This window comes from Panthera tigris, chromosome C1, assembly GCF_018350195.1.
Source record: "Panthera tigris isolate Pti1 chromosome C1, P.tigris_Pti1_mat1.1, whole genome shotgun sequence".
Taxonomy (NCBI): domain Eukaryota; kingdom Metazoa; phylum Chordata; class Mammalia; order Carnivora; family Felidae; genus Panthera; species Panthera tigris.
Genome location: NC_056667.1, coordinates 55,860,546 through 56,004,724, shown reverse-complemented (window position 1 = coordinate 56,004,724; position 144,179 = coordinate 55,860,546). Strand labels below are relative to the sequence as shown.

At 41.5% G+C, this 144,179-nt stretch overlaps 1 protein-coding gene across 3 annotated transcripts; it reads left to right on the top strand.

Annotated features, from left to right (window-relative positions):
• Positions 1-24,210: 24,210 nt before the first annotated feature.
• WLS (Wnt ligand secretion mediator) lies at positions 24,211-124,780 on the top strand. 3 transcript variants are annotated; one of them, XM_042997550.1, is made up of 12 exons: positions 24,211-24,570; positions 66,696-66,968; positions 92,230-92,354; positions 97,068-97,229; positions 98,525-98,661; positions 101,565-101,733; positions 103,055-103,152; positions 103,510-103,573; positions 105,529-105,672; positions 106,858-106,941; positions 113,484-113,637; positions 120,720-121,602. In XM_042997550.1, exons 1-12 carry the CDS (start codon positions 24,465-24,467, stop codon positions 120,755-120,757), a joined length of 1,554 nt encoding a protein of 517 aa, XP_042853484.1. In that variant the 5' UTR covers positions 24,211-24,464; the 3' UTR covers positions 120,758-121,602. The 3 variants fall into 3 exon arrangements, with proteins under 3 accessions (XP_042853484.1, XP_007089874.1, XP_042853483.1); XM_007089812.3 differs by lacking the exon at positions 120,720-121,602 and adding an exon at positions 123,834-124,780 and having other exon boundaries at positions 24,213-24,570; XM_042997549.1 differs by lacking the exons at positions 24,211-24,570; positions 120,720-121,602 and adding exons at positions 63,830-63,974; positions 123,834-124,780.
• The last annotated feature ends 19,399 nt before the right edge of the window (positions 124,781-144,179 follow it).

The following is a 144,179-nucleotide window of genomic DNA, read 5'->3' as shown; positions in this document are numbered from 1 at the left end:
GCTAGACTACCTTTCTCTTGATTCAAGTAATTCCTAGTATCAAAAAGAGTAAACAAACTCATATACCATTGACATTAGTGTCAACAGACACATAATTGTGATTTATAAAAAGATTTTGAGAAATGACGACACAACAACAAAAATTATTAGACCAAAACCTAACATTCTCAATTCTTTAGGGACTTAGCAGGCGTCAGATTATAGACTTGAATTGCCCTGGGTATTTTTAGCATTAATAATAGGAGTCTTTTTAATGAATAGACAATAATTCTATAATATTATTCCTGATCTCAGAGAGCCTAGTCCTTTTTGTTGTTGTTTTTATTATGACTTCTACTTCTATTATTTTTACTTTTAGTTCTGAAGTTTTATGAAGATTTTCTGGACAAAAAGAAATGAGATCGAGGAAGCCTATAGGACTAACAGTCAGCAGGTACCATTAGTTCAGCCTAAAGGTGGTGGTTGAAGGCTGGCCTCTTTTCTGATTAATCAGCACCTATACCAGTGCTAATAGTGAGTTTTGTATTAAAAAAGCAAATGTCAGGGGCGCCTGGGTGGCTCAGTCGGTTAAGCGCCGACTTCAACTCAGGTCATGATCTTGCGGTCAGTGAGTTCAAGCCCTGCGTCGGGCTCTGGGCTGACAGCTCAGAGCCTGGGGCCTGTTTCAGATTCTGTGTCTCCCTCTCTCTGACCCTCCCTTGTTCATGCTCTGTCTCTCTCTGTCTCAAAAATAAATAAACGTTAAAAAAAAATGTTTTATAAAAAAAAAAGCAAACGTCAGTTTGAAAGCCAATTCATTCTGGAGGAGAGTAGTTTAAGTAAACTTAAAACATCTTCATTTTATTTTGGTACAGAGTTTTAAATCAAATGCAGATATGTTTTTCAACTCCCCAAACAAATGTCATTTACAAGTTAACTAAACTGCATAGAATTGTCCTTGAGTCTTGGTGCTCTGTTGTTAATAGTTTGGGGTCGCTTATAAAAGAAACAAATGAATCACCCTCCTCCACTGCTCCTCTCCCTGCAAAGAAACCCAACAAACAAAACCAGTGGGTGTCATTAATGTACTAACCCTTGTTCCTTACAGACACAGGGGACATATTTGTCTTCCAAAGAATATAAACATTTAATCCTTTTCATTCCCTCAGAGATATTCCTCAATCTACATTTTCTGTTTAAATTTGAAAAGCTCTAAACAGAGATATGTATATATTGATTGATAAGTATTTGAAAAGAGTGATTTGTGAATCATTATTAGGGTTATTGTTATTGTTGTTTTTGAAACATTTTAAGCCAGTGACTAATAAAACTAAGATTTCTCAGCTTTTTGAGAGAGAGAGACACACACAGAGCATGAGCAGGGAAGGGGCAGAGATAGAGAGGGAGACACAGAATCCGAAGCAGGCTCCAGGCTCCAAGCTGTCAGCCCAGAGCCTGACATAGGGCTAGAACCCATGAACCGTGAGGTCATGACCTAGACTGAAGTCAGATGTTTAACCAACTGAGCCACCCAAGCACCCCAGATTTCCCAGCTTTTTCAAGCAAACATTAGAAATTCTTCCCATTTCTTAGCCTCCAATAATTTATCCTCTATTCATAGGACACTAAGAAAAGACAGCATGAGGAATCAGTTAATTTAGAAACTCCTTCTCTGTCATTTATACATATAGAAACCAGATATATAGACATGTAGAAACCAAATTATGGGGAAAACAAGATCAGAGAACTCCATCATATTTCTATAATGACTAAATCCAAACAATAAATTATTTAAGTCACTAAATCTTCCAAGTCTAAGCATAGCTTACATAAATGAAGAATAAAGGTCAAGCTTATTTGATTCTATTTTTAAAGTTTATTTTTACTTATTTTGAGAGAGAGAGAGCAAGCATGCATGGGGGAGGGGCAGCAAAGTGGAGAGACAGAATCCCAAACAGGCACCTCACTGTCAGTGGAGAGCCCAACTTGGGGCTCGATCTCACAAACCATGAGGTTATGACCTAAGCCAAAATCAAGAATTGGATGCCCAACCTTGGCACCCCAAGGTCAAGCTTATTTTAAATTATGAGTTATTCTCTTATTGATACTTTTCTACAATACACCGAAATCTTCACTTGTTATGTTTTAGATGTGAGATTGTGGATGATCAATTGCTTTGTTTTTACTTCAAACATTTTTTTGACTAATGTATACTACTAAAATTGGAATTTTTAAATTAGAAAAATAAATAAAATATTATAAAGTCACTTCTATCATTACAATGCCAATATGTGTACTAAAATGTTGATCCCACTGCTTTGCCAAGCTCCAAAGAAATCTGAAATGTAAGAATGGATTTGTTCATTTTTCCATTGTCCTCTACTGTTCAATTCAATTAATCTTAGAATTTTTTGATGAAATCTATCTGTGTTGGCAAGATATCATAATTCTGAAGTCAGCCTACTTTCACAAAATTGAATATTCCTCTTATGCAGTAAGTCTCAGGAAGGTAACAAGGGCCAAATTATTCGACCTAGAAAGAGCCTGAATCAACTCTAGTGGAAGCTAAAATTCATAATTTGATTTAATTTTGTGTTATACTCATTTTATGAACTTTATTTTATTTTTATTTTAGAGAGAGAGAGTGAGAGAGCAGGGGAGGGGCAGAGGGAGAGAGAGAGAGAGAGAGAGAGAGAGAGGGAAGGAGGGAGAGAGAGAGGATCTCAAGCAGGCTCTATGCTCAGTGCAGAGCTCGACGTGGGGCTTGATCCCAGGACCCTGGGATCATGACCTGAGACGAAATCAAGACAGACATTCAACCGACTGAGCTACCCAGGCACCCCATCATTTTATGAACTTTTAGTTAAAGAATTGGGCACCTGATTCTGACCAGGAAATGAAGCAAGGACTTAGGCACATTTTCTTTAAACAAGGAAGGTTCATATTTCTGATAGTGATATAACCATTAAGGCAATTTGTTACTTTTGATATTTAACAACCAGATAATTTCCAAAAAAGATTGACTAATGACTAACATCAGAGGAACTCTACTAGTTAATTAAAATCCCCAAAAGGAAATATCACAGCAATCTTCTTCAGTATAATTTATGAAATCAGTCAATGAGACTGAAATCAAAATTTGCCCTCATGATAGAGATGACTGGTTTATTGTGAACTCTGAATATCAGCAGTTAAGTACAGCAAAATTAGACAAGAAATAGTTAAAACATGATAGCTTTCAGGGATTTAATTAATTTCCACCATTAAAATGATTATTTCAAACTTATATTTCAATGCTTATGTTTCAACCTGTTAAGGGAAAAGCCTCTATTGACTGTCTCAACAAATGCAAAATGTTTATGACTTTTCCCCTAAGAATTGAGGCTAGAAGTTATTAGAAATTTATTAGCAGGAAAAATAACAGGGGTAACTGCAATAAAAATCATTTTTTGTGTGTGTTTTGTATATTTTACTGGATACTAATACCACTTATGTAAAGCAGAATAGCCTAATGTTGAAGAATATAGATCTGTGTCAGAATCCTGGAATCAAATCTTGGCTCTGCCAATTATTAGTGATAAAACCTTTAACAAGTTAATATAACCCATCTGAGACTCCGTTTCTTCATCTGTAAAATGGGAATATCTCATTGGCATGTTATAATGATTATATAAAATGCAAAACTACAGTTTCTTATTCAAAACCCTAAGGCCAAGTGTGTTTCAAAATTTAGAGAGCATGTTTACAAAAGGAAATATAGTTTATATACTGTATATTATGCAATACCTCCAACAGAGGTTGGAATAGCAGTCCAAAATCAAATACATTGTGTCAGTCAGCTATTGCCTCAATATTTCCACATTAACAAAACACTCCCAAACTCAAAGGCTTACAAAAGCAATTGTATGTTTTTCTTACTTACAGATCTGTGGGTCAGAAGGGATGACTGCTTCAGGCTGCTGGTCATCTGGGCTCAGCCAGGATTGGCTGTGTCTTTTCCAGATTGCAGTTTGGAGAGGCTATTCTCTCACTACTCTCACTCTTTCTTCTCACTCTTCTTGGATCAGCAATTTCCTGGGGCAGGCTTCCTCATGTCAAATCATAGGAACAAGGGACACAGGGACAAGCCAAACTCAAATCCCACAAGTGACTTAGAGCCCTTGCCCTGCTCTCATCACCTCCAGTCATGTTCCCAAAGCAAGTCGTATGGCTAAGTCCGAAGTTAGGGTAATATTTTTTAGGAGGAAGCAAGTGAATTATTTCTGTAAAGTACTCAAATCTATTATACATGCTGCCTTGTCTTCAGTAAAACATATAAATATATTCACATTAAGTGGGATAAACACATATTATAAATAACCTCATGATAGTTTGGTTTTCAGAACTTTTTGGATTTCACATTCATAGTTAAGACATTGTGGATCAGTAATGTACTTAGTATAGGGCCTGAAATTGGTCTTTTTCTGGGCTTTGTGATACCTGGACACTTAACTATTGGAAGCTTTTCCCCATGTTATGCCAAACAGAATGTATCTGTATTCCCTCTTGAGTAGATGAATGAAATTGCATTGCAACTGGTTAAATGACCGCATCTAGATTCTACTGATGCCTAAACATGTATTCATTTTATTAATGTTTATTTATTTTGAGAGAGAGAGTGAGAGAGATCACAATGGGGGAGCAGCGGAAAGATAGGGAGAGAGAGAATACCAAGCAAGCTCCTGGCTGTCACTGCAGAACCTGACATAGGCCTGGATCTCACTAACCTTGAGATCATGACCTGAGATAAAATTAAGAATCCGATGCTTAACCAACTGAGCCACTCAGGTGCCCCTTTTAAACATTTTTAAACTAATATTTATTTATTTTGAGACAGAGAGAGAGAAAGAAAGGGAGAACTTGGTGTTTTGTTTTCTTTTTTTAAAGTTTAGTTATTTTGAGAGAGAGAGAGAGAGAGAGAGAGAGAGAGAGAGGGAGAGAGACAGTAAAAGAGAGAGCATGCAAGCGCAAGAGAGGCAGAGAGAGAGACGGTGAGAGAATCTGCACTGTCAGTGCAGAGTCTGATGCGGGCTCAAACTCAAACTGTGAGATAATGACCTGAGCTGAAATCAAGGGTCGGATGCTTAACTCAGTGAGTCGCCCAGGTGCCCCTCTTTTACTTTATTTTTTTTTTGAGTTTTATTTATTTAAGTGATCTCTACACCCAACATGGGGCTCAAACTCGTGACCCTGAGATCAAGAGTCAGATGCTCTACTGACTGGCCCAGCCAGGCACTCTAATTGTAATTAATTCACTTTACAGTTTGCTTTTTGAATGTGAAAGCCAATAATATTTCTTTAAGTCTGAAATACACAATTGTAAATATAACATAGTGCTTAAACTTCACCTTTATAGCTAATTTAATCCTCTTAATGACTGTGAGTTAGGCACTTTTATGATCCTCAGTTTGCTATCCTCAGATAAAGAAACAAGCATAGGGGCGCCTGGGTGGCGCAGTCGGTTAAGCGTCCGACTTCAGCCAGGTCACGATCTCGCGGTCCGTGAGTTCGAGCCCCACGTCAGGCTCTGGGCTGATGGCTCGGAGCCTGGAGCCTGTTTCCGATTCTGTGTCTCCCTCTCTCTCTGCCCCTCCCCCGTTCATGCTCTGTCTCTCTCTGTCCCAAAAATAAATAAAAAACGTTGAAAAAAAAATTAAAAAAAAAAAAAAGAAACAAGCATAGACACTCTAAAACGTTAATCAAATTCACATACCTAGGAAGGTGCAGAATTGAGGCTCAAATCCAGATGGCTCTCACTCTCTTCTCCTTTCTATTAACCTTGGGCTAAACATTTTTGTAAACACAGAGAAGCTCAGTTTCTCAACAACCCACTCTGGATTTAAAAAGTCCCTGTTTGCACATGAATATAGGACTTCTCCAGCTATCTTTCAAAATTTGGAAAACCTAGTCACTACTTTACTATCTGTCAATGCCATTTATCTGTGAGCTCCAGAAAATCTGGAAAACCATGTGATGTATCATTTTCCAAGTATCTGGCATAATGCCTGGCATATAATAGGCACCAAGTAAATATTTGTTGAACAAAAGGAAAGAGTAGTTCCACATAACTAACTAATGTTTCATAAACATGAGCCTTCAAGATAGTGGTTTTTGAAATTTCAAACCAGTCATGTAGTGTTTCCTCTCTTGTCCATTTACTTTGCGATTTCTACTCCTGAGACTAGGTGCTGCAGTAAGGCTGGCCTCCTTGGTGCTCACGGCAGGCCAAAGCTACGGCTAGCACCTGATCCCTAATGTTCTCCACAGCGCCTGGCTGTTTCACATTTCATCTACTTCTTTTGCGGCCCCCACAGGACCTAACAGAAGCTCCAGACCCATAGGAGGCACATAAGAAAAACACTTGTTCATTTGGATTATCCCATCCCTGAAGCCGGTTTACCTATGCAAGCCAATTGTGAAAAGGCTTAAAGTGTTAAGCCCCAGGGACATTCCTGCCATTCAGTTAGTACATTTCATCCACTCCTACTCTGTTATCTCTGCTTAAAGAACATCTGAACGATTTCAGGTTTGTTAATTAAACTTCACATTCTCCGTTTATTAACTAATGCATCCTATCATGTTTTTAACCAGAGTGAGACAGTTACTTAGACTTCAATAATATGCTCCCCAAATAAAGAAAAAACAATGTTAGCCTCAAGTTATACGAAGGCCAAATAATAATTAGCGACTACACTATTTTTTGTATTTCCTTAAGTTACCTGAGAATCATGTTTCTAAGGAGATATGAAGTAGAGGCGTGGACTTATGTTTAAAGTAGAATATTGCCCAATAATAGTGCTGTCTACTATATACTTATCCCTAACCCTTCTTGCCTAGATTGTAATTAAAAGAGAGGGTTATTATAACTTCATGGTTATTACCTGTTTCATGTTACAGTAGGTTGGTTGATGTCCTCTTGAAAAAAAAAAAACTCAACTTTAAGTTGAGGCATTTTTCTAAATACCCCAATGCAATTCTTATGTGCCAAAATTACTATTTCTCAAGTTTTGGAAGAAGATTAAATAAATCCAGAGATGTATGAAAGAAAAACAATAGAAAACAATACTGCTGAATTACTTGCAATTGAACCAGACAAGATTCAAAGTGAATTGCATTTATTTTTCAAGCTAGATCATGAAGATATAGTAAGTCAAAAATAAGTAAAACGAGAGAAACTTTTTATGTTCTCAAAGATTTCTTGGCGATTTTCTGGGACTTTAAAAACTGACACACACACACAATTAACACAAACTTTCCATGGCTTTTAAAAATTGGCTATTTTATTACAATAATAGTACAGGTTCAATATTTTAAAAATTAACAGAATGGAAAGGTACAAGGTCAAGCAAAATCTCCCTGCCTTCTAGCCTTACTACTTTGTAAGCCTACTTTCTGGAGAAAACCACTGGTAACATTTTCTTCCTTTTATAGCCATTGAAAATATTTCACTTTTACTATTTGTATTTGTTTTGCTAGGGCCACCATAACACAATACCACAGACCGGGTGGCTTTAACAACAGAAATTTATTTTCCCACAGTGCTGGGGTCAGAAGCCCGAGACCAAGTGTTCACGGGGTCATGTTCTTCTAAGGCAGCTCTCCTTGGGTTGTGGGTGGCTGTTCTCTCCCTTGGTCTTCATGTGCTCTTTCCTCTCTGTTCTAATCTCTTCTTATCGGCACATCAGTCAGATTGGATTAAGGCCACTTTAACTGCCTCATCTCAATTTAGCCACTTCTTTAAACATCCTATCTCCAAATACAATCACATTCTGGGGTTCAGGGCTTCAACACATGAATTTGGGGGAGACAGTTCAGCCCATAACACTATTAAAAGCAATACTACAACAAAATTGTAAAATTCCTGTACATATATCTGAAAACTTTTGCAGGTATATGAGAAGGATAAATGTCAAAATGGACATCAAAGGATATGCTCATTAGTAACTTGGAAAGATATTTATAAATTCTCTATAAAAGGTTTGTAATAACTTATACAATTGACAATACATAGAAATACCTATTTCCCTTCAGACTTGAGCCTACCTAATCTTTTAATTTTTTAATTGTACAGAAAATATGACAGTTTATTCTTGTTTTAATTTGTACACTTTAAAACATTAATATGGTTGGGTATCTCTTCTCACATTAATTGTCTAACATATTTTTTCCATGAACCCCATACCAATTTTTTTCTATTGAGTTACTTATCTTTTGTTTACTTCCTTGTGAGAATGTTTTCTATATTAAAGATGGTTTGTCATATGTATGGCAAATATTTTTTTCAATCAGCTTTTGTCTTTCCTTTTGCCCTTTTGTACTGCATAGAGTTTTAAAATTGATACAAATTTAAAATATTACGATATAACTTCAGATATTAACTTTTCCTGTAAGCTTGATGTCTTTCTTTTTTTTTTAATACATTTTTTTGTTTTTGAGAGAGAGAGTGTGAGCAGGAGAGGGGCAGAGAGAGAGGGAGACACAGAATCGAAGCAGGTTCCAGGCTCTGAGCTGTCAGTACAGAGCCCGATGTGGGGCTTGAACCCACGAACTGTGAAATCATGACCTGAGCTGAAGTCAGACACCCAACCGACTCAGCCACCCAGGTGCCCCTTGATGTCTTCGAAAATACTCAGAAAGTTCTTTCCCATGCGAAAATTATTTATGAACTAATATTATCCTATGTTTTCTTCTATATATTTTATGTTGTTGTTGTTTTCATATTTTAGTATGGAAGGAAAAGAAGAGAATTCAGCTTTATGTTCTTTAAGCATTTGGCCAGTCTTACCAACATTGTTTATTCAACAGTTCATATTGCCTCATTTACTAAAGTGCAACTTTTATCATTTATTAAATTCTGATAATGAGGATGATTTATGGATTTTCTCATTTGTCTCATTGATCTGTTTGTCTAGTCCAAGATCAGGGAAACAGTTTTAAATATTTTATCTATTATTTCCCTCATGAGTCTTCTCTTTTACAATTTTTTCTGATGTGTATTTTTTTAACGTTTATTTCTGAGGGAGAGAGAGCATGTGCAGGAGGGGTGGAGAGGATCCCAAGCAGGCTCCAAGCTGACAGCAGTGAACCTAACAATGTAGGGCTCAAATTCATGAACCATAAGACCATGACCCAAGCCAAAGTCAGATGCTCAACCAACTGAGCCACCCAGGCACACCTCTTAAATGTATTTTTATATGTATTTTAGTATCATTTAGTTTAAGTTTAAAAAAAATCCTGGGGCGTCTGGGTGGCTCAGTCAGTTAAACATCCAACTTCGACTCAGATCATGATCTCATAGTTTGTGGGTTCGAGCCCCATGTCAGACTCTCTGCTGACAGCTCAGAGCCTGGAGCCCACTTCAAATTCTGTGTCTCCCTCTCTCTTTACTTGTGCTCTCTCTCTCTCTCTCTCCCTCTCTCTCAAAAATAAATAAACATTAAAAAAAATTAATAAAAAATCGAAAAGCCTTGTTCATATCTTTGATTGATTCAAAGATAACTGATGTCATTCTAAATATTGAATCCTCTATCCAAATTAAGGATGTCTTTACATTTATTTAATTTTTTTATATATACATCAGAGGACTTTTAAATTTCTATGCTTTCTTATCACATTCATTCGTGGAATTTCACCTCTTCATAGTGATTGTGAATGAAACATTTCTTTCCATTCTATTTTCTGAGAAACAATCATTATTTGAAAGTAAAGTAATTGACTTGACTTTTATATTAAATTTGTGATTACCATGTTAATGAATTCTTTTATATCTTGAAATAATTTTTGAGTTGTTTGTATTTTTTTATTTTAATTTTAATGAATTTATTTATTTATTCTGAGCGAGAGAGAGCACACCAGTGGGGGAGAAGGGCAGAGGAAGAGAGAGAAAGAATCTCAAGCAGGCTTCATGCCGAGCGTGGAGTATTTGTATTTTTAAGGTTTACAATTACATCAATTACGAATAATTATAAGTTTGTTTCCTTCTTGCCTTATTTTTATTTTCTTATTCAATTGCATTGGCTAGTATTTCCAAAACAAATACCAAATAATAGGTGGTGACTTTTCAATTCAGCATTGCACTGGAATTAGCCATTATAATAGGACAAGAAAACAAAATAAAAGCTATAAAGTTTGGAGAGCAAGAAGTAAAATTATCATTACATATGATGATTGCTCATGTGAAAAATGAAAAGAATCTACAAATAAATTATAATAAATTAATTTTACAAGGTCACTGGATAGAAGATCAATATAGAAAAACAAATATATATATATATACACACACAAACTATACAATCTATATACAATAGATTATATATAGATGTGTGTGTGTGTATAATTATATATGTGTGTGTGTGTGTGTATAAATATATAAAACACTACCAAACAAGAACATAAAAATTTTAAATTATCATTACTTATGTGTGACTTACTCATTTGGTCATTCTTTTTGTTCAACAAATATTTACTTGGTGCCTATTATATGCCAGGCATTATGCCAGATACTTGGAATATGATATATCACATGGTCTTCCTGATTTTCAGGAGCTCACAGCAAATGTTTACAAATAAATCTAACAAAAGATGTGCGAGACCTGTTCCCTAAAAATTACAAAATATGACTGAAAGAATCTGAAGAAAATTCAAATCAATAGAAGAAATCCTATGCTTATTGATGGGAAAGTTTAATGTATGAAGATGTCAATTCCTACACGATTGACACATGCATTCCTGTATTTGTAGATAAAGTCTTAAAAGAGTTGATTAAGTTAAAAGAGACCATTAGGAAGGGGCTCTAATCCAATATGATGGATGACCTGACATGAAGACAAGGAGACACCAGGGGTATAAGCACACAAAGTGAAGACCATGTCAAGAGGAACTGAGAGTGGCTATCTGAAGGCCAGGAGAGAGGCCTCAGAGGAATGCTATCCTGCCAGCACCTTGATGTTGTACTTCCAGCCTCCAGAACTGTGAGAAAATAAATTTCTGTTGCTTAAGCCACCCAGTCTGTTCTGTGGTATTTTATTATGGCTTCTGTATCAAACAAGTATAATATTCATTTGTAGGAATTAATCAATGTGTACATGTGTGATTTATATAGTTTACTGTATGTAAGTTACATATATACCAGTCTAAACAAACAAACAAACAAACAAACAAATAAATAAAGTTTCCTTCTGGCAATCAACCCAACTTATCTCCAGCACAACCTACTTGTCATCACAAACCTGTCTCACAGTTCATCCATCATCTTCTACATGGCTCATCACAATTTCTGATTGTTTTTGAACTCCACCCTAGCCTTGTCAAGCTACAGCACTTTGCTCTACGTTTCCATGACAAGGAGAGAAATGGTTGTGTGTGTGTGAAATTAGTATGATCTTGTTATTTTGGACACTTTGGTGAGCAACAAATTATTGGATCTAGAAATGCACCAATAACTTTCTGAGTAGCCCTTGATTTCTGCTTTCCTCTCCTTGTACTTCTGCTTTCCCATATGAAAAACAGTGATAATTATAATTGGACAGACCTCCAAGGTTGTGAAGATTACTGAGATATTATCTTAAAATTGTACAGAATTGGTGCTACACAAACAGGAGAAGGTGTTATTATTATTCTCTGTCTAGTAATAAACATGGTTTCAAATGATAGCTTTTAAAGATCTATAGTCATAATAAGAACATCACTTATCCACCCTTGTTACGTTCCTACCTCCCATAGCCATAGGTATCCAAAGCAAAATGCTGAAGACATTCTGACATGCCACATCTTCAGCTGGATGTATCAGCTTTAGAAGTTACTGTCCCTTGCTTTTAACCTTGCCCATCTATATTTTCCTTTTTTGTCTACCTAGAGATTACCTACTCACCTTCTAAAACTTATCTGAAGTTATGTTTTTCTCTAAAGACTTATCGGAACTCCTTTTTCTCCAATATAAAAAATCAGTCTCTCTTTTTCTAGCTTTCTGTTGCCAATGTACCCTTATGTGTCAATCCATGACAATGACAACTGCTACTATTCATTATAGTTGCCCTTCGTGTTACCATGTTTGAGGCACTGATCAGAGTTCTTTATTTACATTAAAACTTAAAGTCTTGGGGCGCCTGGGTGGCTCAGTCGGTTGAGCGTCCGACTTCAGCTCAGGTCATGATCTCGTGGTCTGTGAGTTCGAGCCCCACGTCGGGCTTTGTGCTGACAGCTCAGAGCCTGGAGCCTGTTTCAGATTCTGTGTCTCCCTCTCTCTCTGCCCCTCCCCCGCTCATGCTCTGTCTCTCTCTCTCTCTCTCTGTCAAAAATAAACATAAAAAAAAAAACTTAAAGTCTTGGCATCAATCATATGATATAGGTACTATGAAAAAGAATACAGCACAAATAGTTTAAATAAATTTCCTAAAGTCACGTGGCAAAACTAGGCTTTGAACAAAGTCTGTCTGGGTCTTGAATTTGTTCTTTTAACCTCTGTGCAATCCTACATGTCACACTTCACTGTATTTGTTAGCTTTAATGTCCTTTCTATTTTCTAGATTTTTATTTTCTTGAGAGAAGAAACATTTTTGGAAGTATGTAATGTCTTGCATACAGTAGGTGTTCAATGAATGTTTGCTGAATGGGTGGAAGGTGGAATGAATAAAGAGACCCTCACTTTCATACTGCAAAGTTACCTGTTGTAAGTACCATTTGAAGTATATATTTTTTATTATTCTATTTTAGTTATGTGTTATATTCTATGTATCTATGCATCAATGTATCCATGTCTCTATGTATGTATGTATCTATCCATCCATCCATCTCATTTGGAACAGTGTCCGTTACACTGTAAATATAAGTGTTTGGTATTATTATGACGATGTATTATTTATGAGGCTGGGCAGATGATATTCTCAGCATCTGTTGATCATGGTTATAAAAGAGAAGTCTAGGATGATTTCTAGGTTTCCACTTGGGTCTCAGGATAGCCAGCACTTTGGAATAGGTTACGTAGGGGAGGAATACCACAGAATCATAGCTTGGTGAAACTACCTTAGGTCAACTGGCCTATTCCAGTGATTATGTTATAAGGAGAAATACATGAGCTAGACTGTGAATTATACACAATAATGTACAGATAAATGTCTTGGTAAGTCCAAGAATAAGAAATAATCTAAAGTAGCAAGATCTTAGAGTATTCAGTTAGATTTTACTGTATGTGGACTTTATCCATAGGCTTTATTTGTAGGCAATAGGAAGATATTGCAGAGTTATATTCAGAAAGTGAAGAAAACAGATCTGTATTTTATAATGATCACACTTTGGAGACTGTATGCCGACTGGATTATCTATAGTAAGAAACTAGAGATTGGAGAGTTGATAGGGAAGGTCTTCAATAAGTCCAAGTTGGAAAGACGATGAGGGTCTGGACTTGCAGAGAGGTGGGAGGGTGGAGAGGAGAGGCTAGCTCATGTATAAAAGAGGTAGAATCTGGTCTGGATAACTGATTGGATGTGTGGGTAATGAATCAAGGATGGCCTTGAGGTATGCAACTTGGGTGACTGGTTGGAGAGTTGGGCAGTTAACTGAGATAGGGAAGGCATCTGCTTGATTTGGATGTGAGTGTAGTTTGTCTAGGCAGAGATGTCTAGGAAGCATAGGCTCTTTGAGTCTAAAGTTGAGGCAAGAGGTCAGAGCTGAAGATACAGATTTGCTCATAGACCCTCTGGGAAGGGATGAGGTAAAGGAGAGAATGGTGAGGAAAATTAACTTTCAGAGAGTGGGCAGAAGAAAAGGAACCAATGAGAGAGAGCAAAGGGGATGTTAGAGAAGTAGGGGAACTGAAAGAGCAGATTTTTTGAAGCTGAGGAGGTGAGACTGTTTCCCAAAGGATGTGTTAAATTTCAGAGACATCAAATAGGATGAACACCAAAGAGGTCACTGGTGATCTTTGTCAGAGCAGAGCCAATGGAATGTTGGGTCTGGAATCTAGATTGTCTGCAGGGGGTCAGGAAGGGAATGGGAGGTGAGATTATAGAGCCAGCAAATGTGAAGTGTTATTTTCAGAAATTCGATTTACAATTAAAGGAAAGAAGTTTGTGAAGATTATGAATTAAGGAGAATGCAGAGCTGAGAAGGATATTTTTTAGGTTGGAGAAGATTTGAAAGTAAGATTGAGGAAAGATATGAAAGGATGTCATAAAGAAGCAAGTTATAGAAGCTGATAGAAGATCATTAATAATAATAGCTAACATTTACTGAGTGTGTACCATGTGCTAAGTGCTTTACCTGGTAAGTACTTTTCATGTGCTAACTCATACAATCCCCGTTCTTACCCTGGCAGGGGCTAAACAGGACATACGCCCTTAGCTATTAGGCTATGCTGGGCAGCTCTCTAAAATAGCTCTAAGAGCATAAGGACAGGTGGATGTGCTTAAGTAAAGGTATATACTTTGCCCAAGAGGTCGTTCATTGTTTCCTTGGAGATCAGGCATAGGAAAATATTAATCAGGTTGGAGTGTGTATATCTGATGGCTCGTTCTCCTGACCTACCCAGTAAAATAGAACATCTGTTTTGAGAAGCAGGTGAAGAGGCAAAAATCTGGAGGTAGAAAGCTCTAAGAGAATTGCTGCAAAGCCAAAGATTCCACTAGAATTAAATAAAAACACTTCTGAGTACAACAGCCTTTTTATCTTAAAAATTTTGTGACCTACGGGAATAGATAAGACAAATCCCCAAATGACTGCAGTATTGGGGTAGCATGTGTAAAGGGACACAACAGACCTAGCTATATGAGGGTTTACCCAAGGTAGATACTGTATCTGCTTAGGAGGAAAAAGGATCAAAAAAGTATCTCAAAGTATGTGTGATACTTGAAAGACAGAGTTTCAACAGGCAGTCCTGAGGCTTACCATCCCGTTCTTTCTAAGTAACAGCAGGGTTGTTCAAGGAGAGAGAGCTGTCAACAGGATTACAGGAAAGTGGGGTTGAGGACAATACACCGTCATGGGAGAAAGAGCCCCTGAACAGAGCAGAACAGGAAAACAAGGACTGAAGGTCTTGAACCTCAGTTTTCTGACTAAATAATGGCAGCCACCGGTAAGATTACCCTCTGCCTCCTCCTCTAGTTCCTCATTATTGAGGGCTTATCAAATGCCTGGCACCTTGATAAGCACTTTATGCATTGAATGTATTCAATCCTCACCACAGCTTCTGTGAAGATGCCATCATCTCCACATTTACAGGTGGCTTAGCTGAGGCTCAAAGAGGTTGAGCTATGTGACCAAGGTCCCACAGTTCCACCAGGTCTGTTTGATCCTTATCCTTGCTTCTCACACTGCCTTCAATAATCATGCAGCAACACCTAGCACACAGGAGAGGCTCAATAAATTACTAATGAATAATAATAGTAATAATTACTCACATGTAGATAAATTTGGGGGATTTATCAAGATGTGTAATGTGAACAAAACCCACAGTGCCCTTGTGGGAGTGGCAGGAGAGGGGAAAATATATGTTTTTAAGTAGGCTTCACATGCAGCGTGGAACCCAATGCGGGGCTTGAACTCATGACCCTGAGATCAAGACCTGAGCTGAGATCAAGGGTTGGATGCTCAACTGAGGCACCCAGTCCCCTCAAGACACTATTTTAAATACTTAACACAATTTATCCCATTTAATATTTATAACAATCACATATGGGGAAAGTATTTTTTTTAATTTTTTAATGTTTATTTTTAAAATCTTTTTTAAATGTTTTATTTATTAATTTTGAGAGAGAGAGAGAGAGAGAGAGCATGAGCAGGGAGGAGGAAGAGAGAGAGGGAGACACAGAATCCAAAACTGGCTCTAGGCTCTGAGCCGTTCAGTGCAGAGTCTGATGTGGGGCTTGAACCCATGAACCATGAGATCATGACCTGAGCTGAAGTCAGATGCTTAACCGACTGAACCACCCAGGGGCCCCAAATGTTTATATATTTATTTTGAGAGAGAGATACAAGCAGGGGAGGGGCAGAGAGAGAGGGAGAAAGAGAGAATCCCAAGCAGGCTCCACACTGTCAGCACAGAGCCCCATGTGGGGCTTGAACTCAAAAACTGTGAGATCACACCCGAGCCAAAATCAAGAGTCAAGCACTCAGGTGCACCTGGGTGGCTCAGTTGGTTGAGCATCCGACTTTGACTCAGGTCATGATCTTGCACTCCATGAGTTTGAGCCCCACATCAGGCTCTGTGCTGACAGCTCGGAACCTAGAGCCTGTTGTGGATTCTGTGTCTCCCTCTCTCCACCCTTCACCTGCTCTCTCTCTCTCTCTTTCTCTCTCTCTTTTTTTTTTTCTCTCTCTCTCTCTCCAAAGTAAATAAATATAAAAAAGAAAGGGTCAGACACTCAACTGACTAAACCACCCAGGTGCTCTGGGGAGAGTATTTTTTTATTTTTAAAAATTTATTATTATTATTATTTAAGTAGCTCTATGCCCAACATGGGGCTTGAACTCACCACCCTGAGATCAAGAGTCACTTGCTCTACTGACTGAGCCAGCCAGGCACCCCTGGGGAGAGAATTATTATTCCCATTTTACAGATGAGGGCACAGAGTGACCAAAAAAAGTTACCCTAGCTAGCCTAGACATACAACTAGTAAGTGGCAAAGTCAGGACTCAGACCACAGGTAGTCTGGCTCCAGAGCCCATGCTTCTCTCTGCCATACTGTGCTGACTCCGGAGTGTGGAGGACCTTGTGCACTAAGCCAAGGAGAGCACCTGCTGTCCTTTCTCTTTCTCCACCTGAGGTCTCCTCCTTGCCTCCTACACCAGGGATTCTTTAGGACTGACTCTCTTGGCTAATACAGCTGTTGCATCATGCACACACACCTGCCATGAGAAGTTTTGTGAGAGCGAGAGCCTATCTGCCTTTTTTGTGTTTGTATCCCAGCACTTGCCAGATACCTGGCATATGGTAAACATGTAATAAATATTTACGAAAGAAATGAAAGAAAACATCATCAAGTCATTCAGGCTCCAGAGTTCTTAGAAAAGGAAGACACATGTCAGAAATTGGGAATTTTTACCCTCATACATTTTTACATTAAGGTGAATAATATTGATCAAGCAACTTCAAATCCTTGGCCAAGAGGGTCTTTGTTAGGGACTTACATGATGACAACAAAATAAATAACCAAACAAAAGTACTTTAGGAATCAATTTGCAGGTTAGCTAAAGCCACAACTAATTCTGTACACTGAATCTTCTGATAACCTGAATGTCTTTTGCTAGCATGTATTCTTGAAGAATGTCCTCAAAACACTGAAATTATGCTTAATTACTTTCATGAGTCATTTGACTTGAAAATTGATCTTCAGCTTGGAAAAGCCTTAATGGCAAATACTACCAAAGAATGGATTGCAAAGATTAAGGCTTAATTGGAGGGAGTTTGATCTGAGTGGGAGTGAGGTGCTGAGGAAGAAAACAGAGCTGGATGTATGAACAAAGGAGCAGCAAAAAACGCTGCAACAGTGCCTGTCTCCGAACTGGCAGGAAAAGGGGCTTCTGAATGAATGTCTCCTGAGGGAAACATGAGGTGAGGCCCTTGTGCACACCTAGGATTCCATTTCTCCTCACTTCCACAAGTCTGTAGGTTTCTTTCCTTTGGTGAGTTCAAAGGGCATGACTGACATAAAAGGAAATAAGAACCAAGGCTCTGAAGTGGGCTTTCTAACGTAGGCTGCATGAGCGCAAGGCCTCTGTTGGGCCCACTGCTCTTCCCCAGCCTCTAGATCTGTTTCTGGCACTCAAGGAGGTCAATACATATGTGGTGACTGAATGAATGAATGTTGTGTTGTAGCTACCTTAGAATCTCAGCTTCCCAGTGTAGTAGCCGTGTGGCCAAGGGAATATTCCATAACTTCTCTGAACCAGCTTTCCTCTCTTTAAAATGATAAACGTAGTACCTACCTCACAGGATTGTGGTGTAGATTGATAGAGATAACACATGTAAAGCATTTAGCAAAGTGCTTGGGCTGAGATTAAGTCTCAGCCCTTCTTCCTGCCATTGGCCATCTGTGGAGGGCCTTCCTTTCTGAACCCGTAGATAGCTGGGGACCATAACATGTTCCTTCATCATTTACTCATTTAACAAAACTTATGTGCCAACTCTATGCTCTGGTGCTGAGTGTTATCTACATATCACTGGATCATTGTCCAAGGAGGTGTATCTTGGCCCGGCCAGACTCTCCTCCCACTGCCACTCTCCATGGGAAAAAGCAGATGGAGAGGTACTTGTGAGCAGGATGAAGTACATGGTGAAATGGCAAGGGAGCACAGTCATGAGGGCAAGGTGGGCGGGACAGAAGCATTCAGCACAGACCCCATAAGGCCTACACTAAGGAAACTGGCAAAGAGAGAAAGACTTTTCCCTACCTCTTCTCCAGGAACCAAGCACATGTGATCTTGGAGGTTTAAACACTGGCACATCCCAGCCCTCTGCAGCAGTCTCTTTCAAGCCTGGGAAACAACGGGGGCCTGGCTGACTACTTCAAGTTGTCAGCTGCCTCCCACCAGAGGCCTCTGGAAACCTGTAAAGTTTTTTTTACTTTGCCCTTCCAAGTTGCCTGGGTTCAAAAAGCAATTTCATAAGAGACAATAATTAAGGGGTTTATAGTTCTTTTTTTTTTCTATTTGGGAACAGAAACCTTCTCCCTTATAACATGCAAAATATTCATTGAGTGCCCACTCTGTGTCAGGCTCTGACCTAGGCACTTTGTAACATATGTTTAATGCTTACCAAAGCCTATGAAGTTAGTATTAGCATCTTCTTTTGTTTTAAGAAATAAGAAGAGTAAGCCTCAGAAAGCTAAGTAATTCTCTTATTTATTTACACAACCATAAGATTTAAAGCTGTGATTGAATAAATCTAATGTCTGAAATGTATGCGGAATGTCAAAGAAAAGATGTAAAGCTGGGTGCTGATGTGTAAAAAGGGAGGCAGTTGTGGGGTATTTATTAAACTATTTCATCAAAAAAGATCACCTTAATGTACTGGTCTTCTAAGCTCTGGGTTCTGAACAGTTCCTAACCAAGATTAGTGTGTGAAAGGAGGTGGTAGAAAAGCTCTTGTATTTACATACAAAATAAGACAATGGGGATCACAGAGAAAGAAGGGAAGGATGGTTGGGGGTGGGGGAAGAAAAGGATTTTGAAAGAAGCTGTGAATATATATATATATATATACATATATATATATATATATATTCATGTATGTATACTGAGTGAAAAGTGACACTGAATAATAGAGTAGGAACCCAAAGTGCCTGCTCACATTCACAGGCACTAACTACAAGAAAATGCCAACAACAGAAGAGCCCCGGGGATGCCATTTATGGGTAAAAGCTATTTATGAGAATGAGAAGACTGGAGTGGGATTATTACTCTTGTTAGGTCCCTCTGGGAAGTAAATTAGGTGTTTGAGTAGGTATATGCAATTCTTTTAGATCTCTGCATTACATTTATTTCAATGACAATAATGGAATGCTGCCCTTGGCTTCCAAAGTGGGCTTTCTCAGCTCCAGGAACTGAGTCCTCCTCTGTGCAAGGTGCAGTGCTGGGGCTGTAAGAGAGACAAAGGCTCTAGTCACACTTTCCTTGTGTTTAAGCGGCTTGCAAACCAGGGTGACAATACAGCATATATATAGATATATGTGAAAACTACAGCCCAGGTTACATATGCCAGATAAGAATTTGTCAGTATATGCTATATAGGAATTTGGGGGGTGGGGGCAGGGCTGGTGGCAGTTAATTTACCTTCACTTACTCATTTATTCATCCATTTATTCATTCATCCATTCAATAAATATGCCTTGAACATCAGTATATTCTTCCATAAGACAAACCCTTCAAATAAAATGATGGATAAATCAGGATCTCCAATTTAAAGTCTAGTGAAATAGAATTGGAATGATCCAATGCTGTTGGAAAAGTTGGATTGCACTCTTGGATTATCCAGTGTCTGGGACGATCTACCTCAGGACCCACAACAAGTGTTTTACGGGTGATTGAAAGTATTTTTTAGAATAGAATGTTTCTATGTTTCAATTTTACCTACTGTTGTTCAGAGTTCCATACTAGATGTTAACCTTTCTAAAGCCCTTCTCAAGTAGAGTTAATCTCTCACACTGTTCCTAAAATATGCCTCGAAAAATAATGATAATGTGGTAACATTTTAGAGCTGAGGAAGAACCAATTAATGATCAGTTTTACTAGTTTTTAATGCAAGGTTATCGGTTTCCCTTAAGGGTTCTTCAGTATAATCATCATCACCATGTCTTGCAAGAATACCATGAGGCAGATGTTGCCATTATCTGCATTTTATTTATTTACTTTTATTTATTTATTTATTTTTAACATTTATTTACTTTTTGAGACAGAGAGAGACAGAGCATGAAAGGGGGAGGGTCAGAGAGAGGGAGACACAGAATCTGAAACAGGCTCCAGGCCCTGAGCTGTCAGCACAGAGCCCGATGCGGGGCTCGAACTCACAGACTGCGAGATCATGACCTGAGCCGAAGTCGGCCGCTTAACAACTGAGCCACCCTGGTGCCCCAATTATCTGCATTTTAGAGACAAGAAAGCTAAGCTTCGGAGTGCTAGGTAACTGTAGTGGCCCATAATCACACATAACAAGCAAGGGGCAGAGCTGGGGTGTAAGCTCCATTCCAAACCCAGACAACTCAAACACTCATGATCTTTTCAACTTGTGTGTGTTATTCCCTTGGAAAATAAGGATCTGACAGTCATTTTAAATTTTTAAAAAGATATCATAGAAATTATAAATTTTTCTTGAAGCAGCTCATGGTGATAAATACTGAAAATGTCTGTTCCACACACAGTTTGGTAATATTGGTCATCTCATGAGAGTTAGAAGCATTGATTAGCAATTAGAAATATTAAAAAAAAATTTTTAATGTTTGTTTATTTTTGAGAGAGAGAGAGTAACAGAGTGCGAGCAGGGGAGGGGCAGAGAGAGAGAGAGAGAGTGAGACACAGAATCCAAAGCAGGCTCCAGGCTCTGAGCTGTCAGCACGGAGCCTGACATAGAGCTCAAACTCATGAGCCATGAGATCATGACCTGAGCTGAAGTCAGACGCTCAACTCACTGAGCCACCCAGGTGCCCCAGAAATATTTCTTTTTAATTAAAATGGTCATCTAATAAATGCCCTTTAAAAATAGGGGACCACCCTTGTGGGGAAACAGTATTTTATTCCAATAATCTCATTTTCAGATGGGGAAACTGGTGCCAAAGAAGTGAGACCAGTTACTCTAAAGAGATGCACTTGTGAACCAAGGGAGTAGAGTGTGTTGTAGCAGTTAACAGAAAAATGACTTGAGGAGGGTCACCTGGGTGACTCAGTGGGTTAAGCGGCCGACATTGCCTCAGGTCATGATCTCACAGTTCGTGGGTTCGAGCCCCATGTCAGGCTCTGTGCAGACAGCTCAGAGCCTGGAGCCTGCTTCAGATTCTGTGTGTCTCTCTCTCTCTCTGCCCTACCCCACTCATGTTCTGTCTCTCTCTCTCTCTCCCTGTGTCTCAAAAATAAATAAACATTAAAATTTTTTTTTAAAAAAAGGAAAAATGACTGAAGGAGCGTGCTAATGTTAAACAAATATAGTACACTCCCTTCTCTGTGGGATATATGTTCCATGATCCCCAGTGGATGCCTGGAATCGCAGATAATACCAAACCCTGTATATACTATGTCTTATCCTATGTGTATATACCTATGATAAAGTTGGGTACAGTAGGAGATTAACAACAATAACTAACAATAGAATAAAACAATTATAAAAATATACTGTAATTAAAGCTATGCGAATGTAGTCTCTCAAAATACCTTATTGTACTGTACTCAGCCTTCTTGTGATGACGAGAGATGATAAAATGCCTTTGTGTTGACAGGAAGTGAGGTGAATGACAAAGGCATTGTGTTGTAGCATTAGGCTACTTATTGACCTTCTGACAATAGGTCAGAAGGATCATCTGCTTTCAGACCATCAGACTGCAGTTGACTGCAGGTAACTGAAACCACAGAAAACTAAACCCTGGATAAGGGGGGATGACGATAAACCAATTCAACATTCTTGTGGCTCCACTTCATATTTGAAGTTCATAGAATACCATTTCTGTCTTCTTAAACAGAGAAACTTAATATCAAATGGAGAGTAAATCTTGATAGTGAATCCTATCAACCTTAATTAAAAAAAATTCCTTGGTATTAAAAAGAAATTCGAACCCAAAGGCATCATTATTATCCAAATGTGTGGAAGTTGGTAGCTTGCTGAGATAAGAACACAGAATGTGGAGTTAACTAGCAGCAGAGGTGAGAAAGGCATTCCTACTTCTTTTTATGATGCCCTGGGACCTACTCCAGTCAAGGGGAAGAAAAGTGATGTAAGCTCTGAAAAGGTAAAGAAGGAAGGCAAATATCCCACACTGGTCTCTCTGTGTTTGGTACCAAACACTTCTGACCACTACTGTTGACAGCAATTCTGTGTGCTGCTTCCCATCTGATCTGGTGTTCTCCAAAGTAAAGGTCATTAATCACTATTCAGTGAATAACAGCTGGATGTGGGCTCCTCCAGGACAGGAGTGTCTTCATACCTTGGTATCCTCAAGGGCTTAAAACAGAAAGCCTGGAACAGGTTAAGGGCTCAATATGTGAGCCCTACTGGTTAAAAGGTTGAAGGAATGAATGGATAAATAGCAACTATATCCCCAGAACTCTTAAGAACTGTTAGACTGCAAGGAGATGGGTTTTCAATACATAAAGTCTGGTACCCGTCCTTGAGGAGTATCTAGTCTAGCTGGAGACTAGAAATGAATACTTCTATTAAGTGTAATCTGCATGGTATCTTCCATAAGGGCAATGCAAGTTCAAAAATAGAGCAGAGAAGAGAGGATTTGGGGTATTCCCTTGGCATAAAGAGGCTGTGGATAGAGGGAAGGGACAAGAAGCCAGGTGTCTAAGGAACGGTGGGTGGTAGAAACCTTGTTTGTGTAGGAGTGGGGGGTGACCAAACCAAGGGTCTGTTGGGCAAATGAGTTGTGCTGATCAAGTGACCTATTTATGGAACATGGAAAAACCAGGTCCAGGAATTTAGGCTTGATAGAACAGGAAATCTCTGACGAGTCTCAGCTTCCTTCTCCTCTAGAAGTTAAGTGTAAATATAAATATATCCTCACAAAGAGACAACAAACATTGCAACTAATAAGTGTACCATCTAAATCAAATAAGGTCTCTTTCAGGCTTTTGAAATGCAAACCGTGGGCTTGCTTTCACATTCATTTATTCATTCCACAAAAGTTTATGGAGGACCTACAAGACCTAGAATTTTGTTAGGCACCACGGGGGGTGGGGGTGGGGTTCAAAGATGAATAAAACTCGGTCCCTATCCCCCAGGAGTTTACAGCTCTGTGGAGACAAACATGTACACACAGGTCCTCACAATAGGAGCTAAGAATGTAAACACGAGTTGTAGGGGTTTAGTTCACGGAAATACTACACGGAGGTGATTTGGAAACTTAGGTGACGAGCTGGTTTTTAAATGAGGTTTAAAACTCCGACGGAGTAGAATATATATATTTAAGGGCCAGGGTCAAGGCTCTGGAAACTCATGGAATGGGGGATAATGAACAGTGGTCTGACTTGGCTGGAGCACAGGATTCCTCCAGGGGTGCAGCGGAGGAAATTTAGCTGTGTATATGCCCAATAACTAAGGCTGGGACCAGGTCGAAGGAAGCCGAAGACTATTCTGCATCTCTGTGCTTTGACTTAAGCATCTTTAGGTCCCTTTAAAAAATTCTTCTCTTTCCCAAAGAGAGTTCTAGCAGTTGCGGGTGGGGCCCGTTTCCTAAAGTCAACGCGTAAGTTAAAGGTCTGCAAAGCTGTCCATGGGTGATTTAAATCTCGCACCAGAAAAGGAAACGTGAGAGGCGGGGTAGGGGGAACCCACTTAACAACAACATCAACCCCCAAACGACACCAGCCCCAGGCGGGACAGGCTGCCAGACAGACCGGGGTCGGGACGCCAGCACCCTCCGGAGCTCGGAGCCCCGCACAGGCGGGCAACGGGGAGAGGAAGAGAGAGAGGGAGGGAGGGAGGGAGGAAGCGCGAGAGGGAGGGAGGAAGAAAGGGAGGGAGGCAGGCAGCGTCATGTGATCCGCTTCCCTGCTCCTTTAAGCGTCCACAGGCGGCGGAGCGGCCACAATCACAGCTCCGGGCATTGGGGGAGCCCGAGCCGGCTGCGCCGGGGGAATCCGTGCGGGCGCCGTGCGTCCCGGTCCCATCCTCGCCGCGCTCCCGCACCCCTGAAGTTTTGCAGCGCCCAGAAAGGAGGCGAGGGAGGAGGGAGCCTGAGAGGAGAGGGGGCAAATAGCACACCCTAAAACATTTATTTCAAGGAGGAAAGAAAAAGGGGGGCGCAAAAATGGCTGGGGCAATTATAGAAAACATGAGCACCAAGAAGCTGTGCATTGTTGGTGGGATTCTGCTCGTGTTCCAAATCATCGCCTTTCTGGTGGGAGGCTTGATTGGTAAGTGCGAGAGCTGCAAACTTTTCCCCCTTTCTCTCTTTTCGGGCCCCTTCCCTCTTTGCCTCTCGGGCTACTTGTTACAGTATCACTGCCTTGCTTCTATGATCTAATTAGTCCGGCTATTGTGCTTAAGAAAGCAGAGCTCCATGGGGCTCCGTGGGGCACAATCCAGTCTAGTGGCTAAGAGAAAAGGAGGGGAAAAAGTTTTGGCCTAGTTTCAGTATCCACTTGAAAGGAAGGAGGGGGGTGGCGGGGGTGGGAATCTTAAGCATGGCGACGGATCGCGCGAGGAAGCGCTGGGTTACAAAGTTGATTGCTGCTCCCCCCGCTTTTTCCCGCGTTCCCCCCTTTTCCTCTCCGTTCCCTCCCAATCAGCTCCCGGAGGGCAACGTAATCGACTTTATTGGGAACAACAGAAGAGTCAGGGAACTGCGCCCGGCGCTAACCCGGAGTCCTGCTACAGGGCTGTGATCGTTGCCTGTGTAAACCCATTTGGTCGTCTCAGCTAGGGGGTGAGAGTTTGCGTTTTGGGGTCCCAGCCTTCGCGCCCGCTGCTTCCTCACCGCACCCCCCCACCCCCACCCCCCGCCGCGGCCGCGGACGGGTCTGCGAGGTGGGCCCGGAGGCGAGATGCCGTGGGGTGCGGTGGGAGAAAGTCCTTGGCTGGCGCTGCGGGAAGTTGGAGAGGTCGGAAGGGAAAAGCGTATCCGTAAGGTGTTGCTCTTGGCCTCCTGCCCTCTCGCGAATCTCCCCTCCCCCACTTCTCAGAGCCCGCAGAGCTGGGGATTCTGAAGCCCCCAGTCCTCCCAGGGCGCCTAGCAGAGCGCCTCCCGCCTCCCGCCCCCGCCGCGGCTCCCCGCAGGTGACAGCTCTCCGGCCCCCGGCGACGGCGCCTCCCCTGGCGAGCGCGGCCCGGACCTCTGGGAGCCAAACAGGCTTCCGAGTGAAGAAGATGGTCTCACGGATCTTCCACTCGGAAAAACTCCCTCTTGGCTGTCTCTCCTTCTTCATCCATCCTCCAGCCTCGCCGCACACTCGCGTCCCCTTCCCCCTTGGGATTTAGGACATCCCGGTACAAACTTCAGTGCCAACTTTGCAACGGGCGCGGATGGGGTGGTTTTGCTTTCTTCGCGGACCTGCGAAACTTTGCGGAGTGGAGAGTCCGCGGAGGGGCTTTCTCCGCCCGTCCCTTTGCGAGAGTCAGCGCCGCGCGGGCGCCGTCGTCGGCGTGGTGGTGAGAGCCGCACAGGCTTGGGCACCTCGAGCCCTGTGTGTGCCGTTTTGTCTCCAGACTCGGGTTTGATGCGAACAAATTAAAGGGAGTCTGGTTCTGTAAATCACTGTAACATCCAAGCTAATTGTTTTAAACAAAGGAGAGTGGGTGAAGCTTCACCGAGGCAGAAATTTCTGGAGGAGATCATGCCTTTCTCTCTGCGTATGTATCCACAAAGCAGAAAGGGGTTCGGAGTTTTACAAGCCCATATTCTCAATTTGGGCCAAACAGCTTAATCTTTTTGTTCCTGGAACCCTCACCTCTCAAACACATACACGCGCGCGCGCACACACACAACGGGGTTTGGCTTTCCTGTTAAGAGCTCCTGTTTGGCTACGTACAATCTCCATGTTTCCCTGTATTGGATTTTTCGAGGCTCTTAATACATTCTCTGCTGGGAGCTGAAGGCAGCCTTCCCTGTGCCCTCACAGTGATTATGCAGCGGTTACAATTACACCTCTTGTCTCCCTTGATGAGCAGTTGCAGTTAGATGCCATTGGATCTTGTGTGATTTCAGTGGCAGACCATAATTAAAATTTCTTGCACCTTGTGCTTTCAGAATTAAATTGGCCTATTATCCCTGTCTGACCTTCATCCTCTTTGAGGTTTTTGCACAAGCAGCGAACCATTACACATAGTTCCCCGGTGTTTGTTGGTGTGGGTTTCTTTTTCTTTTCCTAAGAAGCTGATCTCCTAGCCTCGAAGAGCCCATTATCCACTGTTGTGGGTTTCTTAGGGCGCTTCCGGAACTAGTATAATTTCTGGGATCTTAGTACTGTGGAGCAAAGGTGCAAAGACACTGGTGAGTGGCTGCTGGACATTAACGTTGCTGTAGGATCAGAACAGTTTTATATTCAAAGGGGTTTGCCTAGAGTAAGTGGTGCCAGGAGTTGTTTTGCCCAGAGAATTTGGTTGGTGACCATACTCGATAATCATCGCAAAAAGTTAGTGATAGGTCCTAACTCCAACTAGATTCTTCTCAATAGGTAAACTGTTGCAGTTCCAATTTCCTTGGAAAAGAAAAAAACATCTATAACACTTCTTGGGGGGGAGTTGTGTAAGTTTACTCCTTAGCTCCCCTCCTTCCTCAGTTGCCAAGACGATGTCCCCTGCTCTGGCCATAGTAGACTGCAAAGATCAGATTCAGTTCACCTTAAACACTAAATAGTGACTTAGCCTTTGTCTCAACTGTTTAGACAGTATGTTTGTTTGTTTGTTTGTTTGTTTTTGCTGTTAAACAAATCAAGGAACTTGGGTACACTACAAGACCCCCAAATGGGAAATAAATATCAACAAAAGGTAAGTGCAGTGTTTTCCCACCAGACTTCCCTAAAATGAAAAGCAGGTGAAACCGAGCAAAGCCTGGAACTTCAACAAAGTGGCAAGTGGAATCAGTAGTTGAAGCAGTTTGTAGGCTGGAAAGTTGAAGTAAAGTTCAGAAACCTCTTCTCCGCTCTTCTCAGTGAGAAGAGAACTCCACTGATAAGTAGGAAGTCAGGGGTGTGTGTGTGTGTGTGTGTGTGTGTGTGTGTGTGTGTGTGACTTCACTTCTTTTTAATGCGTCTGCAGAGGCTAATTGAGAAAGTGATATAAACATAATTTACATTTCTTTTTGATCATTGTTGGTTCCCATGAAAGGAAACATGGCAACCTAGAAAGGGGAGGCTCTGAATGGCAAAGTTCCTGATTATAAAAGTACTCCATACACGTATATACAAAACAAAAACAACCATCCATTCCCCCCCCCCAACCAAACAGTCATGATAAACCATGCACCCCAAAGTGACCAAATCAGTTAACCAACAAGTTTCATTTTCTTCATTGGTAGATCAATGAGTTCAGTCTCTAGTTACAAAATTGTACAAATGTTTCAATACTTGGAGAATTTTTATATGCTGTTTTTACACTGGCATTTGGTTGCAGCCTTCTAGAATTGGTGGGGGAAATTTCGACATCAGATAAAAAGCAAATAGGAGGGATTGGGTTTTGGTTTAGCCAGCTTACACACTTCCCTACCCCAATGGCCTTTCGAGAACCAAGTTTTTGTTTTGTTTCCTGCTTGTTTTGTTTGTTAGTTTTTCTTGTGCCAGTGTCTATATACTGCAAACCTTTAATGGTATTTTGTAAAAAGGCTCTAGAACACAATATCTTATAAGGTGGAATTTGGGGTATTTAAAATTTCGCTGAATTATGCCATGCTTTTATAAAAACTTTGAACCAGTATAAAATGATGCATCTTAATTGTTTTCTTATGTGTTGAGAAGGTTTCTTAAGTAGCTAGCTTCTTTAGAATTTAGAATGTATTTAAAAACTTAAGAACCCCTAAAGGAAAAGAAAATATTTTTAAAGATGTAGCCTAATCTTTATCCTCCTTGAAAATAAGCCTGCAGAAAATGCAAAAAATAATTTCCCTTTGATTTCATGTTTGGTGAATTTAGTTCATGGAGAGGCAGCTGCAGGGGTGGTGGAAGGGGGGAAGGGAAGGAGAACCATGTGCCTTGAAACAAGAGTGCAGCCTACTAAAAATTGTGAACTTGAATCCCTGGCCCATTATGTGCAATTTGCTCAGCTTCAAATTAGTCATGTCTGGGGGATATAATGGTTGAAAAAAGCAGGTCACTGTTCCCACCTGTTCTAAAACTGTTAAGAGTATGAAGATCAGAACTGAATGAATAAAAAATGATTGCATTGTTTTAAGCATAGCATAAATGAGAATATTCCAAACTTAAACTCCAAAGAAGTATCAACAAATTGCCAATATTGTATCTTCAGGGAGAATTGCTTTCTTTGAAAAGCTTACCATACCAGTAGTCTTTTTTGTTTTGTTTTTTAATGCTGAGAATGTTATGTGTACATATAAGCATATATAATCACTTAATTTTTACATGGACTTCTCTACTGCTTTTCAGTGATATAACCCATATTATTGTGCTATTACTATTTAAATGGGAACTATTGATAATCTTGTTTGTGATCCATTCTTGTGAATTTTTGTTTCTGTTATTATTTGGAAGTTCAAGGATTTTAAGAAATAAAATTACGCAGAATTAATGTAAAGGCTAGGCGGAGCATGTAAAGGTTTGCTTCCCAGTACATTAGGTTTTAAGCTTGTGGTATTTATTATATTTTAGCATATTTTAATAATGTGATGCCAGTAACCCTGCAGTGTTTGGGTGTCTGGTGAAAATCTCAAAAAGAACTAATCACTTGGCTTTTGGTTGATGTTAGCCCACATTACTTTCTGTATTTGATTCTCCTTTTTTATTTTGTAAAATTTCGTATCTGACTGAACCATGTCATTTTTTTTTCTTTGTTAAACTACCCGAGTGTCTAATGTGGTTTGTAGGAGTACTGTGCAATCTCAAAAATTCTTCTTGTAAAAGGTGGGAAATTTTTTATAGCTGATATTACATTACTTTACTTTTAAACTTAACTACCTACTTGGTTATTACAACAAAATCATGCTTGTTCTAACAATCTCAAACCAAGCTTTCATCTAATCCTTCCATAGAGCCTGTCTGGCCTTCTTTTGGTACTTTCCCTTTTTCTTATTCAAAGTGAGAAACATTTCCTTGACATAATCATGCAGAGTATGGCTTTGTAAGGTTTTCAAATCTCCTGCCTGGAACTCAGATCTAGACTCAAAGCCTTTCCTAGCTAGTTGACATTTCGCAATAATTTGGCATTAAAAAAAATTTTTTTTAATCCATATAGACTGAGGAAAGAATCTTACCTTATCTTCCTCATAAAGGTGTTTCTATGGAGATTTGGAATTTGAGATTGTATGAAAGTTCTTAGGTAGAGTTCATACCTAACATGTAAAATATTGATTTGAGCCTGCTGTGTGCCCAGGATAGGGCTGCAGTGCTGATTGGGGGTTAGGAAAGAGGGAACTTGAAGTCTGAGTAACCTAGGAGAGCTAGAGGTAGAAGAGAGCCCTTCTTAATCCAAGTCCACCAGCAAAGGATTTCCTGTGATGACGTTTGTAGCATCAAGATAATTCTCACTTACTGGGAATCTGAGAACACATGAAATGAGAAACACTGTTAATTATACTATCAAATAATTTTATTAATATTTCATCTTGAAATAAATTTATTACTAAAATAATTTAACAGATGTTCAACATTAGTTAAGGTCTGGCACACAGTGCACATTTATCTAATTTAATCCATGCAAAGCCTTGCCAGATTGGTGGTGGTGTACCTATTTTACATGTAAGTAATTTGGGATTACCTAGCTAGCCAGGGTCAAAGTTCTGAATGGGCTCCAGAGGATCTGACATCAGAGCCACAGTCCTCCACCATCAGGTTATCCTGCCCCCACCTCTCAAAGCCTTGACTTTTAAGATTGAATAAATGTGGTTTAAAGCCAGAAAGATGATGAGTAACATTACAAATGCAACTGCTGTCTCATTTTAATCATTAGGTAACGTAGCAAATGGAAAAAAATCAAATATGGTGAATGAAATGGAGTTCAGCTTTACATAACTGCCTGGCCAAGGCTATGGGAGGACACCTTTGGAGAAGTCTGCCTATGCCCATCTGACCAATTTCTTACAGGTTCTAACTAGTTCCTATAATTGTGTGAATCATCCATTTGGCTGAGCAGCCAAGTTCATTATCCATAAAAGCGTTTGAGTTCTGCCACTTTAAGGAAGATTAGTCGATTTTATTTTCTCAGGTTAGTGGTTTTAACATAGTTATGTAGTTATATATGTCTGGACTTTTCCAAAGGAAGCAGAGAGAAGGAAATCAGCTGTGGTTGGAGAGGATTTTCGAGGGTGTGGATTGGCAGTGATGGTCAAGCAGTTGAAAGAAGAGCCTTTTACTCAGAGTTGAAAATTCTGTTCCCCAAAGGATAATTTCTGTTTGTGTACACACCCATGCATAATAATGAGAGCATTTCAAACTAGAGGTTTCCATGCTGACACCATGAATAGGTACATTTTGTTCTTTGGGAAAACTGCTGATAGACTTTGTCTATTCAAAGATTTACTGCTCTCAATTTTGATAGAGGCTGTAACAGATGAAAAGAGACGGGAACATCAAGACGTGAAATGATCATGTCTGTTTCATTTATGTCTTGTGTCTTCTCTGGGGTGTTGTGATGGTAGCCTAATAGAATACACGGATGTGCCAGAGGTGGACATTTCTGAGAGAACGTGTCTGGATAGGGAGGGGGATGGGAGTGGAGAGGAACTTGAGGTGCTGGCATTTTCAAACTGATGATGAAATGTTTTGCAATTACCATTCTCATAATAGGGCTAATCTAAAAGGATTGCTAAATAGCAGAAAAGAGCAACTCATGTTTTAGAACACAAAAATTCTTAGGCTCACCTTTTCACCTTTTACTGCTACCTCTTTTCCCCGCTTCCCCCATGTTCTACCTCTAATTAAATTTTATATGGGAGCAAAAGTAATAATCAGATTGTCATCAGACCAGTAGTGAGGGATTTGGTTTATTATGATTTGTTGCTTTTTGAGGATTTATTGGGTGGCAGTGGAAAAAGTATTTTACTTGTATTGATTCGTTTAATGATCATAGCAACCTAGAGAAGCAGATGCTTTCTCCAGTTTTCAGATAGATTAGATGCTCATTTAAGGAACTTTTCAGAGGTGACAGAGGTAGTAAAGTAGAGGGCAGGCACTCAAGTGCATGATCTTTGACTGAATTCTAAAAGATATTGTAAGTCTAATGCCACTCTCCTATTGTACCTTTTTTTTTGTTTAATTTTTTTTTTAACGTTTATTTATTTTTGAGACAGAGAGAGACAGAGCATGAACGGGGGAGGGTCAGAGAGAGTGGGAGACACAGGATCCAGGCTCTGAGCTGTCAGCACAGAGCCCGACGCGGGGCTTGAACTCACGGACCGTGAGATCGTGACCTGAGCCGAAGTCGGACGCTTAACCGACAGAGCCACCCAGGCGCCCCTCTCCTATTGTACCTTTAATTCCTATAGGAAACAAGGTGCGGAGTGTGATAAAATTGACTCTACACAGGTTTAATAGAAGATGGAAGCTTAGTTTCCCCTTTTTCTGTTTCTGCCTCTTTCCAAAACCACATACTCCCGTCACTGCACGGGTACTAATAATCATTGTCTTGGTTACTTCCTAAACAGATGATCCTGATTTTGAATACAGCAGCCACTGTAAATGTTGACCAGTGCTTGCAGGCCATGCTGGGGGCGGGGGTGAGGGTGCAGGCCTGAGAAAATAACACCTCAGCTCCCTCCAAAGAGAAATTATTACACATAGCAAAGAGGAACTGAAAATTGTTACTGAAAATGTGTCACAATAACCAACCTCCTGAACCAACCTTCCAACCGGAAGGCTGCCTGGACTTAGCATACAGAATAGATCCTGAATATAGCTATTGACTACAGGTGAGGGGAAGGAAGATGGGGGTAGAATATGAACTCAGGAAAGAAAAACTAAGGCCTTTATAGACATACAAGGCCATCTCTTTGGGACACAGCTTGTATTTGGATTTCCAAAACCTTTTTCCGATACCACCCACTTCCCGCATACTGAGCTAGTGTTTCTGTCTCCTCTGACTTTTAAAGTCCTGGGCCTCCAAGGGCAATTTTATGCTCCCTCTTTTTCCTTCCTACTCCATTCTGTTAACATTTCCAGGTAAAGAGGTGTTCTTTCTTCACTAGCCCCTAGGAATTATAGGGCCTTCTTAAACTTCTGGTTAATTCCCTGGGTTAACTCAGCAGCTTTATCCACAAATACACGTTTCCAAGAAAGCAGAGGTAATTGAAAGAAGATGCCAAGTTATTACATTTGTTTTGGCAAAGTGTTATGATTTTTCATTAGAAAGAAGGTAATGGATCTGTAAATGGCTGGCTCAGTTTCTTTGCAAACCCCAGATTAATAAGGCTAAGCTCTTGAGAACTGGTTGGGGGGGGCAACTAAACTGCTGCTTTAGCCCTGGCTGAGCCCCTCCCAAAGAGAGACCTCCTGATTTTAAGGCAGTATCACACGGTGGAGAGAAACCTGACTGGAACTGCAGAACCCACCTGTGGTCTCAATGATCTCAAGTCACAAAAGCCCCTTGGCATCTCCCTCCTCAACCGTGATGTGCTTTGACTCGAGGTCTGTTCATTACTTTTACTTTACTTTATACACAGTTTAAAAAAATATTTAAGTAATCTGTACTCCCAACTGGAAATGTGGGTCTCATACAAACAACCCCAAGATGAAGAGTTGCATGGTCCACCCACTGAGCCAGCCAGCTGTCCCTGCCTTTTTTTTTTCTTTAAGTTTATTTGTTTTGGGAGAGAAAGAGAGAGAGCACTAGAGGGTCAGAAAGAGAGGGAGTGAGAGAGAATCCCAAGCAGGTTCTGCATCACCAGCGCAGAGCCTGACGCAGGGCCTGAACTCACAAACCATGTCATAACCTGAGCCAGGATCAGGAGTCAGATGCTTAACCAACTGAGCCATCCAGGTGCCCCTGGTTTATACACAATTTTAGTAGAGATTTAGTAAGCCATTTTCTAAGTGCACAACAGTTGGCACGATTTGTTACCAAAATTCACTGGTAGCAGAGAGATGCAGGAGTGTAGTAGGTAGCATCAGGACAAAGGAAGAACGCCCAGGATTCTGGGACCCTGGGATACAGGCGAGGCATTCCATACCTCAGTAGCCCCCCTTGGTGGCATCGTTACTTTATAAGCTGATATGATAATTGGTTCTGCTCTAAAGCTGTGTGCTCTTATTACTTGCCATGAGTGCCACTTGTTGGGTCCACTTTATCTGTATATATTGATGTATATTTGGCCTGAATGGAAGCTGTGGGACTTTTGCTATTAAATTTTAAAAAGGGTCTTGGAGACCATCTTGTCCTACCTCCTTGGAAGAGGAATCAGAGTCCCAGGAAAAGGAAGGGACTCGGTCTATACAGTTGGAGGCTGAGCCATGGCTTGGACTCAGATTCAAATGCTCATCAGCACTGTGCTTCTGAGTTTCAGCGTGAAGATCATTGGAAGGCCATAGAGCTAATGAGCAGAAAATTCCCACCTTGTGGTTCTTACAGTTCTATTGACTTTTCTGTTACTCGAAAATAAAACAGCAATAACTTTAACGTCTTCTCCCTCTTAGTCCCTCCCTCTTAATATCTGTATACTTAATATTCTTAGCAATAGAATTACATGTAGCGTTATGCTGTTCTTTTGTTTTTTAATTTTTTTTAACGTTTATTTTCTTTATTTTCAGAGAGAGAGAGTTATAGGGTGCGAGTAGGAGAGGCAGGGAGAGAGGGAGAGAATCCCAAGCAGGCTCCACAACAACGCAGAACCCAACATGGGGCTCTAAGTCAGATCATGACTGGAGCCAAAACCGAGTCAGATGCTTCACTGACTGCTACTCGGGCGACCCAGTGTTACGCTGTTGTGTGTGAATTTTTAAGAACACCACAGAATTTAAAACAACTAAATTCCTTCCTTGCTTGCTGAGTATGCTACATGCCCTAACTCTTACTTGAAAAATGTTGTACATTTGAAACATAAATTAAAAACAAAACAAAACGGGGGTGCCTGGGTGGCTCAGTGGGTTAAGCCTCTGGCTCTTGATCAGTTCAAGATCTCATGGTTCATGAGTTCCAGCCCGGTCTGGCTCTGTGCTGACAGCAAGAAAATTGCTTGTGATTCTCTCTCTCCCTGTTTCTCTGCCCCTCCCCTGCGCACACTCTCTCTCTCTCTCTCTCTCTCTCTCTCTCTCTCTCTTTCTCTCAAAATAAAGTAAACAAACTTAAAAAAAACAACAACAATAAAACAAAAGACAACAACAACCCAAGACTATGGCCTTTACTAATCCAATCAAAGTACTGTCCTTGTGTTTAGTTTTAAGACTTAATCAATCTGAGGCTCCCTTGTCTAAAGTCTGTGACTAACTTTTGTGCTTTCAGGGAATGTTTGTGGCAGGTGTAATTCTGAAGTTGTAGTGAGTTTGGGGGAAGTGACATGCCCTATGTTTTTGGTCTTTTTGCATACAAAAGAGAACAAAATTGTTCATTCTTCATCTCTGCCACCTCTTGACTCTGAAGGTAATTGCAAGCAGAAAATTCAAATTGGGAAAATAGGGTTGAGAGCCCCATGATGTTATAATTGCCATCCATATTTTCGTGATTCTAGGGGTACAAGGGTTATATTGTAAATTCTTACTCCTGCCTTTTTGTTGAAAGTAAGCAGAATCACAAAGCACTGTGTGTTTTCTGCATCCTCTGCGTTAGTGGGAATGAATATGGACTTTTTAATTGAGGTGTATTTAACCTACATCATATTAGTTTCAGGTGTAACATAATGGTTCAATATTTGTATGCCCTGTGAAATAACCACAATAAGTCTGGTTACCACACAAAGTTACAAAATAGTTTTGTCTTGTGATGAGAACTTTAAAAAAAAATTTTTTTTTGAGAGAGAGAGAGAGAGAGCATCAATGTGAATAGAAGGAGGGGCAGAGAGAGGGGGAGAGAAAGTATCCCAAGCAGGCTCCATATCATCAGCACACAGCCTGATGTGGGGCTCAAACCCATGAACCATGAGATGATGACCAGAGCCAAAGTCAAGAGTTGGACACTTAACCAGCTGAGCCACCCAGGTGCCCCAGTGATGAGAACTTTTAAAATTTACTCTTTTAGCAACTTTCAAATATGCAATACAATATGATTGACGGTAGTCACCATGCTGCACACTAATTACATCCCCATGCTTCATTTTAGAACTGGGAGTTTGTACCACTTGAACTTTTTCATCAGTTTTGCCTAGCCCCTATCGCCTTCCCCTCTGGTAACTACCAATCTATTCTCTGTGTCTGTTAGTTCTGTTTTGTTTGTTCATTGGTTTTGGAATTTAGATGCCATGTGTATGTATAAATGAAATCATACGGTATTTGTCTTTGTCTGACGTATTTTACTTAGCATAATACATTCAAGATCCACCTGTGTTGTTGCAAATGGCAAGACCTCACTCTTTTTTATGGCTCAGCAGTATTCCATTGTGTATATACACCACACCTTTTTATCCATTCATCTATCAGTGGACACTTAGAATGTTTCCATATCTTGACTATTGTAAATAATGCTGCAATGATTATGGGGGTGAATATATTTTTTTGAATTAGTGTTTTCATTTTCTTTGGATAAATACTCAGAAGTGGAATTACTGGATCATATGGTCATTTAATTTTTAATAGTTTGAGGAACGTTCATAGGTTTTCCACTGTTTTACAGAGTGGCTGCCCTAACTTACATTGTAACAGTGCACAAGGGTTCTCTTTATTCCACATCTTTGCCAGCGCTTGTTATTTCTTGTCTTTTTGATACTAGCCATTCTAACAGGTGTGCAGTGATATCTCACTGTGGTTTTGATTTGCACCTCTGTGATGATTAGTTATGTTGAACATCTTTTCATGTGTCTGTTAGCCATCTGTATGTCTTCTTTAGAAAAGTGCCTATTCAAATGGTTCTCTGCTCATTTTAAAATCAGATTGTTTTGTGTGTGTATCTGTGTAAGTGTGTGTGTGTGTTGTTGCTGATGTTGTTGAGTTGTATGAGTTCTGGGGTTATTTTAAGATTTTTTTTTTTTAAGTAGGCGCCATTCCCTGCATGGAACCGAATGTGGGGCTCGAACTGACAACTCTGAGATCAAGAGTCACATGCTCTACTGACTAAGTTAGGTGCCCTGAGTTCTTCGTGTATTTTGGATATTAACCTCTTTTTGGATATATGTTTTGCAAATAATTCAGTAGATTTCCTTTTCATTTTGTTGATGGTTTCCTTTGCTGCACAGAAGCTTTTTAGTTTGATGTAGCTCCACTTGTTTATTTTTGCTTTTGTTGCCCTTGCCTTTGAAGTCAGATCCAAAAAATCATTGCCAAGATCAATGTCAAGGAGCTTACCAACTATATTTTCTTCTAAGAGTTTTATGGTTTCAGGTTGTACATTCAAGTCTTTAATCCATCTTGAGTTTATTTTTGTGCGTGGTGTAGGATAGTAATCTAATTTCATTCCTTTGCACGTGGCTGTCCAGTTTTCCCATTTACTGAAGAGACCGTCCTTTCCCCATTGTATATTCTTGCTTCAAATCTTAACTTTTATGTCTCTGTTTAACATGCTTGCCTTTAGGTGATCACAACCAAAAAGTTGGATTCCACATTTTATTAAATCCAGCCCTTTCTCAAGGCAAATCATGCCTTTTTGAGGCCCTGTTCTTTTTCATTCTGGGTTCTTATAGATTTTATCTGCTCTCATTTAGGTTGTAACTCGCCCGAGAACGGAATGCCTTAAATGTGGAAAAGACACGGCCCCACATTCCTTTCTTTTCTCTGTTCTGTTGAGCTAGTTCTGGCTTGTGTAAAATGGGCTCCAACTTTAGCCCCAGCTTGCCTGGGCCCAGGGAAGTTGTAGATAAGAATTTTACTGAGGGTTTGAAAAGACTGTGCCATGGGCCTCGCTGTCATTTATAGAACACACCTCTATAAGCTTGGAAGGAATCAGCTTCTTCAGAAGTGGGGGTGGTGTGGGGCGTGGCTGTGACTGGCAACCCTGGGACCTTAGACATCCTTTGAGTCACTCTTTCTCTTCATTTTACAAAGTTTGCAGAGAGCTGGTGTTAAATCCCTGGCACCATTCTTGCAACATGCCCAAACAGAAGAGAGTTTTGCGCTCTGAGAACATGATATTTCTGGATAATAGTTGATGAAAGAGAAAGAAACAGGATAATTTGTAGACACAAGATTTTTCAACTAAAAGGACACTTAAGGTCACCTTTCAATTGGCATGTTTCTTTTTTTCTAGGTGTCAGAAGAATCCCTCCCTTCCCCCTCCTCCCTACCTCACCCACCTGTTAAAAAAGGGAAAGAAAGAAAATATAGTTTGGGAGAAGGATCAGCAGTATGTGTGGGATTTGAACAAAATCTTCATGAGTATATATTTGAGACAATACTTTTTCCTGGGGGACTTGGGTTAGGTACAGATACCAGCTCCATCCAGGGAAGTCCTCTGTCTCATTGTAGAGTAAGTCTCCTGGCTAAGCAGAAATGCTGCAATAATTTTGAAAATTTCCTTTGAGGACTTGGGCTTCTTATGGCATTTCTAGGAAACACTATAAACAACATGGTGTTGGTTCCAGGTTTTCCTTATGCTGTTTCTGTTTTTGATAAATGTACTGATCCTTCCATTCAAAGTGATCAGATTTCTAACTGATGGCCTGCCTGTAGTTTTATGTTTAATCAATGGGTGTGATCTGGTTTATTATCAAACTTGCTTTGTAACTTGGACAAGCCATTTATATGCTGTGAGCCTCAATTTCCTCATCTAAAGGACACCAGGCTAGCTCAATCAGTAGAGTGTGTAACTCTTGATCTCAGGATAGTGTGTGTAAGTCCCACACTGGGTGTAGAGCTTACTTAAATAAATAAATAAAACTTTCCCCTTCATAGAAAGGTTGTAGGGTTTAATGAGAGAACATAAGTTACCTATATATATGTGTTGGATCAATCCATATATGTTAACTATTTCCCTTATTTACAAGTTGTCACTAATTAACTTCTCAAGATTCTCTTTCTTTCTTTTTCTCTCTCTCTTCTTTCTTTCTTTCTTTCTTTCTTTCTTTCTTTCTTTCTTTCTTTCTTTCTTTCTTTCTTTCTTGTCATCCTCTGTCTGGTTAGGATCATAGCAGGTCATTTCTGCTTCTTAGTGGATTATATAAAATTAAAACCCAGCAACCCTGCTTGATAGCCTATTAGGCACAATGCATGCTGCCCAACAATTTAAGAAGCATGTCATTTACCCATTTGGTGAATTAGAGCGATTAACTTTTGATCCAGTTAGTGATAGTTTTCACCAAGGTTTAATTTGAATCTTAAATTTTGCTTTTAAAATGCTGGATGAGTTTTCACGACTCTTTACAGCATGGATAAGCCCAGGTAGCAAGACTTTTAAATGGATATTACTCAATACATGGAAGAGATCTGGATTCCATCCATGCTTGCTGCAAAGTGAATCCCAGTTGTTCTGTTTTAAATTATAAAATTGAAGTCGTTATCCGTTGGGAATTTTTTTTGCTTCTAGATATAACGTAAATGACAAAGACCTTTGAAAGTCAAGCTTCGAGGAAAAAAAAATGATTCTTTTTCTTATAAAATATTAACTACTTCTGACACATTAGCTAGAATTATAATGCTATTTCGTAAGAAATTATGAACAAAAAGTAAAGATAAAAATATAACCTCTGTAAGACTGTAAGCTGCATGAGAGCAAGGAATATCTAATTTGCTTCCCTTCATCTTTTTTTTCAAAGTTTATTTATTTTGAGAAGAGAAAGAGAGCATGCCGGGGAGGGGCAGAGAAAGAAGGGGAGAGAGAAGCTTAAGCAGGCTCTGCGCTGTCAGCCCAGATTCCGAAATGGGGCTTGATCTCATGAACTGTGAGGTCATGACCTGAGCTGATATCAAGAGTCGGACGCTTACCTGACTAAGCCACCCAAGTGCCCCTGCTTATTTTTCTCTTGACTGGTTACAACAGGGTAGTGCAATATAGGTGACCAGAAAAACTTCTAGAAGAAAGAAAGAAATGCCTTGCCTTTGGACTTACTGCAGAAGTAGCTAAAATGCTCCAACTTTAAGGTCTGCCCTAAGACTTTAACATTATAGTCCAAACTACTCTCTTATAATTTAAATGAGAGAAAGGTTTCTTATTATTCACTTGAACTTAAAAGATGGTGCCACCTTCATGGTTTGTATGCTTCCATTTATAAAAGTGTATAATTTTTGGAGTTCTGGAAAGGGACCTTCACCTATTATATTGTGGAAACTAAGGCCTAGAGAAGTCACAGTGACACAATAAGCTTTGAATGAAATGTCCTGACCACTAGTGGAGTGTTTCATTGCCCTAGCCTGTGGTTACACTGATTACTATTATGTCTAATCTATGTATTTGGTCTTTACTTGGCCATAAGGGTAGAAAATTGACTGTGACTGCTTGCCCTTACTGGTTGATAAAGTTTGCTGGGAGGAAGGGAACACACACTACTATCTGTATTTCCAGACTTTGAATATTCAAATGAGAATACTGAATGATAGTGGCAGTTTTGCATTTTATTGTCTTTAAGAAGTAAATGTGTTTCTTCTGCTCCATGAGGGCTGGTTTTTAGGGGCTTCTTTCAGAAGACCATGTAGTTTGTTTTATTTTTTATAAATTTTTAAAGACGGGAAATTCATCTTTCAGAGCTTTCCTCCTAAGAATTTTGTAGAAGTAGGGGCGCCTGGGTGGCTCAGTCGGTTAAGCGTCGGAATTCAGCTCAGGTCATGATCTCAAAGTCCTCAAGTTCGAGCCCTGCGTCAGGCTCTGTGCTGACAGCTCCTGGAGCCTGCTTCAGATTCTGTGTCTCTCTCTCTCTCCCTGCCCCTCCCTTGCTCATGCTCTGTCTCTCTCTGTCTCAAAAACAAATAAAAACATTAAAAAAAAAAATTTGCAGGTGTTACTTGCGCCTCTTCGTAGAGATCAGTAATATATTTATTATGTCGGCTTTTCTAACTGACTGCCCTTGACAAAAAAGCCTAATACATTCCAGTAACCACCTCTGCGGGCCATTGTGTTTGGCTGGCGGACTCGTGTGTGGGAATGAATTCCTCCACAAGGTCCTCCAGGCTCCTGAAGGGTACTGAGCCGCCCTGAGCTGAATGTGTGCCTGCGGGCAAAGAGGAACTGAGCCTGTTGACTGGCTAGTGGAGCAGGTGAAGATGGGAAGAGAGATTTAGGGAGCAGATGTAAACTGAGAGGGAAGGAAGCAAAAGCCAAGGAGAAAGCCACGCGGAAGCCGGACTTGGACTTCTCTTAGAGGAGGGAGTATTGCGAGGGGAGGCTGTGCAGAGCAGCATCGAGTAAGGGGGGGAGGGAGGCGGTGGCTTTGGGAGAATGTTAGGGGCTTGAAAGAAAGGCGGCCAGGAGTGCCTCCTCAGCTGGTCATGATGTCATCCTGTACTCCCTCTAAAATAATGATACTTTTTTTTTTTCTATGGCCCCATCCAGGACTGTAAAGACTGGGTAAAACCCCACTGGCAACCGGAGTTTACTATTCTAAACATAAGAAAGAACTGGGGTTGGGAGCACTGGATGCATATCTCAGCTCTTCCACATGCTGCCTCTGTGGCCCTGAGGAAATTACTGCCTCTTAGAGCCTAAGTTTCCTTGTCTCTCAAATTGGTAAAATGGGAGCAGTAATGCTCACCTCTTGACGTTTCTGAGAGTTAAATGACACAATAAGTGAAAAGATGAAATGAGATAAGAAAGTGAAAAGTGCCCGGCACATGGTAGACCCTTACCATGTGCTAGGTACTGTTTATGCTAGGTACTCTTTTACTATCGATGTTATTCTTTTAACCCAGGAGGGAGTTTCTGTTGTTGAATCACCCATGGTCCTTTGGGAGGCTCGCATAGAAGGTTTTCTGCCTGCTCCGAACTTGGCCATCCTGGTTCAGAGAGATGTAGATGCTTCTAGAGTCAGGTTTATGTTGTGTGTGTACATTTAAAATGTACATGTGCTTTTGTTATCTCCCAATTTATTTATGTTTTTGAACAAGAATACAATGATGTGAAAGGTATTAAAAACAAAGAAAAAAAACCTCCTGACATCCATCATTTTAATACAGTTCCATGCTAATTTTTTATTCTTTCACTTCCTGTGACTGAACATCGCCAATTTTATATAAAAAAGTATAAAAGCCTACTTAGCAGAGGCTGAAAAGTTTATTGTTTACATCTCCACCAATTGTATGTTTACTTTGGAAATGCAGCAGTCAGCTCCTCCTCTCCTCCTTCTAAACTTTCCTCTGATACTTAACTCAAGATTGCTTGTTGAACCATTGAACCATGGGAAATTCATTTTCAAAATCTGCTTAATTGCTGTGAGACTTTTAATTTGTTCTGGATGATGGTGCTAATGTCTGGGAACTGGGACTGAAGCCCTCCGAAGTTGTTAATTCAATCAGCCGCTGCGCCCTTGCCATGCCTAATGAAGGGGGGGGGGGCATCCAGATCCTTCTCACAAAGAGGTTGGGTCCCTCCTGACCACCTTGTCAAAGATGAATAAGAGAGGCCCCACAGTTAGGTCGAACACTTGGGGCAAATTACCAGGGTGTCAGTCCACATTATCCAAAGCCCTGGGTTGTACTTCCCCAAATAATTATTAAGTAGGTTTTATGTAGGACCCCAGAGTTTTAAGGCATGGATGGGTTCCATGTGCATGTTGCTCACACCTGCTAATCTTCAAAATTCTTTAATGACTGCAATTCTGATTTGGCTCTGTCTATAATCTGTAAGATCATAAACATCTCCCCCAGACTATTGATATTCCCGTTAACCACTGAAGTTTTCCGTGGCGAGACTGGTGAAAGCTTGCTCTGTCCTCATGATAAATTAGCTTGTTTATTCCTCTTCTGCTTATTTCTATCCTGCTGTTGATTAGTGTAATGAAGCAGAAGTCCATTGTGTATGTTCATTGGGTAGCGATCCTCTGGCACCAAAGGGGGTAATTGAGTAGAAAGGCAGAATGCTGTTGGTGCATGGGAGAAGTTAACACCACATGAGGTCACCAGGCTTCAAGCTTTAATCAATGTGGACACAATGCAATTGAGATTTTGAAAAGGGTTTGTTTATAGTGTGAGAGTAAGGGTCAGTAGTTAATTTGAAATGCTGTAGGTGTGTTTTCCTTGAACCAAGAAGGTACAGAGCATGTGTCATAGAGGATTGTAAATATCCTCAAGGGAGGGATGTAATTGCGGTAGAGGTTTAAAAAGAAGGGCATTTAAGAACTTCAGTGCACTTATTATTGATCCATCCATGCTTTATTTAAAACTTTTACCGTTCTTCAAAATGGGAAAGAGACTGTAGAAGAAACACTATGTACGTCTCTAGTACAGAGGCACAGCGCTACCAAGAAACAAGTTTTTTTTGTTTTTGTTTTAAAGCAGTGATTTCCTTTGGGACGATATTTGGAGCGCTATAACATATTGCTAGTATTAGTACTGTGTGCTAATTCTAAAAGAATTCTCACTCTCAGAAGTTTACATCTTCTGGGATTTTTAATTGCTGTGGCTTGAATGAGATAGTACGAAAACCATTAACCCCTGTACTTGTTCATGCTGCTGCCCTTTTCCATTGCAGGCTCCCATCGATACCAGGCAAGCCTGTCTGCTTCTTGGATTATCTTTGGCATTTCTCTCCATTATTTCATTACCTCAGTTTCAACAGTTAGAAACACCATAGTTTTGTGATCACTCTGGGCGATCTGAAAGTAGAGAAGGCCCTGTCCTTCTGTTGCAGGGAGACTTTGCAGGCCAACATCTGTTTTTCACAGATGACTATGGGAAAAGAACATAAAGTCGGTGGTAGAGCCAGAGGCTTGACATGGACTCTCAGGTGTTTTGCTGAATATATGTCAAATGTAGGTGATGAATTTATACTCTTACAACCTCACATTTGGATGGTGCTTTTATCCGTCTTCAAAGCACTTGCATAGACATCATCTCACTTGACCTTACCAGTGGTACTCCAAGATAGGCTGCTGGTTCACCAGGGATAGTCACATTTTAAAGTTATGGAAACTTAGAGGGAGAATAGCTGTGTTTGTGGTGAGTTTTGTTTGAGAAAGTTTGACTTGGTGAGATTTGTTTGTGGTGGAATTACTCTGGGGATTTGAAGTTTAATTGCTATTGCTATTATTTCTATATGAAGTTTAATTGTCATAGAAGTCACCGTATATTAGCCAAGCATTGCTTTTTGAGGTGTCGCCAAGAAAAATCAACGCCATCAGTGGTCCATCTTCTTCACCTTACCTGGTGTAACAGTTGCTCCCATAAACAACTATTAAACAAATATAGAAGGAATCTCTGTTTGAAGGAACAACAAATTTCAGCCTACTCAGAGTATTCAGATGTTTTGATCTTTTTCCTTGGCATAATCAGGGTCAACCCTGTGGTAAATCTTAAGAAGGAGGTACGGAGTGCCTAGATGAGAGTGAAACTAATTTACGAGGTTTAACTAGTGAATGGTGCTATGGTGTGGTCATTCACTGCATTAACACTTCTGTCTGCCTTCCTCCCTTATTTATGTCCTGCTAGTAAATATGCAGCAAAAGGCCATTTTTGATGTTGCTTTGATATCTGTTGGAATGGATGTACCATAATGAAGTTACCCAATTTCCTATTGGTGGACACAGATGGTATTTCCAGTGTGGGGACTGTATATTAGCAATACTGGCGAAGACTTCCTTGTAGTTAAATTCTTATTCATACCCTTAATTATTTCCTTAGAAACTTCACTTCTGTGAATTTATCTTAGGTCAAAAGGCATGGTCATTTTTTAAAATGTTTATTTATTTATTTTTGAGAGAGAGAGCGAGAGAGAGACCGCACAAGCAGGGGAGGGGCAGAGAGAGAGAGAGAGAGAGAGAGAGAGAGTGAGAGTGAGAGAGAGAGGGAATCCAAATCAGGCTCCAGGCTCTGAGCTGTCAGCACAGAGCCCAATGCGGGGCTCAAAACCACGAACTGTGAGATCATGACCTGAGCCGAAGTGAGACATTTAACTTACTGAGCCATCCAGGCACCCCAGAAGGCATGCTTATTTTTAAAGATTTTGATTGAGACTGCCAACTTGCCTTTCACAGATCAGTGATAATCACCGTATCACCCATTAGTCAAATCTGGAAGTGTCCATCTCCCTGCATCTTAGCCAGTACTGGGCATTGTTTTTATTTAGAAAAAAATTCTAATGTGCCAAGAATGTCTTTTAATTTATGTGTCTTTGAGTATTGGTAAGGATGAATCTCTTTTCTTATGCTTTCTGGCTATTCTTTTGTGACCTGCCTGGTTACTTCCTTCATTTATTTCTATCCCTGTAATATAACTTCTTAGAGATTAGAGAAGGAAGGAAGACTTATTGGGGAGGATGGTTCAGCCTACTTCTGTTGATGGAAGGACCCTGAGTTTCCTTGTTGCACTCATTCCTCTCCACACTGCATCTGTGGTTGAAAAGAATCTTCATCTTATAAACTTCACAGGTGAAGTTTCACTCTGATCTAGGCACTCCGTACCTCCTTCTTAAGATTTACCACAGGGTTGACCTTGATTATGCCAAGGAAAAAGATCAGTTAACCAAGCCATAATGAACACGTGGCTCAAGTTAGTCTATTCACAGTGGATTCTGAAGCTTGTTGGATGCCACAGAGAGATGTCTTCTCTTTTTCCTACTGAACTTCAATCCAGATAATATGAGCCTAGAACTGTTGGGAGTCCTTCTAATGAAGCCTGAGAATGAAGCTAATAAAATATAAGGTAGAATTCAGTGACTGTAGAGAAGTAAGATCTGTTCACATAATTTGATTTCTCAAAACAACCACTATCTAAAGACTATTCTATCTCTGGACATTTTCAGCTTCAGCTTGCTAATTGATTAATTTAATTTTTGCTAAAGCAACTTTGAGCAAGATTTCCATTTCTCTTACAGCCAAAAGACTCCAGACTGATGTACTTTCTGTGTCTTGGTTTAAAGATAGGTTGATGGAAACTATTACTATATTGCATAAGGTGTATCTTGAGAGTTTGCTCATGTTTCATGGAATAAGTCTTCTGTAACAATAAAAAATAAAATCAGGTATGGAACCAACCTTTGTGAGGCATAGCTCGTCCAACCAGAGTGGTAGAGGAAATGGTGTGTGTGTGTGTGTGTGTGTGTGTGTGTGTGTGTATTGTACCACTGTTGGAGCATCAAGTGGCTGGTGAAGATCATTAGTGACACTTCCTGGAACTTGGCCAGGCTGTTGGCTTTGAAGTGAAGCTCATTGCAACACATGCTCCTGCTGAGCTGGATGTCTGTGTGAAATGGATGGCAACAGGATGTCCCAGCAGATAAAATGAGGTTCTTGAAGGCATAGGAAAAGCTTTAATGACTGCCCAAGCAGAGCAGTATTTCTGGGGATGGTTGGGAAACTTGAGTAGATGTTACAATGGCTTGAGGTTTCTTTAGGACATCCCAGAGTCTGTGAAGCAGAACAAAGAATGAGCCAGCATGTTACTGTAGTCCCTGAACTGGTTTAGTGATGGGCTAACAGAAGGAAGTGCACACGTGGCTCTTGCCTTCGAGCAACATAAATTTGATTGGAGAGACAGGATCAATAACATTAGACAGTTTGTCGTTAAGGTCAAAGTTGGGTGAAATAGAGTGTGTTCTAAGCATTTTTTAGATCAGATAAAAAGGTTTGTTTTTTGTTTTTGTTTTTTTTTGAAGAACTAGAGAGTTTGACCTGGGCCTTTGAAGTCTGGGTGGTCATTTGAAACAACTTTATGTGCATAATCCACAACAAGACTCACCTCGTTTAAGGCACTAAATTAAAAATGAGCTTAATAGAAAAAGGTATGAACAGAGTATCAAGAGATCTAACTCTGGCTTCTTTTGCCTCCATAGACTTATCACTCAATCCCCATGCTTCTTCTTACCTTTATTATTTGCTAATTGGACATGGTAATGCTTTCCCTTGGCAAATAGAAACATGTCTTTATAAAGCCAAATATGTTGGCCTTTCCACCCGTTTCTTTCCTTTTTATTAGAAAATCCTCAGTAAATCCTCAGAATCTTTAGGGTACCTACAGATTAGAAATTTGTTTAGATGGTGATTAAGGTCTATTTTAGTGCTTTGCTGAATTCTGAGGAATGTAAGGAGGCACAAAACATGATAATCTGTTCATCTGTGGTGTTATGGAAAGAAATCACTGGATGTGAAATGAACGAGTCTGGGAATTGACCACTCGCCAGCTGTGAGACAAGGTTTGCTTTTAGGATCCCATCTGTAACCAACCATAGATCTGTGGGATCCATGACAGTGATGTATAAGAAGATGAAGATGGTACTTATCTTTTGTAATGCACCAAAAACAAAGTGGCAGTGTTTTAGTTGATTTAAGTATGCAGGACATATATCTAAGAATATTGTTAGTAAAACAGAACAGCATATTACAAAAAGAAATATTAATTGAACATTTACTGTATGCCCGGAATATGCAAAGTGTTTTATACACGTGATCTCAACTACTGAGGTGGCTGAGTTGGAACAAGAATCTTTGTCTCACTTTTGTTTTTATGTTTAAAGATCTTAGAGACCGGAGGATCCTTAAAGCAGTGTTTTGGACTTCCTTAACTTGTTAATTGTATTAAAAAAAGAACCCAAAACCTTTATTCTAAAAGCAATGGAGTTTGGGGGATAAAACCTGGAGGTGGTTGTAAATTGACCAGAAGGTTTACAAATACCCATAAGGACAGGCATTATGTTAGACATTGTGGGCAGGTCCATTCACCAGGGCCTTCCGTCGGTATTTTCCTTTGTGAACTCTTTTGCTGAATGTCCCATCATCCTTTGTTGAGATGAGGTCCTGTTCATCCTGTCTGCTTTCACGACATGAATGTTTTAGGAACTCTCCACAGACTGGCTGGATTGTCTCTCTGGGCTATGAACAGATTGTGTGGGTGATGAGACAAGTAGGTAAAGACTCAGCAGTCAACAAAGCGAGTGGAAAGCTCTTTCTCTGGCTTTCAGAATGGAGCTTGGACACAAAGGAAACTTCGTTAATCATGCCTCCTTTGTAATCAGAATGGTGGAGGCATTTTTTTCAGCCCACTATTATTTTGTCTTCTGTCTCGTCTGAGTTAGACCAATTGTTATAGCTAATTGAGGGGTTAAAAATTTCCCAGACACAGCCAGGCAGAATCAACTTCACTTGATAAAGGAGTGGGTCAGTTCTGATTGGAAAACCAATTCAGGTGTGGGCCAAGTTTCCTGCAGTCATGGCACTGGTCTGGTAGGATACCCTTGTCCAAAATCTACATGGTGGCAGCTTTGTGCTTAGATGATGAAAATTTCATGTGCGTGTGAGAAATGTGGAAGAGATGGGTAAGACTTGGCGGTTTTGATGAGTTTACAAGATCCAATCACTTTTTAGTACTAAGTCCCTAAAATAAGCACTGAATGGAAAACTTCAAGCATCTCAATTTACCAAGGAACCTTGGACAACTTACTTGTTTAATCTTTCTATAGTTGCTTTCTTAGAAATCAAAGAAGGATAGTAATCTTTGGTATCCACTTAACCAGCATTGTGTAAAATAATGAGACTGTAAATGCTTTGAGTGCCCTGGAGATGAAGAGATAGGGAACATTCTCTTAAGTATTATTCATATTTAATATGCAAAGATGAATCAGAATAATTTTTTTAAACCTGTCATGCTTTCAGCACCTTTCTTTTATAAGGGAAGTTGTGTGCCTTAACAGAGGTTGACTTTGTAACAATTTAATTTTCCAAGACAGGTCCTGCAAATTTACAATGTGGTTGATTTTCCAAGAGGAAAGTTTGAGGTTAGCCCTGTCCTCTCTCCATTCCCTGACTCTAGTGGTTAGATGTTTTATAATGAATTGTTGGTTGAGGGTGAATCAAGGGTAGTGAAACCAAAGACAATATTAGTGTTTTACGAGACAGCTGATCAACGATAACTCTAGCTATCCCCTAACTGTGTGTTTGCCTATTTTCTTTTTTTTTTTTAAGTTTATTTATTTATTTTTGAGAGAGAGAGAGAGAGAGAAACAAAGACAGAGACAGAGTATTCAAGCAGGCTCTGCACTGCCAGTGAAGAAACCAAAAGGGGGCTTGATCTCGTGGAACCGTGAGATCATGACCTGAGCCCAAATCAAGGGTTGGATGCTTAGCTGACTGAGCCACCCAGGCACCCCTTGCCTATTTTCTTTAAATGGAAATTTGAAACCAAAATAGTGAGAAGTGGCTGTAATTTCCAAGAAAGAGGCACCACAATGTTTTAGGGTTGGAAGAAGAAAAAGCTGCCTGATCCTTGGTCTATTTTTCTTTTTTACCCCCAATACCCCCTATCCCTTGGTTATCTGTTTAGAGCAGAAGGAGAAAAATCCCCCACAAAGTCTGATCTGATCTCACCTAAATATTTTCTTCCCAGGCATGATTGGAGTTTACCTCTCCTATTATGGTGATAAGCTACTACTGATGCTTTCTGCCCAGTGGAGACTCCACTGCCCCTATGTGCTGTTTGTGTGTTTTCAACAGGAATTGTCTATTTCACGGTTCTTCATAGAAACAGATTCTTGTTTTGTAAGGGGCCTGGGAATTTGTCTAGTCCAGCCTCACCCACACTGGGGTCTCCCAACAGGGATGGCCTCCCTCCATCACCCTCCCATTCCAGTGATGAGTTAGCTGTTCTTTAGACAGCATGTTTAATTTTTTGGTCCAGTTGAAACACTATGATGGTTCAATGTTCTTTCTTATCATTTAGTGGAAAGCTGGTTTCCATTACCACGTCGTAATTTCCACTCACAAATCCTGGATTTTCCTTTTGAAATAATCTAGAACATGTGCTTCCCTTCTGTTAGACAGTCGTCTTTGAAATCACTGAAAATGATTACCATTTCTGTCTGTTGACTTTCCGTTTTCTAGGTGAAAAACCTTTGGTGTAGACTCCTTACCATACTTGCTGTCCCTCTTTGGTGATTGTATTCCCAGTCAAGATTATCTCAGCTACTATGGCAACCAGCTACTGCTTGTTGTTTCTACTTTAGAGGAAACCACCATTTTCCTGTTTTCAGTAGAAAATCTGTAATTTAGAAGTCAACATGCTAATGTCCTTAGAACAAAAGAATTTATATTTCTGGTGGTCAGCTTATTGCAGACAACCTTGAGGTTTGCAATTCTCTGTGCACTGGCCTCACCGTATTAACTCCTATACCTTATACCAAATGCATTTCCCAAATATCTCTCTGCATTGGTTTTTCTCACTAAGAGACATAGTGTGGCATGAGACAAAGAAAGACCGTAGGCTCAGATGAGTTTAGGTTCAAACCCCAGTTCAGTTGCTTACTGGCTGTGACCTTGGATGAGTTATTTACATTTCAGAGCCTCATTTTACTTATCTCTAAGTGGAGATTATATCTACCACTTCTGTATAAGAATGAAAATCAATCAAGTTAAATCCCCTAGCCCAATACGAGGTACATAAGAAATTTCCAACAAATAGTAGCTGTTGTAATAATTTATATTTTGTAGATGACAGCCTGATGCAGACAGTCCAGCAGGTAGGCAACTGCAGTGGTTGAGAACTTGATATCCCTGTAGTCGCAAATTCTGAAAAGGGAGTGTCACAGAATGGCTTGTGAGGTATAAATATTTCTTCTAAGCCTGGGTGATTGGGATAAAACAGGGGTTCTCAACTAAGAGCAGTTTTGTCCACAAGGGGATATTTGGCAATGTCTGGAGACAGTTTTGATTTTCATGACTTGCTGGGGGAGGAGGGAAAATACTACTAGCAACTAGTGGTACGAACAGCTAGCATCCTACAATGCACAGCAGCCTGCAGTGCACAAGATGGCCCCGAGTTATCCAACCCCAAATGTCAGTAGTGCCTAGGTTGAGAAACCCTGAGATAGAAGGACAGGAGCAAGACATCCAGGAATACTAAGAAGGAATTGGCAGGTGTAACTGTCTGATGACGAGGAGCCCCGGCTTCAGACAAAATACTGAAATAAGATGATGACTAGTGTAGCTATAGCTCTAACCTCATTTAGTCTAGCCCCACCATCCTAATGTGCCTTTCTAAGATGTCAATCCTTTCCAGCTTCCCAACGTCATGTGCTAGTTAAATAAATCCTGCCAAAGGTTTATATGAGGTTTTTGTGCCTGTTATCTTCTTTTCTTATGCTGACCCTACTAAAGACATGAATGACCTGATTGGTCTAGTCTTGAAGTAGTCATTCTGTCACAGAAATGGACAACCAACAGAAGTAAGTTTAATATAATGTAATAACTTCAGTTCTTTATTTCTACTGCCAAAACATGGTGAAATTCCCCTTTCCTTTCCCATCCACTTTGATGCTTCTAGCCTCTCTTCTAAAATCTCTAAAAGACATGGGGCGCCTGGGTGGCGCAGTCGGTTAAGCGTCCGACTTCAGCCAGGTCACGATCTCGCGGTCCGTGAGTTCGAGCCCCGCGTCAGGCTCTGGGCTGATGGCTCGGAGCCTGGAGCCTGTTTCCGATTCTGTGTCTCCCTCTCTCTCTGCCCCTCCCCCGTTCATGCTCTGTCTCTCTCTGTCCCAAAAAAATAAATAAAAAACGTTGAAAAAAAAAAATTTAAAATCTCTAAAAGACTGATTCGCCTCTGATAAAACTGCTTCTCCAGCCTAAGCCTATTTCTTCTACTGGCCCCTTTCTCTTGATTGTGTATCATGAAAACCCAGAGAGTCCATCTAGTGACAGCTGAACTCTCATGGGGGCAGGGGCAGGTGAGGGTGTGCAACAGAACAGGCAAAAAGTATTCTCTGTATCTGTAGGGAAGATAGGGAAGAGGGGAAGGAGTAGAGAAGATGTGTTAACATTTCTGGCTATAATTATTTTATAATAATAACTGTTTATAAAAATAAAACAGTATATAAAAATAACTGTGGAGAAAAGGTGTTATAGTCCCATTTCACTGTGTAGAAAACTAAGGGCTAATTTTGTGCTCCCTCAAACAACAATACTCCTAGGGTATTTCTCAGGGAATGACATCTGAAACATACAAGTTAAAGTTCTTTATGGAATCATCTCTGAGTTGGGGCCAGTCACTGAGTGACAAGGAGAACCTCTGTTTTTAATGACCCAAGATCCAGACCTTCTAGTTCTCTAAATGTTGGTTAATACATCCCTCAGGGGAAGATGACAGGCTAGAGAACGGGCAGTATGTGCCATCTCCCACCAGATTATTCTTCTCCATCTGTCGACAGCATTGTTATTCCCAAGTTAACATTTAAGTCCTCACTATGTGCAAGGTGCTGAAATAGGCTCTTCCTATTAATTATTTTATCCTCACAAGAAATCTATGGGGTGGGAACTCCTAGTAAAATTTTACAAAAAGGAAACTGGCATTCTGTAAAGCTCTGTAAGTTCCCCAACTGAATTGCTAGTAAGTAATAGAACTGGGATTTGAATCCAAGTTTTGCTTGTTTTGTTTGTTTGTTTGTTTGGTTGGTTGGTTGGTTTTGGGGTTTTTTGTTTTTGTTTTTGCATTGACAACTTTTGCTTTTAACTTCTCTTATTCTGATCTTGTAGAATATTTCATGTTTCTTCAGCAACATAAAGAACCTTCCTGTAAAAGCAGTTCCCTTGCTGCATTGTGATCATTGTTTTTCTCCTGTGGAGTAGTTTTGTGTAAAGAGTAATCTGGGTAAATTTTGAAATATATTAAGAATCCAACAGTTTAAATGGAAAATTCGAATGAATGTTAGGAGTTGATGTCTCATTAGCAAATTTTGTCAATGATCTTTTGGCTTAGGGCAGTGTGTGCCACAACTTCCATTTCTTCTGAATAATAGACCCAGCTCTGGTGAGCTTATTTCTATCATCCTGAAAAATAGAGGTTGGACATGCTCCAGATTATTTCATTGTATTGGAATGTCTTTGTGTTGTAGTATACTGTGAGTGTACGGGCCACTGGCTGGAAGCTGGAATGGAGTTTTGCTTTTTCATCCACTAAACAATTTCATTATGATTGGATTGGACCCACCTTCCCATGGTTTATATTATGGAGATACATTTCATCATGCTGAATACATCAATATGAAGTTTTACAGTTGGCTCTTGTTTGCCCTTGCTTTCTAGCTCAGTTCAGTGGTCTCACCAGTAGTTGGAAGATAGAAAACACTCAGAGACCCTTCTGACCCCTAACAGCAAAAGAACAGAGTAGGATGATTAAGGTCTCTTCCTCTAACAGATGTGAACATCCAAAGGAAATGAGGGGACAAGGGGCCTAGATGGACAAGGCTTGGCAGCCTCTACTCTTGGCATATAAATTGACCCTAATTTAAAAGGATATGTTTTAACCTTAAAAGAATGACTTTTGCCATAACATAGAGTATAGAAATTCCCTTAAGACTCATGGAATTTCTAAGTCAGAAGTGACTAACAGTTAAAATACCACCTTTCACAGTTGAGAGAACTGGGACCCAGTGTTGATCAAATAATTTGCCTGGTTAGTCATATATCCAGCGCTAGAACTCAGCAATCCTGCTTCGTGGGATAATTCATTCTGCCAAGTTTCTCCTCAAATCTGCAGTAGTTCAGGAATAGCAGACCAGTTTGTGGCCCCGAACTGGAACGGTAAATGTGTGAAGGGGTGTCATGGAATGTTAATGCTGAAGAAAGCCCTACAGGCTGTTTTTTCCTCCCCATCTAGTGCTCTAATGTCCTCTGCACGCTTTGCACTCACCAAGTGTTACCGGCAGGAACACCTGTATGCACACAGGTGTGGGCTGTTCATTGTCTTCAACTGGTGACCTTAGGATCCTCAGATTTTACTGATCTCAGATTTCCTTCCTTAGAACCTGCAACTTTGGGACTACCTAGGATAAATCTAATTTCTCTTCCAAATCTCAATCATTCACGTATTTGACCTTTTATCTGTAACCCCTTCCCCCTGGCCCCCTCTAAACTGAGCTGTTTTCTGTAACAAGATGTCGGCTTCTACATATTCTACCTGTGACAGGATTTGTTTTCCTTTGATTCCTTTCCTAGCAAATAACATTACCATCCATCTGCTACCCATGCAAGAAACGTGGGAACATCCTTGACTTCTCTTTCTCACTCACATCCCACACGGATCAATAGGGTCTGTAAATTCTTCCTCCTGAATAGTGCTTCCTTCCTACTCATGGTTGCATCTACCTGTCACCATTCAGAATTCCTGTGTGTCGTCTCAAAAAGTCTGGTACCCATCCCATGCTCCACAGTTCCTTCACACCGGGTCTTCCATTGCTTTTCTTTGCTAGTTCTTTGGGAACTTCCATATATAATTCATTAGACTGGTGAGAAAAATGCCTTTAGAGCTGCTGGGTAAATAAACCGTTCGTGTAGCTGAGTTTTGCCCAAATTTCTGTCTGGGCCTATTTTGTAGATTTGACCTCAAAAGTAGGATTTGATGCCTTTAGAAGGGGTGTTTGCTTTTCTCTCTAATAAGACTTGTTTGGAGGATATTAATGGCCAGAATTTTCCCTCTGTGTGTTCTTAAGAATATAGATTTTGCTATTAAATCTTCAAATATGCAGCCATGAATTCTATACATTTAAGGCAAAGGTGTGAACATTTTATCTCATTTTGTCCTCAGTTTTCTTTCTAGCATGCAGGCATTGATCTCCATAGGGCAGTACTCAAATAGGATAAATCACTCAAATAAGTTAGTCCTACTTTTGAGAACCTCAGTTTTCAGAAAAGATGCTTGAGAGTAGTTGCCTAAACATGCTCCCACAGTTTTAATGTTGGCTATAATCCCTTTGGGAGAAATTTTTCAGAAATTACCATGTTTTTCAGGGCTCCTGGGTGGCTCAGTCGGTTAAGTGTCCAACTCTCGGTTTGTCTCGGTAAGTGTCCAACTCTCAGGTCATGATCTCACAGTTTCGTGAGTTCGAGTCCCACGTCAGGCTCCACACTGGCAGTGTGGAGCCTACTTGGGATTCTCTCTCTCTCTCTCTCTCTCTCTCTCTCTGTCTCTGTCTCTCTTTCTCTCTCTCTCTCTCCCTCTCTCTCTGCCCTGCCCCCACTCATGCTGTCTTTCTCTCAAAAAATAAACTCAAAAAAATTTTTTACTAAGAAATTACCATGTTTTTGCTTGCCTGTTGTCTGTCTCATACACATTCTTTTGATGTGTAAATTTACTTTCTTTCCTGTGGACTGGGATGATAGTATTTCAGTTTAGGAAAAGTTCATTTTGTTGTTGTTGTTGTTATTTGTTTGGGTTTTTTTAAGTTAATGTCTTTTTAGTAATCTCTATACCAAATGTGGGGCTCGAACTTACAACCCTGAGATCAAGAGTCATGTGCTCTGTCTACTGAGCCAGCCAGGTGCCCCTAAATCAGCATAATTTAATGTTAATGTGTTTATTATGACAAAAAGACCCTTTAATTCAGGTTTGGAGGATGCACATGTTCAAATCTCTATGCTTGGTGTCACAAGGAGCAATAAAAATGTGGTCCCTCCTCTCAGGAGCTTGTAATTCTGTAGGGTTCAGAAGATATGTTTGCAAATAAAGTGGAATGCTATAATAAGGACATAGACCAGATGATCTTGGCATCAGAGGAAGTAAGGATCATTTGTTACTGGAGGGATATTGGTGAAGGCCTCAGGTGCTGGCACATTATAGGCATTTAACAGATTGAATGAAGGAGGTGGCACTTGAGGTAGAACCTAGAACTAATGAAAATATTAAAATATTTAACAGTCGTGTGGTGATTTTACTTAATTTTGTTATTTCAGGGCTTTTAAAAAACCCAACATTTCCTAAGAGTATGACTGTTAAATTTGCAGTTTACCCTTAAAATTTACCTCTCTGCCTTCAATTCTGGGGAATTCAGAAGTTCTAAGGTCTTACCTTTTCTTTGAATAATCAGGGATTATTCCTGGCATTTGTGAAATTCCAGATAAAGCCATTAATAACCCTTGTTGACCTTAGCTTGTACTATCCAGCACTGAAGTTCTGACCCTTCAGAATGCCAATGCCCCCTTTTGTTTTTTTAATTGCTTTGCATTGTTCTGAACAACAGAATAGAGAGAAAAACAAATCAGTAAATTGCATGAAGCTTTCTATTGGGCCGTACAGCCTCCATTCCCTAGTATTTCACATGTGTGAATGGGAGACTTTATCATTTTGGTGTCACTGAGAAAACCTTCGTTAGTTCAGGCTTTTATCTATTTGGTGACTTCCTGAATGTTTCCATGGATGGAGAACTTGCCCTTTCCTGAGTCAAGTTGTGCCATTGTTTGCTTACCCAAATTGTCTAGCCTACCTCTAACTTGTATCCTTGGCCCTTATTCTGCCTACAAGATCTGTCATAGAGTCATCCATGGCAGCTCTGTCATGTGTTCCTGAGTTGGATTTTCTCTAGGCTGAAATTCTAGCCTAGAATCTGAACCCCAGTAAGTTATGGGAGAGTAGCCATTAGTTTCTGTCTGTGCTTTTTGGGAGCTTCTTTCCACCACGCCTTTATGGTACTCTCTGGAGGTACTTTGTCACTGACTGAGTCTCCCAAATGAGCTATCCTGATGGTTCCCTTTATGTGGTGCCCAGTCCAACGCTGGGTAGTGTCTTGTTGGTGGAGCTTCAGCAAGTTCCTGATGGCCCCAGTCAGTCTTTCTCATCCATCTCTTTGCTCTACACATTACCCCTCAGGTAATTTGAGAGAGCTAATTAATAGTGTGAGCTAATAATCGAGCAATGGAGAGGCAATGTGATGTAGTGGAAGGAGCGTTGGTGGTTTTAGTCTGAGCTCTGCCGCTTGCTGGTGGGACACAACCCATCAATCTTCTCCTGCGCGGTAGGGGTCATTGTAATGATTTATCTGTTTACTGTGAAGATTTGATGACCCAAGCATGTGAAAAGTGCTTTGTACGATGTAATGTGCAGTCCACATATTAGTTAGTGTTTGTGTTAGTGTTTGTGACAATATTGACAAAAGGAGAATATCTGTGATTTATGAATAATCAATTATAAGTAACAACTGTGTGAAATTTATAGAGTGTGGCAGGTACTCCAGAACAAAGCAGCTGTTTCTCCTACCATGTTTAATTTGGGGCTTTCCTAACCCTAAAATTTTAATGCCAAAATGTGCCGGTGGTGAGCTTGCTCATGAAGTGGGGCCGGTTGCCCACCTTTTTGTCACCCCTACGGCTGCAGCTCTGCCAGAGCAGCTTTGGGGGCCCCTCCCAGGGCTCAGAGATTTCCCACACAAGAGCTGGTTCATCCTCCATGCTGGGTTTATGAGATCATAGCCAAGGTAGTAAATTATAAGATGCTATAATTCACTTTCCATAGGTGGTCTTGGCTACATTCCACAGCCTTTTGGCTAAAAGGTGGCTGATTTTGAAGCACTGGCACAAACTCAAAAATTCAGCCCAGATGACTGGTTAGCCGAGCAGTGAGCAATAACATCAACAGATGAGCCATTTGGTTTTTCTGTGGAGGTCTTTTGTGTTTACTTCATGTGCATTTAATTTTTACTGTTTTGAGTATTTCTGGAGTGATGGAGAAATAGTAATTGCAGGCATTTTTCACAGACAGAGGTTAGAAAAAGTAATTTGATGTACTTACATTGAAGTGATTTAGTTTTTCTTTGCTGCTAGATGTTAAAGGTGGGGGTCAGGTTTTTAATCTGAATTCAGGGTTTGGGATTTCTCTCCCAATTAGCATGTCTAATGGTCAACAGATTTTATGTACCCTTTGGTGCCAGGCTGTTTATGTGCATTTTATTTTTTTCATAAAAATTTTTAACCGCCCCCCCCCCCCAAGCCAAAACTACACCAGTCTTGAGCCTAAAGTAATCTCATGTTTACCACAGCATTTCAGATACTATGTAAGAGTTTGGCTCTGTGTCCCAAAGCACTCTAATTTTTTTCCTCTTGGTTCCAACGTTCCTCATTTCCACGGGATCCAAGCCAGGCAAATAATGGAAGCCAAGTGGTGCTGCTTGCTTGCCGCGTAGGTTCTGACAAATATAGAGTAATTCTTCTATTCTTCAAAGCTGTTACATCTTTGGCTCCAGAACAATGGAGTTTGCAGGCCAAGCATTTAAAATCCTCATCAGCCTGAGATGTAAAACATATAATATTTTTCAATATTTTTTTATCAGAATGAATTACACGAGCATGTGCTGTAATTTCTGAAACTTTGCCGTCAAAATGGCTGTGTCATTTATGCGTGAGTTTACGTGGTAGGGACCTATTAGTAAGTGCTTGACTTTTGTGCGTGCGGTACAAATTACTTTGCATGCAGCTTGGCTGTGTGGTGTGTGTGTATGTGTGTTTGTGTGTTTTGGTGGTAGTAGTTTAGAGGAATGTTCTGCTGTGTTTAAAAATTTAGCTTTCCTAGAACAGATGTTAGCATAATTAACTACTTACTGAAAATTGCTGGCAAGAACGAATTACATTTCACTTAGCATACCCCATTACATGCACTAGGGCATAGCTAGGATAATTCAGAAAATCACCTCTCCAGGTCTTGGCCCTCTAGACTCACTTTCAGCTGCCCAGTAATTGAGATTGAATTGTGAAATAATATTTCACTTAATAATCTAGTGAGATTTATTTGGTATGGTTGAAATATAGGAGAATTTCATTTTCAAAGTCAGTGGCAGAAGTGGAGTGAATGTCCTGACCATTATAACTTCAGAGCAATTTCAGTAGAGGAATTAACAGACTGAGTCAGTTAATTCCGAGGCACTAAGTCAGTTTAACACAAGTATTTACACTTTCTTTAGCTAAAACTTTTGAAACTGTCATTATAATGGGACATTCTACAACTTGGATACCTGCTGTAGCAGATACTAAGAAATCTTTTTAGGAACTGACCTGGAGGGAACGGTAAGCAGAATTGGCTCAAAGAATTGCTAGTCGTCTAAAAACCTCCCAACTCAACCAGATAATATGATCTAGCTACTTCGTTTGTACAGTATACCTACCCCACATGTTTCCTTTTAACTAGAAATAAAGCAGGAGGTTTTTGAGCTTGAGAAAGGGAGACAGAATCTCTGAGGGAACTCAATTTAACACATTTAAAAGCTAATTTCTAAATTTAGCTGAAGTTTCTTTTAGGTTAAGTAAGTGCTTTTGGGGGCCTTTGAATAAAAACTGTACTTGTACAAATAACAGAAATTTATCTGGTCTCCTTGGTTTCTGCCACCTATGTTCCTTTTCCTTTCTTTTCTGCTCCTCTCCTTGAGGCACATCAAAAAAATCCTCAACACTCCCTGGAGTTATCCAAGGGCCCGAATACCCAATACATTTCATATAAGTTCTCATTAAGGCAAACATAGATATTCAGATAGGCAAAGTATAGAAGCAATTTGAGTGTCTGATATTTAATGAATTATAAATCCATTTCATTGTGAAACAGTAGAAATTCCTCTACATTACAAAGGGAAAAGTAGTTTTTAGCTACCTTTAGCTTTGTAGTTCAGGTGAACGTTGTGGAGGCTTACATTATCCAGCTACTGCTTTTGTTCTCTACTTTTCTAGATATGGACTGCAGCCAAGTAATTCTTAGTGTGCCCCCAACATTAATCCTCTCCTTTTAAATCAGCCTCAATTCTTCTTTTAAAATAAAGTCTAGGGGTGCCTGGGTGGCTCAGTTAAGCATTTGACTCTTGATTTCAGCTCAGGTCATGATCTCATGGTTAAACATTAAAAAAAAATAAAGTCTTGGGGCACTTGTGTGGCTCAATTGGTTAAACGTCCCACTTCGGCTTAGGTCATGCTCTCACAGTTCATGGGTTTGAGCCCTGCTTCAGGCTCTGTGCTGACAGCTTGGAGCCTGGAGCCTGCTATGGATTCTGTGTTTCTCTTGCCTGAGCGTGCTCTCTCTCTCTCTCTTGCTCTCTCTCTCTCTCTCTCTCTGCCCTTGCCCTGCTCACGCTCTGTCTCTCTCACTCCCTCAAAAATAAATAAACATTGGGGTGCCTGGGTGGCTCAGGCCATTAAGCGTCCAACTTTGGCTCAGATCATGATCTCACGGTTCATGAGTTTGAGCCCCACATCGGGCTCTGTGCTGACAGCTCAGAACCTGGAGCCTGCTTCAGATTCTGCGTCTCCCTCTCTCTCTCTGCCCCTCCCCCACTCTCTCTCTCTCTCTCAAAAATAAACATTAAAAAATTTTTTTAAAGAAACAAACATTTAAAAAGATTTTTTAAATTAAGTCTAATATCTACTTTCTATTTTCTAATATCCAAAATCTTTTAGGAATGAGGTAGAAAATAAATACATGACATTATAAAACACAGATAAATAAACCAAGCATTTGTATTTTTATGGGTGTGAAGATCATGACAGCAGATTTTTAACTGTCACTAGATTTCAAGAGTTAGAGCAACCTCCTTGAGTCAGTAGAAGAAGGTATCTGTTAGCAATTATGTCTACATTGTTTAAATCAGGGTGTATAGTTTTGTTTTCATTTCTGTCAGCTAATTGCTATGGTGAAAGTAAAATTCTCTGAAATATTTCTTAAATACATTTGACCATTTTTACCTAAAATCATTACTTTTTCAAACTGAGGAGTTCTGATTATTAATGTTCATAAACATAACTTACCTTGTTTTTACATGCAGTTTTCTTTCTTTCTTTCTTTCTTTCTTTCTTTCTTTCTTTCTTTCTTTCTTTCTTTCTTTCTTTCTTTCTTTCTTTCTTTCTTTCTTTCTTTTTTTTAAGTTTATTTACTTATTTTGAGAGAGAGCCTGAGAGAGAACAAGCGGGGAAGGGGCAGAGAGAAGGAGAGACAGAATCCCAAGAAGGCTCTGCACCATCAGCCCAGAGCCCAATGCAGGGCTCAAACTCGTGAACTGTGAGAGCATGACCTGAATTGAGATCAAGAGTCAGATGCTTAACCGACTGTGCCACCCAGGTGCCCCATGAATTACCCTTTTAACTGGTCTGTTCTGCACATTGCTTCCCCTTATAGCCCAAAGCAGATTAATCTTTAAATATCACCTTTGTTGCAGGAATATATTCTTCCTCTGGTTTAGGTGATCTAGACTTCAAAGGAGCTCCTTGAAGGCCCAGTTGCCAGGATAGAAGGCAGACCTTCTCCATTCCCTCCCCACCACCCTCCTCCTTTTCTTTCCAGGAGAGTTCATGGCTAGCCTCGTGGCTATCTACAGGACAGAGATGGTGTCTCAGAAGGAAAGAGCCCCCTAAATACAAACTCTCTGCTATTTGTGGATCTTTCTTTATTCTTCCTTACATCGCTCTGTAGAGTGGAGCAGAGCTGGTAGGGAGCAGAAGCTGAAGCACCCTAGTAGAAGGATGCCGCTAATTAGAGGAAGCACACAAAGTTAGGCTGATACTACATTTTCAACTATCAAATGATCTCTTTATAAATTTTAAGACTCAAACTCAGACATCTGCAGAACTTACTGTCATATGCTAGATATCCTGTGATCTGGCACAAGCTCTTCTCCAGTGTCTTCCCCACTCGGCTGTCCCCCTTTTCCCTCTGGCCAACTGACACGTGCTCTCTTTCAAGGCTAAGTCCAGGCCTCCTGAAGTAGTACCGCCAGCCCCACCCCTCTTTACTGCTGGTGCATCCTGCGCAAACCTCCGTCCGAGCAAGTTTCAATCAGGATGTACTTCTCTGCCAACTTCTCAGCCTCCCACACTCAACTGTGAGCAACTCGGGGTCTGGGACTGTCATTTGACTCTATCTTTAGTTAGCACAATGCCCGCATAATAATGATATTCCTAGATAATTGCTAAAGGAACCTTCTTTACTTGTAATAAAGCAAAGAAAGAAATAGTCTGTGCTGGCTTAAACGGAGACCATGTGTCATGTTAGCATGTTGTTTTAATTTTATTTTAACTTTTCTAGGAGCCAACTAAGTCTTGTATCTCTGTCCAACTCTTTAATGACAGGTTCTGGAGGGAGTAGGGGCTAATGATTTGATGTTGACTCAACTTTGAGCATGATAGCGGTAGTGGTTGGCTAGATGGTAATTTGTAAACTGGACAGCCATTTGAGATGCTATAACAGGAAGCTGGCTGGAGTCAATGAATATTGTTCCAAAAGGAGTACAGGTTTAGTCATTGTTCACTTACATTTTTACTCAAGGTTATGTTGTAATGATGACTGGAATTTTTACCTCATTCTAGCGAATTCATTTCTCTTACCTCCCGAGTATCTTTCTGTTGCCCTTTCTCAGGTAATGTCAGGATAAATGTAGCATCCGAAATTATAATTACTTTGTACTGTGAATTATTTATTGCCCGATAACCCCATCATTTGTACATTTCACATGGCTGGAAAGCTGATGTCTATTGGGTTCACTGTAGCATCGAAGAGTACCTAGTGCAAAGTAGGTACTTAAGACATATTTGGTGAATGTAGTATGAACCTTTGTAATTTATGTTAATTGAAGAGCCACTGAATTTTCAAAGAAGCTTCAAGATGAGTTTGTGCAGTTTTTCACCACCTCGAGTTAGAAGTCTTATTGATTTCATATCCCTTTAAAATTAAATGTCATATAGTATCACATTTCACAATTCCTGTACTGTAGCAGAGAGGTGGAGGAGGCCAAAAATACTGGCTGTTGAAGTCCAGATAAGGAAAGAAAAAATGGCCCATGTTTGACATAGTAAACGGAGCTGAACTCAAAACAGGTCAGAGTTTTCAATGAATAACTTGTGGTTTTATGACTTCTTTGCATGATCTAAATGCGGTCTTAAGCTACCACGAGTTAACCAATCCACAGTGCCTGGGCAAATTCACTTTTGGCCAGATTGCTCTGACTACTAAATTGCCCTGATGTTAAAGTAGCTTTTGGCCCATTTTTTTTCTCCGCAAGTAAATGCTATGGATGGGTAGAGGGGACATTTATAATGTGTGCTGAGGCAGCTGGGTGATATTGCATTACTATCCTAGGAATACTGAGGAGTGGTTATTTTTAGCTTTCACCTGAGCAAACATGACTCAGTTTGTTGACCTGAATCCATCCAGCCCCTTCTTAAATATACAAACTCTATTAATCCTTAAACCACGCTAGTGACTAAGTAGGGCCTTCGTTACATATACCTGTTAGTTGATTGTGGCTTCTTCAAAGGTTGCAGATAATTTCAACATCTTCCATTTTATTCTTTTCTCTTACAGTAATATCCTTCATACTTCTTTTTTTTTTATTTAAAGACAGAAAGTAAACTTTTTTTAAATTTTAGACACTGTTTTACGATGCATGTAGTCACAATTTTGTCTGTAGCTAGTGAAAACACTTTCTATTAGGTATTATCTTTGTTTTTAGTTCTCTGATAGGCTTTCTACCTAAAGAAACACCTGGGAATTCACTTTTAACTGTTGTAGGAGATTGTCCTAAGTTGTAAATATATTATTGCGAGAACATGAACTGTCCATGTTTGAATATCAGAATGTCTTTTTTACTTTCTCAAACAATACAAATATTTTGTGTTTTGAGCACTGTTGGAAAAATTGAAGATGTTGAATTATCTTTAGGTATTTAAGGCATGTAAAAGGTTTTTGAGACTAGAGACTAGTCTCACAATTTATTTATTTATTTATTCATGTGTAGAAAAATATTTGTGATTCCCATAGTATAACTTGAGATGCACTTGAGGCTTCTCCAAGTTCATTGCCATGAGATTTATGAAAATATTAGTATTCCTGGGATTTTTTTTCTTTATGCAAGATACACTAGACTAATGAAAGAATGAAAATAATTCAGGCCGCTACAAAGGCAGGCGTTCACTGTGTCCATTAAAAATGCAGCCTTTGTGCCCGTAAAGTGTTCAGCTTCTCTGTTATTAAGTTTGGAATGTGGTTTTGGAGCTTAGCTGAGGAACTCAGCTAGTTATTTTTCATTTTGGTCTAAGGAGGGAGAGACTTGTTTTTCAAAGTGGGGGGGGGGAGGGAAGAAATTAAAAAAGGTTAGGTTCATTTTAGAAGAATCGAAGTTTTAAAATGTAGTAACTATTTTCTGCAGCAAATAGTCAGTTTGAGTATGTTAGCCAAAAATAGAATTCATGACTTTTGTCTCCATGTTTATTTCTCCAGCCACATTAAGCATTCAGTTAAATGTGCCATTTAGTTAGTTTCTAATGTCAGAGGGCTATTTGGCTGAGTCAGCATAACCAAAGTTTGATTGATTCATATTTCTAATAAGCTAGAAGTCTGACTTTAGGTGGATTACATGTAAAATGTCTTCGTGATACAGCTTTGGGTTTTATTTTTTATTTTTTTTTAATTTTTTTTTAAACATTTTTATTTTTTGAGACAGAGAGAGACAGAGCATGAACAGGGGAGGGGCAGAGAGAGAGGGAGACACAGAATCAGAAGCAGGCTCCAGGCTCTGAGCCATCAGCCCAGAGCCCGACTTGGGGCTCGAACTCACGGACCGCGAGATCGTGACCTGAGCTGAAGTCGGACGCTTAACCAATTGAGCCACCCAGGTGCCCCACAGCTTTGGGTTTTAAAGAAAACCTTCCCTTGCATGGATTTGTGGTGCTTCTGTGGTGTACTGAAAGACTTTCAGCTAGAGTTCAGTTGTGCTGTGTTTCTGGGTAAGTTTTAGTGGACATTGCCCCAACTCTCTGCAAACATAACATTTTACTACTCAAAATTTACCATTAGGACAGATATTTAGGGATAGAAAAATATGTATTTGAGCATTAGAAGCAGGGCAAATATTAATAATGTACTCTTTTGCCTCCTAAGTGACTTTCCTCTTGCTTTACATATTTCTCTAGGTGTTTATCTGATCTCTATTACAAAAGAAATGATTTCTGCTCCTAAAAGGTCTGAAAGTACAGTATGCCAATTATAATATGCACAGAATTAGACATTTAAACTTGCATAATTTATAATGTTTTCCTTTCCCTGCTCATTTCCAGAGATAAGTTTTATAAATACATTTTTAAAATATATTGTAATACCAGGACCCACGTGATGAAAACTGTGAAAATTTTCAAAGAAATATAAACATGAACTCTAGTTAATGGAGAAGCAATCATTGTTCTTGGATAGGAAAACTAAATGTTGAAAAAGGATGCCAATTCTGTCCACATTCATTTGTAGATTTAATGCAATTTCAGTCAAATCCCAGCGAAAGGATAAAAAGGATAAACTTGAATGGATTTGTGGAGGGGATTTACCCTACCAGATACTGATACAAACCATCATTTTATTGGATTCAAAACAATGTTGTATTGAGCCATGATGTGACAGTCCAATACATGAAATAGAGCACATTTCCCAAAAACCTCTGTTTGGTTTACATGAGATAAAGGCGGTATCCTAAACCAACAAGAAAGGAGAGTCTGTTCAGTAAAGAATAATTTAAATATTTAGAAAAATAAAACTTAGAACCTCACTTCATCTTTTACATCAAAACAAATTTCATATGGACCAACTATTTAAATACTTAAGAAAAAAAGAAATTGTAAAAAAAATAACTAGAAATTAATAAATGTGGCTGTTCATTGAATTTGGATATAAAGAAAGTCTAAGCACAAAATCATGAGAAAAAGCAAAACAGACATTCTACATAAAATCTGGAACTTCTCTAGATTTAAGTATGCCATAAACAAATTTAGACAGCAGATGGGAAAGTTAAGGTAAGTTACTAGCAAAAAATATTAGGCAAATAATTATTTACAGACAACCTTTATAAGCGAGGGGGATTTTGAGAAATTAAATTTGGTGTTATCATGTGACTGATTATTTTGCAAACACTGGTTGAAAATTTTTAATCATATAAAAATGTAATAGCTAATTTTTGTACTTTTCATGTGCTCAAACACTGTTCACAGTACATACTTTTCATGTTAACTCCTTTAATATATACAGTGACTCACAGAAGTACATATTATTGTTTTTAAAAACATTTTTTTTAATGTTTATTTATTTTTGACAGAGAGAGAGAGAGAGAGAGAGACAGAGCATGAGCGGGGAAGGGGCAGAGAGAGAGGGAGACACAGAATCCGAAACAGGCTCCGGGCTCTGAGCCATCAGCACAGAGCCTGACTCAGGGCTTGAACTCACAGACTGCGAGATGGTGACCTGAGCTGAAGTCGGACGCCCAACCGACTGAGCCACCCAAGTGCCCCAGAAGTACATACTATTGTTGTTGCCATTTAAGAGATGAAAAAATACACATAGAGAGCTTTAGTAATTCACCCAAAAATTTCTTAGTGTGAATGAGTGGTGACACAGGTAGGAATTAGGGAATCAGGATGGGGCACCAGGCAGGTTGGCCTGGAGCTGGTGGTACTCACCACTGAACTACTCTGCTTCTTTAAGTGAATGAAAAGAAAAAGCTGCAAACCTATGTATGTTGTGATCCTGTTTTATAGAAATATATGTTAATATGTATGTATTTTAAAGTCCTATAATTCGTTTATAATTTTTTATCTAATTACACACTCATAGAAAAGACAGTATTTTGATATTTTTCCAACAGTGTTACTTCCCTCTAGTGGGATTTTGGGTGAATGTTGTTTTGAACTTTAAGATTTCTGTATTTTACAGATTTTCTTTTATAATCACCTAACTGTTTTACAATCACAAAACAGTGTTTTGGTTTTTTTTTAATGTTACGTAGTTCAGGTGTGATGATGTCTATTGAAATGCACAGATCAAAAGCATGGCTTTTCTATATCTCTGAAGTAGCAGTCAGTGTTTCAGTTTCTACCTCTGATAGGTACCATACTAAGTGAGGGCCTGAGGTCAACCTAGTTCTTTCTCTCTATCAAAAGCAGGGTTAGAACTAAGGAGAATCTTAGAAACCTACTGTCTTGGTCAATCTTAGAAACTAACCATCTTGTTTCTCAGATGAGTGTCCTGAAACCACTAGATTTAACCAATTTACCCAAGATGAACTGACAGTAAGTTGTTCAACCAGGCTTCAGACGCAGGACTTCTGACTTCAGACACTGTGCTCTGTGAAGTCCCAGAACCCTCCAAGCCCTGAGGCCTGTGGAAACTGAAGCACAGTTGATTTTTGTGACATTTGTTTGGAGTAAGGAAGTAACGGAACCAAAGTGGTTACAAATATATTCTTTCAATAAAAGTGATGGTGATTGAAGACATAATGGGAAGGCTCTTAGAGATACTTTATGACACCTGTGGAGGTCACTGAAGGATCCTCACCTGGATTTGGGGGATCCCTAGATATTACTGATCCCAATTATAGAAGGCGATATAAAAATTGGGGACAAATGTTAGCCAAAAAATGAGCACTTCAGTGGATGATTTTTCTAAATCAGAAAACATTTTCTTTTCAGCTCCAGGGCCCACGACGGCAGTGTCCTACATGTCAGTGAAATGTGTGGATGTCCGTAAAAACCATCACAAGACAAAATGGTTAATGCCTTGGGGATCCAACCAATGCGACAAGATCCGAGACATCGAGGAAGCAATTCCAAGGGAAATTGAAGCCAATGACATTGTGTTTTCTGTCCACATTCCCCTTCCCTCCATGGAGATGAGTCCTTGGTTCCAATTCATGCTGTTTATCCTGCAGCTGGACATTGCATTCAAGCTGAACAACCAAATCAGTAAGTGTTCTCTCTTATTCCTTTACTACTTTGGACATTTTTCCCTTCAGGTTCTTTCAGAGCCAGTTCTAATAACAGAAAATGAAAATATTAATAGCAGAAAATTACTGACTACTTGCTAGGCACTCCTCTGAATATCCTACTTTTACTAATCCGTTTCATATTCCTAGCAATTTTGTGAGATAAGTCTTATTATTTCATTTTACAGATAGAAACCTTGGGCATCAGTGAGGTTGCTTAAGGTCAGGTGAGAGAGTAGAAGGGCTAGGATTCAAACCCATGCAACCTGGCTTCAAAGTCTTGCCCTAAACGCCAAGCTTTCTCACCTTTCTAGTGTTAAGAAGGAACTCATCCCAGCAGAGAGATTTGAGGATTTCTTAAAGGTCCCATGTTGAGAAAAGCCATCATATTTGTCAAGATCCCTGTCAAAATGGGAATGCCAACCCATGAGCACCCATTTTCCCATAAAACTAGGGTTTTGTTTGTTTGTTTTTTTTGTTTGTTTGTTGTGTGCGTGTGTGTGTGTGTTTAGCTTACTCAGCTGTGGTTCAAGATTCTGAGGACATGAGACATATACACATTGCATGAGCAGGAGATTACTGGATGATTTCTGGAAGACAGATCTATGTGTGGCATCTGAAAACAGTATAGGGAAACTTAAGTTGAGAAGGAAGAAAACACTTTTTTTTAATGTTTTATTTATTTTTGGGAGAGAGAGAGAGCGTGCAAGCGAGGGAGATGCAGAGAGGGAGGGGACAGAGGATCTGATGCTGGGGCTTAAACTCACAAACCTTGAGATCATGACCTGAGCCGAAGTCGGGTGCTTAAGCAACTGAGCCACCCAGGTGCCCCTAGGAAGAAAACATTTCTTACTGACACAGGATCCAGGGTGAGATGGAAAGAGGAAAAGGTGTGTTGGAGTCCTCTCTGCCTGAGGCATGTCCATGGATTAAAGCATCACTGTTTCCAATTCTTATTTTCCTGTATAGGCAATAATCTCAATATTTAATCATTAATTTCATTTTCTACAGGAGTTACCAATACATGTGCTTGATTGGCCTCTTATTGGGAACAAAAAGATATGCTAAGATGACTTTCCAGAATAGAGAGCCTCTTCCATTCATTCAGTCTCATACCCATTATTTCAAACTGTTGTGGAGTGCCTACTACCACTAGGCATTGTGCTGATGGCTAGACATATGGATACGGATACAGATGAAGACACTGTCCTTTAAGGGGTTTATAGTCAAGTGGCAATGATGAGCAAATAAACAATCATTCTAGTATGATGTGCTAGGGGCTGCAACCACGGTGTGCACAGGAGGCTGTGGAAATACAAAGAAAAGTCTTTAGAACGTGGAAAGGGAAGACTGCCTTGGCACACACGTACATGTGTGTATGTACATGCGTGTGTGTGTGTAGAAGTGAGCAAATAGATATTTAAAGTGAGTGTCAAAGAGTGAAAACCCAGATGAGGAGTTGGGGGTGAGGGTGGGGACAAATAAAAGAACATTCAAGCTAGAAGGAATGGCTGATATGAAGGTCCAGATTTGCACAGCCTGAAGCATTCCGTGGTGTATTTTGTATTTCACATGTTCACATTCTCTTGCCTATTTGTCTTCTTCATTGTTTGTGTAACACATTTATTCATTCACTCATTCAGACTTCATTATGTCCCAACCATATGTTAAACACTAAGTACTAAAGATACAAGACTGAACAAGAACATGTTCTTTTAAGGAGTTGGGAAAGACAGTGTTTGGGAAACATTTGACTTACCAAAAAGAAAGATATGTGCTACAATGAGAGGAATATGCAATGTTGTGACACTGTGATTTGTAAGAAATGTGTATTTGGTCATTCAGATCACCAAAATATACTTCTCATATATATTTGGTCTTTATCCAGTTCCTGGCTTACAGTTCCCACAACCCTTAGAATTTCCTGAGCGATAAGAACAATGGGAGCATCTTTTGTTATGATATTTGGTGCATCAATCCATAAAGGTGAAATGGGTGTCTTGTTCATAACAAGCCCCTTTCCACCACAACTGGGCTTATATACGGGGGTGACTTTTGGAAAGCACTAAGGGTGGGGGCTGGTTGCCAGGGGAACCAAGCATGAAAACTCTTGATTTTCAGGGAGGGGAGAGGAGCTGAAGGTCGACTCAGTCACCAATAGCCAAAGATTTAATGAGTCATGCCTATGTAATGAGACCTCCATAAAAACCCCAAAAGAAGGGATTTCAGAGAGCTCCCAGGTTGGGAAACCAGAACACCTCCTATGCTACCCTGCTGGGCCACAAGCTTTATGAGGAAACAAGGAATTCCTTCCTTCCTTCCTTCCTTCTTTCCTTCCTTCCTTCCTTCCTTCCTTCCTTCCTTCCTTCCTTCCTTCCTTTCTTTCTTTTAAATGTTCGTTTATTTTTGAGAGCGATTGGGAGGAGCAGAGAGAGACAGAGACAGAGAATCTGAAGCAAGCTCTGCGCCAGGACTTGAACTCATGAACCATGAGATCATGACCTGAACCAAAGTAGGACACTCAACCCACTGAGACACCCAGGCGCCCACAAGAAGGAATTTCACTAGGGACCTTGCCCCATGTAACTCTGATCTGGCTGTTGATTCATATCCTTTGTAATAAATTGGTAATCTAGTGAGTTAATGGGTTTTCTGAATTCTTTGAACTGCTCTAGCAGATTAAACCCAAGTAGGGTTTTGTGGGAACCTCTAATTTTATAGCCAGTTGGTCAGAAGTACAGGTAGCACCCTGGGCCTGAGATTGGCATGTAAAGCGGAAGGTTCCCTGTGGAACTGTGCCATCTCCAGTTAGATAGTGTCAGAATTGAGTTGTGTTGTAGAACACTCTGCTGGTGTCAGAGAATTGTTGGATATGGGAGTACCCACTCCCAATACACACGCGCGCGCGCGCGCACACACACAAACACACACACACACACACACACACCCTATTTGGTGATCAGAACCTATTATATATATGTTAACAACTTCACAAATGAATTACTTCCCAGCAAATACTAATCCTAAATATTAAAAATGCCTTCAGTGGTGAGGCTTTAAACATTTCTATATGTAAATGAATTTCAACGTCTTCTGTTTTTTTTCTCTCTCAAGTATGTATTCTGCCTCCAAAATATATTTTATCTTCATCTAGAAAAAAGATTGTACTAAAGATTCTTAAAAAAATTGTTAAATTTCTTGTAACATGAGGGCCCATACCTGATGGGGGCAGACTAAAAAATTAAGATTAGCAACTAACAGCTCCTTCAATGAATGTATAAAGTAACTGACACCGTAGAGCCATCAAGAAAACCAGGTCAATAAAATACTTTTTTGGGGCAGTAGCTATAGGTGAGAGCTGTTAACTTTAATATGAGAAGGTTACATGTTAGGTTTGTGGGAATATTTTTTCCCTACATTTATTCTCTATACCTTTGTTTACGGACACTGAGGAAGGCATCAATTAAATAGTGATTACTTGTCTGCTTATAGAGAGATTTTTAATTGTAATAATATTTATAAGACGCTGGAGGTCTATGTTTTCCTCTGATCCTGTGTTAACACATGAGACTGCTGTCTACTTTTTATATTTTATCATTAGTTTGGATGCCTTTCTGGCAGAAGCAGTAGGACAAGAAAGAAGGGATCAGAGGTGTGGTAAATAGGATCCTATTATATGTGAATGGCTTCCTGCTTATCAGAGATTCAGCTGTAACAATATTACCTCAAATGTAAGGAGAAGTCAGGACCAATTCTATTTTTTTCTTTAAACTTTCTTAGGCAGTCGATGAAATGAGTTCCAGATTTCAAATAAGAGATTTTACCTATTTGATATGTAAAATTTTTCTCTATCTAATAAACATACCTTTGAAGAGTCTTTGAGCAGATAAAATAATCTAAGAATTATGTATTGTATTTTAATTTGAAAGGGAGAGCACCAGTGGGGAAGAGAGAGTGTGGGGGGTGTGGGGAGAGAAAGAGAGAATATGAATATCTTAAACAGGCTCCACACTCAGCATGGAGCCCGATGAGGGGTTCTATCCCATGACCGTGACTGTGGTATCATGACCTGAGCTGAAATCAAGAGTCAGTCATTCAACCAACTGAGCCACCCAGATGCCCTAAGAATTATATATTTTAAATGACTTTTAGTCATTTGATATTAAATGTATATTCTTTTCAGACTTTTCCATTTAAGGTGATACTGGTTTTAGCTAGAATTTGAGATCTTGACAAACCCTCAGAATCTGGAAAATATTGACTTACTCTTTAAAAGCTTGTCATTACATAATCAGTTCTAAGATTTCATCAGATTGATGCCTTTTGGGGGGGGAGTGATGACATTCTAGGGAAATTTATAGTGACAAAAGTGGTTAGAGAATGTATATTATATTTGATTATTGACGAAGAAGATAGTCTATGTACCTTATGTAAAAAAGGTAATCCGTGTTTGAAAAAGCAACTTTAAACAGAACCCCTATTTTTCACCTTTTAAACATAAACATTTTACAACCTACAATTGTCCTTCAGTGATAAGTATGGAAAGCAGTAGGCGGTTCAGCTTTGAAGTGGTGATAGTTTTAAAACAACAGGCTGGGGGCGCCTGGGTGGCTCAGTGGGACTTTGGCTCAGGTCCTGATCTCATGGTTTGTGAGTTCAAGCTCCGCATCAGGCTCTATGCTGTCAGCTCGGAACCTGGAGCCTGCTTTGGATTCTGTGTCTCCCTCTCTCTCTGTCCCTTCCCCGCTCTCACTCTGTCTCCCTCTGTCTCAAAAATAAAGATTAAAGAAAAAAAATTAAAAAAAAAAAACCCAATACGCTGTAAGAGCTGGGGAGGGGAGTCCCATTCAAGGGAATCTAGAGACCTATAGATGCTTGGAAACAGGAATAATTGACCTTTCAGTGAAATACCAATGACAAATTCCTAGCAGACCTATCTGTCAAAAATCTGTGATTGAGTTGTTGCTAACTTTTTCTGAACCTTTCAAAGCCTTGGAATTAACCTCTTTGTCAGGGCACAAACATGGTGCTTCTGTAGAGTTGTAAGGGACACAGGACTTCAGTTTCTACCACATAGAGGAAATGGAGAGAGTATGAGTATACAAAAGGGTGTCAGAGAAAAGTCAGGTGAAACATCTGGTATCTGGATATATGGTTAATCACTGCAAAAAATGAATGATTATCTGTGTGATGGGCTTAGATTGTCTGTGACACCAAATTCTGTTATTTGAAAATACCCTCTAAAGTGGGTGTATCTCATTCTTTTTAAAGTGTATTATCAGTCACTCGATTTCTGTATGCATTTGTGAAAGACAGGTTTGGATTGGCTAAGATGGTGCCCACTTGTTAAAAGGAATTTCACTCTACTGATTACAACTGCAAGTCACATACTTAGCATAACCTCAGACTCTCCATGGGGCTTCTTTTGAGGAACCTGGGTGCAGAGATCAAAGAAACTTTTTTTTTTTGACATGCATCTACCACGCTTTCAAATCCACAGGCTGTTGAAGTAGAAGCACCGAGATTCATTGGCAGAGAGCCTTAAGATAGATTGATCTGTGTCGAGTACTAAATCTAGAATGTTAAGGGGTTTGAAAATTCCTTACACTGAAGAAATAATGGTAAATGCTGTGTGTTAAGAAAAGCCAGCACATCTATTCTGTTCTTCGGTAATGAAGTCATTGTCTTGCCTTGAGCCACTGCGATCGAGTGTTAAGTTTTATTTGCTTGTTTCATTACTGTAAATGACTGCACGAAATGATGGAATTATTTCTGTAACTGACAAGTGATTTTTCTTCTCTCAAACTGAAAACATTTCTATAAAACATATTTCTAGTCAAAAAAAATAATTAGAATGATAATATTACCCAGTTTTCAAGTTCAATAGCTGAGAGTTCTGCTTCACTTTTTACAAAGTGACCGTGCTCTTCCATTTGTACACCTGTTATGGAATGTTAGACACCACACACAAAGACAATTAGAATAAAAGAACAATCTGTTGACTGTAAAAAACAGTCATGTTATCCAGAATGATTAGGGGTGAATTTATAGGAGGAAGAAAGTCTGTGAACTCATTCTTAGCCATTAGCAAGAATCTTGGTTCTTAAGTCTAGGTTTCCAGATGCCTTTTGGGAAGATTCCACAAAGAGAGCTTAATGGGGGAGAGGATTCCATATGCCATAGAACTACAACTGCTAATGATGGATGGAACCAGGCCATTGGTAAAATGGTATTCATGCGGCTGGAGTTCTGTGCTTTATCAGATAGTCTTTTTTAACAAAATATGTTGAAGCAACTACTGAGAAGAAATGTAATTCTACCCTCCCATTACTTTCAAAAAGAGACCGTATTTGAGTCATGACCATGTGACAGTCTCTGTTTCTAAGAAACATTTATGATTGGATAATTTTTATTACAGGCTGGTGTCATCAATATTTTTTCAGTTACCTTTTATATTTCTTTACCTACCTTACTCAGAGTCAGTGTGAACAAAAATGACTTCAGATTTTCCCTCTGCCCTCTCCTCCCCAAAAAAGATAAACTGAAAAAGCTCAAAATACATCAAAAAGATCCAGGAGACTTAAATGTGGTGGGGCTTGAGGAGGTGGGTAAAAGATAGGGAGGTTGTCAATATTTGAGATGAGCTTCTGTGACCAGTTGGCTTTCTTCATGTGGAGTTCTGTGCCACCTTAAAACCAAGGCAAGAACCTAGAATTTGCTAGTATGAATCAGCCTTACCTACTGACTTAGGATAGAAAGAAACTAAAATCACGGGAGAAGAATATATTTTGTTGATTAACCAGAACAGTAGAGATTAGGAACATCGTGTTTGTTTGCTTTCATTTATGGATTATCTTTCCCTTTGAGGGACTCTCTTCAGCCACAACTTTGGAATTAACCATTGTGAACAGGTTTATATTGGCAGGAACATGGGAACCTGTGACTTTGTTTTATTTGGGTGTGATTATTGGTAAGCTCATTACTTGGATAGCATCACTATAAACTCTCTGGATCTCCATTATCTGGCTCAAAGGTTTTGTGTTATGTATATCCAAGAGAAGAAATACAGCCTAGAAACAGAATTGGGCTCCTCTAAAACCTTCCCATGATTTTTAAATTAATGTTTATAGTTTGGTATATCCAGTCCCTCCTATTTCCTTCCGGTTATCCATTGGCTTGCGGGTCACTTTAACATTGGAAAGTAGATTGTATCAGGTTAGTTTCTAGTCATAACAAAACATACTCATCTATGGTTTGAATAATTTATAGTAATTGTTATTAAACCTCAGCTGTGTGATTGCAGACTTTGAGCACTGCAAGGAACGTAAAATGCTGCTAGTCTAATAATCTTCAACCAAGAAGCCTTATGGGTGGACTTCAAGGGCCAGGGAAGCCCCCTGGTATTCTGTGTAAAATTCCAGTCATATTTATTGTATCTATTTTTAGACTAAGAGGGTTTGTGGCTTTTGTCAAGTTTTCAAGTTGGGTACTTGTCCCAAAAATGTTAAAGGACTAATCTTTTAATTTACTGGACGAAGAAACCTTACACCCTGAGATACTTGCCCACTGTAGCATAGCTGGCTGAATACAAAGCAGGATCTCCTAGTTGTACATCAACCATGTAGGTAGGTGGATGGTACACAGCAACAAGTACACAACTTATACAGGTCAGTGAGCCTTCTACCAAACAGCACCCAAATATTCTTGGACAGAAGTTGCACTGGTCTTTCTAAGATGGTGCATTTTCTATTTTTCTCTCTTAGATCTCCCAATCTGTAGTTCAGCGAATGTAGTGCAGTCTAGAATCTGTTTATAGTACCACAGCTGCAGATCACCCACGTGTCTGATTTCCTGCTCTGAGTTTAGAATATAAACGAGGAGATTCTCTTTGCATCCATAACAAGTATATCCTGGTTACTAAAATAAATCCTGGTGACATCAATGAAGAATGTGAATAGCAAAGCAGCTAGCAGCAACAGATTCCTTGATGGCACCCCCACTATATATAAGGTGTTTGGTTTTTTTTTTCTTTTTTTTTTTTTAACCTCCTCTTCTGACTTTGGGTATTCTTGTCAGTATTTAAATGCCAGTCAGTCATCACATAGCTAATGTGAGGTTGTTTTCCCCAGAATCATACTTCAATTTTGGTTGACTTAAGAAAATATAAAGAAAAACGATTTTCTGGATTATGCTTTTCAAAACAAAAATAAGTTAGATGGGGGAAGGAAAATCCTCTGTTCAACAAAGCAGAATTCTACTTGCAAAAGTGCCAGGGACTCTACATTTGAAAAAAAAAAAAAAAATTCCCTTAATATCTACCTATTGTCTCCACACTGAGGCTAGATATGGTTCCAGTTCCTCTTTTGCTTTAGTAAATTAGTACTAATAGTGTTAGTTGGAGAGGTAGTAGTAATTCTTTAGAGCAAGAGGAGGTTCTGGTTTTTAAATTTTTCTGGTCGAGGTTATTTCCTAAAATAATTGTTCAAGGAATCTGTCTTTCCTGCCTTACCTGTTATTCATATTATGGCCATAAGGGAAGTTCAGACCTAACCTAACAAAGAAGGTTATATCTTCTTTACAGGTAAGGTTTGGGGGAGGATTGAAAATATTGAAATTTTATATTTATTTTAATTTAAATATTTAAACTTAAATTTTTAAATATTCAAAATATTTAAATCCAGCATCTTAAAAAAAAAGTTGCTGCCACACAGTTGAAGTTGTCTCTTGAAGTATGGAGCAGCTTAACACTGGTAGTAATCAAGCAAAAGCTTATTGGAGTAGAGAGAATCGTAATGGTGACCACAGTGATACTTTGCACAGGGTGGTGCTGATGGTTGTCTTTGTGGCCAGCCATTCGCTTTGGCTTCATACCATTTTCTTGCAGAACTACCATATTTCCTGTCCCTCAGAGTGCGGGCTTCCACCACACCAGCTAAGTGGGCTGCTGGCCGCACGACCAGCCCCCCAGCCGCAGCTGATTGGATTAGGATGGGCCCTCGACCTAAGGAGAGCAATCAGATTCTCTCTTGTGCAACATTGGGATTCAGTATTTCTAGGCCGACCTTTACTGGCATCTAAATGAGAAGCCCTGAGGGCTCCCTGGGCAACCATCATTCACCACATGTATGAAGAAGCCACAGAGTGGGAAAACCAGGTGCAAAGAGACAAGTGGAGGTGAAGGTCTATGGGGTATAATTACAATCGACTACAAAAGATGACTTTCTTCCTGGTTCTAGTCCCTCAGGTTTGGTAGTACTTTCTGCCCTCAAATTTCTTGAGATACCCTTGTCTCCATCCAGCTGATTTCTTTTCTTTTTTTTTTTTTTTTTTTTTTTTAATTTTTTAATGTTTATTTTTGAGAGAGAGAGAGAGCTGGGGAGGGGCAGAGAGAGAGGGAAACACAGAATCCAAAGCAGGCTCCACACTCTGAGCTGTCAGCACTGAGCCCAATGCGGTGCTCGAACCCACAAACTGTGAGATCATGACCTGAGCCAAAGTCGGATGCTTAACTGACTGAGCCACCCAGGCTCCTTCCAGCTGATTTCTTCCTACCTAGTGTGGGTGAAATCCTGCTACCTGCAACCGAATCCTCTCTGATCAAGACAACTTTACTTTTATTTCATCTGATCATATCAACAGGTCTCTCTGGCAGAGTGAGGAAATTGACATATTCAGAGTCTTACAGCTGAGAAATAGAGGGGTTATAAGCAAAAATGATCTCTGGAGTCCAGTGCCTTGACCCCACCCCCAGTCCGTCTGTAGTGCTATGGAGCATCTCCCTGTTCTGAACAGGAAATTATACCAGATGACTCCTGAGGTCCTATCACTCCAGCTCTCTTTTGCTGCTAGTCCATGACTCACTTAAGATTCTTTTGCTTTATAAAAATCTTATGAGTATCCCTTCAGCATTATAAATAGGTGACTTCACAGACCCTCAAGTATGAACCATTTTTGAAGATGCCCCTTTGCTAGTGGGTGAGCTTAGTGTTGACATGAGTGAGTTTTCTAGTATTTTATTTTGTTATGTGTTTACCTTGTGTTCATTTCTAGTCCTTGGGTAGGCAGACAGGGTTGGTGTACTGGAAGTGTATTTTTAGTCTGACATTAAAAAATGTATCATAGACACCAACACAGGAAGCAGTTTTTAGGTGAGTCAGTGTATAAATAACCTCAAAGAGTTTTCATAAAAGGAAGGTCGATCTTTTAATTCAACAGTCCGGCTTCTGAGTCCCTCTTCCCAACTTCCTTCATTCATTGAGTGGTCATTTATTGGGCTTCTACTACGTGCTGGCATTTTTTGGACTTAGGATTTAAGATACAAAGATAAGTCCTTATCCTTTATACTACAGTTTTAAAAAACCTCATGGCCCTTCTTTGTTACTTCTCTCTATCCTGCAAGACTGAATTTTGAAGGCAGGGACTGTATCTTGTTCATCTTTTTGTCTCCATACTTAGCATAGCCCCAGGCTGTGTAAATACTCAAGATGTACTCAAAATAACTAATTAGGAGCTCAGTCTAGTGCAGAGAGAAAGAAATTAAAAATTACACCAATGTGTTCAGTGCTAAGTGCCTAGAGTATTCCATAAACAAAGAAGGGGAAATGATTAACTTAACTGAGAAGGTAATTTTTTAACCAAGTCCTGAAGGGTAGAATCTTCAAGGAGATGTTGAAATTTGTGACTAATATATATGATGGCAAAGAAACAGTCCAAGAGTAGCTGAATTTTGTTCTAGGAAACCAGAGTGTTTGGGCTAAGTTCTTGACCTGACACTTATAAGTTTTGTGACACCTTTGATAAGTTAATGAACTTCCTTGTACTTCATTTTCTTCATCTATAAAATAGAGGTGTGTAATTGTAGTGCCACCCTTATAAGATTGTTTTAAGGATGAAACTAGCATAATACTTATGCAGCTTTTACATAGTAAGTGCTTGGTACATGGTCAATGCTCAGTAAAGTTGAGTTCTTATTATTCTTGGACTCAAGCAGAAAGGAGTGTGAGTTCTGGAGAGAACGAAGAAGTCCAGAAAGGAAGATAGCAGGGCTGAGTGTGCAATACAAGGACCTGGGTGGTTGCTGGCAATAGGCCTTTCATTACTTCAGGACAGTGGTTCTTAACTTTGGATTAAGGACCTTGACCTTCAGAGAAAAATGTGCATAAGTCCCATTGAGACATCTTGTATTCATGTTTCAACTGAACCCCCAGAGGTTATCCATGAATCTTTAGGTAAGAGCTCCAACTTCATGATATTGGTGGACCCCATGAGTTTCAAATTACATGTTGATCAGTACTTAAGAAATCGGAGAACACCCTAAAATAGAAGATGTGGGAACTTTTCAGCATCCTTAGGAGAATATGCCCACAAGGCATGGTTTAATTACATTTGACTGTAAACGTGTGTTAACATATAAATTAAAATGTTTTGGAATAGGATAATAATTTAAGATAAGAGTAGAAGTGTATGGGACACAACCTCTCAAAGCTCTGCAGACTAAAACTATGGCAGTGACTTCTCCAGGGTCACCTCGTTAATAGGTGAGGAAGTCAGGGCCAAGATCCCTATTTTCCCACCATGAAATGCTGTGAAAGAACATGTATGTGAAGGACAGAGAGCCCATTTGTTAGCCTGGAGAAGAATTCATATTGGAGAGAAAAGATAAGCTCCTAAAAGACTGAGGGGGCAGTTAGTGAGTTGCATTGATGGCCAGGCAAAGAAATTTGGAGTTTGATCCTTAAGAAAAGGAATTTAAAATCACGTATCCAGTGCTGAAATAAAATGTGGAATTCAGGATTTGAGATTCGTAGCTTGTTCTTTGTATTATGCAGCAGCTGGAAATCGCATTTCTTTTTTTTTTTTTTTTTCCATTTGGACTTCTCACACGGTGGTATTCCCGACGGGAGGGCATCTGTGAACTTTTTAATGGGAGAAGTCGTAAAGCTGGGTTAGGGCTGCTCGCTCGAGGCTGGCTGCCTTCGGAGGCAGGTAAAATCTGACTCCCCTTTTGCTTTTCAGCTACAGACACAGCCATCGCTGCCACCACCAGCTGAGTGACTCGGAATCTAGGGGTTGCCAGTAATTGTGGGTTTAAGTCACAGAGGAAAAAGATAAGAGAAGAGCAAGGCTGGTTTTTCCACAATTAAATGTTGCCTCTCGGGCTTCTCTGACGGCAGGAATCCAAGAGGTCAGGAACCACCAGCCATATTATTTTTCTCCCTGGCTGCCTGCCTTCATTTGTATCCCCTCCTCATTCATGGGAACGAAGAAAAGGTGGGTTGGAAATAAAAAGCTTGTTCTAGCCTACTTTTTCCTTTACGAAACTTGTCAGAAACAAAGCTTTCCCGTGAAACAGACGGAATCCCTTCTGCTAGCTGGCTAGTCCTGCTGGCAGCAAAAAGATATTTTGGGGTGAGGGGAGACAAACACTGTTGAAATGTACTATTGTCCTTTTATAGTTAGGATGGTTGTTTCTCAAGTACTGCTGTGTACTCTGGGATTTTTGTATTTGCTACTGTTTAACTCTTACATTCGTCAGACTGGAGTTTTTATCCCTTGTCACTCTAACGCCTTTACAAGTGGCCTGAGGGCAGGGATTGTTTTATTGTTCTTTGTTTTTGCCACAATGCCGCAAGTGCAGAATGCAGCTCAGCAGCTGGTGGTGTGTTAGATTTCTACATTCGTGAAATGTTAGAACTAGACGGACCTTAGTTTGATCCAACTTCAGTAATTAACGAAAGAATACGATGCATAAAATACTCAAATGGTACAGCTATTAATTGGCTTTACCTAGATCAAGAAACAGGGCTCCTAACTCAACTGATCTGTGACATAATGGCAAACAACTTGAGCTGTGGTGTCAGGCACACTTGAGTTCATAGTTTGCCTCTCTCCCGTTCTAGCAGTATGATCACAGGCCTCATTTTCCTCGTGTTGAGACAGCAGATAATCAATCATCTGTGTCAGGCTGGCATGTATGTGTCTGAAAATGTTTACACATCTGAATATGTCTGCATGGAGTAGGCACTCAAAAGTTGGAGATTTTAAAAATCGTTGTTTTATTTCTTGTGAAAATACGATACCTTCTTGGGGCACCTGGGTGGCTCAGTCAGTTAAGCCTCTGACTTCAGCTGAGGTCATGATCTTGTACTCTGTGAGTTCGGACCCCATGTCGGGCTCTGTGCTGACAGCTCAGAGCCTGGAGCTTGCTTCGGATTCTGTGTCTCCTTCTCTCTCTGCCCCTCTGCCTCTCATGCTGTGTCTCTGTCTCTGTCCCTCTCTCTCTCTCTCTCAAAAATAAACAAACATTAAAAAATTAAAAAAGAATACAATACCTTCTTTATGCAAAAACTCCCATTTCCATGGTCTCTTCAATATCAGAAAATATAGCCTAGTTCCTCTTGATGAGAACTTAGGAGAGAGAGCAGGTTAATATAGAGCTCTTAGGTGCATCCTGGAATGGACTAGAAATGAAAATTGTTGCCCCCCCCCCCCACACAGGAAATAAGTGTCACCCCTCTGTGCAAAGGACTTTGGTGGTTTGTTCAGCAGTTAGTAAAGGAGTGCCTGCCTGCTGAGCAAAGAACCTAGAGGCTGGGGTAGTGAGGGAACAAGTCAGCAGGCCCGGCTTGCCTCAGAGGTGATAGGAACATAAATGAGTGTAAGTGATGTGATGAGAGGCAGGGAGGCCACGGGCTGCCCAGACTTTGTGTTGTAGAGGCAAAGGGGGTGCCAACAATACCTGAAGGGCAAGAGAAGTTATTTCAAAGGAGAGACTGAGGGAGATGGCAGGAGGGAAAGAGAAGAAAAAGGAGCATGTTCCTGCAGGTGTCTTATATTGAGGGAGGGGCAGTGGAGGTCTTCTGGGGCTCAACCAAGGGTGGTTTTGATTTTGCTTCCTTCTTTCTCTTTCTCTCTCCCTGTCATGGACACATCACCTTCTCTCCCCACCCCCCCCCCCCCCCCGCCCCTTTGTGCTGTAAGGAGTCTGTCCATCTTCTGGAAGGCTGGGTGGCAGGCAGCCCAATATCGTCTCATTGCTGTTTGGAGCCTGAGTCTGGGGAAGGCCCTTGCTGATTGATCAAGGGTAGGCCCTCATCTGCAAATAGAGCCCCAAATCCTGAATTCCCCACACAAATCCTCTGTGTGAAGAACACTGGCCTGAATCCAGCAATAACACAGCTGTTGAAACAGCTTAGTCACCAGGGCAATGGAGGCAGTGCGGCAGGGGAATGCTGGGGTACAGTGCTCCGACATTTAGCTGGCTGGGAGCCCCCCTGAGAGCCGGTGCTGCAGAGAATCTGCTTCCCGCCCACAGGCATTCCCTTGTTTCTTTGAAGCGCAACCATAATCCCCTCCCTGGGGAGGCCAGAATGAGGAGAGAAACTAAAACATTTTAGGACCCAGAAGAGGAAAAGAAACGGTCACTCCTTTTAGACACCTGGTTTTTCCCTCTTAGCGATCCTTGTTAATTTCTTGGATAACTTTTTTTTTTCTCTGCCCCAGGCTAGGCAGTATGATTTAGATGTGGTGGTAGGAGTGGGGAATGTGTTCATTTATCTTATCCAGAAAACGTAGTGACTTACTCAGCTTGTGGGTATCCAGGTGATGCATGGAGAAGTTAAGAGGGCAAGTCTTGGCCCTTCTGCCTGATCTTGCTTGGATTCCTGTAGCAGCTTTGTCTGCCAGAGCTCTTGTCTGAAGGACTCTAGGCAGATCTGGGCAAAATACTTAGCTGATTTCATCAGGATTTGGGGAGGACTAATAAACTGCCACCAAGTGACCCCATTCCTCTTCCAGCTCTTTGAAGAGCTGACCTTTGTGTTTTCTCTTTATCCTGGACTACTTCTGCCCTGTTTGTTTTGGAAGTTGTTAAGTTAAATTAGCCATCCCTTTCCTTTCCTGGTTACTGTATGAGAATGCAGCTGTCAGTCTGTGAACTCTGCCATCTATTTTTAGATTCAGTGTGAATGAAGCTCTCTTCTCTAATTGCTTTCGGAGAGAAGGGGTGGGGGCGAGAGGAAGAAGCAGGTAGATTTCTGTAACCATCAAATCAGCTATCCTAAATGCTGTGTACGTTGACAGTGTCCTGGGGAGAAAGCAAAGAAGCCCACTGTGTGTTTTGCACCCTTGGCTGTCAAGTTTATTTTCTCTCCACATTTATGTTGATTATGGTCAAATGGGAAAGAGCTATTGCCATGTTTGCTTTCCAGTGTTTTAACTCTTGCCAGCTTGAATGGTTCTGATTTCTCAAGCATTCTTAGGCAAAGATCGGTTCATTGTTGAATTCAGATTACTTGGAAAACAGGGATGGTTCTTCTGGTGATAGTTTCTACGAGATTAGGTAATCTTAAGTATGCTGAGAACTGTGTCAGTGCAGTGGGCCTGAGTTTTCTCTAGATCTCTCTATGCTAATGTCCCCACCCTCTCACACAGCTGCCGGGCCTCTTTTCGTAAACATCTTTCTAAACAAAATGCTACAGCATTCAGAGCAAGCTTCTTCCCTTTGTCATCAGACCCTTCCTGCTCGCCCGCCTTACCCATTCTCTCCACTCCCATTCTCTGCCATATTGAATTAGTTGATTTCTCAATTTCTCTGACTCCATGATATTGTTTATGCTTCCATGGCTTTTTATTCATGCAGTTCCCTCTGCCTGTAAATCTTTCTCTTCATTACCTAATGAACTCTTACTCATCCTGTAAGTTACAGTTAAACATCACCTCTTATGGATGAGGTTATCCGGAAGATTATGTATTCTGTGCTATATTCTTTGACCCCCTAGCCAGCACTCTTGACATCTTTGTACTGACGGTATACTTTATATTCTAATGTAGTACTAACCACATGTGATTATACTTATTTGTGTTTATGCCTGGCTTCCCTACGCTACTGTAAACAATTAAGAGCAAACTTCACATTTTATGTCCTTTTTTTTTTTTTTTTATCCCCCACTATTGTGCATGGAAACTAGCAGGTGCTTAAAAATATTTGGTGGAAGGAAAAAATGAATTGGATGGAATGGTCTACCTAGCATTAGGGGTTTCAGAGGTGTATTGATTCCCTCTTGGCAGCACCGGGTATTATGGGTTCTCAGTTCCTCATGAACTTCCTTTCCAACTTGGCAAAGGAGGCTTGAGTAGATTACCAAAGACATGACATGTTATACCTCAGTGAGTGCCGTACAGGTTTTCTTCTCTGGAATCTCTTGCAAGTAATCCCACCTATTCCCTTATCCCTACACACTTGGGATATAGACCTCAAAGGCCAACCCTTTTATTGCTTTGCTAATCGTTAAACTCAGAGAAATTCTTTGGTTTCTAGCCCCTGAGGTTACATCTTGTTTCCTCCTTTGCCCCCACTAGCCCTCTCAGGCAGAATATTTATGCAGCTCCATATTATAATTTAGACAGACATGGGGAAAGGAGACACTACCTCCCTCAGGATGACTTCCCTTAAAAGCTCTCCTTTCACCCTGGGGAACAGGTACATTGTTCTTCAGTAGGACCATTGGGCCAACTTTGAGGAATCTTTCTGAGGGGTGTGTGTGTGTGTATGTGTACATGTATGCATATGTGTGGGAGTAGGAAAAGGGCAGCAGGCCCTGGGGAAAGAATGAATGCCACCAAAACAGAGCAAACTATAAACCACACATGTGGGGTATAGAAATGGTGGAGTAACAGAAGAAATTTTGGGTCATAGAAGTATTTGGAGAAAGAAGGGTGGTGTTAATTTGGCAGATACTTAATGAATATCTGTTCTGTAAAGACATGGGCGATAAGAGTGGTGAAAGAGACTGAGGCAGTCCCTGGCTTTCGGGAACTTCTCCGTCTTCGTGGGAAGTGGGTAGGGAGAGAAATAGTCAGGTAGTCGGACTGTAGGAGGGTAAGTGTTACAGTGATGGATGCACAGGGTGCGAGGGCCACTTCATCAAGTTTTAGTGAGTGAGGGAAGGCAGGATTAAGTCTATCAAATTTTAGAAGATGAACAGGAGTCTGGCATGAGTGGGGATGCAGAGTGCTATCCTCAGCTCAGAATAAAAGGAACCTTTTTCTAATTCATCTGCTCAGAGGCGACACCTTTTTAAAATTTGGGGTGCTGGCAGGGACCTTGAGTACAGCCAGTGTAGTTAACCTTGAATAGCAGCTAGCATTTTCTGAGTGTTCGCTGTATGCCAGGGCCGTGCTCAGCAATTCATGCGCATTATCTCATTTAATCGTCCCAACTGTAGGAGATGGGCATTACCGCTGTCCTCATCTGTAGATAGAAGAGTTGGGTGACTTGCCCACCATTGCACAGGCACCAAGTGGTCTAGGTGGGCTACAATTCCAGGCTGTCACCCATATTCCAAGGCTGGAGGCGGAGTGGCGGGCTACACTCAAGGTGACCTGCCACCTGGGTGACAGGAGTAGGGAGGAACTCCTAAAATATGAACCTAGAATACCAACCAGGGGCCAGAAATTAGCCTTTTATGCCATTCAGGGAGTTCCAGATCTTATTTTATTTATTTTATTTTTAGTTTTAAATGTTTATTTATTTGAGAGAGAGAGGACTCACAAGCAGGGGAGGGATGGAGAAAGGGAGACAGGGGATCCAAAGCAGGCTGTGCACTGTCAGCAGAGAGCCTGATGTGGGGCTCGAACTCACAAACCATGAAATCATGACCTGAACTGAAGTCAGACACTTAACTGACTGAGCCACCAGGGTACCTCAAGGAGTTTCAACTTTTAAACATTTTAAGGAGGACCATGTAAAGGCATTGAAAGTATTTCAGAAGTCATCTCCCTGGCTGTAGTGTGGAGAACAGACAGGAATGGGGCATGTGGTTGAGTTATTTAGGCCCGAGAGCATGGTGGCCTTGAGCAAGAGGAGTGACTGTGAGGAGACAGAGGGGAATAAATCTGCAAGACTTGATGAGCAGATTGTGTACCAGCTTTGGTTGTTTGGCTTTCTGAACCGTGGAAGTAGAGACCTCCAGTGGGAAGTGAGTCTGCAGGTTTGAAACTCCAGAGGGAAATCTGAACTTGAGAGGGGCTGGTGACACACCTCTCAGGGCAAGTGAAGTGAGAAGAGAGCCCCTCTACAACCTGGCAAACACCAATGGATGTAGTTTTACTATATCCCGTGGTACTTCAGACTCATTCGTTTATGAAACAGTTATATCCCCAGCTCCTTTTCCAAATGTATAGCCTTTAAGCAGTACAGTAGGGATAAGTGGATGTTTTCTGAGTTGTCACTTTGCAAAAGGCCTGATGGGAGGAACGTTTCCCCCATTGCATATTTCAGACTGCTTACTTCAACTAGGAGAAGGTGCTTCACATTATAGCAAGGGATCATTTTGACAATGCTTAGCAAAATGGCTTCTTACACGCGGAAAATACTTCTCCAGAATGCAAATGCTTGACGTGATGGAGAAAAACGACAGAGGTAATGTGAACTAAACTGTTAGGCTGGTTTGAAAAATAATTGTACTCATTCATTTTTATAACTGTGCACACCCAGGCCTGTAGGGCATCTTAAGAAAACAGCCAGGGCCAAATTTATAATTAGCTGAGTCCATTTTTGCCTGGCTTAACCATGGATGTAGGACAGGGTTGGTTTTGTTATTTCCTTAATTGAAAGCGTCAAGAAAATACAAGCCAGGTCAGAGAGTTTTTGATTGGGGAAGGAACGCTGGCATAAATAACCCCAGATTATATGTCTGCTGGAGGCTGGGAGGAGGCTGGTCTGTGCGGCCTCCTTCTGAGGTTACCCAAACAAGCCCTGGTGACTGGCGGCTCTCCTATGGAATGTGGGAGTGCATGTGAGCATTTTGAAATTTCTTTAATTTCTTCCCAGGGCAAAGGCCCAGGAAAACCAAGGTTTCTCAGGGAACCTAAAAGCTTCTGACAACCATAATATAATTCTTTATTTCCTCTTAATGTAACTTGCCCTCCCCTTTCTCCCCTTTATTTCCTGGTAACTGGTCAACCCAACCATCCTAAACCAGGGTGGAAGGGGAACTAGTATTTTTAAGTACTTGTGTACCAAATGGTCCTGTCAACAGCCTAGGGAAGTAGGTCCCATGATTTCTATTTTGCATGTGCAAACTGAGACTCATTCAAGGTCACTCATCCAGAAAGACGTAAAGATAGAATTCCGAAACAGATCTCTTTGGCCCACAGGCTCTACTATCTTGACTGGAAAATGCCCATTTCAAGAAGTCTAAATGAGAAGCATCCTGATCACTTCCTCAATGAATCTTCATCTTTTATTGCTTCACCCCACCGGGATCCATTCTTAATGTTAAACAGCTGCCCTAGATATTCTGTGGTGCTCAGATTCTTCCTGTTTGTCTCCCCAACCATTTCTTGCTTTATGCAAAGGACTTGCTCTCCTCTCTGGCTTTCTTCTTGTCTTTGGAAAACTGATTGGCAAATGCTTTTCTCATGCAGGGCAGGGCAGGGCAGTTTAACTGAGAAGGTAACATGATTCCTAAGGATATGATTGGTCAATGCTTCCCAATATGGAAAGGCATAGATCTTTCCACCTGCAGTAATACTCTGCAGTCTGAGTCTGCACCTACAGAACCATGGAGTACAGATTTCCTCATGTCAGAGCACCACCCCCGTAACAGGATGAAAATAGTAAATGTGAAGAACCACAGTGCCTTTCCACACCTCCTTTCCCAGTATTCCAAATGAATTTTCCACCCAACTAAAATGTGTCTCCAAAGCCATTTGAGAAATGGGAAGCTTGGACAGCCCACAGAATAGCAAAGCTGCTGGTTTGGTATAGGTGTGGAAAACCATGGGTTTCAAATCTACAAATGCCCTATATTGATACCTTACCACTTTTCCCCATGGAACAGGTATAACCAGTGTCCTCGTTTTATAGGGATCGTTCTCCAGGTGCCAGGGGTAGCCTTGGCCTTCCTGCCTGTTCTCCCAGGGAGTTCAAATTGGATTCTTCACTTTCATTATCTCTGGGGGTGTTGGGGGAAGGGGGGCAGTATTGCCCACGCAGTATCCCGGGAGTCATGAAACCGGTGTTTTATTACATGCAACATAGTCATTAAAGCTGAACTTTATTTCTGAGTCCATTGGAGGCAGAAGAGAAAATGATTCAGGGGGCTGACTTCACAGCTTTGCTGGGTTTCTCTGGCCAGTGCTTTCCTGTTTCTGAGTTCTGTGTTCCAGGTTTGGATAGGGGTTCATAGTGGGAAGTTTGATGTTCCTGAGACCTGGTAATGATGTTGAATTAAAGGTAGGTATTAGATTTTCAGTTCCCTAATAAAATGGTAAAAACAGTAGCCAATCCTTCATGCTTTCTGAAGTGTTCTAAGTATTTTTTTTTCCATGTGATAACTAACTTAATGGTCACAAAATCCTAAGAGACAAGTCCTGTTCCAGCAGGGTTAGAAGCCTGAGCATATGTGCGAGGGGGTGATATCACAAAGTCCAGTAAGGGAAGGTCAGAGGGTCACTTGAACCTGCCATTCTCCCTGTGGTTTCTGTTTTTTAAGTACACTATGAAAGACAGCCAAAAGGTATAGGACTGCAGTTCATGAAACTCTAGAAGCTTGATTCTGATGTTTCTAGAAGTGGGGCTTTTGGAGTCTTGACTTCTCTAGCTCAGGAATGATGACACCTGTCTCAGACAGCACAGGAAGTAAGTTTATTGTGAGGATAAGGCGAAACATGTGATACAGTTTGTGAACAGTGATAGAAAGTTTTAGAAAGAACTTCACTTGATGGTGGAACAGAAAGAAAAGAATGGTGGTGTGAAGGCAGTATGAAAAGTGTCACCTCCACAGTGTCACCCAGATCACCTGATACTTCATTAGCTGAACTGCACAGAGAGTTTCATTTTGTTGTAGCTTAGTTTTTGTTTTTAGTGAATTAATTACAGACATTTAAAAATGGAGAGATGTTTCGTAACAATTTGCATTTCTGCTTTGTCTTGAAAAAAGCAGAAGGTCTGGTGAGACTGACCTGTACTGCTTCACGATGGCTGTGGTCTGGAGCTACAAGTGGCCGCCTCCAACAGATGGGCTTAATGCCACATCCAGACCCACTCTGTCCCTGATCTCCCATGTGGTTAGGGGCAGACTACAACATGAACTTAGCTGGCCCCAGGCTTCCAGCTCCATCATGTCACGTCACATCACGTTCTTATGGCATGTCACACTTCCCCAGTCAGGTTTCTGAAATGGCGCTGTGTAGCTCAGATGAGAGAATTCCAGACACGCTGCAAGCCATGCTCATGGCCTCCAAAGCACTACATATTTCTCTCCCGTAGAAAGCTGCAAAGGCTGTTTGGTTAGCATTGAGTAGCCTGAGTTACCGCAGTGTGCTTGATTCAGGTGTCAAGTTTCATTTTGTTTGTTTTTAAAGTAAGCTCTATGCTCAACTTGGGGCTTGAACTCTGGACCCTGAGATCAAGAGTTACACCGTCTGCCAACTGAGCCAGCCATGTGCCCCCTGTTAGGTTTCTTTTGAAGTCTGCTGTTTTCTACCAACAAAGGTAGTTGAGGGTAGTGGGGTTTCGGGGTGACCCAGATCCAGGTTTAAGTCCCAACTCTGTCATTTACTAGCTATGTATTCTTGGGAAATTTCTAACCTCTTACGCACAGGATGGATGCCAGGCGTCAAGGAGAGGGTGTCTGCCTAGAGCCTGTGTTTTTGCTGAAGACTTACTTATTCATCTTTTGTGACTAGTTTGATGGGCTACTTTTAATACCAAGTAGTCAGTCTTCTCTAAACAATGTAAAAAAAAGATAATTGTGTTTTAAGGCAATTTGAAAATGGTTGTCTCCCTCCCATTACCAACAACAGTATGATTTCAGGCAAATTACTTAATACCTGAGGACCTCAGCTAATTCACTAATCAAAAGGAAATATCTGTGCCCCACTTCATAGAGTTTGTTGGGAACATTAAATGATATCATTTAAATGAAAGCGCGGAAGTCATATGGGCTTAAATACAGAGTAATCAGACATGAAAGCAGTGTTTAAAATTTGTTTGCTTTTAACAGCGTCCTTTAAAACAGTTTTTCCTTTAGGGATTCCCAACAGATGGGAATAACTCTTAAAGCTGGGAGAAGGCCAGGAGGTGAGTCTGTCTGGCCTTCCCTCTCCCTGAGGCACCTGTTCTGATGAAGCTCACCCCTAACATTTGGGCCCAAGGCAAGAGTGCCTAAGAAAGCATAGCTGTCATATGTCTAAATACCTAAAAGTGATAAATCAGGCCAACAAATTGTTAAGCCAAGTTAAGTTCTATCTGATTATAACATTTGCCTTCATAATGCACTGGAAAGCCAGGTTTGAATTTCGGATTCTTCCACTTCTTGGAATTCTGTGCCAAAATGGGACTGACCAAGGAGTTGTGGGCCCCTAAATGCCTTTTCTTTCCACCCCTGGCTCCATCCCCTACAGAAAAGGAGCTTTGAGTGTTATGTGTATGGACACCCCAACCTCCTTGCTCCATCTCTGACTGTATCCTACAAAGAGTAGCCTTTGACCAGTCCTGAGCCCAGGGGGTGCGCAAGTGGTTGTATAGTTCCCCTTAGGAGGCCAGATCTGGGGAAGACCCCCCCACCAAGGCCATGGAGATAGGCTCAGAGCTATCAGGGTAGGGTATTCTGGGCTCCTGAGTTCTTGGAGCATATTCTAATTTTTTTTAACTTTTTAAATTTATTATTGAGAGACAGAGACAGAGCATGAGCATGAGAGGGGCAGAGAGAGGGAGAGACATAGAATCTGAAGCAGGCTCCAGGCTCTGAGCCATCAGCACAAAGCCCAATGTGGGGCTCGAACCCATGGAGCACGAGATCATGACCTGAGCTGAAGTCGGCTGTTTAACCGACTGAGCCACCCAGGAGCCCCAAGCATATTCTGAAAGTAGGGGTAAGGGGTTTAGGCCCTCGGTGGGCATGTCCCTTTCACTTGAGGGTTTCTCTTCCTGTGAGAAAGGGAATAGTTAGAAGAGGGCCAGACAGTAGGGCCCTTTAAAATTTGGATCCCAAATTAAGGGCCCTTCCTGCCAATATCTAAGGCCAGTGCTACTCTGAACCCTGGGGCCCCAAGAAGCCCAGTGTGTGGACTGATATCTTCTTTTACAGCTTTTCACATTTATACTCTTGAGTCCTGTGGTTCTGGAAGTGTTCTTTCAACACAACATAGCTGAAAGTCCCAATTGCTAATGCCAGTTTTAGAAATGAAAAGGATGTAGGGCGCCTGGGTGGCCCAGTTGGCTAAGCGTCCGACTCTTGATTTCCCCTCAGGTCATGATCTCACAGTTCGTGGGTTCGAGCCCTGCATCAGGCTCTGCATTGTCAGTGTGGAGCCTGCTTAGGATTCTGTCTCCCTCCCTCTCCGCCCTTCCCCCACTTGCTCGTGCTCTTTTTCAAAGTAAATAAACTTTAGGAAAAAAAAAAAGAAATGAAAAGGATGAAAAAGCTTCGTGTCTAATGTGAGAGCTCTGGCCAGTTCATTCTGTTGACCACTGAGGCTATCAAGCAAGGAGCAGCTGTGGCCAGCTTGAGCTCCAACCAAGAGGACATACAAACTCTGTAAGCATTTTTTCTATCAAGCTGGGTATGGCACAGTTTCTTATGTAGGGACTTGTACTTCCCTGTTTTCAGCCCTGAGTCTCTGCATTGCCTGGTGTCTCCAAGTCCAGAGTTTCTCCTCAAACTGTGCAGAGACAGGCAGATATAGAAGACCTGGAGATCCAATGATTTTGTGTACAAACTTTGAGCCAGTTACCCTGTTGTCAGCACTATGCCTCACCTGTCTTCTGCAACACTGGTGTTTTCAAATTTTGAGCTCCTTGGGGGTCTACTGGACACGATGGCTCACTTTCCCACAGTAGCCCTTCTGTTGCAGTTTAGGCTGTGCCCCTCTCTGTGGCTGTCAGGAAGCCCTATTTCATGTATCTTTCATTTTTTTAAAAGTTGCTGCAATCCCTGATCTGCTCGTGTCATCACCACTTTTTCCCCTTGTGATTTAATATCCTTTGAATTCCTTTACTGTTTGTTCTGTGGCATTTCAGGAGGGAGAGGAAGAAAATAGGAATGGCCAATTCACCATGTTTGAGGATTTAAATTGTACTAAAAAGGAGCAGGGCACTGGTGTTCATTGAGGGTTTCATCTACATCCAGATGGCCTCAGATCCCTCCTTTCTTGCATTCTTTCTTTCTCTTTTTAGATTTCAGAGAACTTGGGGTTCACATTGTCAGATTGGCTTCAGATCACACTGGGCCAGTGGATGGAAAGCCCTAATTTTCCAAACAGCAGTTATCATCTGTTTCTAGAGCCTAGAATTGAACCCCATCTCATAACGCCAGTGAAAGCTGGTTCTCCAGTCATTTTGGAAATGTGATCTGTGTGGTTTTTTTTCCCCATTTAAGACTCTCCTGTTCTTGAACTTGCTCGGCACAGTTTAAGACAGACATAATGGATAGATGCAATTTTTATTCATCTCGTCTCCTTAGTGAGTTCTGTGGTGAGTTAAACCCATTTATGGTTCTTACTGATACGGAAGTACATGTGAATATTCATTTGCACAATGATGTGCTTATTATTATATTCTTATCTGTGCATGTATAAGTCTTTAATTTTGGAAAAACCCTTCATCTTTTACGTTAACTTTCCCCTCCATTTGCAGAAGGGGTTTTGAGTTTTTGAGAAATAAAATATTCCATTTTTGAGAACTTCTTTGGAAGTAATTTTAAGACGCCTTGAGACTAGAGTGTGTTACAAAGGCAGCACAGAGCGTACTTAAATCATGTCTCTGAGCGGTGGTTATTTTTATCAGATAGGAGAGAAAACACAGGCAGATGAAGTATGGGTTTCAGATACCTAAGGCACTTCTGTGGAAGAAGGACTTCACATTCCATGTAACTCCTCTGGGCAGGCCTAGGACCTGTGTTGCAAGTCTCAGGAAGATAAGTGCTGATCATGAGTCACAGTCTGACCACTTGAGCTGCTTCAGAGAGAGTTAGACCCCTGTCTCTGGAGGAGTTTACATGAAAGCTGTTTGACTCTTTGGCAGAGAGGTTAAGGAAGGGACCGAGCATCCAACTTCAACATTCACCCTATGACTTTTAAGTTTCAGATTTGGAGACTTGGATCTGGAGTTTGAGAGAAATGAATATATATTGTTTTGTCTTCATTTCCATGGCAGAGCCTATGAGAATTTTTGAACTGTTTCCAAAATACCTTCCCAGATGCCATTTCTGAATTGTGCATCCTTTCTCTTGCAGAAGAAAATGCAGAAGTTTCCATGGATGTTTCCCTGGCTTACCGTGATGATATGTTTGCTGAATGGACTGAAATGGCCCACGAGAGAGTGCCCCGGAAACTCAAATGTACCTTCACATCCCCCAAGGTAGGATGCCTTGGTGTCTAAGTTGATAGGGTTTTTATTTGGGTTCCAGGTATGTGGGAAGATTTACTTTACAGCTGACAGGCATGTTCTTTAGTATGAATGACCCACAAAGGTTAGTCGTCATCCTTTGTCTTAGTGGAGAAAAGGGCAATGTGGTGATTGTATGTCCCTGTTCAGGAAGAAAGAACAGAAGAAAGAATGTCTGTTTGAAGTGATGTGGTTGTTTCTCTGAAATCGCTCCATACAAATAAACCCTTGGTTCTTAAGCACTGAGTGTCTGAAGAATGTTGCTAAGTTATTTTGAGGTGTGAGAATCTGTTCATATTGAATCAATGCTTGTGTCTGCTTCTCTGATTCTTAGGCATTCCTTTGTTGCCAGAGTTAATGTGCAGGTACAAAGACTAAAAATCCCAGTGAATACCACATACAAAAAAGAGGCCCTGAGGGAGGAAATCTAATTTCATTTGAGACCTGGGTCTTCTAACCCATTTTTAAGGCTCTCCCTTCTCTGGTTCATCCAGGAGGACTCTTTCAACCGCCCACAGGAGGGAGGTTACTCTCCTGCATTGAAAATAAGGAGACATTTTGTTTTGGGCAAAGGCCTTTAATTTTATGATTCCTCATAAATGAAAATGCAAAGATTGACTCAGTGACCCTCAAAGGATAGTAGGATTTGATGGTATAAGGACCAGGTCACAGTTAGCCAGGGGCCCTTTTCATTGCCAAGTGCTGTCCTCACACACACCTTCCCAGGTTCTGACTCCCCTGCCCGTACTGACTAAAGTTTCTGTGAAGATGAAATGGAGCCATGGTTATTGTCACTCATGGTTACATTCCTTAAGGGTATTGACATGGAGCACCATCAGCTAGGTGACCTCTGATGTCCCTTCGGGTACAGAAATTGTCTCATTTTTTCTGTGTGAAGTGCATGAGAGACCCAACAGCACTGAAACACATTCTTGATTATGTCATCTGGCATCTTCGGATCAGTTGCTTTTAAAGGACTTGGGCAGCTTTGTAGTACCTGCTCCATCGATCAGTTTAGTACTTCTTCTCTCCTAGCATTGGCCTTTCCTGGCCTCACTTTTGGCTATCGCTGCAAAGATGGGGTGTCCTGTGGAATGAATGGTAGGAATGGTAGGTTGAAGCTTCTGGGTATCATGCCCCAGCTGCCCACCCTACACTGAAGAGCAGTAAGATGGGGAAGGGCAGGTTCACAGTATTACCATTTAGTTAAAAGTGTGGATTTGGAACAAAACACACTTGGCTTCAGTTTCAGGCTGTATCACTTACTGACTGCATGGCCTTAGGCAAACATACTTAATCTGTCCAAGCTTAATTTTTTCATCTGCAAAGTGGGATAATAATAGCTGCTTTGGGTTTCTTTAGAAGGATTAAATGAGATGGTGGACACAAGCAGGGTGACCTTATTATTTCGTATCCTCTCTGGGATATGTTTGGGAATGAAAGAGGAGGTTTCACCAGGTGGGCCACCAGGACTGTTGTGGGCAACCCACACACCCTATATATAGGGGAACCTGGTATTTATGAACTCTCCCTTCCCCAGGTTCCCTAGACCAGAACTACAGAAAGTGTGGTCTGAGGACCAGCAACACCAGTATGACCTCGGAGCTTGTAGGAAATGCAGATTCCCAGGCCTGGTTCACACCCAAAACCTAGTAAGTCAAAATCTCAGGGTATAGGACCAAGGAATCTGTGTTTTAACAGGATTTCAACTCCTGCGGTTTCATGAAGTTTAAATGTCACTGCCCTAGACCCTCTGCTGTCTGCCAAATGTAGTACCATCCCCTAAAAAAATCATCTGGAATTGTTTGGGGTAGGTACTTGGGGGTAATCTGTAGGTGAAAATGAGTGGTAGAGAGAAACCTGAGGTAGCAGGAGAGAGGACTATCTGACATTTTCAAATCTTTATATGCAGTGGGAAAAATTAATTAAAACCTTTCTGTCACTGCAAGTTGATTGCATCTTTCAGAGGTGAGACTGGTTGGATATCTAAGCTAAAGTATATGAAGCTTTGGGGTATGGAATTTCATCCTCAGAAAATGGAAAAGTCATTTCTTGCCTCACTTACACACTTGGAGGGCGCTGAGAAGCAGAGTGAGGGGGAGGTCATTAAGAAGCCTGGAACTGCTTCTTAATGATGGCTGCTTAATTATCTTTAGGATGTGTTGATCCCTTTCAAGAAAGATATTAAACCTTGAAAAGTGTGAAGGAAATGAATCATCAAATCTCTGCTTTTTGATTGCAGTGAAATTTAGTCTTGAGTCTGAAGATTAAATGAGAAATTGCTTTAAAGCTTTTTAGTCCCTGGTGGATTGTGAGTTGGGGAAAAAAAAAAAGTCAAGTTGCCACCTGCTGTAATTTGTCCTAATTAGCCGGTCTCATGCTGGAGTTGGGGGAGGACTGAGGGGGATGGGGAAAGGAAGGGGGGAGTGCCTTTCTTCCTAAATGTCCTAAATACTGGCAGAGGCAGAACCTTGGTGCATAAGGATAAGTTCCCAACAGGAGACAGTGAATTTGTCTCGGAGACAGGTAGGCCAGGCCAAGATCCCAGAATCTGATGTGCCTAATTTGTTGAAGGTAAATTTGTCTCATGAAGTGGTAGTGTTACCCTCTCTATAAGGACGAGGAAGTGGAGGACACTGAGAGAACCGTGAATGGGGAATTAGAAGGAACCCTGGAGATCTTGTTTTACTTAGGAGGAAAGTGAGGCTGAATGAGGCAGATGACCTTCTCAAGGAATCCAGCAGGGGGCCAGATCAGGGCTAGAATAGAAGTCTCCTGACGTGACGTTCAGTGCCTTCCCTACCACAGACACATGCCTCAGTACATGTCTGGGGCAACATCACTGTTTTCTCCCTGCTGTACTTGAGGGTCCTCTTCCCCATCAGAGTTAGAGGCTGGATTTGGAAGACCTATGTCCCCCAACCCAGTACTGCTACTACTTTGGGACCTTGGACGAGAAATACAATCAAGTCAGTGGCAATAGACTAAGTAAGTTTTGTTCCCTTCCCTCTCAAAACCTCAATTTCTAGAAATAAAACAAGACCCTGAAGGAAAGCACATAAGAAAATTCTTTCTTGCCGTTAACATAGAGGACAATTAACTTCTTCCGTGTGGATTAATCTGAGGCCAAATTTGAGGAGGGTAGTTCCTGCAGAGCCCCAATACTTGCCCTGATTTATAAGTGTAAAGGAAAGGAGTAGAGAGGAGAGAAGGAATCTACATAAGAAGAATCATCCAGTCTGCAACTGAAGTTTGGAACAGAAGCAAAAAGCTTTCGACAGAAGAATTGTTTGAAATCTCATAAGCCAAGTCTAGTCAACTAATAGTTCTGAAAGAGTCCTTCAAACCTTAGGGGATGCAAAACTATTATGATTGATTTGTAATGTCTGCTATGAGTGAGGAAGGGAAGAGTGGAAGCATAAAAGCCAGATATTAGCCTGCTGTACCTCTACTTTTGTCTCTGTCTCTATACAAAATTCTGTTTATTGCACTCTAAGCTCTGTCCAATAAAGAATTCTCCAAGATCACCAAAGGGTGAGAGACTCTTCATACACCAGTCGGATTGTGGATTACTTGTTGTCTTCCTTCTGATTTCTCCACTGGACTTTTTACTCTAAAGATACACAAAAAAATTATGTTGGTCCTGAGAATATAGTCTTAGGAACAACGAATTAGGTCTTCCCTATCACTTGGTTAAGAGGTGTACACCAGGAAAATACTGAAGCTGGCATATAAACCCTACATCGATGGCAGACACTCATCTCTTTTATCAGGGAAAAGTCCCTAGCTACTAAAGCTGATGCCTCTACATGCCCATATTTACTCCCCTACCCTGACCCCTCAGCAGGGCCACATAGCCAGGAGTCCTGGTGAGGTAGAGCAGAATTTAGTTTTCAAAAGCAACCTGTACCCCTACTCTTTAATGTCTCACAACCGTGCTTTCTGAGCAGTAGCTCTTCAATCATTGGCAGGAAGTCCAAGAGGCTTTTCTAGAAATTGGGCTAAATTTGGCTTAATTAAAATTTCTGCTCCCTTCTGCCATCTAACCTCTTGGGCAGTTAGGAAGCTTCAGAGGCAGAAAATTCCAAGTTGGCATCTCTGACAACCTAATCCCATTATTACCTTTTATCCCTTCTATCTTCCCCAAATTCTAAGTGTTCCTTGACTTGCTTCTTTTTCTATCAAATCAATAAAAAGAAGATATTTTCACCTTCTTGTAGCTTCAGGCAAAAGCCGTGAAAATTACTCTTGGCATCCAAGAGTGTGATGAACATTTCAGAAGTTGCCTGTTCCATGCAGCCAACAGTCATGGAATAGTAGTGGTCTTCCATGATGTGCTGCAAATAAAAAGCCCTTTATAGGCCTGGTAGACCAGGTTATTCTGATGTGAAGCTTAATGCGGATTGAAGAACTGAGAAAGTGTTTGCTAAGAGAGGAGATTTCTGTTTTTTATCTAAAATTTTCTGGTTCCACTTCAAATGTGGCTGGGTCTTTTTTTTTGGGGGGGGGGTGGAGGGAGCAGCCATTGGATACCATGCCTCCAGTGTGCCCTATTATCTGTAGCTCTGAGGTATACCTGTAAGCATTAGCTTTTCAGCATTGGTGATATGAGGCGAAGGTAAGACAATTTAGACATAGTCTGTTGGAAATAGTGATTCTGTCTCAAACGCTCTGCTCTTCTTCCAGACCCCAGAGTATGAGGGTCGTTACTATGAATGTGATGTCCTTCCTTTTATGGAAATCGGGTCTGTTGCTCATAAGTACTACCTTCTGAACATCCGGCTGCCTGTGAATGAGAAGAAGAAAATCAATGTTGGAATTGGGGAAATAAAGGATATTCAGTTGGTGGTAAGTGAATCTACTGGGTCCAGGCAGCATGTGACATTAGAACACCGGCTCAGAACGGTGGTTTGTGAGCATGTGTGTTGGAAAGTAACTCCATCTCACCCTTGGGATCTCCGTGTGCCCATTGCGTCACCTGAGAAATAGAAATGATGGCTGAGATTTCAATTGACATGAGAGATTACAGCAATGGAAAGTAATGCAGTTATTGTACCCATTTAAGATTTTATTATAATGGTCATGATTGTGTAATAATACCAAGATAAAAGTAATTTTTATTCACATGTCTCACCTTGCAAGGACAAATGTTTCTCTTTTTTTAAGTTTATTTATTTATTTTGAGAGGGAGAGCAGTGGAGGGGCAGAGAGGGAGAAAGAGAATCCCAAACAGGCTCCACACTGTCAGCACAGCACCCTGTGTGGGGCTCAAACTCACAAACTGTGAGATCATGACCTGAGCCAAAACCAAGTCAGACGCTTAACCAACTGAGCCACCCAGGCACCACCCTCCTCTTTCTTTTCTTTTTTCTTTCTTTTTTCTTTTTTAAGTTTATTTCAAGCACAAATGTTAAAGGTAGCAATGGTGTTTTTTAGGTTCTTTCCATTTTATTTGTTTAACAGGCAAAAAAAGAAAAAAAAAAAATAGAACATGGACCGAGTCTTTTTTATCTAAAAAGTCACATAAGAAATGCACATTTATTGTAGAAAATTAGGAAGCAAAAGTAAACACAAAAAATAACATAAAAATTGCCCGTAATGTCTAGAGAAATAATCACTGTTGAGGTTTTGATATATATATCCCTACAGACTTTTTCTATACAGATAGAAAGATACATGCATATAGTTTTTCCAAACAAAAAAAAATCATACTCAACTGACTTCTTTGTTCCTTGCTTTTTTTTTGTTTAATAGTATATTGTGAATATAATATAAATATACTTTGCAATACTGTGTAGCATTCCACTGTATAGATTTACCTTAACACATTTTACTGTCCCAACATTTTGGGAGCTATCTTAAAATAGCTCCAAAGTCTCACAGAAAAATCTTTAATCGTGCTCTTAGTGATTCCCTTTGTATAGAGTGGGTCCATTTTTTTTGCCTTTTATTTAGATTTCTTACAGTGCCTGAGGAGGGGGCAGGGGAAGGGTGAAGAGGGTACATGCTATGAATATTAAAGCTCTTGATCTTGAAAGTTCAGCAGAAAAGATCTCTTTTCACTTCTCCCCAAAATGCGTTTTCTGGTAGGAAATAACACTAAGATATAGTCACCTTCAAAATTATGATTGGTCTTTGTCTAGGGAATCCATCAAAATGGAGGCTTCACCAAGGTGTGGTTTGCAATGAAGACCTTCCTTACGCCCAGCATCTTCATCATTATGGTGTGGTATTGGAGGAGGATCACTATGATGTCCCGACCCCCAGTGCTTCTAGAAAAGTAAGAACTGATTTCAGAGCACTCTTAAAGAACACTGGCATTCTAGATCTTCCTGCCATGGTCCTGGTTTTGCTGGGGTTTAGTTCAAGTGGTCATTGTGGTACTTAGGCAGGTGATTAGACCAGGAATCATCCTGGACTCTTTTTACTCCTTCAGCTTTCACATGCAACTTATTATTAAATCCTAAGGATTAAACCTCTCTCACATTTCTGTTTCTCTATTCTGTCTTTGCTCTTCATTCCTGTGGTCTGAGTCAGATACTTCTCTCTGTCACTGTGGACAAACTGCCTTGCTCCTAAGCCCAACCCTCTCACCTCCATAAAGATGATATGCTCGTAGATATATCCCCTTTCTGTCCCACATTACTGACTTTTCCTTTCTGCTGGATTATTCCCATTAACATACAAACACACTATACCATTTCACATTCTTAGACAAAACTCTTGATTTTCCTATTTCCCCCTGAAGCCACCACACCGTCTCTCTACTCCTCTTCATATCAAAACTCCTCAAAAATTTTGTCCGTATATCTCCTCCACCTGTCCTTTCTTGGGCCCATTCCACCCCTCAATAAAACTGCTCTTGACAGGATCTCCAGTGAGCTTCACATTCTAAATCCAATGGTCACTTCTCAGTTCTCACTTGACTCATCACCAGTATTTGATGTAATTGGTCATTTCCTTTTTCTTCACAGAGCCTTCTTCACCCTTCTCATGGTTATTCTCCTCCTTTGCTGATCATCACTGTCTCCAGTGCTGTTTCCAACCATCTTTTCAACCTCTTAAACTTGGGAGCCAGTGCTCAGTCTTTGGACCTCTTCTCTTTATTAGCTATGCCTGTTCCCAGAGTGATGTCGTCTAGTCTTGTGGTCTTAAAAATCACCTACACTCTGATGACTCTTAATTTATATCCTCAACCTCAGCCTCTCTCAGCCCTCAACCCAAATATTCCAGCTGTTTATTTAACATCTTCGCTTGCACAAAAATGTAACACATGCAAAGAACAACATTTTATTTCCTCTGCATCAAACTTGCCCCTCTCCTAGGCATCCCCACTGAAGGAAATGGCAGCTCCATCCTTTCAGCTGCTCAGATTAGAGAAGTAGGAGTCATCCTTTACTTCTTTTTTTCACACCCCTCGTCCAACCCAGCTGGAAATCTCACCGTATCCATTGCTACCACCATAGTCTAACTCACTTTCACTTCTCATTTCTCACCTGGATGACTAGAAATAGCCTCTCAATTGCTCTTCTTGCTTCCACTCTTGTCCTTCTTATAGTCTATTCTCATAGCAGCCAGTGTTCACTTTCAAGTATAAATCAGATCTTGTCACTCCTCTGCTCAAAGCTCTCTGTTGGCTTTTCATTTCAAATCCTCTGATTTCATCTCCAATCCTCTCTACCATTCACCATCCCCCTTGATGATGCTTAGACATGCCTGGTATGCTCCCACCCCATGGCCTTTGCACTGCTGTTCTCTTTGTCTGAAATGCTCTTTCCTAGATATCTCTGTAGCCCAATTCCTCATTTTCTTCAGGCCCTGTCATAATGTCTCTTATCTTAGAGACTTTTTCCTCTCCATCTTATGTAAAGTAGTATTCCTTCTTTCTTCATTTTCTTACCTTGATTTATTTTTCTTCATTATATTCTATATTTATTTGTTATCTTTCCTCCCAGACCCATCCTCTCACCCCTGCTGAATGCAAGCATCGTTAGAGCAGGATCTTTGCCTATGTTGTTTACTACTATATCCCCAGCATCTAGAATAGTGACTGGCACATAGTAGGAACTCAATAAATACAAATGTGTTGAATGAATGAATGATATCATTCCACTGTTTAACCTTCTTATTGGATCCTCAGTCCTTTTAAGACAAATTTCAAGTTCTCTGATGGGGTAGGCAAGTTTCTTCATGAACTCAGCTTTTTTTGTTTTGTTTTGTTTTGTTTTTTCCTTATTTAGTGTCATGTCCTGTCGTTTCCTGGTATGTGCTACATGCAGATCCCCAAATGCTTCAGGCTGTTCCAGGCTTCTGTGCCTCCATCCAGGCTTTTCCCTTTGCTTGAAATGTACTTCCACCTCCCCAGTCTTGACTCCCAGCTCTTCTCAGTTTCTGTCTCTGTCAAAGTTAGAAGTCCGTGTGGCAGCCTGTGCACACTTCTGTCATATCACTTGTCACACTTTATTTGGCTCAGCCACTACATATATCTCCTTGAGTAGAAGAGGGCTACTCTCTTAGGTATCTCTAGCCCTAACAAAATGCTTGGTATGTCATCCGTGCTTAATTAACCCTTGTATTTCATAGGTATGAATGGAAGTATGAATAAATCAGTGACAAAATGCATGAACTTGATAGAGCAGTGGCAATTAATAGTACAATAGGGAAAAAACAAAATAAAAACTGAACACACAGCTAAAACAAGTATTTCATGTTGTTTGGAGTGATTTATTATTGAAACAATCATGCTCGTTCATAGTTGCTGAGGATATCATAATAATGATGATAATGAGTGTTCTTAATGATCAGGTTAATGATTACCTGAATAGGTAAGCGGGGATAATTATGTTCAAAGAGGTCTGCTTAAGAAGGCAAAGGCGGGGGAAAACATTGTAGGAAGCTCTTAATCTGATTTGGTACCAAAATAAAGTTCAGGGCATTAAGGAGGTTGGGTTCAATTACATAGAAAATGTTAATGTAACACTCCTTCGTTCTGCTGTGGTGCTAACGAAATAAGACATTTTGCATCTCTGTAGAAATGAGAGCTAAGAAACTGATCATATGGCTTCAGTCCTAATATGAAACATCTCATTTCCCAAAACTGGGTTGTTTTTTGTTTTGTTTTTTTTTTGAAAATCTGCCTCCCAGATGAATAAAGTGGTTTTCCTGATATTCTCTCATGATCAGAGTTATCTTTGCCCTTGGGATTTCCATGACTTTTATCAACATCCCGGTGGAGTGGTTTTCCATTGGATTTGACTGGACCTGGATGCTGCTGTTTGGTGACATCCGACAGGGCATCTTCTATGCGATGCTTCTCTCCTTCTGGATCATCTTCTGTGGCGAGCACATGATGGTAAGAGCCTCCTGACGAAGGAAGGGACTAGAAGGAAGTGTCTGGAGTCAGACCAGTGGTTCAGATTCCTACTCTACCACTTACGAACTAGCCAGGTGGCCTTAGGCAAGTGATTTAATCACTCAGAATTTCAGGTTTCTTGTCTGTAAGATGGAGTTTAAAGGCCTAAAGCATAGAGTTTTGTGAGATTTAAATGAGATGATGTATTTTTTACAGAAAGTAAACACACAAATGTCAACAATTACCACCATTTCCTCTGCTTTGACTTCAGCTTTTCTTGTCCCCAGGACCAAGGTAACCCCCAGTGAATGTGGGCCTGGCCCTTTCCCACTGGCAACTTGATCAGGTGGCCTAGTAACCCCTATTACCTCCCTGGTCTCAGTTTGCACAGACATCAAATCATATTTCAGGCGGGACTGAAGATACCATGGATAAAAATAAGAATGGTGCAGTCATCACGTTGTGGCTAAGGTGATGTGCCAGCTGGAGCTTGGTCCTCCTGTCAGGCACAATCAGCTTCGTAGTAGCGGACTGTTTTTAAATCCCATAATGGTTTGATCATTGCTTCTGAAGACTTGCAGCCCTTGTAGGAGAGCAGTGAGAGGAGAGAGAGGTGTTAGCTTACGGCTGGGGTAGCCATAAGGGCCCCTCCAGCAGTGATGCACTGAGAATGAGCCCTCACAGCAGGGACAGGATACAGGAGACTCGGGTAGAGCAGCGCAGCCTGCCATGGTGGAGTGCCCAGAGTGAGTTGTGTGCAGTGTCCCCACCTGGGCTCCAGCCTGACTGCTAGAATTTGTCTTCTGCCTTTCCCTGTTTTCTCACTTTATATTCCTTCATTCTCTGTCTCTTGGTATCTCTCTGTATCTCTCAAGAGGAACCACTCTTGATTTTAATGAAGACAGGGAGAATATATGTCTATTATCCTAACCATGAGAGATATTGATATATCTCTTGACATATTTTAATGCCTTAGAGTCTTTATTTTGTCCTCTGGGCACCACCCACCTGATCAAACACAAGTGTTTAGTCACATAGGAGTTCAACTCTGAATGAGTCCTTTTACAGACCATAGATCTTCCACTGCTGAGGGTACAAGATCTTTCTTTGGGGTCCCATAGCATCCTGTTCCTATTGCTGTGAGGGCCCCTATGGGTGGGCTGATAACAATGAGCTCCTTTGGAACAAAGATTTTGGTCTTATTCTCCTCTGCCTAGAGCCTAGCGTGATGCTTGATATACAACAGGTGTTTGAATGACTGACTTAACTATAGAAGTGCTTTGCTTTCCCCTGTCTCATTTCTCAATTTGGTTTTCCTCAGGATCAGCATGAGCGGAATCACATAGCAGGGTATTGGAAGCAAGTTGGACCAATTGCTGTTGGCTCTTTCTGCCTCTTCATATTTGATATGTGTGAGAGGTGAGCAGGTGCCTGTGGGGTCCTGGGCTAACATGTGCATCCCTATGTCCACTCCAGCTCCTTTAGAGGTATTCAAAGAGGGGAAGGGTGGCCGGGAGCCTATGGGGTGAAAGCACTGGACATGGTCACATCCTCAGATAAAGATTGGGATTAAATCAAAGACAAAGCCCTTTATAGATGGAAGATATTTGTGCTGGCCCTATCCTTCAGACTCTGTTTCTCTTTAAGTCTGCCAGCCTTTCTTAGTCTAAATACAGCTCCCACCCCTCTGGCTGTGAGAAACTAAGAATGTGTAAAGAGAAAGTTCCCCTTTGCCTCTGTATTAATTGTGTCTTTCCATATCGTTTTTCTTTGTAGAGGGGTACAACTCACGAATCCCTTCTACAGTATCTGGACTACAGATGTTGGAACAGAGCTGGCTGTATCCTTCCTTGCTTGGTTCAGGGTTTCATTTCTTGTCATAGCCACCTGGTCCCTCAAGATGATTTTCTAAGTCCTGCTAATGTTCTCCATGTGTGCTCAGCCAGAGCTTTGATCCTCAGACCAATGGTAACGGTGCAATTAAGGCAAATAAGAAGAAGAATGAATGCTTGCTTTTAAGCCCTGTGAGAGGAGGCAAAATGAAGAAGTTGCAGTGCGTCCTCACAGCAGATGGATCAGAGTTGCTAGTCTTACCACAGCCTGTCTAAATGATCTATATGCTTGTTTACCGCAGACTCCGGCATGGCCAGCTTTTCCCTGCAGCCACAGAGGCTCATATCTGGGCCCCTGTGGGAGAGCCCGTTTCCAAAGTCATCTGTGTGCGCGACTTCTCACAGTGACCTTGGTGTGCCAGCATACGTGCTGCTGCCATTCCTTTCTGAGACCGCATGGAGATAAGGCTAAGGTGATTAGTTCCAGGGGAGTTGCCGACGCTTCTGGTTGGTTGGTGTAAACTCTGTCTGAGTCATCTTCATGAAGCAGAAGCGACAGTCTTAGCTTATCCCCTTTAGGATGCTGGATTTAAATATTTTATCTTCCTGAATAATATGTCAAGAGCTTTGGGAGAAAAAGACTCTCCTCTGGAGTGGGGAGAAAGGCTGGAGTTGTATTATTTCCTGATGGATAATATCTTGTCACGTGCTGGTAAATAATGCTTTGTTCGGCCATGATGTTTATCTGGGCTTCTTAGTGTCACAAGAACTTTGTGAGCAAACTGATTCAGTAGTATCATTACCTTAAAGATGAGAAAGTTGATCTCACCATGACTCCCATCCTTCCTCTCCAAAATGTGAGCTGCACAACACGGGAAATACTCATAATGTTAAGTCTACTTCAACCTTTTCATTGTACAGATATGATGGAGGTCCAGGGAGGCAAATAAAATGTCAGGTTTCCTCATTCCAGGGTACTGTTAGCTTTATGGAAGAAGGAGAAACTTCATGAAATGTATTACTTAATGAAATATACATGCTGAGTTCATACTTGTTAAAATTTTTTAAAATATGCAACTTGGGGTAGAGTTGGAGCAGAAAGGACTTGCATTCAGGTCACCTGCCTCCCAAGCCAGCTCAGTGTACCCCAAGCTTTGGTGGTTCTCAAGTTGAGCTTTAAAGATCGGTCTCAGGGTTGCCCTGATCAGTTTCAACGTATATACTGCCCCCACCCTCATCTCCCAATTTGGCCATCTGTCCTTCTGCCTCCTGTCCCATTTGACAAGATTTTTCTTGTGGTAACAGAAGATTGCAAACAGAATTTCCTCCCTGGTTTTACTTCAAGGACTTAGGTCCCATGCCCAGCATCCCTTCTAGCTGCTGTGGCTGCTTCCATCCCCCACTCCATCACTTCCTGATTCCAGGGTGTCTCAGTCTTCTTATAAAAATCCAAGGACTAACTAGCCCAGTGGTTCTTAAACTTGATCCCTGCTCTTGGTTTCCCTGCTCTTGAAAAATCTGATTTCATACATCTTCAGTGAAACCTGGACTGCATTTTAACACTTCAGGTGATTTTAATGCAGCATTCTACCTGATCAGTAATTTGCAACTGATATCCAGTATTTTAGTGCTTTTCAAATTTATTGTACATACATATCTCCTGGGGATCTTAAGAGGCAGATTCTGATTTAGTAGGTCTAAGGTGGGCCCTGGAATCTGCATTTCTAACAAGCAAGACTCCATTCCTCTTCTTCCTTGCCTCAGAGAGCAATTTGGTTCATTCCATTCTGTTGTACTTCTGTGTCAGAAAATCTCTATCACTGGCATTAGAATACCAGTTTTAATGTTTTATCCTCCTGAAAATTGCCCAACTATTTGGAGACAGAGGGTGTTGTTGCCAACAGAGCTGAGACATGCTTGTGTCCCCAGCTAGCCTGCCATTTCCTTTACTGGAAACCATCAGATGGCCTTCATCATTGTGGCTGGCATCTGCCTCTGCCTCTACTTCCTGTTTCTGTGCTTCATGGTGTTTCAGGTGTTTCGGAACATCAGTGGGAAGCAGTCCAGCCTGCCAGCCATGAGCAAAGTCCGGCGGCTGCACTATGAGGTGAGCAAATTTCTTGGCTCATGCAGGATCTGGTTACTCAGTGTCTCCTGCTTGATATGTAAACACATACCACACACCTATACCTGGAGATTAGAAGCCTTTATTTCAAATACACATCGAGAGGTTCTCATGTAATATAGGAGCTCTGGGCAAAATAAGAGGCTAAATCTGACCCTAAAAACACCTAGCTGGCCTGCGTGGATCTTGGAGTTTTCTGTGGTATATATGTCTTTCTGTCCTCACTAGGGGTGAACTTGTTCAGCAGGTTCTTCAGCTTTGGGGTGGAATGTGGGTGATACTAGATGGGAGATTTGACTAGGGCAGAATCAGCCTTGAGACTGGGCTTCAGCCCAGGTGATCTGATTTTTAGACTCCCAAGAGGCTACATTTCCCCTAAAATATCCAGCAGGTGATCAGATAGAATTCGGTAATTTCTGTTTATATGTTATGCATCTCATTCAAGGGAAAACACTCAACATCCTCTAATCTCTAATACAAGCAACACATTCTTAATTTTTCAAGGATCCCTTGGACTCATGCCTAAGTGGCTGTCCTTGGAGAGACATGGGCCTAATTCCTCCGTGAAAAGAAACAGAAACTGCAGAACCCCAGGGTTTTTATATGCAGTGGATCTGCAACTAAGCACCCCTGAATAAGAGGTGTCTCTCCCTGAAACACAGGTTCCCTTAAATCCTGCTCTCAGGAAACCCTGGGCACTTGCTGAAGCTTTGCCTGGCTCTAGAGCTGGAGTGACACATGAGAAAATTCAACCAAATCCACTTCATGTTGATTAATATGCACATTTCTTTTTGTTCACTGGAGCAGAATTTTATTACAACCGCAGAAAACTTGGATTTGGTGACTTTGAACCCTTGCAGAGAAGCATAACCAGCTTAGCAGGGAAATTAGCAGCCTCACCACGTGCTGTGAATATAATTTCCCAGGCTCTGGTATCACTGTTTCATGAGAGATAAGAACATAAGAAATATTTGGCCCAATAAATTTTTCAGCCACATTCACCTCTGCAGGAGAAATGTTACTGTGTGAAATTATTTTACTAGTCACTCTTAGGGATTTGGTTTTATATATTTCTTTAAAATTAGTTTTTTATAGATTTATATATTGAGAAAAGGATTGGTACCAGCTGGGAGAGTGTTAAGGTACTCTTTTTCTCCTTCCTAACAGGGGCTGATTTTCAGGTTCAAGTTCCTCATGCTGATAACCTTGGCCTGTGCTGCTATGACTGTCATTTTCTTCATCGTTAGTCAGGTAAGTGGATCCTGAACAGTCAGGGTGAGAATGTGCTGGAGAGGTGCCTCTACTCTGCATAGAAAATTCTAGAGAGCTGCTGAGGAAGGAGCAGGGAGGCTATAATGCTGGGCAGCTCTTCAAACCATGTTTTTTAAGGGACATTCCACCTGGCCGGAGGTGGACGGAATTTTCCCTTTCAGTACAGCCTCACGGAAAGAAGAAGTTGCTGAATAAATTAAAAGCCTGCAGCCAGATGGAAGGGCACTTATTTCATTTAGTTGAGAATACACTTTCAAGCCCTATAGCAGAACAGCAATAAGCAAGTATCAGTTTGATTTGATCCTTATCTGGCATTAACATAGATCCTTTTACAGTCCATCAGCCATTCTTTGCAGTAATTATATTGCCACTTAAACATGAAATATAATTCACAAGTCCCCTTGATAGAATCTTACCTTTCTGCTGGTTATTTCCAAAACTCAAACTTTTGCTCTCTTGATGACCTCAATAATGGTAATAATGTTTAAATATTGGTAACTGGTTTTGGAAAGTGGAAACTACTGTTTAAATCTGACATGCTACCTTTCTGTCATTCATTGGAGCTTCGCAAAAATCCTGTGGGGAAGTAGGGTAAGTTTTGCTATCCCAGTTGCTAAGACATGAAATCGATAGCCTTAGAGACATTTCCCATTTGTGCTCTTTTCCAGCCGGGTAGGATTGTGGATGGGTTATTTCACAGTTCTAAGGCTGAATTTTCTTATATGTAGAACGGATGTTCTGCAAAAGGTGGCTGTAAGGACCACGGGCAGCAATGCTTGCAAAGTAATTTGCAGAGTGCCTGGCACATCGTGGGCAGGAATAGCTGTGCTCTTGTGAATAAAAAAAAAAAGGGTAAATATTGTGCCAAAGGACATTCAGTAAGTTAGGGACCAGAACCCAGTCCTTTTGACTTTTTCTTTTCTTTTTTTGCCAGCTGTTCTGTCCTCTCTGTATTTGGCCCAAACTGAGAATGTAAGTAGTGCAGATAGAGCCTTAGGATGCAGATTTGTCTTGTTCTGCTAGCTTATTTCCTCAGAGGGGCCCCTGTGTTTTTTTGTGCCATAGACCAACCCCCTTGGGCAACCTGGTGGAGGCTGAGGGCTTCTTCTTGGAATGTTTTTAAATGAGTAAAATAAAAACTTTGGACTTCAAAGGGAATCAGATATATAGGTATTTGCAATTATATATGTTACAGATATTACAGATGTATATCTATAATTGTGATTGATATGAAATTATGATTTCGGTGGCAGAATTATCAGTGGTGCTAATATTAACAGGAACTTGTTTTCTACATTCATAAATGAAAGAAATGGTAACTTTCAGTTAGAAACGGGTGAAAATAAAGATATAATTGTTCTCATTCCGGTTCATGGACCTCTTGAACTTTATGAAAGGACACCCAAGGGCGCCTCTGACCCAAGTTAGGAGCCCCTCGAGCCATGTGGGCTCTGCCCACTGGGCAGTGTTAGTGTTGCTGTTGAAGGCTGACGTGAATGTGGAAAAAAAAATAAAACAAATATGCATATCTGTCTTCGTAAGTTCAGCTTACCACATCTGCTGTGACCTACACCAGTGCTGTGTTTGTATCAGACTGTTTGTTTATAAAGCCTTGGAAATTTCACTCGCCACTCCAAATGCAGTAAAAATATTTCAAATTCTGAATGAGTTTTTTATTCAACCAGCAGAGACTCAAACAAGGGTGTCTCAGGCCTGACTTATCCTTTGGCCAGTTCCCTCGTGTGACCAAAGTGTCCAGCCCTCCAGTGCCGCGGTAACGCGCTGTGGTACTTAATATGGCCAGTTGGGGGAGTCCGAGAGAGCAGGGTGTGCTTGGAGGAAAAGAGCCTCAAGTTAAGCTGGACTCAAGAATAAAAGGCAATCCCAAGATATGTTCCCAGGGAGGCAGAAAGAAAGGGCACTTTTGGTCCTAACAACATGTGTCTGCCACCTTAGAAAGCTGAAGCCACACCACCACAGTCCCCATGCTACTTACCCTCCTGCCTCTGCAGAGGGTCCCTTCCACCTGAAGTCAAGAAGGGACAACTGGCCGATCTTTGAGGTACCTATGTGTTTCCCGAATTTAGCCTTGTATATGTTAGATAGCGCACCTTTTTAAAGCAAGGTAGGCCAATTCTTCTAAGGAGCAGAGTTTGTGGCTTTTCTTTGGAGAAAAAGATTAATATTCCATTGCCCCAGTATTTTCTAACATAGCTCCAGCCTGTGGCTGGCTTTTTATATCTGCCGCGACAGTCAGCCCGGAGTGGATTTCTACTCCAAGGGGGTAGCAGCAAGTTCTTTTGGATTCCATTAGCTCCTCACATTCCTCCTGCTGGGTTATTTTTTTAAGGTTTATTTATAGATATCTAAGACGTTTTCAGGCATAACTCTCAATGTCCCAGGTACTGTACTAATATAGTCATCAGAGGATTTATTTTTTAATGTCATTTTGGAATGTCTCAGCAATGAGCTCACCTGAAAGAAAACCTATTGGGTAACTTTTTGAAATAGATCCCAGCCTTAGGTAAAAGGAATGTATTAAAACTCCCATTATACTCTCGGGCTTGCTGAGAGAGCTTGCATTTAAGCCCCATGAAATATAATGCGAGGGGATCTCGCCAGGATATTGAAGCTCTGAGGCCAGGAATGAAGGGCTAACAGGAAGCTGTGGAATGCAGTGACCTTGAGGCTTTGTAGCTGGGTCCTGAGGGGCAGTCTTTTAATGCCTGCCATTTTAATGGCCTCAGTCATAGCAACCGAGAGATGGTACATCACAGTCTGGTATTTTAGCCCCTTCCCTCTGGAAAAGAAAGAGGCGTTCCGTTTAGAGGTAGCGGACAGTAGGGAACAGAAGTGCAATGCAGGGAAGAAGGTCACCAACCTTCACTAAGGGGACCCCCAGGTGCCTGACATTCAGGTCAAGCCACATGCAGCAAACTCCCAGAGAGCCTGTCCCCGGCTCTTTTGTGTGTGTGTGTGATCACTTCATTCTGTCACTTACGGAGGAAATGTTTCCAGTAAGAGAGCCTGTGTCTGGGATTTGGAAATCTTGTTGTTAAGTGGAATGTTGGTTGTCAAGACTACTGGGTGTAAAGGGATTTGACCTTCACTTGGCTCCAGGGGTATAATTGGGTGGTTTCACACAAAAGTAAATTGTTCAAATGTTAAATCAGGAAAAACAGGGACTTTTAGAAATAAGACTTATGCAGGGGGAAGATGATTTTCTTTTCTTTTCTTTTTTTTTTCACTGGGGGCTATCTGATTTTTTTCTCCAGAAGTTAAAAGAGGGTGAGTGTCACCTCTCTGCCTTGGCGTTAATAAGATTTTGGATTTACAGGGCCTGCCTGCTCTGTTGAGGCTGCTTACTGTGGTTCACGTTGGTGGGAATGTGCTCAGAGCTCAGGAGGTCTCAGGCAGGAATAATTGAGGGAGGAGAAGGGCAGGCACACACAGTCGAGTGACACTGTGTATACAGCTCACTTATGCAAATTCAACTCTTTGCCCTCAGCAGGAAATAATACATTTAGAGATGACAAATTATGGGTATGGGTAATTCTGCAACTCCATGCTAAACAAGGTGCATGTGTCTCACAGCAGACATGAGACAGGGGCACGAATCTGCTGTGGCTCCTCAGGCCACCTGAGCGCCTGTGTACCCCTCGTGGTATGAGCATTCTCATTTCAGTGGTTCTACTGTAAAGTTGTAGTTTGCATATATATCCAGTTTATTGTACCATACATTACTATGTCTAGGATATATAGTGCGTATATATTACTATACGGATTTGAATATATGAACCTGTGTATAATAATGTGCATTATGGTTAATTAAGTGAGTTTTCAAAGGAAGTTTTGTCTTCCGCAATAGTGGCTTCATATGCCAACTTAACACACTCACCCCTGTTTACAATAATATTCCTACTGTTAAGAATACCTTCTTTTGGAGTCAGAGCCATGACTTTCTGGCTGAGCAATCTTGGGCGAGATGACGTACCTCCCTATGGCATGGTTTACCATATGTTGAGTGGAAATATTACCTGCCTACCTCATAAAGCTGTTATTAAGACTGATCTCTTCCATGTAAAATTCTTACTGTAGTGCCTGACATATTAGCTTTGAATAAATGTCAACTATCATTATCTTTGTTATTATTTTAAAATGTCTTAGCTTTGCTAATATCTGTGTTAGCAATATTTAAGTGAAATAACACTTACCATTGACGTCTTACTTTTAAGTAAAAGTATCATTATTTACTATGGAATGCAATATTTTCTCTTTACTTTGCAATCTGATATTTTCTTAGAGTGACTGTTTCTATCCTCCCTTTCCATTTCCATGGATTTGCACTTGCATTCCTGCACGTGCCAGTACTTTTGTCCATATTCATTCAACAACCGTCTGTCTGTCGAGTACCATTGTGTACCAGGAATACAGGTGACTGTTTTCTTGAGATCAGTCATGCCAGTCCTGACAAGAATCCATTTCAGCAAAATTCAGTACTGAGTATTCCCAGCGTATGTCATTGGAAGTAGGGTCTCTTGAAGGCCCTTCCCTTATTGAGGGACCCGCCGCCTTAACAGAGTAGAAGAAAATCAGAACTGTCTTACTCCATTTTACCGACAGTTCCCATCCCAGCCTCCCCTCCTCCATCACACAGAACGGTTCTCTTTGTTATGACAGCAGGTACATATATTTCCAGGAACTATCTTAAGACTTCCTCTCCTCTTCCATTATATTCACTAAAAATCATCTTAAGTATGCCCTAAGTACTGTAATTTTTATAAAGTTAGGATATTCTTCTTTAAAGTAAAAAGAGTGACATTTGGAGACATTGCTAAAAAGTCAGCCCTAAGTAGCTTGAATGCTTGTACATTGTTCTAAAATCAATAATGGTTATGAAATTCTTCTTGGCCAAAAAATATTCCTGAGCACATCATATCAAGTGAATTATTTTTGAAAATAAATAAGAGTTTGTAATGGTGGTTTATGCATCAAAAAAATGAAAAATTATGTGTCATCAAGGCCAAACTAAAACTGGTAAGTCTACAGTTAACTTAATTAACTGACACTCCAGGTATTTCAAAAGGAAACACCTGTACTTACAGCTTTATTATGCCTGGGGCCCCTGGGGTCGCGGGCTATAAAGACGGTGTCAAATGAATACAGATACCATCTGTATCAGATACAAATGAATAGATTACCATCTTACACTTTAGCTCCAAGAAGGGTCTCCTAGAGATGGTTTACATAATGCAGTCTTATTAAGTTATCACAGGAACATTTGTCCAGTATTCTTTCACTCCCATTTAAGATTTCCTGTAGCAAGCAGAAGTGGTCAGAGTCGTTTCATTGATCTCAGAGCTGGCACAAATGTCTAGTCACTCGGGTCAACAGTTCTGTTGACAGTTCTCAGTGTAATCCATATGTCATCAGACAGCCCTCAAAACAATTATCAAGTCATTAACATAGACAAAACCAGCCTCAAAACATTCTTGTAGAATTATAAAGCATATGAAAGCTTCATAATTACCTTCATGAGTGACTTACATAGAGTGACAATGTAAGACCTAAGATTTATTGTGTTTACTGTGTGTCAGGACATTTCTAGGAATATGTTTACTTAATTCTCCTCAGTAACCCTGCAAGTTTTTATATTGCCCTTAAGGTCATTGAAGTTCAGAGTCTTCATCTTAACTTCACTTACATTAAGCAGAGAGTGCGTGGTAAAGTCTGCATTGAACCCCATCTCTGACCCCAAGCCTGTGTCTCTCTGCTTCCCCACTCTGCCCCACTAAGGAAAGCAACTCACTCTCACTCACTTGCTTCTTTAATCAGCTTGTCTTCATTGAGCCACTGTGATGTGTCAGGCACCGAGGGTATGGCAGTAAACAAATCGGAAATGGTTTCTGCCTACAGGGCGTTACATCTAGCTGGGAAGACAGACAGAAGAGGAGTTATAGTTATGGATAAGTGTGAGACTCAAACACAATTTCTTTTTTTTTTTTTTTAATTTTTTTTTTAACGTTTATTTACTTTTGAGACAGAGAGAGACAGAGCATGAACAGGGGAGGAACAGAGAGAGAGGGAGACACAGAATCTGAAACAGGCTCCAGGCTCTGAGCTGTCAGCACAGAGCCCGACACGGGGCTCGAACTCACGGACCGTGAGATCATGACCTGAGCCAAAGTCAGACACTTATCCGACCAAGCCACCCAGGCACCCCCAAACACAATTTCTTTAAATTAAGGATAACTATGTACTGCTGTTCAAGGAAGAGATACTCTCTGGGTGATTCTGATATACAGCCAATGTGAGAACTACTGACTTCGTACCTGACACACAGTAAGCCCTCAGTGAACCTAAATCCATACTGGTACGATTTAGGTTTTAAAAGGAGTCTTACACAGCCCTTTAGTTTTCCTGGAGGTTAGAAGGCATTTGGTTTTTGTGTTGGTTGGCTCCTGTCTTGGTGTTATGTTTCTTCTTGGTTCTAATTGCATGTCACTGTCCTTTTTCCATAGGTGACTGAAGGCCACTGGAAGTGGGGCGGTGTCACAGTCCAAGTGAACAGTGCCTTTTTCACAGGCATCTATGGAATGTGGAACCTGTATGTCTTTGCTCTGATGTTCCTATATGCACCATCCCATAAGAACTACGGGGAAGACCAGTCCAATGGTGAGTTTCAGTTTCTTTAGAACAGCTGTATTCAGGATATAGGCTTCAGTCTCTACAAGGCTCACATAGCAAAGGCTCTGGGTTCCCCAGGCAAACTTTCCCTCCAAATGTCAGTGAGTGCCCCCAGGGACTGGAGAGCCATAAGATAAAAAGCCAGCACAAGGCAGGTATTTCTTTAAGTCGTCTTCTTTTTTTGTTTTTAATGTTTTATTTATTTTTGAGAGAGCACAAGCAGGGGAGGGACAGAGAGAGAGGGACCAAGGCTCTGAAGCAGGCTCTGCGCTGACAGCAGAGAGCCCTATATGATGGGCTTGAACTCATGAACCACAAGATCATGACCTGAGCTGAAGTAGGATGCTCAACTGAGCCACCCAGGTGCCCATCTTCTACTTTCTTAATCTTTAAGTATTAGGGATACTGCATTCTAGCCTGAAACATGTGCCAGTTTTAGTATAAAACTTAAATTTGCTTTCCTTAATTTTTTTGAGCAAAATTGACTATTGGAGATTATGCCATATTTATTCTTCTAGTTTGAGAGGCAAAATCTTAAGGTATCATGTAGAGTGGAACTAGGTCCTGAGATTTGAAGATTGAGCTGGATTCATTTTTTTCTCCTGCTCATTCTTCTGCAAGGCTGTTTGTTGACCTGCATCCAGACCAATAGCTATTTACCTACCTGTGTCCATGGCCTTCTTCTTAAGGGCAGTTGGTGCTACCAGGAGCCTTAGGGAACTTAGCCAGTCTGGTTATTTTGTAAGTGATGAAACTGAGGCCCACAGAAAGGAAGGGCTTGCCTGGGGTTTCTCTGCCAGCCATAACAGAGGGAAATGACTGTCACTGCCTAGGCCATGCTCTTAACTTGGAATAGGTGCCCTGCTAAGTGACACCTGATCTAAGAGCTCCTTTTTTTTTTTTTTTGAATACTTAGTCCTACACTGTTTGGCTGCACCCTTATTCTTCCTTCTCTTTTTCACACCTGCTTCACCTTAGCCATTTACTTGCTATTCCTCAAATATAAGGTGTTCTTTCTCAAATCAGAGCTAGTGCCCTTCACTGCCTTGGAGCAGAGATCAGGGCTTGAAGGTCTGCATGTGTGCTATGGCACCACAGGTGGGTCTTGCTCATAAGAAGTTCTTACCATGTGTGTGTTGAATGAATGGATTCATATCCTATGTCCATTTGGGCCTAATAAAACCCTACCCATCTTTTGGGCACATTCAAAATGGTTCCTTTTTCTTGAAACCTATTCCTCATCACTCCAGTTGCAGATCAGCAAACCGTGTTCAATAGAATATTGTTGCCATAGGATGTTGATAGGTTTTAGTAGTCAATTTGAGAATCATTGGGTTTTTAATCGGCATTAATGAGGTTTTTATTTAAAACATCCTCCCAGAAAAAAAAATAAAAAATAAATAAAACATCTTAATGCCTTTAGTACATTAATTTTTACTGTAAGTCATTTTAAATGGGTAGGAGGAATAGTGTTTCCCCAGATTACTTTTTTATAAAGTTTATTTATTTTGATAGAGAAAGAGAGAGAGGGAATGAGCTGGGGAGGGGCAGAGGGAGAGGGAGAGAGAGGATCTCAAGCAACCTTAACACCGGTCAGCACAGAGCCCAATGCGGGGCTTGAATTCACGAACCATGAGATCACGACCTGAGCCCAAATCAAGATTTGGACATTTAACCGACTGAGCCACCCAGATACCCCTCCAAATTGTTAAACCGTTTGGCCCCAGACCCCTTTTTCCAGGCACTGTATTTGTTTGGAACTAGTGTTCTAAGGAACAGGCCTGGGGGAACATGATTACACATTTCATATGACACTGCATAAATGTAATAGATGAGTTTGCCTGTGCCTTCCCTTTCCTGCTGGAATATTAACTCCTTAAGAGCCAAGGACAGGGTTCTTAAGGGTGGTTTGAAAGTGTTGATTGAATTAATGCTTCAGAAATAAGAGTTCTAGATTAGTTTTCATATTTCACAGATGGGCCAATGATCTTGAGAGTTGGGGTAAAAGGACGGGGTGATGACATGAGAGGAGATGATGTGGGAAGTGAAGGGCATCTGTGCTGAGGGTTGGAATAGTGACTAGTCTTAACCACCATCCACCTCCAGTACTATACCTGCCACTTCTGTGCAAGAGCATCCTTCAGGCCGGTCTTCCTCCCTCCTCCTTGGCTGGTCACACTCAGTGTGGGAAATGGGGGCACATGGCCTCTCAAACAGTGGACCTTCATAACACCAGCAGGAAGGGACTCTGGGCTTGTGAACAAGAATCTTGATTTCATTTCATGGTCATCCTGTTGGACTTTGACAGAAATCATATGGACGTGTGTGTGACTTGAGAATATTAAGCAGGAACCCAGTAGGTGAAGTTCCTCCCTTCCAGGGAAATACCACATAAAGCAGTGGCTGGACTTCCTAGGAAGTTGGAATAATACTACTAATGGGTAATAGTTACTGAATTCTGACTGTGTGCTAGGGTGCTCTATGTAAACTATTATGGTTGTTTTTTGCTATGCGGCGAGTGGCAGACTGCTTAACCTCTCCCCATTTCTCCCAACTGTAAGTGATCTCTTACCATTCTCCCAACTGTAAGTGATCTCTTAAAGTCTTTTGGAACCATAAAATTCTGTGGTTCTCTTCCTTCCCGTTGGCAAAGAAGGAGCAGAAGAGCACCTCCTGTCCTAAGGTGGCAGCCCAGAGGGTGATTCTGTCATAGGTAAGGGGTTTCCAAACACCGGTGAGAATTTGCCCATCCCGGCACTTTTAGGTACATGAGAGGCCAGAGCCATGGCCCAGCCTGCAGTGGGAGGATGACTGCCCGCCATGCTATTGGGCCAGAGGCTTGATGTGCAAGCCAGATGTCAGGCAGCTCCCATTAGGACTTCTTACTCTGCACAACAGCCACCCCCTGAGGCTTGAAACCTTGCAGTTGAGAATAGCACTTGATCTGTTCCCCATCAGAGTTTTTTTGTTTGAAGGCAGCTTGACCTGTAATTTCACAAAAAGTTCAAAAGCTAGTTCTCAGCAGGTGGTCATATCCCCCAAATCCCTTGCCAACTGGCGTTCAGAAGTATTCATGGTTTTGTTTTGATTTTTTTTTTTTTTTTTTGGATGTCACTACGACTGGGACATACCACTAGCATTTAGTGGCCAGATTCTAGGGATGCTAAGTATCCTTCAATGAGCAAAACAGTCCCTTGTACTAGAGAATTACCCTGCCTCAAATGCTGATAGAATCCATGTTGAAAAACATTCTTCAAGCAGTTTCGTGGGTAGACTTTTTTGGGACCCTGTTCTGATCATAAACACAAGTCACACAGTTGAGTAGTTCTGTGATGGTGACATGATCAGCTGTGACTTCACAGCAGCCCATGAGCACCTGGCAGTTTGTTGTGCCCTTCCCTTCCCATGGTCACATGGTACTGTGACCTTGTGCATTTGGAAGGGAGTCTTCCATGTTGGGTTCTCTGATCATTTTCCTTCTCTACCCTCTTTCACTTTTCATCTCTTCATCTGTTGCCAGACCACACAATGTCTCCTAGGAACTATGGAGCATTTGCCAAAATTTTGAAGCTCCTTGGAAAGAGCTAGTTTGGAATATCACACAGAAACCTAGAAAATGAACTTCTGTATTTTAAAATTCTCTGGGTCTCTGGATGACATCCCTTCTCCTCCCCCAGCCTTCCCCTGCTCCTCTTCCTTTCTCGTGGAAAGTTTTTATTTTTAAGTTGGCTTGGGCTCCCCCACACCCCCACCACCTTGCTTTTAAGGTCTGGAGCCAAGAATTCAGTTCTCTTGCTATGGAGAATGAATCCCAGGTTTGTGGTGCTTTTTGCCTTCGTGAGACGGATCCTGGAGAGACCTCTGGAAAAAGCTCCTTTCCAGGAAGTTGGCAGGCAGTTTCTGATGCAGCCAAAGGGGATAAGGAAAGAGAAAGAACATTGAGAGGGGTTGTTTTGTTTGGACGTGGAAAGAGATGCCAAGTGTCAGGAGGGAGTGGGTAGGGAGGAAATGAAAGCAGAGAGCATAGATTTTGTATCTCCCTTTTGGTCAAGGAATAGACTGACAGAAACAAAGCAGATGGCAAGTTCTAGAAAGGGTCAGCTTCCAGAGAGCTTGTTTTCTTATATATATATTTTCTCTTTTATTGTGTGCATCAGGAAGCGACCCTTAGAAATGAACCACTCAGTGCTTCAGTACTTAGCACTGTGTCAGGTTTGATAAGATGGAGTGACATGAAGCCCAAAGGAGTGACTAAGACAGAGTCCCTGCTTTCATGGAGAGCTGGTAGCCTTGTCTGAGAGACCAGGCTTCCTTGACTGCCTCCTGAAACTCGGGATATGGCAGAACATCTCCAGGCCAGAATGCCCTCATGTTTTTAGCAGCTCACTGGTGCTGCAAGGATCTGAAGCCATATATGGGTTCCATCTTTTTGCAAGGATGTGAAGCTATGGGTTACCATAGCTGCTGGTACCAACATGTTTACATGGATCAATTTTATATACATACATATATATATGACTCTGTATCTATGTACATATGTTTATATATAAACATTTTATGTGTATGTGTACATATATGTATACACATATACAAACATATATGTAAATTTTTTTAATTTAGCAGAGATATTTTAGAACTCTCTTTCAAGGACCATTCACATTTTCTGCCCTGCTCCTGCTGCCTTTTCATTAAAGTTGTTCTTTTTTACCTGTTTCCAATAGCAATTTGTGAATCATTCTGGATGTCTTCCCAGGCAGGAATGGATCTCAGCTAACCTTAGGTTGGAATGAAGACAGCATCTCCCAGGGGTTCAGCATCGATGGTCCTGCACACACGACGAACTGTCCAAATCCTCTCAGACATCAGTTCACGTGGGGAAAAAAGTTGGAGCTGCTTATAAAGTCAGACGATTCTTAATAATAGCTTTGATTTTTGTGTTCTTTCGTCTATAGAATTCTTGTCAGAAGGTTTTAGGAAAAAACTGAGGAACGGAATTCCTGACTGGATGACTATGACGAAGGGAACAGGAGACACTCTAATTGCCAACCGGTTCCTTTCTATTTCTATTCGCACTAAATGTCTTCTGTCTGACACACTCATTCTGCTGGAAGCCACAGCAGCAGCCCCAGGTCCCATGTCATGGTAGCTCACTACCACACTGCGTCAATTTTACTGCCAGAGGCTTCTAAGGTCTCCTGCTGCTTGTTTCACAGAAAAGGTGGCTTTGGCTTTTGTTGCCTCAGTAAATGTTTGGTTTGAGTCATGAGGCTCTGACAGTGGCTGCCTTTTATTGAGGCCTTCCCCTTGGTTGCATGTTAGATGACCCACCCATGGCTAGCCTGGCTTTTCGATGTCTGTGAGCAGTGATGGAAATGGTCTTACCACCAGGGCTGGGCTCAGACTTGGAAGCGGGTCTCAGTAGCCTTTTCCCATTTTCTAATGAAGTTCGCAAGCAGGTCACAAGCCATCATTAGCCTAGCACCTCTTGCTCTGTTATTTGTAGTTGGGCACTTTCTGTCTCCTGCTTCTCCCAAGGTTGCTGTCCCTCCAGTGACCTGATCTCTCCTTTCCCAGGCAAAGTAGATCATTTTTTCCAGGGCTTAGAATTACCATCACTCCACTATAATAGGAGGTACCTCTGTCACTGTTTCCCTCAGTTACTTTTGGGGGAGTAACTTTCTGCTTCCTAAATGTATCAGTTTGGCAAGGCTGCTGTTACAAATACTGCAGGCTAGGAGGCTTAAACAATAGAGATTTATTTATTTTCTCACAGTTCTGAAGGCTAGAAGTCCAAGTTCAAGGTATCCCCAGGATTGATTTCTTCTGCAGTTTCTTTCCTTGGCTTGTAGATGGCCATCTTCTCTCTACGCCTTAATGTAGCCTTCGCTCTGTGTGTATGTGTATCCTCATCTCCTTTTCGTATGAGGACATAGGTCATATTGGATTAGAGCCCACCCCAATGACCTCATTTTAACGTAATTACCTCTTTAAAGACCCCATGTCCAAATATAGTCACATTCTGAGGTAGTGGGTGGGAATTAGGACTTTAACACATAAATTTGGGGAGGGTATAATTCAGCCTATAACATTAAGATTTCACTCACAGCTTCTAGGTTTTATTGTGTCCACCCTCTTGCAATTGCCCAGAACTTGGTATCTGGAGGCACTTTGGAGGTGGGTGGGGAATGGCTCATCCCAAGCTTGCTATAAACCACCTCATTGTTTTTCTCCTTCTGCCATGAACCAGCCTGGACTTTATTACAGAGAGTTATCTTTTGAGCTTAGCTCTGAAGAATAGGAGGTCAGTAGGTATGGGACTAGAGAAAATTCCACAAGAAAGAATGAAGTCAAGAGTGTTACAGAAAGAACATAAGGTTTGGAGGTAGACATAGGCCGTTTGGAATCCTGGCTCCAGTATGTACTGAGTATGACCTAAAGAAATATAAACTCATGGTATGGGAGCTTTCTGGCTTCTGGATCTGGGTAATGGGGTGTTCATTTGCCTTAGTGGTGGTTGTGAGGCTAGAATTAAGTAGCCCCTTTCATATTCTAAGACTGGTAGTCTCCCAGATTCTGTGAAATAATCTTGGAATTATCTTAGCAGTTTTCCTTCCTTTTATACTAAAGTAGCCACAGATAGGCAAGGGATGGGCATTAAAATGCAGCCAGTCGTAGGGAGTTGTGGTTATTGTTGTCACGTTATAGTGCAGTTTATATAGCTTTGTGTGTCCCCAGGATGCATTCCAGCCAGTTAGAATCCAGTAGCAAGCAGCTACATACCTGTGGGTGCAATATCACAAATATGGATCTGTTGATAGTCCTCGGTGATTAAATCCAATGCCAGAGACTGGTCTCATTTTGCAACGGCTAGACACAAACAAGCCTTCATCTCCTTGTTAATTATCTGAGAGGAGCTGACACCATAACCAGGGAAAGAGACTTACTGCAAACTGAAGAATTCTTTTCTTTACCTTTCTTAATGTATTTTTTCCCTTTTATTCTTCCCCTCCCCACTAAGTATGTAACATACTGCATTTTCGGAAAGGCTTTTTTTTTTTTTTTTGTCTTAGATGGAAAGAGACTCCGAGCATGTTTGTGCACTGAGTAGCAGGAGCCAAGAAAGAAGGAGAATAACAGATGGAGCAAGACCTTGGCAGAAGTAGGAGTTGATGGAATTTGGAGGGAATGGAGGGATCCCCACTCCTGCCATGTTACTGCCATATTCCCACATTTACTCCCTAAGGCGGAAGGGGGGCGGGGTTAGCCTTCAGGGTACAATAAAAGCACATGTGAATCATAGAGTTTTCTAGCCAGAGACCCACTGGCTGGGTCCTCATCCCAGCTCTACCAGGAGCAAACTGGGCCACATTAGAGAATAATTTCTCTAATCGCCTATTTGAGCCTCAGTGTCTTCCTTCCTGTCTTACAAAGAAATACAGGGCATGCTGAGCCCCTAATAGTGCATACGATAAATACTCATAAATAACAACTCTCCGTACTATCAGTGCACTGATATTGTGTACTATAAATTCTTGTTTATCAAACGCAAAAGTAAAATTAATATGCTGAACAATTCATCCAGATTATTGCGTGTATATATTTATGACCATAACACATTACATGTGGACTCATACTTTGCTGGCAGACTCTTTGGCTGTTGGAAACTAGAATATTTACAAAAGAATCAACATAGCCTAAAGGTTGAGAGCCTGGATTCTGGAGCCTTATTGTTCTGGTTTGAATCCCACATAATTTACTAATCTGGCCCTTGGGCAAGTTACTTAACCTCTCTGTGCCTCAGTGTTTTCATCAGTAGAATGAGAATGATGACAGTATTTCTGTCAAAGGTCTGGTATGAGGATTAAATACATTAGTATTTAGAACAGTGTCAGGTACATGATAAAACACTATAACGTGGGTACTCATTAAAATAAAGAAGCCAGGGGCGCCTGGGTGGCTCCGCTGGTTAAGCATCCGACTTTGGCTCAGGTCATGGTCTCAGGGTTCATGGGTTCAAGCCCTGCGTTGGGCTCTGTGCTAACAGCTCAGAGCCTGGAGCCTGCTTCAGATTCTGTGTGTGTGTGTCTCTCTCTCTCTCTGTTCTTCCCCCTTTCACACTCTCTCTTTCTCTCTCTCTCAAAAATAAACATTTAAAAAAAGTTTAAAAAAAATAAAGAAGCCAAAGTTATTTTGGCTCAAGTGATCTGTAGAATCATATACATTTTTTAGGACATGCTAATTAGAATCACATTCTAAGCTTAAAGAATTAGCATCTTGGGTTCAAAACCTTGGTAGAATTACATTCTAGTGTCTATTTTTAAGTCTTTGGTGAAAGGGATTCTTTAGGTAAACACTAGGAAATGCTAATGCATTTACCGGGGTGGGCGGGGTTCTCTTTGAAAGTTTGATGACTCACACAGACATGCAGATCTGACAGTGGCTTTGAAGTTCTGATGGCTCACCCAGATATGCAAATCAAGAACTAGTTTTGACCAAGAAATTTGAGGCCTTTGCATTATGGTAGGCTGAGAAGTGGGCTAGAAGTTGCAGTAGTGAGAATGCAAGCTAGTGACCTGGGGAAATATACTTGTTGTACAAATCACGGTTCAGCATGACCCCAGGGGGCCCTGTGTAAAGCGTCTGCAGCCTTTGCACCCAACTGGTCTGTGCCCTTGCCCAAAGGACGATGAAGCTGGGTGTGCCGGAGGCTGGGCTGATACCCCCTTTATTACTTGCTCTGCCCCTAGTCCTGTGGATTGGACCCTTACCTCAGTAGCCCCAAATAACCATTAGCAGTCCTCTGCAACAGCTTAGGACTGCTGTTGAAAGTAGGGTCTCTTAGGTAGAGAGTCACAGACTAGCATTTAATAAGACCGATTGATCTGCACAGCTGCTGGGAAATGGGTCTACAATGAAAAACTAATACATATGGCACATGTGAAAGGTGCCATGCAGCCTGTGGGACCAGTGTGTGGGGTGACTCCCGGGGTTCTGAGACCATGAGATTCACTGATGCTCAGCAATTCTTAGACTAGTGATAAGACATTAGCTGTAAGTGTAGGGCCAAAGTCGCTTCTAAGTTTCAGTCCCCGTTGAAAACAGCACTTATTTATTTAATTCTGTGGTTTGATTTAGGAAACATTTTAGTTCCCCAAAATATGAAATCGTGCGTACATGGTATAAATATAAAAATCACAGACATAACCAGCACCCCTTTCTGTAAATACCCAAATCCACGTGTATGCCCCTCAGACAACAGTCCTTAAACAGTTAGGTCCTGATGTTTTCCATTTTCCCTTTGCCAATTATACATTCATTTAATTTGTGTCCTGGCAGGTAGGAGAACGCTTTAATTTACAGAAACTTACTTTTTCTTGCTGGTGGAGAAAACACTACATTATTCCATTTTAGCAGAGGAACACCTCTGTCACTGATGATGAGTCCAAAACACTGGTGTTGTATACGGAATCCTGGGGGCAGCAGAAAATTCAGAACACATTTCTGATACTTTTTTCCTGGAGAAGAAAACTCTTAAATGTTTCTAAATGTGTTACGTGTATTCCCTGCCCAATCTGTTGGTAAATATAGGCAGGTCTTGTTTCCCTTCACGTGGCGTAGCTGCTTTGTCAATTACTCACATGGAGTGGGTACGTGCCTCCCTCCCCATCACTGGGGAGGCATGCGGCGCTGGCTTAGCCCACAGCAGAGACCTTAGAGTCAGACTTTCCTTCCCTGGCCTAGTTCCCGGCTCTGTCATGTGTCTGCCCCTTTACCTGGGGCAGTTACCTTACTTCCCTCCCTGTTTCCTCGTCTGTAAAGCTGCCATGATCAGAGTGCTCACCTGGGCTGGCTCTCGTGAGGATTAAATACGATTACATATAAAACATTGCAAATAGCGTCGGGTACAAAGTAAGTTCTCATTAAATGTTAATAATTACTACAAATGATAATAAGCATTATGCTGACTCATCCATCATTCATATCTCTTCTCTGGGAGAATAATGCTATGAAACTACTGCAGAGTCTTGAGGAAAAAGGTTAGGAGTTAGCCCTACGCGTGGGTGCCCTGGTTGTCTCTATAAGCTCAGGATGTGAAAGAGGGCTGGGGTCAGGGCAGTTGTTACTGAGGTGCATCCTGTCTTTCTTCTTCCCTGAACACATCTAACACCAAAACCCTCTTTCAGGTGATCTGGGTGTCCACAGTGGGGAAGAACTCCAGCTCACCACCACCATCACCCATGTGGACGGACCCACTGAGATCTACAAGCTGACCCGCAAAGAGGCCCAGGAGTAAGAGGCTGCAGCACCTGGCTGGGACTGTCCCCCACATCCCAGCCCCTCTAACTAGAGCGGGGAGTGTGCCAGAGAGAGCTCAGGTGCAAAGGAATGCTTGAGGCTCTTAGCTGGGGTTTCTTCTTGGATCCGCGGCATGGACGTTTGTCAGCTTGCCTTCTGACTGTAGCTCTCACAGGAGGATTCCTGCAGCCACTAATGCATTGTGTATAACAAAACCTCTGATATGACACATTTTCTGTGATCATTGTTAATTAGTGACATAGTAACATCTGTAGCAGGTGGTTAGTAAACCTCATGTGTTGGGGGTGTTTTCCTTGGGGGATGGTTTGGGCCAGATGGGGTCTATATGGAGTGGAATTATTTGACTCTTTTTCCTGTTTTAGATTCTAGGATAGATTTTAACATTTTTGCAGCCCAGGATAGGCTGATGTCATAGTCTTCTCAATCCTAGTCTGTGACCACTTGTGTTTTTTTTTTTCTATTTATATCACCAAGTAGCCTATTGAGTTAATATTTAAGTTGTCGATAGATATGTGTCCCTATTTTTTATGGCATAATATAAAATAACTGAATCTCATGAGAAGGTCTGTTACGCCAGGGGCATTTCAGCTTTGAAACCAAATCTGTGTATCCAATACTAACCAGTCTGTTGAATGTGGGTTTTAAAAAAATGTTTGCTAAACTACCCAAGTAGGATTTACTGTATTAAATGGCCTTTGGGTCTGAAAAGCTTTTTTAACCTCTTGCTTAAAATGTGTTTTCTTTTGATAAGATGCTTCCAGCAGCCTCCAAAAGTGTAGATCTGATCATTTAAATAAACCTGTACATGTACGCACATATGTATATGCACACGTCGCCCTCCTGCCCTACCAGCACACATGCCCACAGATTCTTTTCCCTGCTAAGTCTATGGGGTGGGGAACGGGTGGGGAAATAGCTTTATGAAAAATTAAAATATTTTGCCACCAAATCAGAGTGCTTGGGGATGGTATCTGTGTCTGGAAAGAGGGTAATATTTTCTGTGCTGGGTGGTTAACCACTGTCCCCGCTCCCCCACCCCGGTGGGACAGTGAGTGGCCACAGGGGTGGGGAAGGAAAGTTCTAGGACATACAAGCAGACAGCTGCCCCCACCACCTTATTCTCACTTCCCCAGTAGCCTGTTTCATTGTATTTTACCTCTGCCTTCCGAGAGACAGCGTGGTATGGCAGAGAGAAAGGATACTGGATCTGATGTTAGAAGGCTCAGTTTCCTGTTAAAGGTCTCTCATTAACAATGTGACCTGGTTGAAGCCACCTGACCTCCGTGTTCCCTCACCTACAAGCTGGAATTCATAAACTTTAACTGCTTCATGGGCTTGCGGTGCCAATTAAATGAGTTAAAGTATATGGAAATGTCTCTTAAACTCTAAGCCATATAAATGTGTTCTTCCTGGAATCCAAAAACAATTTTGTGAGTATTTTTCAGACACACACTCCTGCAGGTCTGAGGCACAGTCCATTTAACGTACCCTGATTTTGGCTAAAGTCATGCTGAGCTGCGATGGAAAGAAATATACTTTGGCTTTGGCTCTTCTCCCAGGCCTTTTCCTGTCCTGGTAAACAAGGGATGGTGTATGATCCAATGCCTTCAACATCCACTTTCTGATCAACCACTGTGGTGCCAGGAATTCAGTGTAACTTGTGCCTAGTGGTCTGGAAGGGAAGATGAACATAAAATGTGACTAGTGGTCTCCTCTCCAAAAGGATGGAGGAAGAGTTTCTTCTAAGGACATAGGCCTTCAAGGAGTAAGATTTCACCAAGGTGAAAGGGCAGAGGGAACAGCAGTACCAAAATCCTAGAGGATGTGAAGAACAGAGAATGTTTGGATGAGGCTGGTCCTCAGGCCTGGCTGGCCCACGGAAGGAATAAATAGCAGATGAGCCCCATGCACCTTGAGCCACAATGGGAAGGGCTTTTAGTGCTGTGGTAAGAGCTGTAGCCCTACCCTAAGGTTTTAGGCAGAAAAGTGGTAAGATCAGAATGAACACCAGAGCATGGAGAAGCTAGATAAGCCCAGCAAAGAGATCACAAAGGCCAGAACCAGGGTGATAGTAGAGGACATGGAGAGGCAGGGAATTATTTGGAGATAAAACTGACAGGGTTTGAGTGTTCCGAATGAGAGTCTCATAAAAGTCGAGAGCAGAGTCCAATCTCAAGCCCTTGCTGTGTGAGGGAATGGTAGGGCCCTTGATGGAATTGGAGATACCTAGAGATGTGTCTGTGGGTCTATTACTTAAAGGTCTATAAGTAGTAGAAGACAACTCTAGCAACCTTAGCCAAAAGAAGGACTTTACTAGCACTTTCCTAGAGTATTTCATGGATCCACGAAAAAGTGGTATTAAACAGAAAGATGAGCAACTGGGACGGCTCTAAGAGACCCAAGCACTAGGAATTCACGGACCTTTCCCCTAAAGCTGTACCATTTACAACTAGTCCAAGTCTCTGTCTCACTGCAAAACTAGGAGGGAGTATGCGAGTGGCTCTGCCTCAGGCAGGTGACTGTCCTTTTGCCAATCAACTGTGTTCAGGAAGTCAAGTCAAATAGCTGCTAGTGGCTCACCCTGTGGATTGGGGTTAGTTTCCAGAGAATCCATTTTGAGCTGGACAAACAGAAAAGATGCCAAAATGAGGATGATGAGCTTGGATTTGCCTGGGCTGAGTTTTAAAAGCCATCTTCTGGAAGAATTGACAAGCCAACCATTGGAAATGAAAGGTGAAGCAGACCACCTGGGGTAGGAGGTTTGGCGGTCATTACCATCAGGAATAAGAAGTACAGGTGGGGCAGGGCATCAAAGCATTGGGGAAGACAACTGGCAAGAGTGGTGAACCAGGCACAGCTTCATTAATATAGGAAAGAAAGAAATGAGGTGGATTACCCAGAAAAATGCAAGTTGTCAAAAAAGCCAAAGAAAACCAGATTCACCGGGGAAGAAGTTAGAAATCCTGAGATTTGACAGCATTTAGGGAACGAAACCTGTTGGATTTGGTGTTTGGATGTCTGTGACTTTCTCAAATGGTTAGGACACAGGTTAGAGGTGGAGCAGAATTAATAGGTGGTCATTTTGGGAAGGAAAGAGGTAGGATTGTTGTCACAAGAGGAACCAGAATAAAGGGAGGGCTTGCATGTTTTAGTCTGAGGAGAGAACTGGACTGAGTTTGTAAACCTGAGGCTTAAGAGCCAGCCATGAAGTCAAGATGACGATGAGCTAACATAAGCCCCAAGGAAGTTCAGAGATTTGGAATCAAGGACACAAGTTCGTGGGTTAGTTTCAAAAAAGTGAAAGGTTTCATCCTGAGACAGGAGAGAAATAGCAGATGGATGTTGGAGGAGAAAGTTGAAGTCCAAAGGAGAGAAAAACTTACAGCCTGTCTCTCTCTCTGGGTGTTCTGTCTCCTCTGCAAACATGAAATGAGTGTTGGAGTTTTACTAAAGAAGGTCTCAGTTTCAAGAATGCAGGTTTGGGGGCACCTGGGTGGCTCAGTCGGTTAAGTGTCTGACTTCGGCTCAGGTCATGATCTTACAGTTCGTGGGTTCGAGCCCCGCATTAGGCTCTGTGCTGAGTGCTCAGAGCCTGGAGCCTGCTTCAGATTCTGTGTCTCTCTCTCTCTGTCCTTCCTCTGCTTGCACTCCCTCTCTCTTTCTCTCTCTCTCAACAATAAATAAACATTTAAAAATTTAAAAAAAGAATGCAGGTTGAACACAACCATTTTCCATCAGTGGAAGTTCAAGAAACTCTTCAAGCAGTGAGAAGAAGCCTTTATTAAGGACTAGAAACCTAGAGAAAAAAATTATTTACTGGCCATGTATACCAGTTTTACAAGTTGATCTGAATTTTGCAGGTGGCTTTCAAGAGTATTATAGAAAAGAAGTATAAGCTTCTCCAATTATCTGGTTTTAAACAGTAAGAAAATTCACCAACATTCAGCAAGCAAATAAAATACAGTTACTGTTTAATAGAGAAAACAAAATCAGTTTTATCAGTTCAGTCCCACTGAGTATTCACTAGGTGTTCCTATATTTTTCCCTTCCAGGAAGAAAATGTCCATAGTAATAATGAAGTAAGTGCTTCCCTACATGACCTCCAGGTAGTTTTAACCTTTCTCAGAACTGAGGTAAATCACTGCAACAGTTCTGATGCCTGAGTCCCTCGGTGCATCTCTCAGATCTGCTGGGGCCCTTGAAGTCACACCCCTGGCAGGTACCTTTGAGAAGGTTGAAAGAAGTTCAGAGGGAATATTGGTCTTGGGTCTCATTCACACCTTGGCAGTTCTAGAAACTATGTTTTATCAACTCTTTCAAACTGATCAGGCTCTCAGAGACTGACCGGTCATGTTGGGGAATCTCAATAAACTACGATTCCCACGCAATCTTTTACAATGCAGCATACACACACCTTCTGTGGCTCCATCATCCCATTGTCCAGTAACCATAGCGGCTGAAAGAGGAAACAGAAGAAAGGGATAACATGTCAACCACAAGAAGTCTGAGGGATCATCCCTGAGCCTCCAAAGAAAATACAGCTCCCTCAAAAGTGCTTAGCATAATGTGGGAATTCCATCGGGGAGGGTTGGTGAACATACCTTGGCTAATCCTAATCTCGGTTTGCTGTGGAAACATGAATTCTTTAGGACCCCTATCCTTTTTTGATTCAAGCCACCTTTGCTCCTTTCAGGATATGTTGGTGCTCCTGATTTGGCCAAACTTACCGGTGCAAACTGACTTTCATGGGACTGTACCACTGTCCCCTGTATTTCAAGGTCCTTTCGTCCTGCTGGGCTACAAGAACCATTCCGATTTCTGCAAGCTTGCTCTCACCCACCATATTTTGATACATGACTGATTTGGTTGTATAGAGATAACTTGGTTTCCAAGACTACATCAGCAGTGCCTTTTCTCTGGACATCAGAAGGGTCTTCTAGGCACTCCTTGAACTGTCCAGTATACGCAGCTGCCTGTCTGTAGCAATGCACTTAGCTTTACTTGTTGAGAAGGCCCTTAAGTATTGAGACCAGCCTTTTCTTTGTGGCTTTGACCCTCTTACTGAATCCCTTCCCATAGGTCCTCTCCCATACTGGGCTGCACTTCTCCAGGTTCATGTCTCAGTTCCAAAGCTCTTCCTGCAGACGTGGTTTCGCGACCCTCCCCTTATGACCACTTGCCTGTTAACTGCACTCTAATTCCTCACTGTTCCAAAATGTGATACTCAGACTGCAGTATTTGGCACAGATTAGCGTGCCAATAATACTTCTACTGGGGTGTGACATCCTAAGAAAATGGCACTAGGTGTTTTAAAAATATCTACGTCTTACTTTTTTGCTTCTTGTGACCACGTAACCACTCAAACACTTGGTGTTTCAAAAACAAATATCACCAATACCTTCTTGTGTATTCAGCAGCATTTTTCAACTTAATTGTTGGACTTTACATGTATCCCTGTGATATTTCACTTTTCTTATACGGATTCAATAGGTAAGGCACATCTTTAAGTTTTAAAGTAAGCACAGTTCGAAATGTAAGTGCAAGTAGTAAAGTGCTTTCCAAGTGCAAAATGGGTTGGTTTCAACTGCCACAGAATTTAGAAATATATTCATCCACGACCAGAAAACCCTCCCAACAGCTTGGACCGCTCTCCCCCATCCAGCTCTCACTCTGCTTCAGACACAACACATAAACACATATCCCATTGCTGTTGAACTCTCTTTCTTTTTGTGTGTTCTGTAATAAGGAAATTTATAATTTACATATTTTCCCCCTAATATCAGTTCTTCAGAGTCACATAGTAGATAATAAAAGAATGAGGCTCTGAGAGGTAAGTGATTAATTTGGAACTAAGAAGAGATTTTCAGTCCCTGAACCTCACTGTCTTTTGAGTAGCATATTTGTAGCAGAAGCATCAAGAATTTTCTTTTGAGTTGGAATTCTCATTAGAGCAGAATGACCTTATTAGGGAGATGTTATTCCAGCCTAAAAAAATATCTGCCTGCTCTCTACCTCCATCAATAGCAAGTGTCTGCCCTCCTCTGGCCAAAGGGAGGATGACAGCTACGACTGAGCAAATCCTCAGGACAAAAGTCAGACCTTGGAATCTGGGAAATATGTAACTGCTCCAGGATATTATTGCTTTTTAGTGAATTCTGGTCTTGGCTTGGCCTACAACTTTACTCTGGGATTCCCAGGGCAGCCGAGCACCACCACCCTCTTTGACCTAGGTAATCTCTGAAGTCCTTACCAGCCCTGATTCTAAGAATCATAAAGGAGGCTGTGTGCAGTGATGTCCTGTAGTAATATAGGGTGCCTGATCCAAATCCACTGGACATCGCCATGTGGGGGTGCTAATGTAAATAGACCCCAGTTTTTGGCTCTGCAGCCCCATAGACACCTGTCATTGCTCTTCTGAGCTCCCTCAGGTGGCTCCTGTATCCAGCAGCTCTTTCCATTGGGTGAGCCCAGGTGGGGATGGTCTTTACTCCCAGTTAAGCAGAATGTCTCCAGTTCAGGAACTCTTGAGAGACTAAGAACAGACAGAAGTGGCCACCACATGAAATCTTCCCACCTGACGTTTGGCTGCCATTCCTCACATGCTGACCCAATGGAAATGCTTCACTAGCTATGCAAGGTAATAGAGTGGGTTACCCCTGTTTTTTCTAGGTTTAATTTTTTTCTTTTTAGTTTTCTTTCTTCAACTCATCAATTCACGAAGAATTCGGTTTTCTGTAGGAGTCTCAATTCAATATTTTCTCCAAATAGGTATCGTGGCATAAGTTTTTTGATAATAATTGGGAAAGGCAGGATCTTAAAATGGGGAGGCCATGGCCGTGGGCCACCGGAGCTGAGACTCTGGAGCTGCCGTGAGGCTGACGCAGGGGAACCATTCCCCTGCCGGCTGTTGCTGGAGGCTGCCAGCGGGGAGTGCATTCTGGCTTCTGCTATCCAAGGGGCTACCCAGAGGCTCCCAAGAAAAGCACCTTTGATTGTGGCGGTATGGGCCCTGTCAGTGCCAAGGAAACGCACCATCTGGGGAAGATCCACTTGCTCTGGGTCACAGAGGAAATGTGGGAGCTGTAGGCAGAGGCTGAGCAAGCTGAGTGGTGAGTAGGCAGTGATGGTCTCCTGCCCACCGTCCCTGGACCTCTGAGTGAGCTGCCCTGGAGAGCAATCTGCTCCTCTGTGCTGTTGTCCAGGGCAACAGCATCTGGGGCCAGAAGCTGACAGCTGCATTGATTAGAACAGTACCCAGGGACTACTTGAGCCTCCTCTGTGGGTAAAAAAAGCCAAGTGGTGACCTGGTGCGGTGGGCAGAACACAAGGCCCTGCCTGGCTAGCCCTCTCACTCTGCGACTAATTGTTGTGCGTCCTCAGCCAAGTTACAGTACCTCTCTGGGTCGAGTTTGATCAAATCGGATGTTCTTTTTTATTATGTCACATTTAGCGTCATTAGTTGGGAAGAATTACTGCATAAGGATATGCACCCTAGATTGCATGGTTTGGAGCACAGGCTGCAGTTATACTGATAAAAATTTGGGAGTGTGCACAGTATTCTACTTGATGCGGAGGAGTGTGTGTGTGAGAAACAGATCCTTAGAGGACAACGAAGGGAAAGAAGAGACGGAGGGTGGGGGAGGAAATTGAAAATAAGTTGGGCCTGTGAGAAAAAATTGCACCAAAATTTGTTGTGAGTTGAAATTTCTGCCAATCATTCCAACTGACACAGTGTGAGTTAGAGGGGTAGGGACTATATAGGTCATATAGGTGCAATAATGACCTATTAACCTGCCAGCCAGCTCAGGAAGGACAGTCCCATTAACCTTCAAAGTTGACATTGAAAACCACCCTCTCCCAGAATCAGTGTCAGTCATAGCTATTTGCTGACCTCTGCTGGCCAAAATAAATAATGTCTGCATTACAAAAAACCGATATTTCTGAGGGCAATAATATTCATTTACCCAACAAATATTTATGGAGCTCCTATTAAGTACTAGACACCGTTCTAACACAGACCAGGGGACGCCTGGGTGGCTTAGTCGGTTAAGCGTCCTACTGTGGATTTCGGCTCAGGTTGTGAGTTCCAGCCCTGGTTGGGCTCCGTGCTGCTAGTGTGGAGCCTACTTGGGATCCTCTCTCTCTCTCTGACCTTCCCCTGCTCACGTGCACCTACATGTACACTTTCCATTTCTCTCAAAATAAATAAACATTAAAAAAAATAAAACAGACCAGTGGTCAAAATAGACAAAGATTCCTACCTTCACAGTATTTAATTCAGTAACAACAGTTATAACATCTAACGTTTAGAGTCCTGGCCATGTAGGTGCCAGGTATTTTAACTGCTTGGTTTTATCAACTCATTTTAACCCTCAAATCAATCCCATGGGTTAGGTATGACTCTTTCCCATTTGCCAATGAGGAAATTGCTGCAGAGAGAGAGGTTGACTGATTCAGCTGGGGTCGCAGAGCTGGAAGTAATTGAGCCTCATTTAAATCCATCCATCTGGCTCCAGGACCTGTTCTTAACCACTCCATACATCCTCTTTACTGTTATGTCCTAGTAATTAGGCTTTCCTTCCTGCCCCAAATATTGTATAGACAACGGCGTTATTATATGGCAAACACCGGCTCTGCTCATCTGGTTCAGCCAGTCATCAATCTCTGCCACTGTGCAGCCTCAAGCCGGTCCCTTACCCCAGGTAGTTGTGAGAAGATTAACGCATGGCAAGTGCGTGCTCCCAGCAGGGGTCTTTAGGTGTTTTCCCCATTCTCCTCCCTCCCAGAAGCTGGCCCTTGGATGGGAAGGTCAAGGAAGCTACAGGAGGAGCTGAATTTCTGACCAGCTGCTCCTGTCTTGAGGTCTTTGTGATTCTTGCTTCTGCAGTTCAGCGTTAAGAGTAGGAGGCAATTTGGAAGTTACTTATGAAACCAGAAAGTCTTCCCTGCCTGGACTAGATCTCCAGGGCAAAGAGACAGCAAGAGGGTTTCGGGTCTGCTCCGGGGAAAGCTGGCATCTACTGACCTGCCTGCACGTGGGGGGTGGAGACCTGCCAGTCTCCAGAGAGGGCTGCTGTAAACGGTAAACCGCCAGCAGCTGCTGCCAGGAGGGAGCGGGTGGAAAGTGACAGAACACAGGAAGTGTGAAGGGGTCCTAGAATTTTTATCTTTTTTTATTTTTTTAAAGTTTATTTATTTATTTTGAGAGAGAAAGACAGCACGAGCAGAGGAGGGGAAGAGAGAGAGAGAGGGAGAATCCCAAGCAGGCCTCAGGCTGTGAGCTTGAAGCCTGGTGCGGGGCTTGAACTCATGAACAATGAGATCATGACCTGAGCCAAAATCAAGGGCCAGACGCTTAACCGACTGAGTCACTGAGGTGCCCCCGGAGTCCTAGAATTTTTAGAAGCCCTTGATTTTTATTTGTTTATTTTTTAAATCTTGTGTGCTCAACCTCATACAAAATATTAATTTTATAGGGAGAGAAGAACATATTTTTTAATTTCATTAAAAATTTTGTTGACTTTTTAAGACAGTTTTTAAAAGTATTCTGTTATGGTATACCCCAGAATCCTCTCTTGTCACCAGTGTCCAAATAACAGCAATAATGATAGCTGCCATTTAAGAAGCACAGATTATGTGCCAGCATCTCACAGCAGCCCCATGACATAGATACTGTTATTTACAAAACTTAGAGATGAGTACACTGAAATTCAGAGAGGTTATGTCATTTGCCTGGGGTTACACAGCCAACACTCAAAGCTGTGCCTGGATGACCCCATTACCACCACTCTATACTATGTCCCAAAATAAGGGAAGCGATATAAACTGAGTGACCCGCCTCTAGGTCTTAGAGATCTTTAAGAATCATCCCAAGAAGCAGAGAGAATTTATCCCTGGGTTTTGTCTGACCCATTGGTGTGATTTGGAGGCAACAGATCTGTGTGTCCCTGAGAGAGGGGTGGATAGGTCTGTTCTCACGTGATGCAGATCTGGCAGTGTGGAGCCACCACAAGCCCAAGAGAGCCCTGGAAGGGACCTCCTAGGAAGCAGTGAGTTGAAATATGAAGTGCCAGGACTGTCCCCTACACTAGTGAGAGGCTCTCGGTAGTCTTATGTGGGTGTGGGGGTGGAGAGTACCATTTATCCAAGCATTAAAGAGAAGGGACTGTGTCCCAGGGGAAGAAGCTTACCAGAGGCCATGTAGCACTGGGGGGCAGAGCTGGGACTACAGCCCAGGCCTTACAAGTGCAAGGTCAGTCCTACCTGCAATCCAGCACCCTGTCCTCTTCCAGGATAGCCCAGCGGCATGATAGAAATGCAGAATCTCAAACAAACCCGGCATCTCCTCCCAGCCTTGGGCTCACCACTGAGGCCACTCTAGTCTACACTTGCCCACTGAAATGGCACCCTTAAATTGGAACATGAGAGACTTTTTCTCAAAGGAGATTCAACTTTCTTGGTTTACACTATTCCAGAAGGAATGAGCTCCATAGCATGGTAACTGGCAGTTCGGCTGGGGCACAAATTTGAATCATGTTCACCTTGGGGTGGGTCTCTGGTCAAGGTTCTCAGCTCTTGGGGAGCTGGATGAGGGGGTGGGGGGACGAGGCACCACTTTATCATCTGGCAGGTTTGGTCTCCACCAGTCACTTGGCACTTAGATCTGAGAAGTCACAATTCAGCATAAAAGGAGTTAAAGTGAGGAACCAGCCCTGTTGCTCTGTTTCCTCATATGTAAAATGAATACAGCGCTCCTCTCCTAGGTTGCTATAAGGAAAACATGAGTTAAGACAGTGCTTGGAGTGTAAGGAACTATCAATAAATGTTAGCTATCATCATCATCATCATCACCGTCATTGTCGTCGTCATCATGAATTCTTGACGCCTGTGGGCTACATATGGCTCTGGACCTTCTCAAATTCCCTCAGTGACAAACAAGAAATGCTATATTTGCCCCTGAGTTTCTCCAAATGGCATGTGCCTTCTAGAATGCGGTATTTCCCCTATATATCCTCACAGTAAGTTAACCAGCAAAATCAGAGTGAAGGCTTATCTCTCATGGGGTGGCCAGTATTCATGGAGATTCTGTGTTGTTATTACCCCATAAGCATTGCCATAGATTCACTCAGTCATGGCAGAGACGAACCCAGCCACATGAAGGAGCGGACTCTGGGTCCCTTCCATCCCCCTAGCCTGCCCCCCAGAACTGAGACCTTTGCCCGGTGGGCATGATTCAAATTTGTGCCTTGGCAAAGCTGCCAGTTATCATGCTATAGACTCATTCCACCTGGTACTGTTTAAACCAAGTAAACTGAATCTATGAATGCCAGGGGGGCAATACAGTTTTTCCCAGGGTGCATTTCACAGGATACTAGTTCCATCAAATGCTTACATTTGTTGAGTCGTTATTGGGCTGTCAAATAGGTTTGAGAAGCATTGGTGTTTTAAGCAAGTTTCTTTTCTGAGGACATCCTCATCCTTCACATGCCGGCTTTCTGAGTCTGCAAGGGAGGGCCAGGGTATGCTCCTTCTCAAACTTCTTTGGCCATCCGGCTCTCTTTTGTTTGTGGGACAGCTTGGGGGACTTGGCGTTCTATGGCAGTATTTCCAAACCTTCACCTGCACATGGTTCACCTGGGAAGCTTACTGAAGTACAGTTTCCGAAAGGCAGTTTCTGCTTTAGAAGGTCTGGGAGGAGCCTGGGATTCTGCATGTCTATCACGCTCCCAGGTGGTGCTGATGCTGCCGGTCCACAGACCACAGCTTTGAACAGTGGCGTTTGAGAAAAATTTCTGAAAGTTCTGTCTGCTTGATTCCCTTCCCCAGGACTCCTGTGACATCCCTGTCACAGTCCAAATGTCTGCTGTGCTTGGATCATGTGAAAAGTGAACTGGATACTGAGCTGGAGTGGATGCTTGGGAGGACAGGGAGTTCTGTCCCTTTTGTTCCCAGCGGCGTGTCCAGAGGCTAGAACTGTGCCTGCATCACAGAGATGGTCAGGAAACACCAGCGCAATGATTGCATCGCAAGGGAAATTAGCAAAGTTGCCCTTTTCCTAGCATTTTCTGAAACATTTGCTCTGCTGAGCTGTGGTGGATCTGAGTCCTTAAGGTCCAAGACTGCTGCAAACTCACCAAAGATTATGAAAACCGCCCAAAGCAAGTCTTTCTTAAACTTGCAAATCTGACTCAGCCAACTTCTATGTGAGGCCTCTGCCTGTGAAGACAGGGCTGCTTTTCTTGTTAGGGGAGCCTCAGACCTTGTGGTCTCCAAGTCTCACGGAGAGGGTGCTTCCTGGGTTGGCATTCAGGGTGCGTCACAGGCTGGCCAGTGGCTCCAGAAAGAAGCGCTTTCTTTAAGATGGCACCAAAGCATTCCAAGGCAAGTCCATGGGCAACTTACTAGGTTCTCAGATTTGGCCTATCCTTGTCCCGATGCCCTCATTGCCAGTCCAGACAGGGAGCCAATTTTCTTGCTCTTCAACAATTTGTCTGTCTGTTTGTTTTGATCAGAGAGAATAGGAAGAGAAGCTCTTTGTTGCCATGGTAACTGCTCATTGAGATTCTCTTTTGTTAATGTTTATTTATGTTTTTTGATGGGGGGAAGAGCAGACAGAGAGGGTGACAGAGGATCTGAAGTGGGCTCTGCACTGACAGCAGAAGGCCTAATGTTGGGGCTCGAACTCACGAGCCACGAGACCATGACCTGAGCCCAAGCTGGATGCTCAACCGACTGGGCCACCAGGTGCCCCTCTCATTGAGATTCTTAAGTAGGTGTGCATGGAGGCCAAGTCTCCCTCAAATCAGTTCTTTCCTTCCAGGAACTTCTAATCTTCTTGGGGAGCAAGGCTACCAATGCATGAGCTATATAGCCAGTGACCAATGGGAGGTGCAGTGGGTGCTTTTCAGTGACTCCTATGCTGGGGCAATCTCAAAAGGCTTCCCAGAGAAGCAAAAATGAGCCAAGCTTTCAAATAGTTGGATAACAGGGGAACACAAGAATGGGTGTGAGAGACTGTGAAGGTGAAATTTCATAAGCATTATTTGGGAGGCAAGGACTAAATTACCCTGCTTAGAAGAAGGTCAGGGGTGTGCTGGGTAGAAAAGCAAATTGGACCTTGGAATGTCAGGTCATAGGGGCTGGACACCTGGGTCCATCTCTTTAGAACTAGAGTCTGGGAGGTATGTGCTGTTAGGTTCAGGCAGCCACAAGGCAGTCACCGAGAGGCTCCTGAGTGAAGCCAGGGGTGGATCACCAGATTGAGAGGGAATGAGAGGGTCTGGCCACTAAATATAGTTGTATAGCTCATGCACTGCACAAAAGCACCTGGCCAAGGGAGCAAGAGAGCACTGAAATCCAGTTCTCACTCCTCTGTGTTTACTAAGGCACCTGCATCGGCTGGCAGTGGTCTGATGGGCGGGCTCTAGTCACAGCCACTTGGTGTTTTCTCAAATAGCCGGTCATATGCATTCCCAGTGTGTCCCAAGGAGGGCGCTGCTCAGCTTCACACAGGTGTTCTGAGAATGCAGTTAGAACTGGAGCAAACCAGTTTTCTTCTGCTGCCGACTGACCCAACAAGCCAGCATGGTCTGTAGTATCTGTATTTGTCCTCTTCGACTGAATTCAACTAAATCTTCTTCAAGAACGATTTAGCTCCTGGGCACCTGCGTGGCTCAGTCTGTTAAGCATCCGACTTCGGTTCAGGTCATGATCTCAGTGTTCATGGGTTCGAGCCCTGCATCGGGCTCTGTGCTAACAGCTCAGAGCCTAGGGCCTGCTTCAGATTCTGTGTCTTCCTCTCTCTTTGCCCTTCTCCCAGTCGTGTTCTGTCTGTCTCTCTCTCAAACATAAGAAAGAAAGAAAGAAAGAAAGAAAGAAAGAAAGAAAAGAAAAGAAAGGAATGATTTAGCTCCCAAGCAGGAAATGAGAACAGAGCATCTGTAGCCCTCAGGGTCGTAAAGGTAGGACCAGCAACTAACTGTCCCAAGGGGTTGGGCGGAGATGTGCACACTTGAACGTGCCCCACAGTTTCCCTGCTGGCAGCAGGGAATATCACGGATGCAGATGACACAGAGAAATGCAGATGGCTTGAAGGGCTGTAAGAACCAATGCTTCCCATTAAGGGTACTGCTGGCATTTTGGTGACAACCAAAAAAATTCCCCCTCCAGGTTTCAAAGGCCTCTCCCGAGGGTTGAATCACCCCCAAATGAGAACAGCTGGTCCCCACTCTTGACAGAAGAGAAAACAGGCGTAGTAAGGTGTCCAGCCTCTCACGGACAAGAAGATGCAAAGCAGGGTTAGCGTGCATGCTGCCTGCTCTGCACCACTTTTCACCAGCTTTCCCCACTCACCACGATTGCCTTTCTTTCCCCCCCAGTCTTATTCATTCTCTATCTAGATCTGTGAATTGAGACCACAGAACATAGTGGAGCCAACTGATCCAAGTTCACCCATGGTCCCCTCGAGCTCCCAACAGCTAAACAGAGAAAAGGTAAAGAGAACAGTTAGGTCCCTGGCTTTGGCCCGTAGCCATCTGTTTTGAGAGGTGGGCGCCCATAAGTACAGATGAGTGGGGCTGCAGGCTGGGCCTGACTTCCAAGGTCATACGTGGTCCTGCTGTGCCCTCTCTTTCCCCTGGGCCGGACCCGCATCTCCCACACAACCTTCTCAGGCTGGGTAGTAATTCACCACTTTGTTCACCCCGCTGATAAGTACTAGGTGAACCTTCCCCTCTCCTTGCCCCGTGGCTGTGCTTACAGTGAGAAGGGGAAATTCATTCTCGCTCGTCAAGGAGGTAAGGCAGAGGGCAGGCAGTGCCAGTGGCCAGCCCGGAGCTTTTGACCACATGCCTCCTCCCCGGGCCTCTACCTGGACCCAGCATGTGACCTGGGGAGGCTACATGGCTCACAACCAGTCATGGGCTTCAAACTTATGCACTGTGAACTCTAGAAACAGAACTCAGAAAAGGCCCTTTGCAGATTCCTGTGCTCCTCGCATTAATAACTGATAATAAATTATAGCCAAAAAATGTTATTATTAGAACTTTAAATATTCCTCCTTAACATTTTTTAGTATGTAATACTTAATAATAAAAAATGCGTATGTAATGTTTATATAAGCAATTAAATGAAATAAAAGCCCACCAACAATTTAAGAGTTAGACTATTACCGGGGAGCCTGGATGGCTCTGTGGTTGAGCATCTGACTTCGGCTCAGGTCATGTTCTCACGGTTAGAGAGTTCGAGCCTCCTGTCGAGATTTGTGCAGACAGTTCAAGAGCCTGGAGCCTGTTTTGGATTCTGTGTCTCCCTCTCTCTGTCCCTCCCCCATTTGCACTCTGTCTCTGTGTCAAAAATAAATAAACATAAAAAAAATTAATTAAAACAACAAAAAAGAATTAGAGTATTACCAGTGGTTTTTGTATCTGTCTAGGTACTGGTGCCCTACCCCACACTTTCTTGGCCCATTCCAGGTCGTCACTTTCTGAATTTGGTTGTTTACTGTTCTTCTGTTTTATTTTTATATTTTATCACATACTTATGAATGTTTCATCTTGCTTGTTTTAAACATTAGAGAAAGATAATATGCTATATGAGGTACTTTTTTCTAGAATTCAAAACCATGTGAGATGCGTTTGACTTGGTCACATGGCTGCACTCTATGCGTTTCACACTCTTGGACGTGTCTCCAGGCACACATATGCAAGAGTGCCTCTAGGTACACATTTAGGAATGGAGTTATGGGTCATAGAAAAGGCAGGTTTTCAACTTTACGATATGGTATCACTTTACAAAGTGATTGTACGAATTTCATTGCTACTAGCTGTGTATAAACGTTCCCATTAGCCAACATCCTCATAAACACTTGCTATTGTATTAGTTTTTCCCAATAGTGTGTAATCTGGTGTGTAAAATAGCATCCCAGTGGTCATAGTTTTCATTTTCCCAATTACTGAAGTTAAGCATGTTTTTATATGTGTATTTGCTATTTGTATTGTTTCTTCTGTAAAATGCCTATTTATATTGTTTCCATATTTTACTGAGCTGTCCTAACTGATTGGTAGAATTTTAAGAAATACAATCTGGATGTTAAATCCTTGGCAGTTATATCTGTTATATCTGTTACAAATATCTTCCACCAAGATGTTTGATATTTTTCACTTTCTTTATGGCATCTTTTGGTGGTGTCAATGCAGTCAATTTATCAGTTTTGGGAGGGGTACTTCGTGTGTCTTTTGATAAACCCCAAGGTTTATTATAAAGATATTCAAATTTTCTTCTCAAAGTTTTAAGCTTCACTTTTCATATTTAAGATTTTAGTCTATCAGAAGTTAATTTTTATATATCTGAATAAGGATTGACTTTTATTAATTTCCCTATTGGATGGCCAGTGACCTTAGCACCATTTATTGAATGGTCCACCCATGATCTACACCATCACTTTCTTCATCTAGCAACTTATCATATATATGTAGTTCTGTTCTATAGTCTGTTTCTTAGACCAATTTGACTGTCCTGGCTATCCCGCTTTAATTACTTTAACTGTTGAGGAAGTCATGCAGTCTGGAAAGTGATGCACGTTCCTTCATCCTGTTTGTCTTCAACATAACTTAGCTCTTTTTGGACATTAGCTTTTCCATTTAATGATATAATCATATGCCCATAAAACCATCTGAACCTTCTCTTTGCGGAAAGATTTTGGGCTACTGCTTCAATTTATTTCACAATAATAAGGCTATTTATATTTTCTATTTCTTCCTTAGTTACTTTTATAAGCAATATTTTTCCAAGAATTTGTTTTTATTTCTTTGAAAGTATGGGTATAAATACTTCAGAAGATTTTATTACCACCTTTTTAAAACCTTTGTTTATCTGTGGACATGCCCTTTGTTCATATGTATTAATACCTTGTCTCTTCTCAATCTTACCAGAGATTAATTCATTTTTATAGTCTTCTAAAAGACTTTGGTAGTTTTTCTGTATTGTTTTGGTAGTTTTTCTGTATTGTGTTTTTGTCTCTTATTATACTAATTTCTCTATTATATCCTTGCTTCTACCTTCCTTTTGTTTGTTTTACCAGAAAATCAGGTTGATCCTGTACTTTCCTCACCACCAATTTAGGATTTGGCTTTCTTCGTTCTAATAAGTTTACTGTCCCTTGTTCATCTGCCTTCCATTTTCCAAAAGTTTGTTGCTATTATCTTTTCTCATGTTCTGCTCATCTTTGTGGGTTTATATCATTTTGAAAAATCATTTTGCTATAGTTTTAATGGGTTTAGGGAAAGGAATAAAATTAGATGTATGTGTTCAATCTGCTGTCTTTATCTAGAACCTATGATCATTGCTTATTAATCTATCTTATTTATCATCTATTTCTCCCTTGGATGCATCCTGTTTAATTTCTTCAACTTATTTTTCATTTCACTACGTCTTTCTTCTTCTATTTAACCCACCCACTGGGTTTTATTTGAATAATAATAATTTTCCTTTATAAACTTTAATTATTTTTCAAATCTTCCATTTAATTTTTTATGGCATTGCATGCTTATGTCTAGGACTTCATATTCTATTTCTTTAAGGATTCAATACGTAGTTATTTTGCACTTATATATCATTATTCCACTACTTAAAGTCCTTCAAGATCTAACTATGGTGTTCTTTATTTCTTCTTCCTCTTCTCTCTCACAGTGGTTTGGCTACTCATGTGTTTGGTTATATTTTCCTGAAAGCTGATAGTTATATTTTTCATCTTAATCAGTGAAAATCCTAGAGAGTCAAAGAGAAGAAGCTTTCCTCTACCAAGGATTTGCATTTGCTTTTGCTCAGAGCCAGAGGGTGCTACCCACCTATTAAAAACTTCAGCCCCCTGCTAGAATCCCAGGCTTAATCTGTCCACCTTGTTACTTAGCTTTTGACTGTGGTTTGACCATCAGCATTTGCCAGCAGGGCCAACTCCTGTGAGTTGTGGGTGAACTGCTTTCACCTTTACTCATCACTTGCTGCTGTGTCAGGGTGGGAGCAGAAGAGTCCTAGATCTCTTCCTGCAAGCCTGGAAATCAAATTAAAAGTATGTTTTATCAGGTTGTAATGGTCTTATAGTAGCAAGCACTCCATCACACATAGTTTTCCACAGTGCCAGAATGCTTTTTAATACTACTGGATTCCGCTAACATGGGGATTTTGGTATAGATGTTCAAGACAGAAATTATCTGATCTTCACAATCATCTCTGCCTCTCAATCAGTGCTTGAATATCTTCAAACATTACCATTTCCTTTCTTTATAATCCTTTGGCTTTTCTCTGAACTCACAGCCTCTGGGGTGTGCTAATTATTCCCATGATACAAAATTCTCCCCCCAATTTTCCAGCCCTTCGGCTTGTTTTACCTTCTCCAGAGGATAAGCCTATAGACCTGAGCTGTTCAATATGGTAGCCACTAATTCTGTGTGGCTATTTAAATTAAAATGAAATAAAATAAAAATTTAGGTATCAGTGAAATAAAAATCTCAAAAAGGGAGATTCTAAGTGACTCAGTTCAGTATATTGATGGACGCTTTTGAGTTCAGCTAACTTCTCTTTAACTTAACTGCCCACCTCGGTCCAATCAATCATAGTGGAGAAGGAAGTGGGAGGGGGGAACCTTGTCTAGACTAGAGAACATGTGGGCTGAGTGGTAGAGGTGGGTGGGTACACTGCCTTAGAGGGAGGAGGGAGGACTGGGCCTATTGGGCCCTCCGTGAGAGCACATGTTATCATGAGCACTGGCTATTGTATGTAAGTGATGAATCACTAAATTCTACTGTTAAAACCAATATTGCACTATATGTTGACTAACTGGAATTTAAATAAAAATTTGAAGTGGAAAAAAAGAAAAATAAAGACCAGCTCCTCGTCCAGGAAGCTGGGAACATGCCCCTTTCAAATGATTTGGGAACCGGCCATCTGGAGTTTTCTCTGTCCAAATATATAGTGTCAGGTTTGAAAAGCCACTCTTGCCCTATAAGATACCTACCTCAGCCACAGCACAGAGCTATCAGTGGGACCGTAGGAGAGGATGGAAAGCAAACAGCTTTAAAGTGTACAGGTGTTGTGTACATATAAGCATTATTATACCTATTTTCAGATTGATAAAAACCCCCTTTGAGCCTAGGCTATAGGGCTTGTCAGAACCACTTTGGCCTTAGGGTTGTTTCCACCAATGATTTCATTCATCTCCCAGAGAGCTGGGTTCTAGAGCTGACTTTCTGCAAAACTGTGGGATGGACCTTCTTCTGCATTGTGCTCACCTCAGAGCCTGGGCCTCGGGTCAGGCAAACCCAGGTCTGAGTCCCTGTTCTGCCACTCTCAGCATTGTGCCTATGATTAGGTAGATTGTGTACCTGTCCCATTTTACTCCTGTATAAAATGTGGGTAATAGAATAGTATCTGCCTTATAGGTTTGCCATGAGCATTAAATGTTCCCTCACCCAAGGTGCATCAGGAAATGAGTGAGGCTTGTTTGCTTTGTGATAATGTGTGTGTATATGTGTGTGTGTGCATGTGTGCATATGTTTGCATGGGTATAGAGGCCTCAGGCATTTAGTGCCTGAGGAACACGGAACTTTCTGCCCTGAAATCTGGCATTGTTGAACATCTGGTGATTAGTTCCTAGATTCACCAGGTTTCTGGAATCAAGTTTAGATCTATTTGCCTTGGGGTGAAATCAAGTCACAGCCCAATTTCCCAGCTCCAAGGTGTGAGTCCCAGGCCAGGAGGCCATTGGGCCTGGGGTTTTACTTGCTGCCGAGAGATATCTTTATCCTCCACACTCCCTTTTGGTACAGTCAAGCTGCAGAGGTCACACAGAGACTAGGAATCCCTGAGGACACTATCTTCCAGACATACTTTCAGGGATCCCTTAGGGTTTCCTTGCAGCCAGCCCTGCCCATGCAGACTCAGCATCTTGCTGGAACACTCTCCCCTAACTCCCCTTGGGGCATGTTGCCTCACACTAGCATTTTCTCTTTATGAATAGTTCTAAGTGCCTTTTAATAAACCACTCAAGAATGTATATATTATTGATGTGTCTACATTTCAAATACAGAGCATTGCTATGGGAGTGACCATTAGTTGTTTTTAGCTGGGATTCTTCCCAGGCAAAATCTGCACCAAGGAATTCTAGAATTTCAGAGCCATATACTTGGTTTCCTATAATAAAACTTTGACTGCAGTGA

Coding starts and splice junctions, on each gene's coding strand:
- WLS (XM_007089812.3), top strand. CDS start 24,465: ATGGCTGGGGCAATTATAGAAAACATGAGCACCAAGAAGCTGTGCATT. Junction 98,662..101,564: donor CCCCCAGTGCTTCTAGAAAA/GTAAGAACTGAT, acceptor TCTCATGATCAG/AGTTATCTTTGCCCTTGGGA. Junction 103,153..103,509: donor ATATTTGATATGTGTGAGAG/GTGAGCAGGTGC, acceptor TTTTCTTTGTAG/AGGGGTACAACTCACGAATC.